Source organism: Colossoma macropomum, unplaced genomic scaffold (genome assembly GCF_904425465.1).
Source record: "Colossoma macropomum unplaced genomic scaffold, Colossoma_macropomum, whole genome shotgun sequence".
Taxonomy (NCBI): domain Eukaryota; kingdom Metazoa; phylum Chordata; class Actinopteri; order Characiformes; family Serrasalmidae; genus Colossoma; species Colossoma macropomum.
In genome coordinates this window covers 36,898,452-37,042,630 of record NW_023494800.1, presented here as the reverse complement: position 1 = coordinate 37,042,630, position 144,179 = coordinate 36,898,452, and the positions used below count along the sequence as shown (strand labels likewise).

The 144,179-nt window shown below is 41.1% G+C and overlaps 3 protein-coding genes across 4 annotated transcripts in view; all 3 read left to right on the top strand.

The window, feature by feature from the left end:
• LOC118819901 (inactive tyrosine-protein kinase PRAG1) overlaps nt 1-23,224 on the top strand; it is a 45,634-nt gene extending 22,410 nt beyond the window's left edge. For both annotated transcript variants that reach the window (XM_036587896.1, XM_036587895.1), the window contains exons 4-6: nt 10,252-10,394; nt 15,458-16,203; nt 19,256-23,224. In XM_036587896.1, the coding sequence (XP_036443789.1) occupies nt 10,252-10,394; nt 15,458-16,203; nt 19,256-20,350 (1,984 nt within the window). In that variant the 3' untranslated portion in view covers nt 20,351-23,224. The remainder of the gene's footprint in view (nt 1-10,251; nt 10,395-15,457; nt 16,204-19,255) is intronic.
• A 7,884-nt stretch (nt 23,225-31,108) lies between these two features.
• On the top strand, nt 31,109-41,334 carry oaz1b (ornithine decarboxylase antizyme 1b). The gene is given in 6 exon segments (XM_036587680.1): nt 31,109-31,316; nt 34,640-34,691; nt 34,693-34,779; nt 37,016-37,188; nt 38,096-38,181; nt 40,195-41,334. Coding segments are annotated over 6 exon segments (663 nt in total). The 5' UTR covers nt 31,109-31,185; the 3' UTR covers nt 40,329-41,334.
• A 5,155-nt stretch (nt 41,335-46,489) lies between these two features.
• LOC118819686 (E3 ubiquitin-protein ligase UHRF2-like) lies at nt 46,490-137,106 on the top strand. Its single transcript, XM_036587531.1, has 16 exons — nt 46,490-46,805; nt 86,599-86,910; nt 89,657-89,964; nt 108,680-108,898; nt 109,365-109,474; nt 110,578-110,764; nt 111,240-111,363; nt 116,583-116,690; nt 120,254-120,358; nt 123,275-123,381; nt 126,155-126,317; nt 131,390-131,527; nt 131,962-132,214; nt 132,798-132,946; nt 134,494-134,592; nt 135,908-137,106. Exons 1-16 carry the CDS (start codon nt 46,515-46,517, stop codon nt 136,052-136,054), a joined length of 2,820 nt encoding a protein of 939 aa, XP_036443424.1. The 5' UTR covers nt 46,490-46,514; the 3' UTR covers nt 136,055-137,106.
• The last annotated feature ends 7,073 nt before the right edge of the window (nt 137,107-144,179 follow it).

Here is a 144,179-nt window from a genome sequence, read left to right as displayed (position 1 = left end):
CAAAAGAAGTAACAACATCTTGAACTACAACTGACAAAACATGTTGAAGTGTTAGCTTAGCGCTGACATACTAGAAACCCTATAATGGGACAAATTAGTATTATAGTAGAGGTGGGTTTTTTTTCTCATTTTCTTGACTAAGTTTTGACATTTATGACCTGAAATGAAGGCCTAGCTCTAGTAGTCATGGTTCACCGCTGGTGATTGGAATTTTAAGTCTAGGTCTAGTTATAACTCAAGCATTAGCTTAGCACTAACATACTAGAAACCCCATACAGGCGCTAGCAGAAATTACCGTTATAGTGGAAGTGGGTTTTTTCAAATTTTTTGACATTCATTGCCCGAAATGAAGGCCTAGCTGTAATGGTCACGGTTCTGTACTGATTATAACAGTGAAATCAAAAGGAAAGGAGATGGAGAGAGAGCGATAGAGAGAGATCGAGACAGAGAGGGGCAGAGATAGAGTGATAAAGGTTGTAATAGTTGAGCTAACGGGTGATTAAAATGAAGCAGATGCTTTATTGCTTTGTGTGTGTGTGTGTTTGCGTTCACATGACCCTTTCACAGACAATGAGCTTCATTCTCCTCACAGATTAATAAGTGTCTGACTGTAACGACTCCAGGCCTATAAATCCCAACCACAAGTGTGTGACTGTATTCATACATTATCTGTCATGTACAGCTGATCTAGGATCAGGTTTCCCCTCCATTAAAGTCACTGTGTGCTAAAATCTAGCTGATCTGGAAGACTTTAGCCGATAGTGTTGTGAATCACCCGTGGATTGGCAGTCAAGTTAGCTGGTTTTAATGTCAGATGATGCAAACTTGTTTAGTTTTAATGTGTAGGCCATGTTTATATCAGTCTAAATACTTTGCTTTGAGCACTCCGTAGCAGTGCGAGGCAGACGTTATCGTGCTTGTTAAACCGATAAACCCGTGCTGCAGCCCTCAACGGTCAGAATGCCTTCCCTCCCAACCCTGAAATGATTTTGACGCCGTGCGTACGTCAAAGTTAATAAATACAAAAGCCTGTTACTGTGTGCTGGTGAAACATGACTATTTGTTCTTGCTAGTTCTGAAGGTAAAGCAACAGGATGCCAGTGCAAGTCTACACTGGATCTCCCTTTCTGTAAAATTGTATTTTTTATGTTGTATTGTATTGTATTGTATTGTGTATCAGATACTCTGCTTTGTTCATTAGACATTAAGAAATCCACCTGAGGTAGATAGAAGGTCTGAGATGGTTTCTGAATATACATAGACTGTGTGTGTGTGAGTCATGGGAAACCGTGTCTGCAGCTGCATATAAAGTGTGTCACTGTGGTTTTGGTTCATATTTACCCCGTTTTAGTGTCAGGTGGAACCAACCACACGGGATCTTTATTTAGAAAAGTGACCTTTAGTATTCCTGTCTGCTCACGCACACAGAAGTGTACAATGAATATTGACTGGCAGTATGTACTATACACTCACTGGCCACTTTATTAGAAACACCCACCTTGTGCTTCCAGTAAGTGGCCACTTTATTAGGAACACCTACCTTGTGCTTCCACTAACTGTGGATCTCCAAGCGAGGGGTTTCTGATAAAGTGTCCAGGCTGTAAATCTGAGCATTAAGGATCAAAGCTCAGACTGCTCTCAGATCTTATTCTGTACTGTGTTTATGCCGTTTTGAGAGTATATTGAGCTCTATTAATATAAAACAGGCCTGGCGTTCATTTCTGCTCAGAGTGCAGTAATAGAATGTTTATGCAGGAAAGTCAATAATGTCCGCTTGCAGAAGAGACGATGGAGACAGACAGACGCGCTGCAGAGAGCGAGAGTGAGGAGAAACGCACACTCGCCACTTCTGCAGCAGCTGCATTGATTGCCACAAGCTTACCAAGGTCAACTCAGACGCGCAGGGCGAGAGAGATGATGTGAGACTGGAAAGTGCTCTCTCTCTCTCTCTCTCTCTCTCTCTCTCTCTCTCTCTCTCACTAGCTCTCTCTTCTTTTTTTCTATTTCTCTGTCTCTCTCTTTCTCTCTCACTATCTCTCTCGTCTTTTTTCTATCTCTCTCTCTCTCTCTCTCACTAGCTCTTCTTTTTTCTATTTCTCTCTTTTTCTCTCTCTCTCTCTTACACACACTAGCTCTCTCCTTTTTTTCATTTCTCTCTCTCTCTCCTTTTTTCTATTTCTCTCTCTCTCTCTTTCTCACACGCACACTAGCTCTGTCTTCTTTTTTCCATTTCTCTTTTTATCTCCAGTCTCTCTGCAGTATTTCTCTCTTTCTTTTTCTCCATCTCTCTGTCCTTCTTCTGTCCCCTCTTTTCTTTCTCCCTTTCTTTTCTCTCTCACACTCTCTTGCTGGCTCTTTGACTCTCTCTTTCTCTCTCTTGCTATCTCTCTTTTCTTTTTTTCCGTTTCTGTCTCTCTCTCTTCTCTCTCTCTCTCTGCACTCTCTTTTCTTTCTCTCTATCTCTCTGCCTTTTTTCTATCCCCCCTCTTTTCTTTCTTTCTCCCTTTCTGTTCTCTCTCGCTAGCTCATCTTGCTCTTTTCTTTCTCTCCATCTCTCTCTCTCACACTTTTTCTCTTCTTTTCTTTCTTTTCTTTCCTTTCTCTCTTTGTTCTCTCTTCTTCTCTTTCTCTCTTCCTTTTCTTTTCTCTTTGGTTTCTCTTTCTTCCCCTCTTTTTCTGTCTCATTTTCTCTTTCTCTATATTTTCTTTCTGCCTTTTTCTCTTTCTCTCCCCTACCTTTCTTTTTACTCTCCCCTCTCTCTCCTCCCTCCTCTGTTGTTGTCTCTTTTAAACAGTCATTTTTATCAGTGTTTCCTGTCTTGATCTGATAAATCTTCATCATACTCTGTCTGTCATCTGTCTGCCACCTCTCTCCCTCTCTCTCTGTCTGTCTCTCTGCCTGTCTCTCTCTCTCTCTCTCTCTTTCTCTCTCTCTCTCTCTGTCTCTCTCTCTCTCTCTCTGTCTCTCTCTCTCTCTCTGTCTCTCTCTCTCTCTCTCTCTCTCTCTGTCTGTCTCTCTGTCTCTCTCTCTCTCTCACGCACTTGTAACCGCTCCCATTCTCTGTGAATGCTGTGCTCGTCTTTAAGTGCTCTTTGATTAGTGGATGCTCTGTATTGTGATGTCACTGAAACCCCCAGGCTGCCTGTTATTCAGTGAGTCGGTTCAGTGCAGCAGTGTATGCAACACTAAAAAAAACACTGTTCATACACTGTATGGCCAAAAGTATGAGGACACCCCTCCTAATTACTGAGTTCAGGTGTTTCAGCCACACCCATTGTTAACAGGTGTATAAAATAGTCTCCATAGACAAACACTGGCAGTAAAATGGGTTGCACTGAAGAGCTCAGTGACTTTAAACGCGTCACTGTCATAAGATGCCGCCTATGCCACAAGTCAGTTTGTGAAATCTCTGCCCCGCTAGATCTGCCCCAGACAACCGTAAGTGCTATTACTGTGAAATGAAACAGTCCAAGTGTGAAAACGCCCTCAGAAGCTGGTTGATGATTTTCTGAAGTAATCAAACACATTCAGTGGTGTTGAGGTCTGGACTCTGGGGTGGTCAGTCCATCGTTCAGCTTCTTTGTTTGATGTGTCCGTCTCCTTTTCTCAGTGAGGTTCTTCTTGATCAGCTACACATCCTTTCAGACCCACAGCGCTGAGTCGTCTTCTCACAGTGGAAGGATGGACAGAAACACCTGTGGATGTTTTCAGATCTGAAGCAGCTTGATTTTCTCCTCTCTCTCAAAGATCAAAGCTTTAAGTGCTGTTTATCTGATGGGGGCAGTTTTGGATTCTACCAGCTCTTCCAGGTGGTTGTTAGGAGACACATTTTGTCTGGAGCTGTTCAACTCCAGTTTTTGTTCTTGTTTTTCATTTATTGTCCTTTGACTTTCTCCTTCCTTATGCAAGTGGATTATCTCATATCTAATTTCCTCAGAAATATTTCCTGAAAAATGAATATATTCTACTTAATGGCTGTTTTGACTGGAAGTTAAATAAATGGATCTGCTTTTACATTTAAACTGAGCTGAACTGTGCAGTCAAACCTGATATACATTTAATACAGTCATCATCCTGCAAGTAGAACATACCTGTATGTGTGAACGTCTTTGTGTGGATTCCACACACACACACACACACACACACACACACACACACACACACACACACACACACACTGGTACCAGTAAACCCTGACTCGCTCCATTGGCTTGTCCAATCAGGGGAGATCTAGGGTTCCCATGGCAATAGAATGGACAAATGAAGATAAACGTGTCATCGCCCGGTGTCAGCCGAGTGACCTTGGAGAAGGAGACGCAGCGGCTGATTGGGTTATCAGAGAGTGATTTAATGAATGAATACACATCTTTTTTCTGAAGCAGAGAGAAATGTAACATTTAAATTAACAGTCCAGCAGAAAAATGTTTTTCTTGAGGCCAAATATAATCAACTAACCAGGACATGTTTCTGAATTTTGTCTGTGTTTTTGGGTCATTTTTACAAACACATCCAAAGGAAAAGTGGAGTAGCGGTGTGTGTGGATAGCAGGCTTGAGCGATTTAATTGCTAAGCGTTTCCACTGTCACAATTTGTTTATCAAGTTGGAGGATTTAAATGTCTGACAACACGCCATCCATGGCTTTAAGATGCACAAAAATAATTATATTTGTCTTGCGATCTGTTTTCTTTTAGTGACTTTGCTGTCAGTCCATGTCCTGAATCAGCGCTAATATGTTGTCTGGCTTTAGAATATTCTGTAGCAGTGTGAGGTTTTTTCCCCACCTGCTGTGCTTGTTAAACTGATAAAGCCGCGCTGCAGCCTTCCAAACACAGAACACCTTCCCTCAACGAAGCACAAACGATTTTTTTTTACATTGTGATACAATTATTAAAAACAAAAAGACGCTACTTCACACAGTTAGGCTTTAGCCGTTTTATTATTTTATTAAGAGCCAGTTTATAGAACATAAACACACAATTTGTTAAACAGCAGAAACTACCGAAACACACCAAAAGAACCAAACCATACCAAGAACTATGAAACCACACCAAACACAACCGAACCATACCAAGAACTATGGAACCACACCAAACACAACCGAACCATACCAAGAACTATGGAACCACACCAATAACAACCGAACCATACCAAGAACTATGGAACCACACCAATAACAACCAAACCATACCAAGAACTATGGAACCACACCAAACACAACCGAACCATACCAAGAACTATGGAACCACACCAATAACAACCAAACCATACCAAGAACTATGAAACCACACCAAACACAACCGAACCATACCAAGAACTATGGAACCACACCAATAACAACCAAACCATACCAAGAACTATGAAACCACACCAAACACAACCGAACCATACCAAGAACTATGGAACCACACCAATAACAACCAAACCATACCAAGAACTATGGAACCACACCAATAACAACCAAGCCATACCAAGAACTATGAAACCACACCAAAAACAACCAAGCCATGCCAAGAAGACCTTAGCCGAAAACCACCTAGACCTTAGCCAAAACACACCAAAAAAACAAAGCTTAACCTTACCAAGAACTGCCAAACCACACCAAGAACTACATAACCCTACCAAAAACAACCAAACCATATCAAGAACTGCCAAACCACACCAAGAACTACAAAACCCTACCAAAAACAACCAAACCATATCAAGAACTGCCAAACCACACCAAAAACTACCAAACCATATCAAGAACTGCCAAATCACACCAAGAACCACCAAACCATATGAAGAACTACCAAATCACACCAAGAACTACCAAACCATATCAAGAACTGCCAAACCACACCAAAAACTACCAAACCATATCAAGAACTGCCAAATCACACCAAGAACCACCAAACCATATGAAGAACTGCCAAATCACACCAAGAACTACCAAACCCTACCAAAAGAACCAAACCATACCAGGAACTACCAAATCACACCAAAAACAACAAAACCACACCACAAAAAGCCAAACCCTACCAAGAATTACTAAAGCACACCAAAAATTACCAAAAGAATCAAATCATACTAGAAAATACCAAACTACAACAAGAACTACCAAACAATATTTTGTTGGCCTCAGAGGTAGCAGACCTGTAACACATGGACGTCCTCCACCCTTCCTACTCCACAGAATCCAATAGTTTAGTCTTAGTGGGTGGGCTTTGGTTCCGGATCTAAATGAGGAATTTTACTGATTTCTCAAAATTTCAGAGTGGTTTGGTGTGAAACGCTCTGTTCTAGATAAACTTACAGAGTCAGAACTGTTCACAGTGGTGGTGATAGGAACCAGACGTCCACCTCTAAAAGCTCCCTCACAGAAAGTTCCTACATGAAATGGTTATGAATTCACTTCCTGATGACTGAGACACTGTTTTATGATAGTTTAGAGAACTTAAACTCCATTCATGGTGGAGGGATACATGCAGGGCGCTGTGAGGCAAAATAGTCCCCAAAGAAAACTTGCTATTTCAGATTTTCCACTATTTTCCATCATCAACATTCCATATAAACTCAGAAGACTCGTGTAGGTTCACTGGTGGTTCTGGATAGTAAATATCTATATCTGTGTTGTAGTCATGGCGACCCCTGGTTCCTATCACCACCACTGTAAAGACATTCTTCAGTTTTTTGTTGTTTTCTGCATTATGGGGTTAGATGTCACAGCGCTGAAGAGGAAACACTGTCACAGAGCAAGAAGATAAGAGTCTGACAGGCAGAGAGAGAGAGAGAGAGAGAGCTCTGAGACACTGACGGGACTTTGGAGGGGAGGAAAGAGAAGAAAGGACTGATGGTCATTTGAGTCATTAACTGCTGTAATGGGTGTCTGAATAGCCGTCACTCAACCTAATTGAGTTCAGTGATGAGACAGACGGAGAGAAAAGAGATCCATTCATTCCTACAGAGAGACACACGTTAATGAGCCAGGAGAGAAAGAGACCTTTAAAGCGATAGTTTTGGTCAGAAATACTCAAATATTACTTCATAAATGTTATTCAGTGCTTATGCATGTGTTATGTAGTACCTATGCAGTTAGCCTTTAAATAAAGCGCAAAAAACTAAAAATATCTTGAAGTATTGTGATATTATTTCACCATATCACCCACCTCTATTATCAAGTCGATTACTGACCAACAACACAGTTTAAGGCAAGTATGAGATGATTGAGGCTCACAGTTAGCACCATGCTAATTGGCTAATGCGCATAAGCTTTCACTACCTGTTAGCTTAGCCTCATAGCGCTAGTGCAAAACTAAAGGACCAAACTTTAGACACCAAACATGTCTTGGCTGATCAACTACATGCTTAAAGATGGTTCTTCAAGGGTTCTTTAGTAAAGGGAATGGTTCTATTTAGAGTTCTACATGGAGCCATTTGCATGCTTAAATGGTTTTCTGCATGGTGAAGGGGTTCTTCAGATTGATGGAGAATGTGTTGTGTATGGTTCTATATAGCACCAAAAAGTGTTCTTGTAACAATAGAAGAACGCTTTTTGGTGCTAAATAGAACCATTTTCAAAAAGATTCTGTATAGAACCGTACACAACACGTTCTCCATCAATCTGAAGAACGATTTCACCATGCGAAGAATGATTCAAGCATGCAAATGGTTCTTTGAGTGTTCATGGGTTCTATATAGAGGCATTCACTAAAGAACCCTCAAAGAACCATCTTTTGTAAGAGTGTACAGTCAGTGAGATGAGGAGAGGTTTGAGGTTTTAAGATTCAAAGGGGGCACGTCTGCATGCCCCCACATGAAACACACTTCACACCACTCTCTCTCTCTCTCTCTCTCTCTCTCTCTCTCTCTCTCTTTCTCTCTCTCTCTCTCTCTCTCTCTCTCTCTTTCTTTCTCTCTCTCTTTCTCTTTCTCTCTCTCTCTCTCTCTCTTTCTCTCTCTCTCTCTCTCTCTCTCTCTCTCTTTCTCTTTCTCTCTCTCTTTCTCTTTCTCTCTCTCTCTCTCTCTCTCTTTCTCTCTCTCTCTCTCTCTCTCTCTCTCTCTCTCTCTTTCTCTCTCTCTCTCTCTCTCTCTCTCTCTCTCTCTTTCTCTTTCTCTCTCTCTTTCTCTTTCTCTCTCTCTCTCTCTCTCTCTCTCTTTCTCTCTCTCTCTCTCTCTCTCTCTCTCTCTCTTTCTCTCTCTCTCTCTCTCTCTCTCTCTCTCTCTCTCTTTCTCTTTCTCTCTCTTTCTCTTTCTCTCGCTCTCTCTCTCTCTCTCTCTCTCTCTCTCTCTCTCTCTCTCTCTCTCTCTCTCTCTCTCTCTCTCTCTCTCTCTGTCTCTCTCTGTGTGTTTACAGTTAGCCCAGTGTAGCCCATATGCTCCCTTCCACACAAAGCCTCTCTGTTCCGAAGTTTTCCTTCCTTAATTTGGCTGTATTTCATTGTTCGAGGTGAATGAAGATAAACGAAGTGGGTAGTAGCACTTCCGCCCGAGTGTGTGAGATATGTTAAATCTGGTTCGTGTGGTGTGTGTGATGCAGGAGGAGGCCTGCGCCGCTCGTTTGTAGTTCAGACAGGTTAGCTCATGTTCACACACTCACACGGCCGGGTGTTTCGACAGAGAGATCAAGGCCTTTCCAAGACGTTCCGCAGCCGCTGTCCGAAAGCGCGCTCCAGACGTGCGGGGTGGGAGTGGGGAAGGAAGACGGCGCGTTAGGGAGCAAAGATTCGGTCCAAAGGAGCAGCATTCACAGATTTTCCGGCTGTTACGTCACACTGAGCTGCAACATCACTGCAATCCTTTCAAATGCAGAACAAACAAACAAACAACAAACAAACAACAAAACAAACATTGGTTCCCAACTGGAAAAAGACTCTGTAAAGCATTCGAGAGGGCCAGATTTGACGGTAAGCTGATGAGTCAACTTGTTTATCTACATTCTTAAAAAGATGGGTCTTCAAGGGTTCTTTAGTAAAGAAAATAGAACCATGAGCACTCAAAGAATCCTTTGCATGCATTAATGGTTCTTTGCATGGTGAAATGGTTCTTCAGATTGATGGAAAATGTGCTGTATATGGCTTTATGTAGAACCTTTTTGAAAAGGGTTCTATGTAGCACCAAAAAGAGTTCTTCTATTGTTACAGGCTTGACATCATTACAGCAGTACCCTTTTGGGTGCTATATAGAACCACTTTCTTTATTAAAGAACCCTGGAAGAACCAGTGTAGGTGTGGCTAACTGTGGACACTGCACGTTGAGTCTGTGTTCAGACTGCAGGCGAATCAGATTTTTCCTCAAATCAGATCTTTTGAGGCGACTGTCCGCTCTGTTATCTGCGAGTGATCAGATCGTATTTGTGTGTCCAGACATCACCAGTCTATCTGCATGGGTTGCCATGGTGTCAGTAACTGCGTAGCTACGCTGGTGACGCGGATTTCGAACGCGGCTGGAGGAGAGATGGAGGAGCATCATCTCGCCCTCTGAACTCTTCAGAACTCTCTTCATCATCATGAGTCTTTGGAGCTCTTCTTGAATTCCAGCACTTCATCACTCTGGATTTGACATTGTTGCTGTTTTGTGCGCTGCAAGTGACGCAAAAGTTTGAAATCCGATATGAGCGTCCAGAGCGCCCAGACTGAGACGCACCTGGAAAAATCAGACTGGAGTTGCATTTCAAACCACCTCCAAATGTGGTTTGGATCTGATTTAGTATGTGGTTTTTGCTGTACAATCAGTCGGGATATGACAAAAAATCTGATTTGGGCTGGCAGACAGACCGAGGCCTTAGAGCTCTCAGCCTTGGAGTACTTACAGCCAAAAACAAATAAAACATGATTCACGGTAAAGCTTGGACCGAGAGAGAGACTGAAGGTGTTTATTGACCTGTTGAGTTGGTGTGAGGGTGTGTTGGGGCGGGTCGGTCTAGAGAGAACGAGGGAGAGATAAGGGTGTGTAATCTGTTCCTGTGTTCTCTTTAGTGGAACAGTGTGTCTGTTTGTTTATTCTGTACGTTTTTACATTTTAGTGTTTGTTTGCTTTTGCTGAGTGTTCATATGTACCAACGTGTTGGTTAATTATGTGTTAATTATATGTTAATTACACTACAAGAAATAAAAAGTCAGCTTTAAATTATATAAAATTGATTACACAGGTTTTCGTGAGTTCTACATATTATAGAATCTTATATGCTCAATTTCCACTTTAGCTTGGATTCTCTCCATTAGTGCTGGGTGATGTATGTGTGTGTAATGCACTTGTGTCCTGTTTTTTGCAGGGTGTGTGGTAAGCTGAGTGCGAGCAGTATGGAGCTGGACCGTCTCAGCCAGCAGGGATCAGTAGAGTCTCTGCCTCACTCCCTACGAGGAATCCACAGCAGCACGGCCTCAACCGACAGCCTGCAGGCGCTGTCCGACTCTGGTGAGTGGATTACATCTCTCCAACAGTCCAATATCTATAACAGTCCACTGGACTACATCTCCCACAATCCACTGCACTGTGTCCCTAACAGTCCACTGGACTACATCTCCCACAATCCACTGAGCTACATCTCCCACAACCACTGGACCACATTTACCACAGTACACTGCATCACATCTCACCTCTCCCTCTACACTGCTGACTCTAATGCTGTTAGAGATGTGCTCTAGCTCCATCCTGCTTCTGCAGTTTAAACTGCAGCGACGCGGCGCAAGCGGCAAACCCGAACTACTCCCAGACACGGCTGTGGAGGAGAGGCAGAGAGCATTAATCAGTCCACATTTGTGTGTTTTCTCCCAGTGGATAACACATAAACAGCTTTATTTACCATCAGATCAGTATAAACACGCTTTGCCACTTTCAAACTCCCGATTAATATTTAATACGTTTACGGGACGTCGGGTCAGGCAGGATTTTGCGAGTTTTTTCGGTTGAATACCAGGATTTCTTGGCAAATGGAAAACCTGGATGTCATTAATATTTGGTAATATGACCAAACTTATTATGAGAGTCCCAGAAACCTTAGCAAGAGCTTAATGTCATGAATTAAAGGGGAATTCCACTGATTTTTCAAAATTGAGTGTGTGAGATGTAAACAGAGAGATTCAGAGTGGTTTGGTGTGAAATGGTTCAGATGTCTTTACAGTGGTGGTGATAGGAACCAGGGGTCGCCATGACTACAACACAAATACAGACATTTTATTTACTATCCAGAACCACCAGTGAACCTACGCGAGTCTTCTGAGTTTATATGGAATGTTGATGATGGAAAATAGTGGAAAATCTGAAATAATAAGTTTTCTTTGGGGACTATTTTGCCTCACAGCGCCCTGCATGTATCCCTCCACCATGAATGGAGTTTAAGTTCTCCAAACTATCATAAAACAGTGTCTCAGTCATCAGGCAGTGAATTCATAACCATTTCATGTAGGAACTTTCTGTGAGGGAGCTTTTAGAGGTGGACGTCTGGTTCCTATCACCACCACTGTGAACAGTTCTGACTCTAGAACGGAGCATTTCATACCAAACCACTCTAACCATTTAATTATGTGGAAATCTGTTCCCCTTTAAGATGGATTGGTGTAATGCCAGGGTCTCAAACTTGGGTCCTGGAGGGCACAGTTTGGTGAATTTCTTGCTTAAACACACCTGATACACCTTAATTGCTCAGTGTTACAGCAGTGAAATCATTCAGCTCTGCTGGTCGCCGCCCCCCCCAGCCCTGGAACTCAAGACCTTTGGGGTACCAGCCACGTTCTAACTCTCATTAAACAGTACATGAAGACGCGTTTCAGCTCACTTTTTATGAAAGACTTCATTTTAGCGGCTTTCCAGTCAGCATCAGCGTCAGCTCACGCCGGGTCGTACTTCAAGACTGCGGCTGGCGTCCCGTAACTGCGCATAAGCACGGTTTTCCAGGGAAAAAGGGAGGGATAATGATGGAGAGAGGGAGATAAAGAAAGGATAATGACGGAGAGAGAGAGAGGGAGATAAAGAAAGGATAATGAGAGGAAATAAGGGTGTTTTAGTCGTTTATCACAGGGAGTCGTTCCGATGTTCTTATTCCCCAAAGAAGCCACTAATCTGTGTCCCCACCTCTTAATTAAAGCTCTCTCTCTCTCTCTCCCTCTGTCTCTCTCTCTCTTTCTGCCTGAAGGATAGTGTAGTGAATGAAACCACACTCCATTCAGAACTGTTACGAATTTCCCAGCAGCCCCTGGGTTGTGACTGGAATAACGCACCGCTGTGATTTTAGACGTTTCCAGCAAAATGACACAGTAGCCTCACTGTGATTAGCATTAACTGTAGATTACTGATGAAACCGATGGTTGATATCAGATACAGTACAGTAGAACATGTGGAGTAACAGAAATGCAGTGGTGTTGGCATATATATCTTAATAGCTACCCTACTAACTCGCTAACCATACCTTAGCGAACATTTTCTACCATGTTATATTATTTGCAAAACTAGCAACCGACACATCAGCACATCTTTATAGTTTCCATTCTGGCGACGAGGTAGTAGTGTCTGTTTACGAAGGCGCTTCTGATGCCCAGTTTCAAAATCTTCAAGCAAGGGAAGCTTATATGAAAATTAATAGAAAGGCTAATAGGAAAGCTAATGGGGAAGCTAATAGGGAAGATAATAGGGAAGCTAATAGTTCATGGCTCTTTGTGGGCTTGACGGATGTAAAAACCAGGTATATACAGTTACTTTAACATACTTAGCAACATTTTCCAGCCTTTCAGCCTCGGCCCATTATATATTTTCTTTAATCTCCACATTTTTTAATTCGGCGTGTTGCTATAGTTGCTAGAAGCTAACAGGAAAGCTAATACGGAGGCTAATAAGAAAACTAATAGGGAGGCTAATAGGGAAGCTAATAGTTCAGGGCTCTTTCTGGGTTTGACGGCTGTAAAAACCAGGTATATACAGTTACTTTAACATACTTACCAACATTTTCCAGCCTTTCAGCCTCGGCCCATTATATATTTTCTTTTATCTCGACATTTTTTTAATTCAGGGTGTTGCTGTTGTTGCTAGAAGCTAATAGGAAAGCTAATAGGGAAGCTAATAATTCACAGCTCTTTGTGGGCTTGATGGCTGTAAAACAATTTATATATAGTTGCTCCTCTCGTTAAAGGAGCGACTGAACTACTGCAATCCCATTGACGCTTTTCTTTTTCTGATAAATGTGTCGCAGAGATTTCACCAGGTTTTTTAACATCATCAACTACAAAGTACACATAAAGACATGAGCATTCATTAGCGGAAGCTAATGGGGGAAGCTAACAGGGAAGCTAGTAGTTCATGGCTGTTTGTGGGCTTGACGGCTGTAAAAAAACAATTATATACTGTTACTGTAACATACTCACCAACATTTTCCAGCCTTTCAGCTTCGGCCCATTGTATATTTTCTTTAATCTCCACATTTCTTTGCTATATTGTTATATATGTATATATATATATTGTTGCTGTAGTCGGCATATAATCATTCACGCTCTGCTACAAGTGCTCCCGTCGCTGTTGTGCTGCCGTATTGATCTGCATTTGTGATAAAGTTAAAGTCATCTGTACAAGCTCTTATTCTTGGACTCAGCCATTGTTTTTATTCTTGTTATTTTAGCGAGAGCAACCCTGAAACGAGTACCTCCAGTGCAAAAGCCGCGGGACAGTAAAAAGGGCCTACATACGTGTTCGATTTCAAAACTCAACGTGCGTCTTTTTCTGTCCAGACTCTGATCTGTCATATTGTTTGGAATAGGCACCATGGAAACACGGTGTGTGACTGTTAGCGCTAATGCTAACTCCTCTCAACACACACCGTCTCTCTCTCTCTCTCTCTCTTTCTCTCTCTGTTAAACAGTAACTCGCCCACACCAGGAGGCAGGCAGTCTGTCTCTGCTCTGATCATCAGTCTGAACCTCTCTGGCCTCGTATCGCTGCCTTGTTATTGATAAAGTGACAATAATGAATGTACACGAGTGAGGAATTTGAGGCGTGTTGAGCTGTGGCAGCGATTAGCCATCATAACTCTGTTATCAGTCCATCTGTTTTTCCTGGAGACAGGTCTTTATTTTCCTCTCTGACATTCCAGAGAGTGGGAGAGGATAGAAGGCGCAACGTGAAAGATGAATGAAGCTGCTTTGTTTCCAGGAAAGAATGGATATTTTTTTTCATCTGTGATATCGATGCTCTGACGTTAGCGAATCTAATTTGCCGTTGACTGAACCGTATAGGAATGAATCGCGCTTGTGCTCACTTGTTCGCACGTTGAGTTTGGCACCTTTCCGATAATGTATCATCAAATAAAACTCTTCAACGTGCCCCCATTCCATCTCACTTTCTCTGACTCACCCACCCTCTCTCTCTCTGTTTCTCTCTCTGTGTATCTCTCTATCACTGTCTTTTTCTAATTCAATTCAATAAGCTGTACTGTCGTGACCGTAGTTACAGTTAGAGCTGGATGATATGGCGAAAATATCACGATACTTCAAAAAGTTTTCACCATACACAATTCAATACAATTTTTATTTTGTCTGGCATCTAATAAGTTGGAACAAAGTAGTGCTACATTTTAAAAACACTACCAAATACGCAATATGCAATTGTCTATATGCAATTATGCAATAATTACTATAATGCAGTTATTTTTATGCAACATTTCACTAAATCTGATTAAACAGTTTTAATTATGCTCTCTTAGTGACCAAACATGCAGCTGGGAGCTGTTTTTAAATACTGACCAGGTACTAAAGATTTAAGTTTTACAAGTGATGTTCTAATGGGTTGTATCCAGTAGTGGGCACTATACCAGTTGAAAATCTTCTTAAGGTATTAATAGTTCTATCATTATCGTTATACCAGTATATCACATAGAATAAACGTAGGTAACGCATGTTCCTTACCTTTCGTGTAGTGGCTGCAGTCTGAGGTCAGTTAGTCCAGTTTACTAAGAGCGACATCAGGCTGTAATGAGTAAAAGAGTTAACGGGGAAAAGAGAGTGGAAAAGCCAGTCTCTTGGGGTTAGTCATTAGCCATTAGCCTAGCATGGAGACTAGCCAGCTCTACGTGTGCTTTGCCTACGGCACTCCTCGCTCGGCCAGCTGCTTAAGGCAACGCCGCGGTCTCTGCCTACAAGCTGAGAGGCTCCGCAGCTTCTCAGCTAAAACTGATTTTTTCAAATTTATCAGTTTGCAGAAGCATAAGAGACACATGTATGAGACAAATGACTTTCGGACGTAAAACTACATTCAGCACCGGTTTTGCTGCTCAGAGAGGGTTGTAAGCAACATTTCTGTTTCTATATTGTTAATTTCTGTTTTACTGTTTTGCAAAGTAAAATATTTATTTTATTTTATTGATCCCAAAAGGAAATGAGAGATTTCTTAGAGATATTCGGAAAAAAATATATACATAAATGCACAAATACACCTGTAAAATCTACATTTTACATTATAATAAAATTCTTACTCTCTCTCTCTTTTTTTCCTTTCAGCTGGTCAGGACTCGACCCTCCGCTCTTGCCCATCTCCATTTCCCAGCAGTCCCTTGGCGTCCTCCCCCAGTTCCCCACGGGCTGACCCGTTTCCTAGCAACAGTCTGGGCCGGCAGCTTCATCCTCCACCACTGCCGGAAAAGAAGCTGGTCAACCGCACTGTGTCGGCTCCGGGGGACTCCGGGGTCAGGGCAGTGGCCCGCGCTCGCCCACGGCTGCCCTTCGGCGGCTCGGAGAGCAATGTGAGCGGTGGTGATGCCGCAGGACTTCAGCCGTCCAGTCCTGTGGAGCCACGGCCTGTGTCATCCTCCAGTGACTTGCTGGACGGCAGCCAGCGTCAGGCCAAGGGCCAGGGGCGTCTAGGGGGCCACAGCCGGGGAAGCGTGACTTCCTGCTCCTCTCCACAGCTAAGCTCCCTGGCGCAGTCCCATGGTGCGACCCATGGCACGTTGTCCAGCACGAACCCCATGGGTTCCACCCTGCATCTCCACACCCTGCTGAGCAACATGGACAGCCGTGAGTGCGTCTACTCCAAGCTGGGCGGCCTGTACGCGGAGTCGCTGCGGCGACTGGCGCTGAAGTGTGAAGAACATTTCACCCGGAGCCAGAAGGACCCGCTGCGCTTTGACGAGAGCAACTGGTCACTCTTCAAACTGACCTGCAACAAGGCCAGCTGCCTGGCGGGGGACGCAGTCTACTACTCGGCCTCCTGTGCCTCCGATGCCAGCAACATGTATGCTGTGAAGGTGAGGAGAGGACCATGTTTAGCCTGAGTGGCTGAAATTCAGAGGCATTAATACATTAATGGGGGCAAGAGATGACCATCGTTTTTGCTGGACGGCAGCCAGCGTCAGGCCAAGGGCCAGTTAAAGGGGAATAAGGTGTAAACAGAGTCATTCAGAGTGGTTTGGTGTGAAACGCTCTGTTCTAGATAAACTTACTGAGTCAGAACTGTTCACAGTGGTGGTGATAGGAACCAGACGTCCACCTCTAAAAGCTCCCTCACAGAAAGTTCCTACATGAAATGGTTATGAATTCACTGCCTGATGACTGAGACACTGTTTTATGATAGTTTAGAGAACTTAAACTCTATTCATGGTGGAGGGATACATGCAGGGTGCTGTGAGGCAAAATAGTCCCCAAAGAAAACTGAATATTTCAGATTTTCCACTATTTTCCATCATCAACATTCCATATGAACTCAGAAGACTCGTGTAGGTTCACTGGTGGTTCTGGATAGTAAATAAAATGTCTGTATTTGTGATTGTGAAGAAATCTGAGTCTCTACAATGAACCATTTCCCACAAAACCACTCTGAATGACTTTGTTTACATTCCGACAATTGAGTTATTGAGTGAGTTTGAAAAATCAGTGGAATTTAAGTAGTGAGTATCTTACAGAACTGCAGTGGAACTTTGCCAGTCCAGCATTAATCAGCATTAGTTCTCTGTTCGTTAGGGCTCTGTTCTTATCTTTTCGGATGTTAGAATGTTTAACAAACAAATGAAGACAATCTGATTCCATCTAACAGCCCTACTGTGGATGTTTGGGTGTGCACTGTCCTTGTGACAGTGTTATTTATAGCCCAGAGGGATGTTTTGGCTATGAATTGGCTGCAGTCGGGTTTATCCAGTGAAAGATGTGGGAGCTGCAGTAGGCTCAAACAGCCTGATTCAGAAATGTGCATACCTTCAGCAGTGGTGTATTAATAAGAAAAAAACATTCTTAAAAAGATGGGTTCTTTAATAAAGAAAATGGTTCTATATATAGCACCCAAAGGGGCTCTTCTATTGTTATGATGTCAAGTTTGTAACAAAAGAAGTGCTACATAGAACCATTTCCCAAAAGAATCTATATAGAACCATCCGCAGGACAATCTCATCAGACATCAGTCTGAAGAACTTTTCACTATGCAAAGAACCATTTAATCATGCAAAAGGTTCTTTCAGTGTGTGTGGTTCTATATAGAACCGTTTTCTTTACTAAAAGACTCTTGAAGAACCATCTTCTTTTTAGTGTGTATTGAGTCTTTTAATAATAATAATTGAGTGTTTGAGATAAACAGAGATAAACAGAGAGGTTCAGAGTGGTTTGGTGTGAAATGGTTCAGATGTCTTTACAGTGGTGGTGATAGGAACCAGGGGTCGCCATGACTACAACACAAATATAGACATTTTATTTACTATCCAGAACCACCAGTGAACCTACACGAGTCTTCTGAGTTTATATGGAATGTTGATGATGGAAAATAGTGGAAAATCTGAAATAATACGTTTTCTTCAGGGACTATTTTGCCTCATAACGCCCTGCATGTTATGTATCCCTCCACCATGAATTACAAAACTATCATAAAACAGTGTCTCAGTTTTTTCATAACCATTTCATGTAATAACTTGCTGTGAGGGAGCTTTTAGAGGTGGACGTCTGGTTCCTATCACCACCACTGTGAACAGTTCTGACTCAGTAAGTTTATCTAGAACAGAGCGTTTCACACCAAACCGCTCCTTGTTTACATCTTGACCATTTAATTATGGTTCAAACCCAGAATAAACGGTGCCTGTCTGCATGAATGTGTGTGTGTTAATCTGTTGGTCAGTCCTGTGTGTGGGGCAGTCCAGCAGGCAGGGCGTTTATGTATTCTGCAGCATCATCAGCATCATCAGCATGTGGAGAGATTGCGTGAGAGACGTGCAGGCAGACAGGATTTGGCCACTGGCTCTCTAATACTGATCTAACAGTAGTCACGCAAGCTGAAACTGCACTACAGTACAGTCATTTCTACAAGCTTGAAAAGTCACTACATCACATGCAAACGCGGCTCTGAAACACTGAATACTGATTAATCAGCTACCGAAGCCAAACCCTGCAGCTCTACTGTAGTTCCATAACACAAAATCCACTTTACTTTCCCAGTGCATGCTCTGCATTCACTGGGAGCAAGAAACACCCCACTGTTAGTGCACGGTTATTATGATCAATATTTGCAATTAACAGGTCCAAATATGATGAAGAAAGGCAATAGGAGTGTAAATGGGGGTGTAAATCTGTGGTTAGTTAATCACTGATAATTTTAGAATCGTTTAAAAAATATCCATAGTACTATTTCTATTTATTGTCTTTGTTTTGTTTTTGTTTTTTGGCATTGGGTGTTGTATATGTACACTTTCTGGATTTTCACTGGGTTTTGGGAGGGGGGGGGCTATACTGTTCCTTTGGTCTTATTCTACAAAAATCTAAATAAAATATTTTTAAAAATACCAAATACACAAATGTGACTGGAGAACTACTTACACAGTATGGACAACAAAAATGAAGTGTAGAAATAGCCTGAGAATTTTATTTTGGCCAAAAATTGAGCACCAGCCAGTTTCCCAAAAGGTTTTTTTGTTACGTTGTTAAATGTTAAATGGTAAAGCAGGTACCATGCTTAAATATGATATTTGTGCTTAGGTTCCTGCAGGAAACCCAGCCCACATCATTTATTAAATATTGCTATAATTGATATTTAAAAATTGATGTAGTTGAATTGCCTCCTAGAGAAGATTTGAGACGCATTGATGCATCTTTACAACTTTAGTACAACTATAGTAGCTCCTTTGCTGAGCTAGTAACCAGCATCGTTTGCTTATTGTTGTGTTTTGCATGATCATGTTGTTATATTTTACAATATGTCTATTCTGACACTCCAAAGACTAGGTTGGGAAACACCTCTAACATAGACGGTCATCCTGCCAGTCTAATAGGAAAACTAGCACTAATTGGTGATTCTCTTGCTCTATTCTCTCCCCCTCTTTGTAGATCTGTAAAGGCCAGACAGCTGATGCTAAGCAGGCTCATCTGTACGGACTGTCCGTCCAGCAAAACATCCCCCCGCACTTCAACCTGCAGCAGGACTGCGGTCACTTCATCGCCTGTGTTCCCCAGAGCATGCTGCCTGGTGAGGACCCCAAAGCCTCTGGCCCCCCTGAGCAGGAGCGGGTGGTGGTCATCACCCGAGAGGTGCCCCGGCAGAGTGCGGCGGACTTCGTCAAGGAATGGGCGTCGTTCCACCGGGCGCAGCCGGAGGTGTATGAACGGCGTGTGTGCTTCCTGCTCCTGCAGCTGTGTAACGGCCTGGAGCACCTAAAGACGCATGGCGTGATTCACCGCGACCTCTGCCTGGAGAACCTTCTGCTGGTGCCCCACCGGCGGCCACCGCAAGTCCCAGAATCTCCCTCCTCTGCTGACCCCCAGCAGCAACACCTGCCCCGCCTCCTCATCAGCAACTTCTCCAAAGCCAAGCAACGGGGCGGCACCGGTGTCGAAGACTCTGCCCCCCGGGACCACGCCCGCCTGGCGCCGGAGATCGTCTCAGCGGCACAGTACCGCAAATTTGACGAGTTCCAGACAGGCATCCTGATCTACGAGCTGCTCCACCAGCCCAATCCATTCGAGGTGACACCCGCTCTCCGTGAGCAGGAATACCGGGCCGAGGACCTGCCACCCATTCCTGCTGTCTCCATCTACTCAGCTGGGCTCCAGCGCCTCGCCAGACTGTTGCTCCAGCCTGACCCCATCAAGCGCATCCACATTCAGGAAGCCAAGCGAGGGTTGCAGAGCTTGCTGTGGGGCCCCAGAAAGGAGCTCATGGAGCAGCAGATGGGACGGCCTGGGATTGGAGGCATGTCTGGGATCGGAACTGGAAGCTTGGAACAGCCCAGGCACGATGGCCTCCTAAACTGGCTGGATGTGAAGAGAGCTCTGCTGATGATGAAGTTTGCAGAGCGCTCGCTGGAGCCCGAAAGGAACGCCGAGCTGGAGGACTGGCTGTGCTGCCAGTATTTCTCCACCGCACATCCCATGTCCCTGTGTCACACTGCTGAACTGCTGTATTCAATTAAGGCGTCACACTGAGGACTCTGTGTAGGATGTGCTTGCAAGTATTATATCTGTGGAAATGATGCATTAGTGGTCACTAAAACTCTTCCTGGAGATCTGCCTTTCTGTAGAGTCAGATGTGCAAGATCAGGGTTGAAGGTGGACTTTGTAGGAAGGTAGATCACCAAGAGGAAGACTGGGGACCACTGCTTTGTGCTGTGTATCGTATCATATAGACCAGAGGTTCTCAAACTTGTCCTCAAGGAATCCCCGATGGTCCATCTTTATGTGTTGGGGTTTGGAATCAAGCAAGAATGTGTACTGTCTAGGGATCCTGGAGGCCTGGTCTGAGAATCACTGGTATAGACATTCTAATACTTCCTGGAAACAAGAGAAAATGTAACACCAACTGCCAACAAATCTGTTAAAACTGCCACCCAACTTCCGTTTTTTCCTGTTGGAACAATTGCTGCTTCCAACAGTTGTCTGCTTCAGAAAATGACCCTCCTAAAATGGAGTGGAGCATCAAAACAAAGCACACCCTCGCTGAGGAACTGGGACTCAGAGACTCAAGGACTCACATCTGCATCTGCATCTGTATCTGTATCTTATTTATTCTTTATTTCAACAAAAGCAATGAACAAACTCAAAGCATCTGAAACTCTCTCACTCTACAGCTTCTTTTTCTTTCTGTTTATCCCAGCCAAGGGAAAAAAGGAAGTTTGTTACTAGCATAGAACTGCTGGGTTTTCATCACTGACCCTTTTGATTTCTGTATTCCACTTTTGTCTCTCCGTTAGACAATACAGGGATCTTCCAATGGGCTGCCCTTATTCAGCCCGTTTCCTCAGCAGTTCACATATTCTGCATGGAAGCTACACTTGCGGGATGTTGTGGGAACTATTTATTCTTTGCTCGGCTTGAGCCGTCAGCAAATTAGACTTCTAGCCAGCAAGGTGTTGCATGAATCAGTCCAAACCATTCGCCCCTCCTTTGAAGCTTCGGAAGGAAACTGTGAAACCGTCCAGTGTTTTGGACCAGGAATCCTGCTCCTGGTGGTCCAATCCGAACCTGATCTAGCACACCTGGTTCTGATGTTGCGTTCTTGAAGGCTGTAATTAATCACAGTGTGTTAGATTAGGGCTAGAACAAAGCTCGGCAGGGTAGTAGGTCGCTAGGACAGCCGTTTCAGAGTGACCCTCTGGTCCTGGTTTGAGAGCAGAGAGGGAAAGTGGACACTGGCGTGATCTGCCTTGAGGGACGGTTTCTACCCAGAGCATTTAACAGCGGACAGCCCCCACGGAGCCCCGGAGAAAACCATATGGGTCATCCAGTAAACATCCAGCCCACACGCTGACTCAGCAAAACACTGCCACAATGCAGAGAGAGAGAGAGAGAGAGAGAGGATATCTGAAAGGAGACCGTAAACACAGCCGGATACGTGGTTGCTTCTCCTCATAAAAACCAGCACAGTAAAAACCAGGAGGACATCTTGTCTGCCTTTTAAGTCAGAGGCACATATGGGCTTCATTAACCTCACTGGTTTTTAAGTTCGTTCGAAAATGACCTGCTATAAACCCCTTACAGGACTTTCAGCGAAAAGGCAAATGTACAGTTTCCACCCCCTTAACCCACACATAGTCAATCAGCCAAGTCATGTTTGCTGTCTGATGCTTGCTTGTCTAGTTTTAGCATGAGGCTAATAGATTACAGTGTCATACAGTGGCCAAAGATTTCTCCATTCCAATTGAATACATCCTGATTATAGATGAAGACTGAGGTGTTTAAGCTCACTCTACTCAACGATCTGACGAAAACCTCTGTTTACATGCACTTAAAACTTTCACTGTGACCCAAATGCACATGCACAGAACATACTTAAACTTTCCGATTGGGAATGTAATCAGATACAGGTGTTTAAACGGCTATTATTTTTCTATTTAATGGATTATTTACAGGATTATTTACCCACCTTGTTCAGTCAGATAGAAACTGTATTCCGAATGGCCTCAATCGGACTAGACTATTCTGATTGAAGTGTTTACATGGACATATTCTATTCCTATTAAGCTATTTATCGGATTATTAATGGACTATCAGGCTGCATGTAAACGTGGCTAGCGTTAGATCCACATTAGCAAATCTGTTTGAGATTGCTTAGCACCATGCTAATGGCTGGAGTATAATCCTCCAAAGAAGCAAACTTTAGACACCAAACATGTCTTGGCTGATCAGCTCCATTTATTGAAAGAGAGGAAACTGGTTACATTACATTTTTTAACCTAAACTATCGCAGTTTAACTAGCTTCTTCAAAAGTTTCGCCCTTATTTTGCAAACGTGTGATTACTGTTACTAAATATTAATTATTGATTGTTGATCTTTCTTCAGCCTTTTGTTCTCCGTGCGGGGACGAGTGAAGTAAGGGAGCAAGAACCCTGCTGTAAATGTACAGTATAAATCTCTGAGAAGAGATGGTGTGAAACTGGAATTTCACAGAAACATTTTTTTTGCTTTCTTGTTTTGAAGTGAAAACTTGTACATAAACCGTGTGATGAAATGGTGGGTCAAGCAGGTCTTAACGGCGATTGGTTTATGGTTTATCTGAGCTCATCTGCTCTGGTCACTGGAATGCCTTCGTTTGTTTGTTTATTTGTGTATTTGTTTTTTTGTTTTGGTCTCCTGTCTGGAGCGGCATTGCCTGTGCATGCTTAAGCACCGCAAAACTGTGAGGCTTCTCCACGACTGCAAGGAAAATAAAAGAACTGTTTGCTCATAGCTTGATGCCAAGATATAATGATGGTGTAACTTTACAGAAACGCTCCAAATCTTAACGTCCTGTATTAACCTGCCGTGTACTGTGTACTGACCACTCCGTCTTCATCTACCAATAAACTGTAAATATGTTTTCACTCATTCTGAAAGAGCTTTTTGTTTTCAGAACCGCCTTCTTTTCCAGGTTATCTGTCAAGATGGAGAAAATAACAAGTCCCTTCATGGGAAAAGCAAACAAAAAGGTTGTGTTTACTTATTCCTGGTTATCTTTCCATCTTCCTGCCATACATACACGAAAGTATTTGCAACAAAGCAAAAATCGCTTAATCAGCGTGTGAAATACCCTCTGCTATTTGGGGGTTCCCATGTTGGCCGGCTGCAATCTCACTCACTATAGCAGTGATGATGTTTTAAGGGCGACAAACTGTTTGTTTTATCAGTTCCTCTTCTGTAGAGTCTCTGTTCTAGTGCGGTTCTGCGCTCTTCCTCACAGTAACTGAGATCTTCCTCGTCTCCTCTTCTGTAGAGTCTCTGTTCTAGTGCGGTTCTGCGCTCTTCCTCACACTAACTGAGATCTTCCTCGTCTCCTCTTCTGTAGAGTCTCTGTTCTAGTGCGGTTCTGCGCTCTTCCTCACAGTAACTGAGATCTTCCTCGTCTCCTCTTCTGTCTTCAGTGTGTGAAATGAGGAACAGTCAGTCTTTAAACCAAATTCTTCGGAAACTGGGCGAGTTTTCAGAATTAATTGTAAGTTAATAAGTTTTTGAGAGGAATCCGGGCAGAGTTACAGTTTCTAGGTTATGAAGGACCGACTGGGTGAACCAGTCTGCTACAGCGCCACCCTGAGGCAGAGTGCTACGGCTCTAATTAGTTAAGAACACCAGAGACAGAAGCTGATTGTAGGTGAAACAGATCAACAATGAGCTTCATTGAATCTGGATTTTAGCATCTGTGTTTCCCTAAATGACAGCATAACGTGAAAAGTTTTTTTCAGGGACCCCTAGCATTTAGATTTTGAGACATTCAGGGCATCCAAGATGTTAATTATGGGGTTCTGGACCCCCCGGGACCCTTTGTATCTCACACCGTGTGTCTAGAGCTGCAATGAACAAAACAAAAATAATTTCAGTCTCATAGAACCGGTTCTAAACGTAGGTATTGTGATATGAACTGAGTCTGTTCTACAGTTTCTCATTAGGCTGAATGAATAACCGACTCTAAATGTAGGTATTGTGATATAAACTGAGTCTGTTCTACAGTTTCTCATTAGGCTGAATGAAAAACCGACTCTAAATGTAGGTATTGTGATATAAACTGAGTCTGTTCTACAGTTTCTCATTAGGCTGAATGAATAACTGACTCTAAATGTAGGTATTGTGATATAAACTGAGTCTGTTCTACAGTTTCTCATTAGGCTGAATGAATAACTGACTCTAAATGTAGGTATTGTGATATAAACTGAGTCTGTTCTACAGTTTCTCATTAGGCTGAATGAATAACTGACTCTAAATGTAGGTATTGTGATATAAACTGAGTCTGTTCTACAGTTTCTCATTAGGCTGAATGAAAAACCGACTCTAATGTAGGTATTGTGATATAAACTGAGTCTGTTCTACAGTTTCTCATTAGGCTGAATGAATAACTGACTCTAAATGTAGGTATTGTGATATAAACTGAGTCTGTTCTACAGTTTCTCATTAGGCTGAATGAATAACTGACTCTAAATGTAGGTATTGTGATATAAACTGAGTCTGTTCTACAGTTTCTCATTAGGCTGAATGAATAACCGACTCTAAATGTAGGTATTGTGATATAAACTGAGTCTGTTCTACAGTTTCTCATTAGGTTGAATGAAAAACTGGCTCTAAATGTAGATATTGTGACATTATACATTATACATTAGCTGAACGGTTTAAAAAGGTCCCCCTTAAATCAAGCCGTTTTCCAGAGTGGTAACGCAGTGCTGCGTTTCTGTTTGCTGATTCATTGCGAGTGTTGACGCTGAAGCACATCTTTCATCATTTATTTAAATGTGGGCCCTCTTGAGAAGAATCCGGAAGGCGGTAGTCTAGCTTGTTGCTTCTCCCGAAATCTGCCCGGTGATTTCGAATCCTCCACCCCTCCTTCCACCTCACCCCCCCTCGTCACGCCCTTGATCCTGCCGTTGCTTTCTGCTCTGCGTCCCTGTCTGAAAAGCTCATTCCAGCCTTTTTGTCATAGGTGGAATGTGTTGCTATGGAACGGCAGCCAACGGAATGCGGTTCCTGAGGAAGACCCCTCCGACCCCCCCCCTCCCCGGACAAAAAGCTCCGGCTTGGCTCTTTTGTTTCCCCCACTGACTGCCCAGCTTGTGTCTCGCTGGACTGAAACACATTACAAAGGGCTTTGTAAACAAGAGACAATGGAGGCCTTTAAAACCAACTAATTAACTGAAACCTGAGTAAAGTGTTAATATATCTGCAGTGTTAGATGATGAGGTGGGAAATGTGTCAGCAAAGTAAGCAGCTGGTGGATCGATGGCTTCGGTGAAAGCCTAAGTTGTCACTTACAGAACGCTTCAAAGTCTGGAATCACTGTTTTCAACAATAAGAAAGCAATTTTGGTCTACAAGCATGTATAACGTGGCTAATATGCAGGGGTCTTTCACAACTTCATAGGTCTCAAACAGTTAGTAGGAAAACAAAAAATTTAGGTTGCCGAATGATGAGCAAAGCTGCAGATGTAAAAGCAATATCCAGAAATAAATTGATATGCAGAATGATAAAATTAATATCCAGAATAAAGTTCTACAAAGTTAACGTACAGAATGAAGTTCTATAAAATTAACATCCTAAATGAAGTTCTATAAAATTAACGTCTAGAATGAAGTTCTATAAAATTAACGTCTAGAATGAAGTTCTATAAAATTAACATCCTGAATGAAGTTCTATAAAATTAATATCCAGAATACAGTTCTAACAAAATATTAGCAGTTAGTGTGTTGAGCTGTCAAATGTCATCGCGTTAGCTTCTACTGTAACAAGCTTGATATCGTAACAATAGTAGAACCCTTTTTGGTGCTATAACATTCCTTTTCAAAAAGGACTATCTACATTCTCCAGCAATCTGAAGAACTCTTTCATGATGCAAAGAACCCTTTAATCATTGGAAGTTCTTTGAATGTTCGTGGTTCTATAAGAAACCATTTTATTTACAGAAGAGCCCTTAAAGAACCATCATTTTAAAGTGTGTAGTTAAAAGCTGTAGCAGCCACCTTAAAACCTGAATTTGTTCCATACTTTTGTCCGTGTTTATATGTTTATATATAACAGCTTGTCATAGAGTTTGACTTTCTGTGTTATTAACCATGTAAATGTATCTGAATGGCTTCAAAAAGTGCACACTTTAGTGCTTTTCCTGCCACTTTAACCCCAGACTTTTTACATACTGAGGCTTATTATTCAGTAATTATGTGGACTACAATGCAAACTGGCTGAGCTATTCTTAGGTGCTCTGGCCATTTAAGGGGTTAACTCAGTAACAGGCTGTTAATGTACTGATTAGTTGGATCAGGTGTGTGTTTGAGGCAGGAAAACACTAAAAATTGCAGGACAGTGGGCCTTCAAGAACAGAGTTGAGAAACAATGTACTAGACCATCTTATTGTTCTAGTGAGGAACCTGTACTCTGATCAACAAGCCACAGTCAGGACAGAAAATGGACGGACTGGTTCCACATCGGCAAAAGAGTTCGACAAGGCTGCCCACCTTCACCATACCCGTTTGACCTGTATGCAGAACATATACAGAGACTAGAGGAACTAGATAAGATGATCTAGCATTTGGGACCAGTGGAACAAACATAAATAACCTTCTATTTGCAGATGATATGACAGACATAACGGAACATCTGGAAGACCTGAAGGCCCTTATAAGGAAGGCTGAAGAACAGAGTGAAAAGATGGGACTTCAGCTCAATATGAAGAAGACTGAGGTTATGATGACAGGAAAAACCCTAACTTTACCACTGATGGAGAGGTTTGGAGACGATGGACAGCTTTGGCTACTCAGATCAGTTATTAACAACAGAGGATCCACAAGAAATACGACCCAGATCAGCTCTCAGCAGAACAAGGATGAAGGAGCCTGAAAAGATCTTCAGATTCAGCGATTAGTCTCTACAAACACAGACCAGAACTGTCCAGGCTGTGGTCTTCACTGTCGTTCTTTATGGGTGTGAGAGCTGGACGGTAAACAAGTGGGACAGGAAAAATACTGACCCCTCTGAACTTTGGTGTTGGTGAAGACTTTTGAGAGAAACTTGGACGGCAACGAAAACATACGAACAGATCCCAAACCAAATCGAGCCTCACCTCTCGGTCAGAGCCCAGAGAACCGAACTGAAGTGGATGCATTCTGAAAAGAACCAGTTCATTAGTTACAACAGTCATGCTTGGAACAGTTGGTAAAAGACGACGACCAGTTACAAGATGAATGGAGACAACCAGAGGAGTCATGAAGCAGCCATTCAGAAGCCTGAAGACCCAAACAGAAGACGGAACATTCTGGAAGAACGCTGTCCAAACGGTCACCAGGAGTCAGAATTGATTTGATGGCACTCAATGATAATAAGAAGAATGGGCCTCATTCACCAACCACTCTTAAGAAGAAATTCCTTCTTAAAACCCACTTAAGCAATTTTGGCGAAGACTCTGTCATTCACCAGTGTTCTCTTATGTGGGGTTTGTTCTTAGGTAAGAACAGAATCTACACACTCAAGAGCACAAAGGAGAGAACAGTTCTGCACTTTAAGAACACGTCATGAATCTGACGGAGACTTTTTCTTAGGATCTTTCTCAAGAACACATTTAAGAACAGACTTAGGAAGATACTGGAGAATGAGGCTCAACGTCATACAGAGTCAGAACCCACATAATCAAGTCTATCGCCACGCGGCTTGAGGCAAGTATGTAATGATTAGGCATGTAGTTAGCACCATGATAACTGGCTAATGCAAATAAGCTTCCATTACTTGCTAACTACATTAGCCTCGTAGTTCCAGTGTTAAAGGAGCAAACTTCAGACAACAAACACATCTTGGCTAATCGACTACACTTGGGGGTAAGGCTAGAAAAACTAGTAAATTTGGCTTTTGGCCAAGTTTTCTCTTTAAGACTGTAATGTAAATGTGCTGCAGCAGAGGAAGTGGTTGAATTCGTCTTCCGTGTTTCACTTCTCCATTTTGCACAAAACTAAAATAATACATACACGCTGAAAATGAAAGTCAGCAGTTGAGTGATGTTGGTAGGCATACAGCTTCTGAGAATATGAGCTAAGTTTGTGCCATTAAATGGGAAGTAGCCGATCACAGAAGCTGGTTTTGGTGCTCAGAAAGTACCAAATATTTTCTACTACAGGTTCTCTGATAGGATCTGTTTGTTATACAGAGGCAGTTTTTCCTCCAATAAAAGTAGCTGCAGCAGCTTTTAATAAATTAATGACATGCTGTTGTCAGATAAATCAACTCCTGCAATGCTCTGCAAAAATAACACTAAGACACCAATGACCAAACAAATTTAGAGATGGCGCTTTGTATCTCTAGGCAATACTGCCATCTGGTGGTCGCTTTAAAATTGTAGGCAATTTGCAGCACAACCAGCAGGGGGAGACACAAGCTCACAAATACTAGCAGCTGCACTCACTGGACGCTTTATCAGAAACATCTAATCTGTACTTTAACTGTCTGGCCACTTTATTAGAAACACCCACCTTGTGCTTCCACTCACTGGCCACTTTATTAGAAACACCTACTTTGTGCTTCCACTCACTGGCCACTTTATTAGAAATACCTACCTTGTGCAAGATTACACACACACACTAGTGGGAACGCAGATTCACGACCAACGCGTTTACCCCAATGACGACAACAAAATTAAAATCAGAACAGCTGAAATGTACATAAAGACAGAAAAAAACTGACAAACATTAAAAAACAAACTGTGAAGTATCCCAGCCAAAAAAATGCTTCTGCGACAGGTATGGATAATATTTTGTTAATTTATGTATTTATTAATTACCTTCAGTGACAGTTTGCAGATCACTGCCATCAAGGATGAATCAACTTCTTTTTTTTCTTTAACCTGGGCTGCTTTATGTTTGGCTTTAGGGAATCTTCTACTCTGTGGACGTATCAGGTCTCACATTCACAGAACCCCCAGGATTTTTAAAATGGGGTAGACCAAAACACTGTATTTTCAAAAGTGGGGAAGGGGACAAAACTGTATTTTCAAAAGTGGGGAAGGGGACAAAAAACTGGATTTTCAAAAGTGGGGAAGGGGACAAAAACTGGATTTTCAAAAGTGGGGAAGGGGACAAAAAAATTGATTTTTAGAATATGGGGAGGGGACAAACACTGGATTTTGAAAAGTGGGGAAGGGGACGAAAACTGGATTTTCAAAAGTGGGGAAGGGGACAAAAAAAATGGATTTTCAGAATATGGGGAGGGGACAAACACTGGATTTTGAAAAGTTAGACAGGGGACTGAACAAAAACTGGAGTTTAAAAAGTGGGGAAGGGGACAAAAAACGGATTTTCAAAAGTGGGACAGGAGGGGCTGCATTTTGAGCATGATAAATCACTTGCTTTTTACCGTAGAAAACAATCACAGACCTTTTGTTTTAGGACTGGAGTTGAAAAATGCTGTTTGGACAAACAAACTAAGAAACAGTTGGACAATAGAGACCCAGTAGAGACAGTGTTTACCTCCCATCCACTCTGACACTCTGTCTGATATCTAATCTGCTGATCTGTTCGCCTCACACTGTGCGGTAAATGATTATCACAGATGAGGCCCATCAGACAGACGGCTTATGGTTAAGGGATATAATCAATGACAGACAGTGTAAAAACTCAGCTGGTCTTCAGACAGGCGAAGATGTCCAGTCACGTCGCTCACGCTGCTCATGTCAGTGTACTTTGACCTACGTTACATAAAGAAAAATGAAAAGAGAAGGACGTTTGGGTAACGGGGCACAAACCTCAGGAGAGCTGATGTATGTGTGCATCCTTGATTGAAACAATGTACTGGGCTAAATAAAACTGTATTTAGTCTAAGCTTAGGCTTAATCAGGGTCTGGGAACCCAGCCATCTTAAAAGACCTTCAACTAGTTCTGTAGTTCAGTATAAAGCTTATTCTGCAGTCTAATTCTGCATTCTGTTACCTGCGCCTCCTTGTACAGTCATTTTATTGCACTGCCTTTTTCATCTCAGGTTATAGATCTTATTCCAGATTTTTGTATATTTCTAGTTGTATCTATGCCTGTAGATGGGATTTTTTTTATATTTATTCTTTTATGTTGTTTCACCCTTATTATTATTACTGTCCTGTGTTGTGTGACTGATACTGGCTGCTAAATTTCCTTCGGGGTCAATAAAGTATCTATCTATCTATCTATCTATCTAGACGTACAATAGGGCAAGCGTTTCTGATCAGGTTCACACAATCAAGATATCTTAGTAAAGACACTATATATATATATATATATATATATATATATATATATATATATATATATATATATGTACACACACAATTGGCTGTTGTTGTTTTTGAGCAGCCGTTCAAAAATCTAAAAAAAACTCAACACTTTTGAAACGTGATCGTGTGAGACGGGGTTTGGTTCAAAATAAACACACAGCTTTCTCATTTCCTCCGTTGTTTTCTGCAGGGTTTCAGTAATTTTCCATTAGCTACAACGCCGCCCCCACGGATCCTTTTCACTTCTGCAGCTTGTTGTGTTTTCATTTTCTCTGTCTGCTGCGTAGCTTTAATTTTCTTTTCCACCTGTACCACGGCATGTCCCGCCCCTTCTTCTCTGCGATTGGCTAGTATCCGCTCGCCTCCCGTGCTACGATTGGCTAGCGTTTCGTACTGACAAGTAGTCCGCCCTATGGCCTGCCGTTTAGTCCCTCTGGCCAATCCCAGCACAGGATAGGCGGTCATATGGCTGAAAACGGGTGTAAACAAAGAGCCACATAACGCGATGCTACAGCGGCTTAGTTTTTCACTTCGTAGTCGAGACGAGAGCAGAGTGAGGCGGCCGTGAAACGTCCCCCGGGCCGGATGGTCAAATCTAACCTCCAGCGGATCCTGAACAGTCACTGCTTTGCTCGCGAAAAAGAAGGAAAAAGGCAAAACCAACCCGAGATGGACGCTTTAAGAAGTAGTAGTAATATCTGTGACATGATTGGCAAGTAAGTGGAAAAGATAAGCTGGTGGGGGGAAGGGTTAGCTTAGCTTAGCATAGTTTAGCTTAGCCTGGCCTATCATTGCTTAACTAATCACGAAGCTGAAGTCAGCTTCCTGGTCGAATTTCCCCGTTCCACCTTAAAAGGTGCAACAGTAACTGCGGCACTATTTAAGGTGGAACGGGAAAATTCGACCCGGAAGCCTCGTTAGCCTAGCTTAGCTTAGCTCACGCTCATCTGTATCTCGCTTTCTGTAACACTTGCCTGTATAATTGCTGTTTAAAACGCTTTAAATAAGCATTTAACATGTTAATATTCATGTTGGGTTGTTTTTTTATTTCATTTTACTGATCGAGTCAGCGCGGTTTCTGTTCCTTAGCAACATGCTAACGTTAGCTAACTAGCCAGCGAGCTAGTTGCTGTCAAAGATTACGGAAAACTACTAAAATAAACCAACATCAGAGGGGCTGTAGTGTAATTTACACCTGTGCAGGTGTACCGAACAGGTCACAGAGTCATGACATCGAGCGCTAACGGAGAGTCTTTCCTTCGGCAGTGAAACGGCGAAGCAGGCTAAGCGACGTCGGGCTCCCGTGAATTTAAAAGGCCTATTAGCTTAGCTTAGCTAAGCTAACTGTGGCGTCTGTTTAAAGACGGTTCAAGTGTCGATTTAATTTTATTTTCTTGTCAAATATTTAATGTGATGTGGATTCATTTCTGTATGCTGTGCTATCCCAGGTGGTTGCTAAGGTGGTGCTTTATTTACGTGTGAAGTTTTTATAACGTTAGCCTAAAACAGGCGTTTAATGGAAATGTTTCCGCGTCATCCGCTGTGACGCCGCCGTTGTTTTCAGTGATGCGTCACAATAGCCCCGAGTTACAGCGATGACGTCATGATCACGCAAGTGTGAATTAGACACATTTCAGTTAAATATGACCTCATCGGTATTAGTTTTTAACTGGAGTTCAGTTATTTCCATTCTGTGGTTGCACAGATTTAAACTTATTGTTGTTTACTAGTATTGTAATGTTTACTTATTACATTGTTTATTGCAGCTAAATAAAAATGAGTTTTTTTTGTTTCAAAAACCGTTTTTCTTTATTAAATAAGTGTTTTCGCTTTTCATAATACAGTTAAATGACACAGTTGTTCACTGTTGCATCATAGTATCTCAAGTAGGGCTGGACAGTATGATCTTTGACGTTACTGTGATCCTCAGTATGTCGCAGTATGCTTTTCTGAGCATATCATGGATATCGTCAGTATTTAAAACCACCTCCCAGCTACATGTTTGATTACAGAGAGCACAGTTAGACCTGTTTGATGAGATTTAGAGGAATGTTGATTGAGAATAATTGCTTTAAAGTAATAGTCAGTACATAGTTCGTTTTGAAACGTGGAGCTGTTTTGTTTGTTTCTACTTATTAGGCGTTATTGTAAAATATTGTATAATATCAGGTATAATAACTTTTTTGAAGTGTTGTGATGTTACGTTTTTGCCATAACACCCAGCTCAAGTTCCTCGCAGTGATGTCAGAGTTACCTACTTCAGAGTTTGTTAGCTGTTCATCACTGATGGCTGTTGTTTCAACTGGTATGATTTGGTTTAGTTTTTTGAATGTTGGCTTACAATTATAGATTTAAAGTATTTCCAGACTGTTAAACAACCGGTTCAGTTTTGTGTAGTCTAAACACGTGATTTGGCACATATTTTTCACCAGACGTTCTAACTCGTAGTTAGGGCTGGGCGATAAAACAATAACGATAATTATCACGATATAACTTTTCCTCGATAGAGTGATACGACATGTTCGATAAATGTTATAATATAATACACCGTTCTCACACTTCCACGTTCAGCGAAAGCCCTGGAGGCGTTTTCTACTGCAAGGAAAGCGACACTACTCTGCTGTCACCAGGAGAGGGCGCACTTCCGAGTTTTTCTACATGATTAGAGAGGGAGGGGGACACGAGTAAGATGAGTCTTTAGCAACGGCTGAAACGCGGAGTTATACAGTCCCTGTCTGAGTGGAGCGACCGGCGATCTGTTCTCCTGTGACCGAGTGTGAGTGACGAGGTCAGTGGTGTAACTGTACTGACCTACAGTGAACTCACCTCTTTCTGTACATCCTAACAGCTTTAGCAGCGTTAAATCACAATTCTCACAACTACAGCGCTGTTAAATTACAGCCCTGATTTAAATGACAGTAAACTGAGGAAGCTGTGAGGCAGTGGAGAGCGGGAGAGCGCTAGCTTTCCAGGCTAGCTGTTTTTATCAGCTGGCTAACTTGAAGCAGCTCACTGTCACTCACACAGCACGGCGAATTGATGATACTGTAGATCAAACAAGACACAAAAGCACCGCTTTCAGTTTAAACGTACCTAAAAGGAGGACTCTGTTTGTCTGGTGTTGATATTTTGCGGTTCACCCCTTAAACTACTGTGATAGTATAGAGAAACCCTGTCATCGCTAGCTGGTGTCTGAATACTGTGCTGTCGTGTAGCGGGGTAGCCGAGCGCTCGGCACCAGCTAAAAATAATCTGTTTTCTTTCTTAAATTATGACTATTACAAAATAGCCGTGCTTTTCCAGCTGGTAAAAACAGCTCAGCAGACACTTTCTCCCACTCTCCCATGACAGATCTGTGAATTGGTGAGTGTTTGTCGTGTTCAGACCATAAAGAATAGTTTAAAACAGCAATTAACCCCCCTGTAGCAAAAGTCAGCCTTCAAACTTGAAAGAAATAATGATTTGACATTTATCGCGATATGTATCGATATCGAACAATATAAATTTCGTTTATCGTGATAACATTTTTGGCCATATTGCCCAGCTCTTCTTGTAGTTAAAATGGGTGTAATTTGGTTCACATGTTCCCAGACTTGCATGCATGTCCAGGTTTATTGCGCAATAAATGGTTCGTTCAGTGCGTCACGTCCAGCTGCTTCATGATGGTGTGTGGTTTTATTGGGTTCAGGATCAGGCCTTGAGCTACATCACCTCACAGTCCAACACCTGAAGCAGTTAAATATGCCAAATGCAGTCATAGTTATGTACTGCAGCCTAGATAAGAATTTGTTTGACATTTTACAAGCCAGGCCAGATTATCTTAATCACAAATACCGTCTTGCCACCCGTCCCCTTTTCAGTGTTATGCGGCTGCCTCGAGACCGAGATGAGATGAGATGCCCAGATAATTACAGGACTTTCTGTACCGAGGCCTTTTTTAGCAGCCAGATTATATCAGTAGCATCGATGCAGCGAAGATGATGAATGTTTGTTGTGACAGATGTTTAATAACTCTTCTGTTTGTGTGTATGTGTTGCAGTCTGTCTCTACGCTGTAGTAGTACCCCTGGACCCGGGCCTCTGTGGTGCTCCTGATGCCCCTCTCCCACCCCTGAAGATCCCAGGTGGGCGAGGGAATGGCACACGGGATCACCCTCCCACAGCTCGGCCGCTGTACTCAGTGAGTTCACACGCGTTTGTCTTGCATTGCTAGTGAGGACTTAATTGATTTCTGCTGATTTTTGTATTACTGTAGCCAAATAACACACCTACACGTAAACCCAGCCCTAACCTTCACCTCAGTACCCAAAATTCTTTGTGTTTTTCCAAACAAATCCTTATTTTCTAACTACACTGTAAAAAATGGCTCATCAATTCATTTGGTAACAAGTAAAGAACTAGTTTTGTTTAATCTAAATGAGTGCTTTGATTGATTCTTTCAATCAGTGTCATTTTATGTGTTGAATAAAACTAATTCATTTGTTTGTTACCACATGAAGTCATTATTTTAGGTTGAATTGATGAGCCATTTTTACAGTCTACTTCAACACACTAAGTATTTTGAGAACATTGATTTTAGTTTGCTTTTACTGTATATTTGTAGCTATTTTGCTACTATTCAATGTGTTTAAAGGCAAAAACTCACTGACTGCTGAGATTATCAAAGTTTGTTTACATGCCTAATTTTGTTTGTGTATGTGTCTTTGGTCAAATTACATGTTTTAATGAAGTTACACTAAAATAAGATGAAATAACATGACACATCTTCCTCCAGCAAAACTGTGAATTTGGCATTTTTCTGCAAATTTTAGTGCAAAATTTCTATTTATTTGCTGCAATAAAATAAAACAGAAACTATAACGTGCCGTAATGTTTTGGCCACATTTATTTATCATTTTTTTCCCCCAAAATATGTTAAAATCCATGAAATAAACACTAATTGAGCATTAAAATATGCAAAAGTATCCCCTCTGCAGGGGAGACGTCAACATATTTTCACTTATTTGACCGAAAGAGTAACACAAATATGGCCTTCGCGTATTTGATTTAACTTGTATATGGGACATGAAGTAAAAGTGGGTGTGGTTCATACCAGAAGAGAGTGTGAAGTGCAGGAAGTGACTGTATTTACTAACCGCAGCAGCCTGCAGGGTAATTTAATTTACATAGAGCTGCCACCGCCATGTTGGCATGTATATTAGGCAGCCAATCAGCAGTCTAGATTTTGGAAGCTCACAGATGCTCATAAGACTGACTACTCAGGAATATAAAGCCGAACGACTAATTTTTCAGTAATCCAGTCTTCAGTTGGTACCATAAAAGTATAGAATTTCAGTTCACAGCCTCTTATATGTAGTTTGTCTTGTGAAAAAGTTTAAAGAAACGTTTTAATTGTTATTTAGTTATTTCTGACTGTCAGTCTGTGAACAAAGGTGGAAACTTCTTGTAGGTCAGTCTGCAGCTCACACACTGCAGGCTACATCCTATCACATGACCTTGTGGTATCAGAGCGCACAGGACGCCCACACACACACTCACTCACACACTCTGAGGCCTCAACAAGCTGTTCATTGTTTATATGCAGGCCTGTGTGCTCTTGTGCGCAGAGCCGAGAGCTTCTAGCAGGTTAAAGTGAAAGTAAACAGTAGTTTCAGGAAACGTGCTGCTGTAAGGAGAACTTTCTGGAACCGGAATTGGAAGCGGCTTCTGATTTTCTTCTAGAGCTGATTTTATAACATAGTTTGAAACTAGTAAAGCCATTCGAAACCCTGCACTTTGTGGGTAAACGTTTGTTTAATAGGCTACATTCTAGCTTGTCACTAGCAACGGGCAGTTACCGGATCGGCTGGACTTTGACGTTAAAAGATGAAATTTCTGCGTAATTCAGTTGTTGAGATGTGAAGTCATTCAGACCTGCAAAGATCATGCAAAGGGTTCTTTGAGTGTTCATGGTTCTATATAGAACCATTTTCTTCACTAAACAACCTTTTGAAAAAACATCTTTTTTTAAGAGTGTAATTGATTCTAGGTTTGCTGGTTTGACTGTCAGTTTACGGTCAAAAAATGTGCCAGGATTTGCTTCCCAAAGAATATTTGAATTATTAAAATAAAGTTTTAAAATTTAAAATTTTTACTAGTTGTAGCCGCAGAGTGGACTGGTTTAGATAAGTACAAGAAGCTCCTCATCCTTCACTCTTAAAGCTGGTTTCTTGAGGGTTCTTTAGTAAAGAAGGTGCTTCTATATCGACCCATGAACACTCAAAGAGCCCTTTGCAATCACTAACCCTAATTTATTAATATTACGCACTAATACACAAATTTTCTGTCTGTATTGTGTAGCCCTAATCTCTCTCTCTCTCTCTCTCTCTCTCTCTCTCTCTCTCTCTCTCTCTCTCTCTCTCTCTCTCTCTGAGTAGGACAGGAAGTTGACTGTGACGGAGCAGCCTGCTGGGGCTGGTCGCCCCGGGATATTGCACTTCCAGAGCCGGCCCACCGTCTCCCGGGTGATAAACTGGGAGGCGGTGCTTCGCGGAGACGGCCTGTACGTCGAAATCCCTAACGACCCGCTCCCGGAGGGCAGCAAGGAGAGGTGAGTGGTCAGTGGTCAGCTCCAGGGGTCAGAGGGGATGTCACATGATAACGTCACATGATGCCATTAGCTAAGACATGTTTTGGGAGTGAAGCTTGCTAATAAGTAGTTAGTAAATAATGGAAGTTTATACTAGGGGTGGGCAGTATGACCATATTTTATCGTTATTGTGATGCATGCTGTGACATCACTGTGACATTTCTAAGCATATCATGGATATAAGCCATTATAAAGTATGCATAATTAGTCTTGTTTAATTGGGTGGGTAGTGCAGGGTGTAAAACGTTGAATAGAGCCCACTGTATCATGTTCATAGTTTTTGACTGGGCTTTTTTTTTTTTATGCTAACTTACCAAAGTTATTTGTTTCGCTCATCCACAACCTGATATTGATATGTAACGTGTGTTATGAAAACATTCTCAAGTATCTTGATATTGTAATTTTGCCATATCGCACACCCCTAGTTTATACCCCACCGATTAGCGTGGTGCTAAAGTCGTCACACAGTTGTCTCAAACTGTGTCTCTAATGGTCTTTTGTGATTTTTGACATTGTACGACACACTTATCTGTGAACATGGACTGAAGTTCAAGCTGCTGAGATTTACAGCATATTTTTGTTCATTTTCTTAAATAACAGGTTTTTTTTTTTTTATTCAAAATCTTGCTGTTGTCGGAATAAAACCTCATATCTCCAGAATGATAAATTTACTTTTAATGTAAGTCAAAGGAACCAGACGTCTTTCCAGGTCATTTTTGGTTCAAATTGTCAAAAACTGGTACAAGGTTTTGTTCTGACAGCAAAAGTGGGACAGAATGAGAGTGAATTGTCAGGATGGTGTTGGTCAACATGACCACACATGTTTTTATGCATCATGTGCTTAACGCCTGTGTTTGTTTCCCACCAGCTTTGCTTCCCTGCTGGAATTTGCTGAAGAACATCTAAAAGTCGTCAGTGTGTATGTCTGCTTTTACAAGAACAGAGACGATCGTGGTATGTTTAAATATTATTACTACTACGTTTATGTATATTTCCCCCAGTGATTATTATATGAAGTATGTCTCAAATTACTCATTTTAATGAAATATTTTTAGTTTGCTGTTTATGTTTCAGCACTGGAGCTATGAGGCTAATGAAGCTAACAAGTAATACAAAACTATGTACACCAATTAGCGTGGCGCTAACTGCATACCTGTTGTTTTAAAGAGACTCTCTGCTCGTCTAGCTATCTGTCTTTTGTTTTATTATATTCAAAAAGCATACCTATCTGTTAAGATTACATTGTATTAAATTGAAAAGAATTAACATGTATATTAACCCTTCAAGTCCAGGTTTATTATTTAGTAGCTAAATGTTTTACAATTCAAGTAGATGTTCTAAGTTATAACTTTCTAAAATCTAAGTTGTCAAGTTTAGACCCCCTGGTGGTTTTTGGCCATTCAAGGGATTTAAACTACATCAGTCATCCAACATACTGAAAAAGGCTGTTCAAGGAAAAAAGGGAAAGGGTGAGCAGTGAGTGGAGCTAGATACGGAAATTAAGCAGGTATAAACTGCATCTCAGAGCTTTTAATCAGTGTTTGGTTTTTATCCAGTCTATTTGAATAAAACTTGAAAGCAAAAATATTAAAATAGGCCACGTTTGTTTGTGTTGGACATTGTGAAATTGTTGGACATTGTGAAATTGTTGGACACTGAAAAGGTGTTGAAGAGCTCATTTGATGAAAAGAAATGAAAAAAAAAGTTCTTTTTAAATTGAAGATTTGAAAACTAAGCTGCAAAAACAGCCCATTATGATTTCGTTGGTTTTGTGATATCCTCTGTCTTTGCATGTGCCCACCTACTCAGCCCATTACAGATTAGCTCCGCCCACTTACATTGAAGTTATAAGGAGTGTTTCGGTCTGGATTGGTCTTTGAATGAGGCAGCCAGTCATTTACATATCAGTCGTAAATGTACAGAAGTGAAAACATCCTTTTTAATTCTAAGGTACAAAAAGTTGGATGATGGTTATCAGCAGGTAATTATGACTTGTTGAATTAGATTTTTTAAATCGTGCAGCATCTCTGGGTCCTGATTTTAGCCCTGATTGTCAGTCTGGCCGAGTCGGTGCTGGTCAGCTCTAGTCTGCAGATTTTAGGTCAGTCAGAGTCGACAGCTGGGAGAGAGAATTGAGTAAAGTGAGCGGCGCAGACTCAGATTTCTTTTATTCCCGATCGTGTTTCCAAACCGACTGAGTGTAAAGGTGTAAACTGGTCAGCGACTTGATCTGAAGGGACTCGTCCAACAGCCGATGAAAACTGAGAGCACGAAAGAAGAAAACAGAGCAAGTAAACAAAGAAAAATGGCAGAACGTCTCTCACATGACGCAAAGCTTTTCAGTGAACTCTGAAACTCATCTTTACATCCTTTACACTCACTTAAACATGATTACCTGCTGCTTATTTACTGCGTCAGCGAAGGCAGCAGCAGCTCCACGTTCGTCTATGTGCGTCAGGAGAACGTGCAAGTTCGGTTCAGCAACAACTTAAAAGTTGAGTACAGTATGATTCCCAATATTAGTCACCCCCACAAATCCACCGAAAGCAGTCAGATAGTGTCAGATGGATGTCCAGTCTGGTTATAATCTACTAGGGCATGTCATGTACACGCTTGAAAAGATGGTTCTTTAATAATGAAAATTGTTCTATGTAGAACCTTGAACACTCAGAGAACCCCTTGCATGCTTAAATGGTTCTTTGTATGGTGAAATATTTTATGGAGAATGTGTTGTATATACATACAGCACATTCTCCATCAATCTGATGAGCCATTTCACCATGCAAAGGAACATTTTAAGCATGCAAGGGGTTTTTGAGTGTTCAAGGTTCTTTATAGAACCGTTTTCTTTAAAGAACCGTTCTTTTTGAAGAATGTAGTATATCTAAAGGCTGTAATATATTACACTGTACAGAATATGTAAGTCATAAAGGCTCTTAACCCCTTTTCTCTCGTTCCTCTCTGCAGCTAAGCTGGTGCGTACGTTCAGCTTTCTGGGCTTTGAGATTGTGAATCCGGGCCATTCCCCCGTCCCGTCTCGACCCGACGTTTTCTTCATGGCCTACAACTTCGACAGGGATTCTTCTTCCGATGAAGATTAGTTCCGGACCCGAGACCTGCGCCCCCTTCGTCACCCTCATCTCCTCCACCCTTTCGTCTTTCTCTCCTCACTTAACCCCCCCCAAACTCCATTTATTCTCTCTTCCTACAATTCCCTCTTTCCCTCTTTCCTCTACCTTTTGCCCTCCACGTGATACACCCCACCCCGTACCCCTCTTTTAAAGTGAGCGCTTCTCTCCTCATGCTTTTGTGTTGAAATACAGCTGGATTTTTCGGTATTTTTCGATGTTAGTGTGGCTCATCTTTTTATCCTTTACTCCTTCCTCTTCCTTTCCGTGTCATTCCTCTTTCGGTTGTGTCGACATTCTTGTTATGAGGGAATCATCCTGCAAGGGAATTACGAGCATATTGCAATTCTCACACATATAAAGTATCAATCAGTGTGTTCTTTTTTTATCGCTCAGTCTGTTTATGGAAAGTAGATGAAAAAAATGTTTTCTTTCTCTTGAATGTACAAAAGGTCATTCAGTTTACACTTTCAGGTACGTTAGCACTGCAATTCAATTGGCTCGTATGTTTAAAGTGAATTCGTCCTCCTTTAGTGTGTCTGAAGATGTTAAATTGGTAATAAACACGTTGTCACAGCCAGCGCTTTGCTGTTACCTCGGAACGGAGGCCTCGTGGTACTTTGCAGCTCAGTGGAAGCTCAGCGTGCCGGTCAACGGCACGTTTGACAGTTTTCAAATTGAGAGCAAGTTGCGAGAAAATCAGCCGAACTAATTGGTACAAAGCCAGAAGGTCAAGAGGAGGCGTAACATCCAAAGTGCTTTTACCTCTTTATTTTGCTTTTACCTCTTTATTTCTGTTTCGTGAGTCAAACTTTGAACCTCATTTTTGGAACCGTTTTGCTGTGCTCCTCTCATGAAGCTAGCATTCCTTCTCAGCTTTATTTTTTTTTTCCAACCTGGTGGTTTGAACATTTTGATGTACACTTGCATAGTGGTACCTGTTGTGCTTCTGTGATAATAAAAAGATTAAAAAAAGTTATGAGGCATCCGTCTTATCTGTCCTCGTGCAGGTTGTTGAGTTTATGATTTTACATTACATATTTTTATAGTAGTGTCATAAACCAAACTATGGAGGAATGAGCAGACAAGTTTGAGTGTTGATTAGGCAGTAAAATGTAGGAATTTTTCAGTATTTAGTCACCAAGTAGAGCTGGGTGATGTGGCAAAAATATATTGCTATGCTTCATGAAACTTTCCTGATGTCTCAGTGTTAATTTTTATAGATAGCTGATCAGTTAGAACAGAAAAATGCTATAAATATACGAATGCAACAATTTTTAGTCAATATTTTGCATACTGTTGTGCTAAATCCAGTTAAACGGGACCAATTTTGCTCTCTATAATGAAACATGCAGTCACAATAATGATATAGTCATATTGGCCAACCTATAATAAGATATTTCAATGAACAAGACCCATAGCCAGTGACGCAGTGAGGACATTTGTGGTGTATTAAGGAATAACAATTTAATTAAACATTTAGTACATAGTTTTTTTACACTTGATTATTTTTGCTACTAAAGTATTACTTTGGTAGATTATTACTTGAGTGTTGTTTAAATTAATACTCGTACTACTGAATAACATTTCCATGAGGGGAAAAAACATAATTTTTGCTCTTTATGTCTATATATACCTTCGAAGTACTCTTAAAGACCTGATTTTTTTTCTAATTTGACTTTGTTTATATTTAAACATCCAGCTAATATCAGTGTAAAATGAAGCTGCAACAGCTATGCTAATGTAGCTTTGTTTAAGGACCACTTTCGCTAAGTCACTTCACCTCACGCCACAAAAGAAAAGTTTATACGATTTATTTTTACATTATATATATATATATATACTTGAGTATGTTTAAATGTATACTTAGTGACTTTCACTCACTTTAGTTTGCTTCTTTATTGTTTTAGCAGAGGAGCTCCAAGACTAATGTAGCTAACGAGTAAAGAAAGTGTATTAGCTTTAAGTTAACTTGGTGCTAACTGCATAACTCTTCACACACTTACCTCAAACTATTAAGTTGTCTCTGTCTTATTTATGATGTTTCTGACACTTTGTGAATCCATAGAAATGGACAAATGTGTGTTAGCATAGCTAAAAACAGTAGCAGCTATTTTGAAACCTGCATTTTGTCAACATTGATCATTTTGTGAGGGAAACTTTACATGTTATTGAAAGCTGTGCTCAATCTTTACTGAGTTTTAGTGATCTGTGATTTGTAGGTCAGCAGAAAGCCCAGTTTTGGCATCGTCACATACAGAAATCTGATACATGGAAATACAGATTTCAAATATGATGTATATTAACACATATGGAGTTCCCTTGTATCCAACTTACGTTAATCACATATGAACATATATGTGACATACATGCCAACTTATTTGAAATTGGCCATTTTTGAATATGGCACATATATTTCAGCCATATATCAACATATACAAACATAAATGTGTGACATATTTAACACTATATGATAGACACAAATACTTCCTAATGAAATGAAAAGTATTGCACAATAAAACTCTAAAAACATGCAAAATTAAAACAGAAAATAATTTGGAATATTGTTCCCTGACATATTTAATGTGTAATATATGTTTGATATTCAAAAGCAAAAAGATAATAATAGTACCAATTATAACTATACTGGGATGGATTCAACCATGAATCAGACAAATATGTATGATCCATATATTATGCATAGAAGACTATTATATTTGATACTTACGTATGTCTACACAACATGTGATTTTAAATAGATGTCTGAGTCCATATATGGCCATCAGATGTCTGTATAGGACAGAACAATATGACATTTTAAAGACAGTAAATTAAACTGAAGTTTGAAAAATCACTAATAATGATTGTTTTCTGGTATTAGGAAGGTTTAATGTGACCCGTTGACCTTGGTTATGAAATCAGTTTTTTCCAAATTCAGCAGCCAACCACTAGGTGGCATTACACGCTTTAGTACTGGGCTGCATTCAGCATTCAGCATGAGTTTACACCAAATAGAAGCTGCGAGATGTGGACACCTGTAGTTAGACGCCAATCTGAAACATAGGACTTTTTCTAGAATAAATAAATACATTCAAATGCATTTTTGTCCACTTTATCAGCTCCACTGACCATATAGTTTCACTCTTTAGTTCTACAGTTACAGACTGTAGTCCATTTGTTTCTCTGCATACTCTGTTACCCTGTTCTTCAGTGGTCAGGACCCCCATGGACCCTCACAGAGCAGGTACTATTTGGGTGGTGGATCATTCTCAGCACTGCAGTAACACTGACGTGGTGGTGGTGTGTTAGTGTGTGTTGTGCTGGTCTGAGTGGATCAGACACAGCAGTGCTGCTGGAGTTTTTAAACACCTCAGTGTCACTGCTGGACTGAGAATAGTCCACCAACCAAAAATATCCAGCCAACAGCGTCCTGTGGGCAGCGTCCTGTGACCACTGATGAAGGACTAGAGGATGACCAACACAAACAGTGCAGCAGCAGATGAGCTATCGTCTCTGACGTTACATCTACAAGGTGGACTGACAAGGTAGGAGTGTCTAATAGAGTGGACAGTGAGTGGACACAGTGTTTAAAAACTCCAGCAGCACTGCTGTGTCTGATCCACTCACACCAGCACAACACACACTAACACACCACCACTACATCAGTGTTACTGCAGTGCACACAAAAACTGCTTGATTACTAATCGGTTATCAGTCAGTGTGTTTACATGCTCTTAATAATCTAATAAGTGCAGTAAATCAGATTTTGTCAGTAACTGGTTCAGTGTGTTTTCGTGCTCTTGAGTAATCAGTTAATGGGGAAACTCCTGGTCTACATGAGTCAGGCAGTAATCAGATCTCTGCTTTACAACCGGCCAATAAACTCACAGAAGAAGACGTGACATAAATGTAACTTGAGGCTCATCCTAAATACGAATAAACATCAACTAGAAGACTAATATTTAAACTCATGTCATCGAGCGTGTAGTCGGTTTCAGCGTCGCTCCTAAAGTGCTGTGCTCGTCTCGTGGGTGCCGTGTTAAACGCTGCTCGCTGTTTCCGGGACGACGCTCTGTTTTCACACATGCTCAAACTGAGAGAAACGAAAGAAATCAGAGTAAGAGTTCACACTGAAAAACCCCATTACTGAGCTCAGATCCAGCCTCTTTATCAGATTTCTAGACCTTAATCTGATCTAAGAAATCAGAGTTTGCTGTTTACACGATCACTTAATAATCAGATAACTGCAGAAAATCAGATTATGATCAGATTTTTAAGTGCCTGTAAACACACTCAGTGTTGCCAACTATGAAAGTAGCTAAAGCCGTGTTTGAAAAGCCACTAGATGACATCATGTGCTAATTAGCATATTTTTGACATCATTGCATCGTAATTGCCTTCCGCCTGGTGTCAGGTGGTGTCAGCCCTTTACGTCTGGCTGCTTCTCTCCTGTTCTCTGTGCTCACATACACCCTATTTTAATACAATTGAATTCCCATAAAGCTGCTATCATTATATAACACTAATGACTGGCAACATTGGCCCTCGTTCACCAACCGGTCTTAAGAAGAAATTTCTTCTTAAACCCACTTAAACCCACAGTTTTCACGAAGATTCTGACTCATCACTGTTTACTTATTTGGGATTTATTCTTAGGTAAGAACAGAATCTGCACACATTCAAGAGCACAAAGGTGAGAACAGTTCTGCACTTTAAGAACACGTCATGAATCTGACGGAGACTTTTTTAGAGCAAATTTAAGAAGGAACTTAGTAAGATATTGGTGCACATATGCAGCTCATTCACATATGTGCTTATTTGGAAAAGAAATCGATAAAAGAGGTCTGAAAAGTCGTTAAATCAAAGTGGCCAGCATCATTGTTATTAGTAGCTCCCCCTTGTGGTGAATCTTCAGACTGCTACACATGTAGGAGTGAATGAGTGAAGCCCTTAGAGCCCCAAGTCAGATCTATTTGATGACCCCTGCTCTAGCCCTTCAGCAGTGGTCAGGTTCTGCCTGTATGAGCACATACAATATGAATTAGAATTTAATCACAACTTTTTTATGTATTTGTAATTCACTTCAGATCTGATCAGCGATACATATTAAAACCAAATATGTCTGTGAAATCACTGTTATGACGTCGAGAGTTGGGTTTAATAGATGTGTAACTACAGTTATAAACCACACTCTTAAAAAAGATGGCTCTTCAAAGGTTCTTTATCAAAGGGAACGGTTCTGTTTAGAACCATTAGCTCTATACAGAACTATTTCATACTTAAATGGTTCTGTGCATGGTGAAATGGTTCTTCAGACTGAGAATGTGTTGTATAGGGTTCTTTATAGCACCTTCTTGAAAATGATTTTTTTTTTGTTGTGACATTGTAACAACAGAAGAACCCTTTTTGCTGCTGTATAGAACACATTTTCAGAAAGGTTCATTCTATATATATAAGCATCTGTTGCACGTTTCTCTATCGATCTGAAGAACCATTTCCCCATGCAAAGAACCATTCAATCCTGTGTTCATGGTTCTACATAGAACCATTTTCTTTACTAAAGAACCCTTGAAGAACCAGCTTTTTAAACATGTTCTCCATCAGTCTTTCACCATGCAAAGAACCGTTTAAGCACGTATGTAGTTCCACACAGAACTCATGGTTCTAAAAGAAAAAAAAGCAAACCAATCAGGTTTCACTCCTAACGGTTCTTATGGTCTGTTTTTTCAGCAGGGAGAGAACCCTTGAAGAACCATCTTTTTTTAGAAGTGTATATTATAAATGTCTAACTGTCGTTATTAATAATATCAACAAATCAATTTTTTGCTTCAACTTATTCGAAAATCGCAAAGCAAAAACAGCTGCCTGTGTCTTTAAATGCACATTTCAGCTTTAATTTCGCGAGATTTGAGTTGGGGCTGTTATTTCCCACCAGCTTTCCGCCAGGTCCCGCCACTTTCGGCGCTCTGATTGGCTGCTCCGGCGCAGCCAGCGGCGCTGTGATTGGCTGTGAGTTTTTTTACTCACTGCTAGCCAATCCCAGTGCACTTATATAACCAATCAGCGCGCAGGAAGAGGCGGGACCTGTCGGAAAACGGGTGTGATTAAAAAACAACGCCTCTTCTCGGCGAGAAAGTGAGTGTGTGTGTATATGCGTGTATGTATGTGTGTGTATGTGTGGACGCATGGCACCGTGAGCACTTTGAGACCGAGTTGCCCCTCTTTCCCCCCCCAAAACCCCCCGAAAGAAGAGCATTTTTGCGCAAAAAACAAAACAGAAAAACTGCACGCCCGGAGATGTGGATCCAGGTCCGGACCATAGACGGGAAGGAGACCCGGACTGTGGAGGATTTGTCCCGGCTGACCAAGATCGAGTCCCTGCGCCTGAAGATCCAGGACATTTTCCACGTTAGTCCGGAGCAGCAGCGCTTGTTTTACAGGGGCAAGCAGGTAAACAAGGACGAGGCTTCCTATTCGCCAGCTTCGTGTTCGAATTTTCCCGTTCCACCTTAAATGGTGCAGCAGCCAGAATGTAACTGCTGCACCTTTTAAGGTGGAACGGGAAAATTCGAACAAGTAACTGACTTCAGCTTCATTAAACAGGGTTTGTGTGCGCGCGCGGTCGCCTGTATGTACATATATATTCGTGTGCGTGTGTGTGTGCGTGCGTTCAATGTGTGTATCAGTGTGTGTGTGTGTTGGGATTAATCTAGCTTCCTGTTTGGATGGGAACTTGCGCAAGGACCCGAATTGCACCGAAAATATGCGCAGTGTTTCGAGGTTTTTGCGCCAATATTCGTTTTTTATTTTTGTGCAGTTGCGTTGCGTTGCCTTATGCTCGCGCTGGCTGGCCTTCACGTGCACGCGAGGACACAAACACGCAGCGCGAGAGCTTTTAGTTGGTGCATAAACACATGGGTTGGTTTTCTGCACCATGCTTGTGACAGCAGTGGGTCTTTTGGCTTCCCTACACACTGAAATTAGGAAGACACATAGAACCATGAACACTTAAAGAACGCTTTGCATGCTGAAAGGGTTCTCTGCATGGTGAAATTGTTCTTAATGTTGATGGAGAATGTGTTATGGTTTGATACACTCAAAAAAAGATGGTTCTTTAGTGAAGACAATAGTTCTGTGTTGAACCACAAACACTCAGAGAACCCTATGCGTGCTTAAGTGGTTCTCTGCGTGGTGAAATGGTTCTTTAGATTGATTGTGATACATATATGTGTAGATATAGAGATACATATCTATATAAACAACATATATGTTGTGTATGATTCTAGATAGCACCAAAGAGGGTTCTGTTATTGCTACAAGTCAAGCTTGTAGCAATAGAAGAACCCCTTTTGGTGCTACCTAGAACATTTCACCATGCAAAGAAGCATTTAAGCATGCAAAGGATTCTTTGAGCATTTATGGTTCTAAACAGAACCATTGCTTTTACTAAAGAACCATCTTCAAGAGTGAAACCATCAAGTGTGTCTGAGTGTCAAGCTTGTAGCGACAGAAGAACCCTTTTTGGTGCTATCTAGAACATTTCACCATACAAATAGGCATTTAAGCATGCCTTGAGTGTTCCTGGTTCTAAACAGAACCATTGCCTTTACTAAAGAACCAGTTTTCTGGGTTGTTGTTCCACTCCTAATCTAATGTTAACTAACCCTAACATCTGTGGTTCTACTCTTAATCCATCCTCGACCAAACGTTAATCCCTGACGTTAGTCGAACGTTTATCTGCTGCATTGATCGTTTATCCTCGTATCTAACGTATAATTCAGTGATCGATCATCTTTAATCTAGCATTTATCGCTAATCTGACGTTAATCCAATGATAATGTAACATTAGGATCGCCCATTATATCTGCATTAGTGAGCTAGAACAATAAGAGTAGCTTGTTTGTTTGTTTGTTTGTTTGTTGTTTTGGCCTTGCAGGATTGTCTTCCTGCTGCCTGTTTGTTTACGTCGCATGAGGACGCGCCAGAGCACGTGCTGCTCAGAGAAAGAGAGAGAGAGAGAGGGAGGGAGAGAGAGAGAGAGAGAGAGAGAGAGAGAGAGGGAGGGAGGGAGAGAGTGAGAGAGAGAGAGAGAGAGAGAGAGAGAGAGAGAGCTGGGTACTGCTTCAGAATAAGATTACCATTGTAAGGTTTATAAACAGTTTACAATGAGTTGATTAATGGTTATTAAGTAGGCATAAACATTATTAATAAGCAGTTAACACACAAATAAAAAAGGCAACAGGGACTTGTTTGCCTAATAGTGAACCCACATTCATCTACACTGTCAAACCTCCCATTCTAATGTTTACTGATCTCCATCAGTCACTGTTAAACCAGTCAGCTTCATCACATATTCATATTCATAGTCATCAGATGTAACAGCTTGGTTTACTTTTTCTGCTTCTTATTAATGTGTTATAACTGCTTATTAATCATTTTAAAGTGTTATACAACTATTAATTGTTGTATTCTCTCTCGATTTGTTCATCTCTTCTTAAACTCCCCTTTAAAGGCTCTTCATATAAACATGATCCTCATATGTTTCATATCTAAATACTCCGTTATCTTCATCACTACTTTCCAAAACCGCTGCAGCAGCTTCAGCAGCTGTAAACTCTCTGCACGCCGTTTCACACGAGTCTCCGATGTGGACTGAATGAAGAATGAAGGGTTTCCGGCGTGATGGTCAGTCCTTAGTGATTTCCTGAGTGTCCATTGGTCAGTTTCACACAGAATGTAGACGGACACACCAATCCACCAGTTCCACACGGTGAGAGGCAGATGACGTGTATCTCAGCCCCTCTTCATAGGCTCATAACTCCGGATGTGAGTCTCGTATGATCTCGTGATGAGATGGAATGGAAAGGGCGACTCTACAGATTCAGAAAACTGTATTATGATATTAATAATAGGTCAATAGACTGATTTTAAACAATTCATAAACTCTTCATAATTCATAGAGAGGCACCGATACCACTTTTTCCCTTCCAATACCGATACCTGATCCTTAAATATGTGCCAATACCGATACTAACTCTGGCCACCCTAACTGACCTATAAGTCTTGATGTTTATACAGTTGCATTTTAAAGTATTTTTGTTTTTTGGTAAAATCTGTTCTTTGTCACAAATAAAACACAGCTCGACTACTAGGTATTTACAAATTGGAGTACGTATGTATGTATGTATATATATATATATATATATATATATATATATATATATATATATATATATATACATACATCGCTGCTGTCTGAACAAAACCTTGTACCCTACAGGGTTTCGGAAATTTTACAGGACAAGGAAAACATTCTTAACTTTGAATGGAAGTGAATGAAATATTTTTTTCCAAGTAATTTTGGACCGTTTCTGTTGGTCCGTTCATCATAAAGGACAACTGCCTGTTTAAAATCAGGTCAGAAAATGGAAAAACAACAAAAAATGCACTACGTTTTGTTCCGACTACAATATATTAGATGCCTAAGAAAACCTGCTTTGTGTATTTACTGTATACATTCTACTATTCTATAATCAGTAATAAGAATCATGTTTAACAACATAAGTAAAAGCAAAATATCTTTATTGTATAAAACAGTTATAAACAGAGCTGAACAGTGTTCAGATAAACCTGTGGTGTTTACAGATCAGCACAGCAGCTTCTCTGTCTCAAAACCGGAGCTGAATGTTGTTTCACATCCAAATTTCTTGATTTGTTTGTCTCACACACGTCTCACTTACGCGCTTCTTTGTTTTGTAAATATCATCGTCGTTCATGCTGCCAGAAAACTTTGAGCGTTTTTTTCTGGCTTGGTTGAAGAGACGGGCCACAAGACCCCACTGCTGAGTGATGCAGCTGACTGATAGATTACTAGCCGGCTGCTGTGCTAAAGGCTAAATCAAGGCTAAAGGCACATTACGCTGAGAGCCTGGCGGTTCCTTTTGCTCCCTCAATAAGAACCTGGACTTACTTTAACTCCGACTGTGAGTGACCACACAGCAGCAGGTGAGTGACCAGTGCTAGATCTGAGGATGTAATGATGTCCCTTGTTTTCACTGCACTTCATCTCAGCACAGTTTTAATGTCTTTTAATCCCTCAATTTAGTTTATTTGCTATTTCATTACCTTTTAGTTCCTGAATTTAAATTTTTGGTTCATATGGTTCAGAGGTTGGTTTTACTTCCAAGTAAGATTTTGTTCAGTTATGGCTGCTTTTCAAAGGGTGGAAGTGGTAAATTTTGACGCTCTTCCTCCCTCGGGGTGACTTGAGTATAATTGCAATTGTGTTTCTTACTTCTTATGAGCTTCTTATGTGTTTATAACAATCCTGCGAAAGTCTTTCTGAGCTGCTGGTTCTCAGGAGCGATATTAGCTGTATTAATATGTAACACATTATTTTCTGTTTGTGTAAAGCTGTTTGAATTGCCGCTGTGTGTGAAAGCTGCTGTAAAACTTGCCTCGCCTTACTGTTTAGGAAAGCGGCTCCCGTTAGAGCAGCTCTTTTTCTGCTCTGTTGCGGCTCCAATTAGATTTGTATGTAAAAATAAAATAATCCTCCTTTACAGTAAAATAAAGCTCTGCTGATCGTTCAACACGGTTTAACAATAAATGGTCTTAAACTCTGGAGTTAATGTAGAACTGCTAATTCACCCTTTAACCCTGAAGATCAGCACAGACTGCTGGTCACCATAGCAACACAGACAACAGTCTCGCCTAGCTAGTAGCTAACGAGAAAGATTCAGGATGAACATTTAGAATTTTGAGACACATGGCCTCGTTTGCATGTAACCACTCCAGCTGGTTTCCTGATACGTTTAACCTGTCAAACACTAAAAAGTCGAACGTTGAGAGACATTTTACGAGAAACTGTTCTACTTCTGTGGAAAAGTTTCCTGCTGGAGATGCGAGAAAAGCGGCTATAGCTGAACTAAAGCTTAAAGCAGAGCAAAAAAAGTCTGAGTTTCGTTTATGTTATTTTTTTAAGGATATACTAGGACATTAACACACACTGAGACTGGGGCTGAAAGATGAATTGTTTTTATATCAATATTTGCGATTTTTAAATTGCAAGAGCTGCAGTTTTTTTTTAAATTACAGGCTGCATTATCAAAAACATTGTTTTAAGTTTTAAATGGGAAAATTGAAGCTAGTAACACAGAGTTTGTGAACTGCCTGTATATGAGTTACACCAGTCAGAGTCAACCAAACCAAAAATTTGTTACAATATTAGTGCAGTTAGATATTTTCCCCAAATCATTCTGCCCTACCTGGATCTTACAGCCAAGATATTAAAACATTACACCAATAATATAGATATAAAATGTTGTGGCTCCCAAAGTGGTTTGATTTTTGCTGTAATGGGACAAAATGGCTCTTCTTAGCATTTGGGTTGCCAAACACTGCATTAGCGTGTTTTTCCCACAAAATACTGACTTCACAGATGCTGCCATGAGCATTTTTACTGTTTCACAGTGCTTCCTCTAGGATTCTTTTCGGCAGCGTTGGCAGGCCACAACCCCCCATAAAACCAGGTCAAGGCCACCCCCCCACAACCTTCCCCCACTGTTAGCTTGATTTCTTTACTGTCCATCCACTGAAGATCAGGCTGAGGCCGTCAGTCTTACTGTTTCATTCAGTACATTTTCTCGCTGTAAAGTTGTAAACAAACAAGACGTCAAACAAGACGTTAGCCAGGCTTATGCAGAATAAAACAGCTCCTTTCGACCCACTTTGTTCATATTTCAGACCCACACTGTCCAAAAAGTTGACAAACTGTAAAACTGAACTTAATAACGTTGCAAAATATGGTCACTCCAACCTCCTCACAGTGCGCTGAGTTAGCCTGTACAGTTCACTCCACTGACCACCGGCTCAACTCATCTCTGACTGTTCATGCAACGTTCATCCACTTCCTGTGACCGTTGTTTCAAAGTAAAAGCCCTCTGCACTCTCAGAAATGAAGGTGTGAAACTGTCACTGGGGTGGTTCCCTCAAGGCTCCATCTCAGTACCTTTAGTCAGGGAACATAACTGAACCATAATCCACTGAAATGATATGTTCTAAGCTGTACTGACTCCACACACCCCGTCTCGTCTCCAGGCTTTTATTTTACTGTTCTGTTTAAAACATTCGGTTATGAAAAGGTACAAATACGAACTTTTCACCTGGAAAAACTTATTTAAGGTTCACAATCAGACCTTAGAAGCACTGTTGGAGCTTTGAGGGAACATTTACACTGTTTGTACTTTGATGGGCAAAAAATGTACCTGAACAGAACCTTTATTTCTCACAGTGTGCAGTTTCACTGCTTTATAAGGGTGGTCTTATTCTAAGGTGCTAACAAGAACAGATGGAGGAGGATGTGCACAGTGCTGTATGCCTTTGCTTCTTTTTAGTTGTGTAACAGCATGATTACTACACAGTGCTGCAGTTTTATTATTAATAGTAGTGCAATAATAACTACTAATATAATAACACTAATAATAGCCCAGACCTTCCAGGCTGTAATTATATCTCGCTGTTTGCACACTCTTTACCACTGGACTTCAATTACACACTAATTGAGGCACATAACAAAATTCCCGTTCCTTATTTAATTGGTTTGTATAATGTGTTGCTATGGAGATGCATAATACACATAGTTGCTCTGCGACTTATAGAAGCAGCTTTATTCACGAACACTGTCTAAGTCAGGCCCATACATGTTTCACTCGTTCCCCTGAAGCCCACTTTGTTACATTTGTATGGTTTTATGCACCAAAATCAGTCATATTTCATGTCTGAACAGCCCTTGGATTTAAAGAGACTGTGCCTTTAATACTGATGTATACAAATAAGCTCTGTTCTGATTGGCTGCCCTGTTTTGCACTTCATTCAGAAAGCAGTCCAGGCTGAAACACTCCTTATAACCTCAGGGAAGTGGGCGGGGCTAAACTACTGTACGCTGAACAGGGGGATGTATGTAAATGTGTTGGTTCTTGTGACATCACAAAAACTGTATTCAAAAAGCTTAATTATAAGTATGGACTGGAGTGTCAACAGTAACTTTTGGAATTTTAGCAGCATTTGCATAATACATTGAAATATTTTGACTGAAATGTAAAGTTAAAAGTTGTAATTTGACATCAAGGATTTTAAAACAATCCAAATAAATCACATTTTAATGAAAAAAACTTTGGTAAACAATCAGTTTAGGCTGTTTTCCCTCCTTACCCGAAATGTAGCCAATCAGCCGAGACGTGTTTGGTGTCTGAAATTTGCGTCTTTAGTTTTAGCGCCGGAGCTACGAGGCTAATGTGGCTAACGAGTAACGAAAGCTTGGTAATTGACCGTTCGCGAAATTATGATTGACAGGCCTCTCAGACAATCACAATCATCTCTAAACGTTCCTTCCTCAGTCAAGAATACCTCAAAACAAGCAGTGAGAACGGCAGTGGTACTAAATCAGACTGAATTATCAGGCTAAGAAATACTTTTCTGATCGTCTGGAGGGTGGCGCAATTATATTATTTCTTGGCCTCAAATGTTTTAAATGAAACTCATATAAAGCAGCATATATCAGTCCGCTGGCTTCATAAGGTCGGCACCCCACTGACTCTCTGTCGCTGCTGGTCCCCCCTCGGACCACCCAGATTACTGTCCTGCACACAAGCTCTAACTAGTTTTTAATCTACTCAAACAGATTTTAAATGCGCAGAGACTTTTATTTTAGAAAATAAACTAAGGCAAATATTACATACAACTGAGAAAACAAAAATCATGACTAGACCTCATATAAAATGATTTTATAGAAAATGTTGTTGACACTGTGCTGGATTAACATTATCTACTAAGCTAATTTACAAAGTGGAACTAAAGAGAGGAAGGAAGGAAAAATCAGCAAACTGGACTGTAAATGGAAAATGAGTGACAATGAGTGGAATTTTGTGTATTACTCTTCTTAAACACCGGTGGACCGCCTGGAAAACACTGAGCAATCGCCACTATCCACTTGCTATCAGGGTGGTTTAATGTATGTAAAGAGATCATTTCTTGTTCTCTTTAAATTTGCATAAAAATGTAAACATTCGTAGATCCACAATCATCTCGTTGTGCAACAAAGAAGTGGGAAGATTTCTCTAACGCACCTGTCAAGCAGCACGTCGAGTCGTGGCAACGGTTTAGTTATGCAGCTGACGGATTGTGGGTGAATTAATAGTTACAACAAAATAAACACGTTTTAATGAGGAAAAAACTGAAAATACAAAGCGGAAAAAATTAAAACGTCGAGATCGTGATGTAAACGGCAGCAGCTTTACTGGGAATTAGGAGCAGCGGTTTCGAGAAGCAGCCAGACGTAAAAGGCGGACACCGTCTGACACCAGACAGAATGTAAATACGACATGATGATGTCACAAATATGCTAATTAGCACATCGTCTAGGGGTTCCGTTGAAATTAGTTGTGCTTTTGTGCTGCTGAGTGTTTCAGTCTGTTAGTAGTACAGATGCTATCAGTTAGCCTGTACTGAAAGTTTGACGGACATTAGCAACGGTAACTAAGGGAGGCGGGACTTTCTCAGAATTGAATGGACACTTTATGAAGTAATGGTTTCTACAAAAAGGACAATGTTTAGAGATGCTACTGTTTTTAGTTATGCTAACATACTTTAGTCCTGAGTTTCTCAAACACATTGGGCTGTGGACCCCATGTGGGCCACAGAACACCCTTTGGTGGTCCTCGGGTCTATACTGAGGGGGAGCCAACAGTCTGTAGTGGGCCATCGATGTCGTAAAAATTTGTGACAAAAATGAAATAAGAATGAAATGCAAATTGTTTTTAAAAGGTAAACAATATTAATACGAGCTCTGCAACAACAGCACACAAAGCAGCTTTGTCTCCTTTTTTGCTCCCTAAATACAGTTTGTACAGCGTTTGAATTGTTCACTCGCGAGTGACTGAAAAAGAAAACGTGCTGCAGAAGCTCTCCTCTTACTTTGAAACCACTCCGCCAAACTCATGTTAATTATTGATGAACGTTGCGTATTGCGGAGCTGGACATCCAAACTTTGGTGTGTTTAGAAAAATCAGAAAAATGAAAATTTAAAAATGCTGTCTGGTGATAAATTGGTGGGCCTTGGGGAGGAAAAGGTTGAGAACCCCTGCTTTGCCCTAATATAACAGCAAGCAGCTCTATTTTAGATTGCTTAGCGACTCAACGTGGTATTGAGGTGAGTGTGTGATGGTTCAGGCCTGCAGCTAGCACCATGCTAATTAGCGGGACTTCAGCGTCCATTACCTATTCGCTGCATTAGCTTTGTAGCCACAGAGTTAAAACTATAGAAGATAAGCTTCAGACACGAGTCTTGGCTGACCAACCAAATCTGGAGTAACTGGGTACCTTTGGCTAACTTATCGTTTGAACTCTGAGGTCTTTCTTTGTTTAAGATGGATTCCAGTAGGAAGCTGTTTTCTCGTCTGAGGCCAGAGGAGCTGTTGCAGTCCCGGATTTGAGTTGAGTTCGAGTCGACTCGTAATTCGAGACGGGGGTAAAAACTGTCAGGGTATTTTCACGCTGTTCTCTGACTGCAACTCGCGAATGAGTGATAAGAGCTTTACATTCCCTCCCAACCCCCCTGAACATAGTCACAAACAAAAAGCACAGACAGAATCGAGCTGCTGTTACTGTGTTTAGCTGTGCTAACCTACTTCAGTCCACGCTTGTAGATAACAGTCTGTCATGAGGCGTCAGAAACCGCGTAAGCAGGTCTACTAGAGATTATTTCACTACTCGACACAGTCTGAGGTGAGTGTGATTTGACCCTCCTGTTATCCTCAAACTCACCAACATCACCAAAACCAGCTCTTATCTTTGTGGTCAGTTTGGCCCCAGAAATTTAAACCCCTGTGAATTATGCTTTCCCCTCCCCCCATGTGGTGTGAACTATCATATCAGTGGTTCTCAAACTACTACAGGTGTAGTTATGTTAGGTTGGGTGTGTTACAGGTGTGGTTATGTTAGGTGTGTTACAGGTGTGGTTATATTAGGGTAGGTGTGTTACAGGTGTGGTTATGTTAGGGTAGGTGTGTTACAGGTGTGGTTATGTTAGGTGTGATACAGGTGTGGTTATATTAGGGTAGGTGTGTTACAGGTGTGGTTATGTTAGGTTAGGTGTGTTACAGGTGTGGTTATGTTAGGTTAGGTATATTACATGTGTGGTTATGTTGGGTTAGGTGTGTTACAGGTGTGGTTATGTTAGGTGTGTTACAGGTGTGGTTATGTTAGGGTAGGTGTGTTACAGGTGTGGTAATATTAGGGTAGGTGTATTACAGGTGTGGTTATGTTAGTGTAGGTGTGTTACAGGTGTAGTTAGGTTAGGTGTGTTACAGGTGTGGTAATGTTAGAGTAGGTGTATTACAGGTGTGGTTATGTTAGGGTAGGTGTATTACAGGTGTGGTTATGTTAGGTTAGGTGTGTTACAGGTGTGGTAATGTTAGAGTAGGTGTATTACAGGTGTGGTTATGTTAGTGTAGGTGTGTTACAGGTGTGGTTATGTTAGGTTAGGTGTGTTACAGGTGTGGTAATGTTAGAGTAGGTGTATTACAGGTGTGGTTATGTTAGGGTAGGTGTGTTACAGGTGTGGTTATGTTAGGTTAGGTGTATTACAGGTGTGGTTATGTTAGGGTAGGTGTGTTACAGGTGTGGTTATGTTAGGGTAGGTGTGTTGCAGGTGTGGTTATGTTAGGGTAGGTGTGTTGCAGGTGTGGTTATGTTAGGGTAAGTGTGTTACAGGTGTGGTAATATTAGGGTAGGTGTGTTATAGGTGTGGTTAGGTTGGTTTAGGTGTGTTACAGGAGTAACACATCTGCAATTTTGAGGGTATTTTATGCTTGAAAACTTTCTTTGAATGTTTAAATTTTACTTTATTGTTGCACAAAAAAAAATCTGTAATTATAATTGTTGTTTGTTTTGCTGCTGCATTATCCAGAAGCATATTAAAAATGTTTTTTGTAGTACTTCATTCTTATTTCTTTCTTTCTTATTTCTCTTCTGCTCTAGCTACAGTCTCGCATTAGACACAGTGAGGTATACAGAATTGAAAACATTTTAAAAAAGCAGTGATATCGGATCGGTACTCTGTATCAGCCAATACCCAGAGTTCAGGTATTGGAAGAGAAAAACTGGGATCACCAGTTAATTTTATGCCCATTTGTCCCCATTAAATTAGGAAAAGTCATTAAATATGAAACAAAAATGATTTCAATAATTTATTCAGAGACGTTAAACGCTGAATGAGGTCATATTGACCCCCAAGATAATTCATAGCAGTTTGCGTCATGCTGATGGTTGATGTATCACCCTTTATTACTTCATTTCTTTTCAAATGTACACATTTAGGTTGGAGTGTCTGTAGATCTGCAGAGTAAATATAAAAGGGACTTTGTCCACCTGGCTGGCTAATATTGACCAGTAGAGTTTTGAATCATCCTTAATTCAGCTCAGCCTCGCTAGTGAATGGAAGAAAAAGACAAAGCACTTGGCGCTTTTCCACCACGCGGCCTGATTATCACAAAACTTAGTGTTTAGCGTTTAGAGCTTTAAAACGCCCAGAGGCCTGAACAGGGGGAGAGTCGACTTCTGGCGTCAAACCAAACGTACACAGTGTCTCCCCTGCAGTGTCTGAAGTTCTTCTTTAGTTTTAGTACTGGAGCTACGATGCTAATGTAGCTAATGGAAGCCTGTTAGCATGGTGCTAACTGTGTGCTTTGCCTCAAACTGTGTAGAGTGGTTTAGTTCTCTCTAGTAGACTTGCTGATGTGCTTTCTGACCCTGTGTGACACCCTGCTATCTATAAACATGGGCTAAAGAACATTAGCGCAGCTAAAAACAGTAGCAACAGCCATTCCGTAGCCTGAATTTGGGCCCGGCCTCTGCATGCCAATGTAAAATGTCAGCGTCTACATTTGTAGTCTTGCCGTGTTCGTGTGAGTGTGGTTGTGTGTGTGTGTGTGTGTGTGTGTGTGTGTGTGTGTGCGAGTGTGTGTGTGGTAGAGGAGCGCGGGAGCACAATGGCGGCGGATTGGGAAAGAGCACAAAGCCAGCATCGTATCTGCCGTTAACCTTAATGATCAGCTGTGCTGGACACGCCGCGGGCTGTCGGGAAGCGGCGGCGAGGCGGTTAATTGCTTTAGCTTCGTGGTTCACTGTAATGAAAAATAAGCTGATGGACACAAATGTCCTCTGAAAAAAAGTGGTTCGTACGTGGTTGGGTGTGCATTCGTCTTGGGAGAGTACGTTTACAAAGGAATTCATGATCCTTCAGAAAGCGTATTTCATTGAACTGTGTGCTGTTTGCTGCCTAGAGACGCACAATGATATCAGAGTCATATCGGTATCGCTTAAAAAAAATATATCTGCTTCAGACAGATTTGATGGATAATTCAAACTTAGGGCTGGGCGATATGGCAATGTACATCGTTATTGTGATCAATTATGTCACAATATAATACAGTATGCTCTTCTGAATGTGTCGTGTATATCGTCAGTGCTTGTAGACACCGACCAACTGCATGTTTCACCATGAAGAGAGCAAAATTAGCCCCGTTTAACTGGATTTAGTGCCAAATATTAATTGTATTTTTTTAAATTGTAATTTTTTTTAGGCACTACTGGTTGTTTGTTTTCTTTGTTATCTGGTCAGATGTGTTAAAAAATAAATATTGTGATGTATTGTTTATTGCGAAGATTTATCGAAGTATCATGATTTGATTTTATGTCGTATCGCCCACCTTGAAATTTGATGTCAATATATATTGTACTCGGGAAGAGCACAGTGTTTTGGGCTGGAGGTGGAGGTGGAGTGAACTTTGCTCATACGATAATACGATTAATCATCTTTATATGAAAATTGCAATATGAAATCGCAAGAGCTATAATTTTAATTACAGGCTATATTATGAACACTAATATCTTAAGCTTTAAAAACCTGGAGCTTGTGATCTGCCTGTAAATTAGTTAGGCAAAACAAAGGCATGTAGAGGAAAAAAAAAAAAATGACAATATTTTATTGTTACCATGAGCTATTTTATTAGCATCATAAACTGGCAGCTTGGTGTATTACGTTCTGTGTTCAGGCCTCAAGCCAGAAAAAACATGTACACATATATACATATATGCATGTAGATATGTTCTTTTCTTCTTGGCCAAAGTAACTTGTCCTTAATTTATAGAAAATTTAAAATGCAGTCACATTATCGCGTAGAAAAATCGCAATTCAATATTTTTCCCGAATCGTTCAGCTCTACATGAGCATATTTTTTCTTGAAACTACCAAGCAGTGACTGAGGAACAGTATAATAATTTAAGCTTTACCGCTCACCTTAAGATTAAGATGTTGTATAAATGTATCCTGAATGAATATATTTCTTTATTTATGTTTTTACACGTTTAGTGTTTTTGGTATTCAGCCGTCAGCATTGAGGTCAACGTGGCAGAATCACTCTTAGTGTAAATCTCTCATGACTGAATAAAAACTATGCTCAATATGGACACATTGCACATTATTTATGTATTAGAACGTCTCCTTTTTGTCTTGACCCCGTTATTCATCACTTTCCAGTCAGCGCTCTGTCGCTCCGTGCTAGCCGTTTATCTGTTAGCGCACTCGCTGAGGCAGCTTAGAGTGGAAAGCCCTCCTTGTTATGCAAGGAGACGGCAGCCATCTTGGATGGCTGTGCTGGCTTTGTCGACTGCAGGAACACACACACACACACAAACACACACACACACACACACACACACACACACACACACACACAGTAACCCGACCGCGAGTTGAATTATTTAGAGATTTTTTTTTCTTGTATTCTCTCATTGTTTACTGAACCCAGTGGTTTTATATTTTTCTTTAAACCAATAGGTAAAAAGAATTTCCACCCCAAATACAGTCGATCAGTCAGGACATATTTGGTGTCTGAGGTCTGTAATCCTATAATCCTAACCCTGTCCAGATCTTGTTCGCTGTCGAGAGAAGACTCCAGAGCTAATTTACTGGAGCTACGAGGCAAATGTGGCTAATAGGTAATCATGTTAGCTGTTAGCATGGTGCTAACTGCATTCCCAGATCATCACAGACTTCTAATCTCTCATCTCCAACAGCCTTCGTGATGTGGCTTCGGTATGAATGTATAAAAGTGGACACAAATACCAAACGTATAGTTTCTCCAGCCCATTAATCAAAGTGTAGTCAGTCAGCAATAAACATGGTTGGTGTCCAAAGTTTGCTCCTTCAGTTTTAGCTCTGGAGCTACAGGGCTAATGTAGCTAACCAGCAATGAAAGGTTATTAGCATTAGCCAGTTAGCATGGTGCTAACTACACGCCTACATCATCACACACTCGCCTCAAACTGTGTCGAGTTGTTTAGTAATATCAGAAGGACTTGCTAATGTAGCTTCTCCAACTGAATGAGTCAGGAAGTACCAAAAGTCGGCTTGACTGGGGAAAATTTTGACACAGTGCTCAAATTTTCACTTAAATTTCTTGTATTTTTACCTGAAAAATACACGCCCACATTAATCAGAACGTAGTTGATCCGAAGTTTGCTGCTTTAGTTTTAGCGCTGGAGCTACGAGGCTAATGTAGCTAACTAGGGAAGCTAACTAGCCCCGAGTTAGCATGGTGCTAACTGCGTGCCTAAATCATCACACACTCGCCTCAGTTGTCGAGTTGTTACGCTAATGTGGCTTCAGACCCTGTATGAATATGTAAAAATGGACAAAAGTACGTTAGCATGGCTAAAAGCAGAAGCAGCCATTTTGAAGCCTGTGTTTTTTCAGTGTCGCCCATTTTTTAAAGAACGTTTTATAAGTTATTGGATCTGTGGTGTTTAATCTGTACCGAGTTATAACTATTTGTATTTTGTATACACTAAAAAAAATGTACTTCAGAGGTTCTTTAGTAAAGGGAATTGTTCTATGTAGAACCGTGCGTTCCATGTAGAACCATATTATGTGTAAATACGTTTGCATGGTAAAATGTTTCTTCAGATTGAGGGAGAATGTGTTGTATATGGTTGTATATAGCACCAAAAAGGGTTGTTGTATTGTTAGGCTTGACATGGTAACAATAAAAGAACCCTTTCTGGTGCTAACTAGAACCATTTTCAAAAAAGGTTCTATTTAGAACCATATATAACACATTTTTTGTCGATCTGAAGAACGATTTCCCCATCTGAAAAACTCGTAAACGTGAAATGGTTCTATATAGAACTCATGGTTCTAAATATAGCTGTTCCCTGTACGAAAGAACCCTAGAAGAGTGTGTAGGACAGCAGAAAGTTTTCCGACGCTGGTTGACGTACTGTTATCTGTAAACATGGGCTAAAGTACGTTAGCATGGCTAAAAACAGGAGCAGCGTCTTGAAGGCTTTTCTCTCTCTCTCTCTCTCTCGCTCTCTCTCTCACTCTCTCTCTCTCTCTCTCGCTCTCTCTTTCCTTCCTTTCCCTACTCAGCTCCATGAATAAGTCGTCCAACACTCAATGTGTGTCCTGGCCTCGTAAACATACTTGCGTCACACACACACACACACACACTGCTTCCTCATAGCTCTCGATCGCCCTTTTAGCCTGATTCAGGACCAGTGGCCGTCCTACAGGAAGTAGTTTTGAATCCGCGTCTGTAACAGCTGACGGGGCTCAGTTTGTTTATTTATTCATTCACTGCATATTTGACATTATTCATTCTCTCTCTCTCTCTCTCTCTCTCTCTCTCTCTTTCTCTCTCTCTCTCTCTCTCTCTCTTTCTCTCTCTCTCTCTCTAAAGGGTTAACAGACCAGCAGCTCGCCCTAGCGACAGCTGCTCGCGCGACCTTTTCTCTCCTGCCTCCTCATTGGCTGCTCGCTCCTCTGCCCTCCAGCGATTGGCTGTTTTTAAAAATATGCGTGTTGGCTATTGGCTAGTTCAGGCTAACGTGTCGCTTGCTCAGAGGCCAGACGAGTTCCTGTGTACATTCAACATAAACTTATTTTTAATGTTAAATCTTAGTGACCCAACGACCGTACGTTGTCTCCAAAGCCCGAAGATTATAGAATAATTCCAGTTCGTTAAAATGTCTGCATTCAGTGTGTGCGGTGTAAACAGAGTGATTCAGAGTGGTTTGGTGTGAGATGGTTCAGGTGTCTTTACAGTGGTGGTGATAGGAACCAGGGGTCGCCATGACTACAACACAAATATAGACATTTTATTTACTATCCAGAACCACCAGTGAACCTACATGAGTCTTCTGAGTTTATATGGAATGTTGATGATGGAAAAATGATGGTAAGTACTGTAAATATCTCAGTCATCAGGCAGTGAATTCATAACCATTTCATGTAGGAACTTTCTGTGAGGGAGCTTTTGGAGGTGGTCGTCTGGTTCCTATCACCACCACTGTGAACAGTTCTGACTCTGTAATTTTCTCTACAACGGAGCATTTCACACCAACCATTCTGAACCACTCTGAACGGCTCTGTTTACGTTTTAAACATTTAATTATGCTGAAATTTTCGAAAAATCAGTTCACTTTTAAACTTAGCATAGCCAGAATTAGCTAATGGAATTTGGCTGAATTAGCAAAAATCTTTAGTAACAGAGACTTAATTAAGAGTGAAAACGTACTTCTTAGCTTTGCGATGCGAGTTTTGCCCAGCTTAATTCCCCAGTAGTCGTGTTAGTTGGACTGAGGGGCATGTAGCGCTAGCTAAAATGATGTGTGTGTGTGTGTGTGTGTGTGTGTGTCTGTCCTAGTGGTTTTGGCTTCTGCTGTGTATGCGCTGCAGACGTACACTCCGCCGTGCTGGCTGCATGCCTGTCTGGAATAGCTGGTCATGTTGGAAGGAACCAGAGGGAGAGTGAGAGAGAGAGAGAGAGAGAGAGAGAGAGAGGCCTAGCGTCGCTTATCAACCTCTCTGATCCTGGCACGGTGACCAGTGACCAGTGGCTCAAGCCGACAGCCTTTACAAGCACTTCGCTGACCTCAGCTGTTTGGGTGGCCTACTTGTAGGGGTCTGTTGTGAGACTTAAAGCTGCACTATGTAAGATTTTTGTTGCTAAAACTAGGGATGCATGGCACTGTTATCAGGTATCGGGTCAATACCGAGCTCATTTACTCAATCATAAAAATTCACCGATACCAACATTACGATATCAGCTGATACCGTGTGCTGTAAGCCAAGTGAAGCTGCAGCCCTAATGAATATAGTGAAGGAAGATCTGCTCAAACAGAGAACAGTTACTGACTCCGTCACAGTCGGACACAAAGCCGTCACTCACTTTAAATATTCCACCTTGGCAGATTCCCACCAGGAATATACTGTGTGATTTTAGCCCGTTCATAAATACTCAAACACAACTGCTTCCACAACACGGATGGAGACACGTAGGCTAACAAAACGGAGGAGAAAGAGTCGATGTGTGCTATCAAAGTCTGTATATGAGACTTTACTCTGTTTGACTGAATACATTTCCGAGATATACATGTTTATACAGTGATTCTTTTGTAAAATAGACTGTAGAGAGACCAAACTGTCCTACTGTGGACATCACTGCCTGCTTTTAGCTTCAGTGCTCAGTGTTAGCAGCGCTGCTCAGTTTCTCTAGAGAAAACTATAGAGAAGTCAGTTTTCACTTAAGGACGGCCGACAGTATTTTCCAGGATGGTTCTGGCTCTGAAGCCCTGCCACAACACATTAACAGTCATTCAGGTCAAATGGTGAACCTCCTTAAGGCTGCACTATGTAACATTTGGGGATTTGGAGACCTCTCTGGTAGAAATCTGTCACTGAACACAACGTGTGGAGGAACACTTTATCCCATCAGTTGTGCTTTGGTCCGCCTTCCCCAAGCGGATGAATCTGACGATTAAAAGAGAATTCAAAGAGTAAACTTGGTGAAGGAGCGTCTTCTGAGGATGTGAGTGAATTACCTACTATTATTATCACATCTTCATCAGTATGATGTTGATTCAGAGATCGTTTGAGGCCGAAACATTGAGCCGGACCTTCTTTTTGAGTCTGCATGTGACGTTAATACGTAAAGATGTACGACGTGGTGTGAAAACTGTTAAATGATTATTTCAGGCTTTACAGGGCGACTCGCAGCAGCACACACTCACCACACTCACATGTCCTGAAATTTTGGCATATGGTGGCATAAACGACTGTGATACTGTTTGATTCATTCTGACCAATCAGGCTTTTCTGAATTCTTTCCATTTCTGGCCTGCTTTTAATTGAAGTGAGTTTCACGGCGTGACATTTTAAGAGGAGCGAGAAGGTGCTGATTGTGACTTTAACGCAGGTTGTTGGAGGGTGTAATGAGCTGACGGGTCCGGGCTCCCTGCTCTAACTTCTTCTTCCTGTGGAGTTAGAGTTGAATACGTTCTTGTCTGTGAGAATGAGTCAACAGGCCGTCATTCCAAAGCAGCTGCTGGAGCCGTTAGGAGTCTGTTAAGCTGTCAGTAGAGTTTTAGTAGTGTTGTATATTCTTTAGTACATTAGATGCACCTGTAGCTCTTCGTCATATTGCTTCAGCACCTTCCTGATAGGCCTGCTGGGGTGAGTAGGCCTGGCAGCCTTTGTTTGAGCTGTTTATGACCCACAGTGATTAGATTTCACTGTTTACAGAATGTGGATGTGTGTTTTCTGTTTCATTGCTGCATAATTTTCGGTAAATTTAAAGGTACAGTTTGGCAAAAAATAGTCACTTTGTTAAAGGGCCAAATTAAAAAATGATCTACTGTATTATCTGCTGCATCTACTGTAAACATTGTTACCCACCTCCTACAGTGGTGCTGGTGGTCTAGAGTGAGATTTTCCACGTTAAAGGTGCCATATGCGTTTATTCAGTATTTTAAATTGTTCTCTGATGTCTACATAGAAGGCTTGTGACTTTGTTCGGGCTGGAGCGGTAAAATCTGAACAGGAAGGAGGCGAATAGGAAGCTGATTAAAAAAAACAAACTTTATTGAGCCTAAACATGGCTCAAATATCATGACTGTCATAGCCAAGCTAACGCTAACCATCTCCTCTCTGGCAGCACTGTTTAGCATTTATCAGCGGTTCCACAGCTGGTTTGACATTTATTGAATTATGGCTTGAAAATCGTGTGCTGTAAGATTTTGAAGTAACGCTAGAGGAGGTTTTGAACTAAGGCTAGACGAGGTTTTGAAATAACGCTAGACGAGATTTTGAAATAACGCTAGACGAGATTTTGAAATAACACTAGACGAGATTTTGAAATAACGCTAGACGAGGTTTTGAACGCTAGACGAGATTTTGAAATAACGCTAGACGAGATTTTGAAATAACACTAGACGAGATTTTGAAATAACGCTAGACGAGGTTTTGAACTAACGCTAGACGAGGTTTTGAACGCTACACAAGGTTTTGAACTAACGCTAGGCGAGATTTTGAAATAACACTAGAGGAGGTTTTGAACCAATGCTAGACGAGGTTTTGAAATAACGCTAGACGAGATTTTGAACTAACGCTAGACGAGGTTTTGAACTAACGCTAGACGAGGTTTTGAAATGACACAAGGTTTTGAAATAACACTAGACGAGGTTTTGAACTAACGCTAGGCGAGATTTTGAAATAACACTAGAGGAGGTTTTGAACCAATGCTAGACGAGGTTTTGAAATAACGCTAGACGAGATTTTGAACTAATGTTAGACGAGGTTTTCAACCAACGCTAGACGAGGTTTTGAACGCTACACAAGGTTTTGAACTAACGCTAGATGAGGTTTTGAACGCTACACGAGGTTTTGAACTAATGCTAGATGAGGTTTTGAACTAACGCTAGACGAGGTTTTGAACTAACGCTAGACGAGGTTTTGAAAAAACGTTAGACGAGATTTTGAAATAACGCTAGACGAGATTTTGGAATAACGCTAGACGAAGTTTTGAAATAATGCTACACGAGGTTTTGAAATAACGCTTGATGAGATTTTGATATAATGCTAGACGAGGTTTTGAAATAACACTAGACGAGGCTTTGAACTAACACGACGAGGTTTTGAAATAACACTAGACGAGATTTTGAAATACCGCTAGACGAGGTTTTGAACTAACGCTAGATGAGGTTTTGAACTAACGCTAGACAAGGTTTTGAACTAACGCTAGACGAGGTTTTGAAATGACACTACACGAGGTTTTGAAATAACGCTAGACGAGGTTTTGAACCAATGCTAGACGGGATTTGTAAATAACACTAGACGAAGTTTTGCAATAACGTTAGACGAGATTATGAAATAACACTAGACAAAGTTTTGCCATGACGTTAGACGGGATTATGAAATAACGCTAGAAGAGGTTTTGAAATAATGCTAGACGAGGTTTTTAAATAACGCTAGACAAAATTTTGAAATAACGCTAGATGAGGTTTTGAACGCTTGACGAGATTTTGAAATAACGTTAGACAAGGTTTTGAAATAACGCTGGACGAGATTTTGAACTAAAGCTAGACGAAGTTTTGAATTAACGCTAGTCGAGGTTTTGAAATAACGCTAGACGAGATTTTGAAATAACGCTAGACGAGGTTTTGAATTAACGTTAGACGAGATTTTGAAATAACATTAGACGAAATTTTGAAATGACACTAGACGAGGTTTTGAACTAACGCTAAACGAGATTTTGAAATGACACTAGATGAGATTTTGAAATAACGCTAAATGAGGTTTTGAACTAACGCTAGACGAGGTTTTAAAATAATGCTAGACAAGGTTTTGAAATAACACTAGATGAGATTTTAAAATGACACTAGATGAGATTTTGAAATGACACTAGACGAGGTTTTGAAATAACGCTACACAAAGTTTTGAAATAGCGCTAGACGAGGTTTTGAAATAACGCTAGACGAGATTTTTAAATAACGCTAGATGAAGTTTTGAAATAACGCTTGACGAGATTTTGATATAATGCTAGACTGGATTTTGAAATAACACGACGAAGTTTTGCGTTAACGTTAGACGAGATTATGAAATAACGTTAGACGAAATTTTGAAATAACGTTAGACGAGATTTTGAAATAACGCTAGACGAGGTTTTGAAATAACACTAGACGAGGTTTTGAACTAACACGACGAGGTTTTGAAATAACGCTAGACGAGATTTTGAACTAACGCTAGACGAGATTTTTAACTAACGCTAGATGAGGTTTTGAACTAACGCTAGACGAGGTTTTGAAATGACACTACACGAGGTTTTGAAATAACGCTAGACGAGGTTTTGAAATAATGCTAGACGGAATTTGTAAATAACACTAGACGAAGTTTTGCAATAACGTTAGACGAGATTATGAAATAACGCTAGACAAAGTTTTGCCATGACGTTAGACGAGATTATGAAATAACGCTAGAAGAGGTTTTGAAATAATGCTAGACGAGGTTTTTAAATAACGCTAGACAAAATTTTGAAATAACGCTAGATGAGGTTTTGAACGCTTGACGAGATTTTGAAATAACGTTAGACAAGGTTTTGAAATAACGCTGGACGAGATTTTGAACTAAAGCTAGACGAAGTTTTGAACTAACGCTAGTCGAGGTTTTGAAATAACGCTAGACGAGATTTTGAAATAGCGCTAGACGAGGTTTTGAATTAACGTTAGACGAGATTTTGAAATAACATTAGATGAGATTTTGAAATGACACTAGACGAGGTTTTGAACTAACGCTAAACGAGATTTTGAAATGACACTAGATGAGATTTTGAAATAACGCTAAATGAGGTTTTGAACTAACGCTAGACGAGGTTTTAAAATAATGCTAGACAAGGTTTTGAAATAACACTAGACGAGATTTTGAAATGACACTAGATGAGATTTTGAAATGACACTAGACGAGGTTTTGAAATAACGCTACACAAAGTTTTGAAATAGCGCTAGACGAGGTTTTGAAATAACGCTAGACGAGATTTTTAAATAACGCTAGATGAAGTTTTGCAATAACGTTAGATTAGATTTTGAACTAACGCTAGATGAGATTTTGAAATAACGCTAGACAAGGTTTTGAACTAACGCTAGACGAGGTTCTGAAATGACACTAGACGAGGTTTTGAAATAGTGCTACACGAGGTTTTGAACTAACGCTAGATGAGGTTTTGAAATAATGCTAGACAGGATTTTTAAATAACACTAGACGAAGTTTTGCAATAACGTTATACGAGATTATGAAATAACGCTAGACGAGATTTTGAAATAACGGTAGATGAGATTTTGAAATAACGCTAGACGAAATGTTGCAATAACGCTAGACGAGATTTTGAAATAACGCTAAACAAGGTTTTGAACTAACGCTAGACAAGATTTTGAAATAACGCTAAACGAGGTTTTGAAATAACACTAGATGGGATTCTGAAATAACGCTAGACGAGATTTTGAAATAACGCTAGTCAAGGTTTTGAAATAATGTTAGACGAGATTTTGAAATAACGCTAGACGAGGTTTTGAAATAACGCTAGACAAGGTTTTGAAATAACGTTAGACGAGATTTTGAAACAACACTAGACGAGGTTTTGAAATAACGCTAGATGAAGTTTTGCAATAACGTTAGATGAGATTTTGAAATAACGCTAGACGAGGTTTTTAACTAACACTAGACGAGGTTCTGAAATGACACTAGACGAGGTTTTGAAATAACGCTAGACGAGATTTTTAAATAACACTAGACGAAGTTTTGCAATAACGTTATACAAGATTAAGAAATAACGCTAGATGAGATTTTGAAATAACGTTAGACGAGATTATGAAATCACGCTAGATGAGATTTTGAAATAACGCTAGATGAGATTTTGAAATAACGCTAGACGAAGTTTTGCCATGACGTTAGACGAGATTATGAAATAACGCTAGATGAGATTTTGAAATAACGCTAAACGAGATTTTGAAATAACACTAGAAGAGGTTTTGAAATAACGCTAGACGAGATTTTGAAATAACGCTAGACCAGATTTTGAAGTGACGCTATACAAGGTTTTGCAATAACGTTAGACGAGATTTTGAAATAACGTTAAATGAGATTTTGAAATAACGCTAGACAAGGTTTTTAACTAACGCTAGACGAAATTTTGAAATAACGCTACACAAGGTTTTGAATTAACGCTAGACGGGATTTTTAAATAACGCTAGACGAAGTTTTGCAATAACATTAGACAAGATTTTGTAATAACGCAAAACGAGGTTTTGAACTAACGCTAGACAAGATTTGGAAATAACGCTAAATGAGGTTTTGAAATAACACTAGATGGGATTCTGAAATAAGGCTAGACGAGATTTTGAAATAACGCTAGACAAGGTTTTGAAATAACATTAGACGGGATTTTGAAACAACACTAGACAAGATTTTGAAATAACGCTAGATGAAGTTTTGCAATAACGTTAGATGAGATTTTGAAATAACGCTAGACAAGGTTTTTAAATAACGCTAGACAAGGTTTTGAACTAACGCTAGACGAGGTTTTGAAATGACACTAGACGAGGTTTTGAAATAGCGCTAGACAAAGTTTTGCCATGACGTTAGACGAGATTATGAAATAACGCTAGAAGAGGTTTTGAAATAACGCTAGACAAAATTTTGAAATAACGCTAGACGAGGTTTTGAACGCTACACGATATTTTGAAATAACGCCAGACAAGGTTTTGCAATAACGTTAGACGAGATTTTGAAACAACACTAGACGAGGTTTTGAAATAACGCTAGATGAAGTTTTGCAATAACGTTAGATGAGATTTTGAAATAACGCTAGACGAGGTTTTTAAATAACGCTAGACGAGATTTTGAACTAACGCTAGACGAGGTTTTGAAATGACACTAGACGAGGTTTTGAAATAGTGCTACACGAGGTTTTGAACTAACGCTAGACGAGGTTTTGAAATGATGTTAGACAGGATTTTGAAATAACACTAGATGAAGTTTTGCAATAACGTTATACGAGATTTTGAAATAACGCTAGACGAGATTTTGAAATAACGGTAGATGAGATTTTGAAATAACGCTAGACGAAATGTTGCAATAACGCTAGACGAGATTTTGAAATAATGCTAAACGAGGTTTTGAACTAACGCTAGACAAGATTTTGAAATAACGCTAAACGAGGTTTTGAAATAACACTAGATGAGATTCTGAAATAATGCTAGACGAGATTTTGAAATAACGCTAGACAAGGTTTTGAAATAACGTTAGACGAGATTTTGAAATAACGCTAGACGAGGTTTTGAAATAACGCTAGACGAGGTTTTGAAATAACATTAGACAGGATTTTGAAACAACACTAGACGAGGTTTTGAATTAACGCTAGATGAAGTTTTGCAGTAACGTTAGACGAGATTTTGAAATAACGTTAGACGAGATTTTGAAATAACGCTAGACGAAATGTTGCAATAACACGACGAGATTTTGAAATAACGCGTTATTTTGAAATAACGCTAGATTAAGTTTTGCAATAACGTTAGATGAGGTTTTGAATTAACGCTAGACGAGATTTTGAAATAACGCTAGATTAAGTTTTGCAATAACGTTAGATGAGATTTTTAAATAACGCTAGACGAGGTTTTGAACTAACGCTAGACGAGGTTTTGCACACTTGACGAGATTTTTAAATAACACTAGAAGAGGTTTTGAACTAACGCTAGACGAGATTTTGAACTAACACTTGGCAAGATTTTGAAATAACGTTAAACGAGGTTTTGAATGCTTGACGAGATTTTGAAATAACGCTAGATGAGGTTTTGAACTAATGCTAGACGAGGTTTTGGAATAACGCTAGACGAGGTTTTGAACTAACGCTAAGCAAGGTTTTGAACTAACGCTAGATGAGGTTTTGAAATAATGCTAGACAAGGTTTTGAAATAATGCTAGACAAGGTTTTGAAATAACACTAGATGGGATTTTTAAATAACGCTAGACGAATCTTTTAAATGACAATAGACGAGGTTTTGAAATAACACTAAACGAGGTTTTGAAATAACGCTGGACGAGGTTTTGAATTAACGCTAGATGGGATTTTTAAATAACGCTAGACAAAGTTTTGCAATAACATTAGACGAGACTTTGAAATAACGCTAGACGAGATTTTTAAATAACGTTAGACGAGGTTTTGAAAACAACACTAGACGAGGTTTTGAAATGACGCTAGACGAGATTTTGAATTAACGATAGATGAGATTTTGAAATAACGCTAAACGAGGTTTTGAAATAACACGATGAGATTTTGAAATAACGCTAGATGAAGTTTTGAAATAACGCTAGACAAGGTTTTGAAATAACGCTAGACGAGGTTTTGAAATAATGCTAGACAAGGTTTTGAAATAATGCTAGACGAGGTTTTGAAATAACGTCAGACGAGGTTTTGAAATAACGCTAGACGAGGTTTTGAAATAATGCTAGATGAGGTTTTGAACTAATTCTAGACGAGGTTTTGGAATAATGTTAGACAAGATTTTGAAATAACGCTAGACGAGATTTTGAAATAACGTTAGACAAGATTTTGAAATAACGCTAGACGAGGTTTTGAAATGACACTAGACGAATCCTTTAAATGACACTAGACGAGATTTTAAAATACCGCTAGACGAGGTTTTTAAATAACGCTAAAGGAGATTTTGAAATAACACTAGACGAAGTTTTGAAATAACGCTAAATGAGGTTTTGAAATAATGCTAGACGAGATTTTGAAATAACGCTAGACGAGATTTTGAAATAATGCTAGACCAGATTTTGAAATGACGCTATACAAGGTTTTGCAATAACGTTAGACGAGATTTTGAAATAACGTTAAATGAGATTTTGAAATAACGCTAGACAAGGTTTTTAACTAACGCTAGACGAAATTTTGAAATAACGCTACACAAGGTTTTGAATTAACGCTAGACGGGATTTTTAAATAACGCTAGACGAAGTTTTGCAGTAACATTAGACGAGATTTTGAAATAACGCTAAACGAGGTTTAAAAAAAAGCTGGACGAGATTTTGAAACAACGCTAGACGAGATTTTGAAACAACGCTAGACAAGATTTTGAAATAGCGCTAGACGAGATTTTGAAAACGCTGGACGAGATTTTTAAACAACGCTAGACGAAATTTTGAAACAACGTTAGAAGAGGTTTTGAAAACGCTGGACGAGATTTTGAAATGATGCTAGACGAGATTTTGAAACAACGCTAGATGAGATTTTGAAATAACGCTAGACGAGGTTTTGAAATAACGCTAGACGAGATTTTGAAATAACGTTAGACGAGGTTTTGAAATAACACTAGACGAGGTTTTGAAATAACGCTAGACGAGGTTTTGAAATAGCGCTACATGAGGTTTTGAAATAACGCTAGACGAGGTCTTGAAATAACTCAGTTTCTAAACAAACGTAACAAACACACTTCTTAAACCTAAAAGTCTTAAACTTACTGTCAAATAAAAAGTAATCTAAAGTAATAAGATAGTTACTTTAATGAAGTTATTCAAATATTTTCTTTATTTATGTTTTTAAAAGGGTAGCTAATAATTAGTAACCTGTTACATTTCAAAAGTAACCTTCCCAATATAAACAGTTATTTTATTGACGTTTGTTGAAGCAACATTATTATCCATTGATGCTAACTTTAATGTTATGTTAGCTGGACCGTTATTTCACAAAATAATAATAATATTGGGAGTAAAAATAGTAGAAATAATAATAGTAATAATAATTTGTGGCCATGAATATCAATAGAGAATATCATTATAACTTTACAAAAAAGGTTTTTATGTCATTTTGGACCGTTTCTGTTGGGCCATTCGCCATGAAATTTTGACACAGCATAAAGGGCAACTGCCTTTTCAAATTATGTCAAAAAATGAATAACGACAAAAATGGAGCTATGAGGTTTTATCCCGACAGCCAACGAGATACATAGTTATCGTAAGAAATATATATATATGTATATATATATATATATATATATATATATATATATATATATATATATATATATATATAATGTATAGTTGTCGTAAGAAAACCTGCTATCTCCTAAATGGTAACTTTACAGGAGAAGGAAAAAACATACTCTACTTTCAATGTAAGTCAATGGAACCAGACGTCTTTCCAAGTCATTTTGGGTTGTGAAATTTACACACAACGTAAAGAACAACAGGCACGTTCATGTTATGTCAAAAACTATTTATATATATATATATATATGTATATATTTATACACACACACACACACCCACACACGCATCCAAACAGCAGAAATGCTGAATGACGGTAACAGGCCGACCCCAAACCAAAAAAATTTCATGTGCTGGTATTGAGTCAGTCGGCCTGTAGAAACTCGCTCCTTGTGTTAATTTACTCCTTTATATCTGCACCACTCATTAGTTACTGCAGTGTGGCAACAACTGGACACGGACGGCCGCGAGCGCGATCGGCAGATTGTGTTTTGTGTATGTGTGCGGGTGTCTGCGTGCACCTGTCTGAGGCTGAAAGAGAGCGCCTCGCCTCGCGCTCTGTAAAATGGCGGCTCTCCTGACGAGGTTGTGAAAGAGAGCGTAGCGTGGAAATGAAATCCTCTCAGCAGAAGCGTTTGGCGCAGTAACGTATCCGGGGCGCTGACCGGACGGCCCCACACAGTCACACACACAGGGGTTTAATTGGAAAACCTGCAATTTATTACTGATTGAAAAGTGTTTTGGGGGGGGAGTGGAATTTGGTCCAGTTAATGGGGGGGTGCTGACCGGTCCTCTAAATATGAGGGCTCCTGGTTGTTTTTGGCAAATACTAGCCACCCAGCGACTGACATAACATTAGCGATGCTAGTTTTCCGAAAATGGTCGCTTTTCTATCGGTGCTGCCGTTTTTCGCTGTTGATTAGAATGTGACCTATTTCTTGCTCTCTCTCTCAGTCTCTCTCTCTCTCTCTTTCTCTCTCTCTCTCTCTCAGTCTTTCTCTCTCTTTGTCTTTCTTTCTCTCTCTTTCTCTCTATCTCTTTTATTTCTCTTTCTCTCCCTCTTACGCTCTCTTTCTCTGTTTTCTTTCTTTCATTTCTCTCTCTTCTCTTCGTTTCTCTCTCTCTCGCTCTCCCTTTCTTTCTTGCTCTCACTTTTCTCGCTCTGTCTTTTTCTGTTTCTCTCTCTCTCTCTTTCTCTCGTTGGTGGGGGAGGGGTGAGCTCTGTCTGCCGGAGCGGAGCGGGGCGTCTCCTCACATTTCCCAGAATTCCACGCTCTCTCTGCAGTGGCGGGCTGGTAGCTTTAGCTCTGTTCAAGTTCAGCGACGACTGTGACAACACACACTTTGGGTCGCTTTGGGAATTTTCACACACACACACACACACACACACACACACACACACATGCTCATACACACAGTTATAAAAGCATCGGTTCACACAAGCGACGGTCCCGATCCAGTTCTTTTTCCCGCCAATCCGTTCCAGATACTTTAACGTTGAGTATCAGCTGACAGCAGTCCGAGCCGATCCGACCCGACCCGATCAGATCTTTGTGGTTTTGGAAATAATCCAGCCACATAGTTTAGGCGAGATACCAAAACTTCCCTCAACTTTCAGTGTAAGGTAAGTCGTAAAGACACTTTATTACAGATACATTTGCACGATTTTTGTTGCTCAGTTCATCGTGAAATTATCAAATTATGTCAGAAAAAGAAAAACGACAACAAAGGAGGTTCCAGCAGTGACACTGTAAGACAACGACTCAGTGGTTTGGTCTAAAAAAGTGACCGGCTTGAGTTCATGGAACTAAACAGGATGTGAAAACACAAATGACTCTTATATGTTAATTAGCTCTGTTCTGATTGGCTGGCCTCATCCAAAAAGCACCCAGAGCTCAAACACTCCTTTTGAAATGGGCGGAGCTAAGCTTCTGAAGGCTGAATAGGTTGATATATGTAAATGACTTTGGCTCCTGTGACATCACAAAGCAATTAATTCAAATCGGGCCGTTGTGGTTAAACTGGGGGTTAAAACAACGTTTACGTTCTACATCGAGTTTTATTTCGAAAAAGTCGATTTCAGTGATATGAGCCCTTTAAATTGCTGCGACATCAATTAGCTTTTCAGCGCTGGGTCACACTGAGTGAAAAACACACAGCACATGCTAAATCACCACACACACATACACACACACACACACACACACGCTCTGGCTGATCCGGCAGCGTGAGCCAGCGAGCGTTTTTCTTCAGCGCTGTGTCTGACGGCTCGTCTCTCTTAAAGGAGCCGCTGCGTTTGCGCAAGCGACCTGCCATTTTAACGCTCTCTCAAAATGTCGGCTGGACCCACCAGTCGCGGGACGGCTGCCAGCACGTGGAGACGGAGGGGAGGACGTCTCAGCCTCAGCCTCTTAATTACACGCAGGAAAGCCGCCGCGTTCAGCTGCTGCGGCGCCCGCCGGAGTAATCCACCGCTGCTCCAGGGCTGCGCTTAGCAGATTAAAGTGATAGTTCAGCGTAAAATCTATTTCACACAGTTTTGCCCCCCACTACCTCACCCCGAATGCAGCCATGTCTGGTGTGTGAAGGTTGCTTCTTTAGTTTTATCACTGGAGCTACGAGGCTAATGTAGCTAACAAGCAATGAAGGCTAATGTACACCAGTTAGCATGGACTGAAACCCTGTACGACAGGCTGTCCATAAAAATGGACAAAAATTGAGGCTTTAGGTTGAGTGCTGATGCTGATTTTGGACATGTGCAGTGCTGTGGGGGGGCCCTATTTTGGAGACCCTCACCCACCCTAATAAAATACTATATGCAAATATAAAAAAGCAAAATTGTTAGTCATTATTTCCAGCAAAAAGTTCAAGTATGCACATTTTTAGTTCGTTTTAATTTAACTGCTCAGCGTAAAGCTGCACTATGTAAGACGAACAAACAGTCCGTGTCCATGTCGCCCTGCAAAGTCTGAAATAATCATTTGAAAGTCAGAGGTGTTGAGTTTTTTACTCCACGTCGTGCGTCTTTGCATATTAACGTCACACACAGACTCAAAAAGAAGGTCCGGCTTGACGTTTAGGCCTCAAATGATCTCAAAATCAACACTAAATTTAAGCGATTTGAGAATGGTTGCTAACGTGTTGCTAGGTGGTTGCTATAGTATTTTATATGGTTGCTAGGGTGTTGATAGGTAGTTGCTGTGGAATTCCAGGTGGTTGCTAAATTGTTAGTAGGCAGTTGTCATGGTGTACGTGGTGTCTATTTAGTTGTTCGTAGGGAGTTGCCAAGTCGTAGCTACGTGTTGTTGTAAATGGATGGTGGACTATGAGAGGAACGAGGGATGGAAAAAGGACATATAGAGGAGTGCAGGTCAGTGTGGCTGTGGATTAGAGCTTGAGGACCTGCCCTGAATGAGTACATGTAGTTTGGTGACTGTCATGCAAAGAAATAATAGGGCTGGGGTTTGGGAGAAAATAAATGGCAGTCTAAGGGAGAAGCTATGCTATTATATACTGAAGAAGATGTGGTGACAATAGTAGATAATTCCCTCAGATCTTCAGAAGACGCTCCTCCACCAAGTTTAGACTGAGTTCTCTTTGAATTCTCTTTCAATTGTCAGATTTATCCACTTGGGGAAGGCGGCGGAAGCACAACCCACACTACAGAATGTTCAACACACTGTATGCAATTACACATTTACACCAGAGAGGTCTCCAAATCCCAACTGATGTCCAGTTGGTCAGTCGGATTGAGTGTCTGATCCACTCGCACCAGCGCAACACACACTAACACACCACCACGTCAGTGTCACTGCAGTGCTGAGAATGACCCACCACCCAAATAATACCTGCTCTGTGAGGGTCCATGGGGGTCCTGACCACTGAAGAACACCCCTTGTTTTCGAGTGTTGCCCCTTGGAACTGAGTTACAGGGTAGTGGTTGAAATCTTCCCTCTGAAATGGGACCCTCAAATAAAAAGAGCATCACTTCATTAACAGCTACCAGCGCTGCTCTGTAGGCGACCCTGCCAGTCTGCAGTGACAGCAGAGGAGGGTAAAGTTCAGCTCCTCACTGCTGGGCTTTAGTTACATTGAGGGCATCATATGACTTCAAAGAGGGGGGCAATTATTTATTATCACCACCCCTAATTCTTCAGTGATATGAAGCTGAAGTCACATATTCACCAGATTCTTGTTCAAAATTTACAGTGGTGGCCATTTGAGGTGGAACCAGGACACCCTACCCCTAGACGTGAACACTCAGAACAGAGGGGTAGGGCTCAGTGGTAGGGGTGAGGGTGGAATGGCACTGGGCCATGGGGTAAGTGGGGAAAACTCACCCACATCACTATCTTTTCTGTCTTCTCAGAGGTTGTTACCGAAAACAGAACAGTGACAGTCAGACATCTCTAGTCGATAGCTGTGGAGTGAAGTGCTGAAATTGATAGACAATTCAAAAGTCTAATGAACAGAAGTGCTTGTGTGCTGCACTGGCCTCTACCAGGAGAACACCTTCCTGATCAGTGTGTGTGTGTTAAAGTGTGTGTCGCTGCGTTTGAGAGATAAAGCCGTTAGAGACGGACGGAGAGACTCTCACTGTCTCAAAAACAAACACAAACAGGAATAGGCTTTGTCTTTAGAGGTAATTATACCCCCTGAGCGGGCACACACACACACACACACACACACACACACACATATAAACACACACACACACACACACACACGCACATATACACGTGTTTGCTGTTCCACTTGTGGTTGCTTTTCACGGCGCTTTCCACATATTTTCCCACAGAGGCGTTCGGCTCTTCGGCTCTTGCTGAATTTTTAAAGCTGATCCTCTTCAGAAGAAGCTCCATCTCCAAAGCCGAACACGAACTCGTTTTCTGTTAGACGGTGTGTTTTGTGACTGAGTGACACCGCAGACCGTCTGTCTGGTCAGTTTGGCCGCCTGCATAAAACAACGTCTTCTAATGACGGAATAATCAGAGCAGATATGAAGCAGCTCTGTGTTAGAGTTATATTCGATTCCCATTACGTAATACGTAATACCAGTAAAACTAGGGCTGACAAACATTTAAAATAATCACTATTAATTAATCATGTGAGTTTGTGTAGTTACCTGTGATTAATCACAGATTATTATTTAAATGTCGTAACTAATGCTGTATTACAAGTAAAATAATACATCATGATTAATCACATTAGTCTATGTACTAATAAAGCAATAAGCCAAGAGAGGCCATGGGGTACTGTGATTTTATCACAGGGAAGGGTGTTCTTTGGCACAACGCGAAGCAGAGTAGAACTCCCTTCCCTGTGATAAAATCACAGTAACGCACACTGTTAGCTAGCTGACCAGCCTGGTTCTAGATAAGAACATAAGTTATCAGCCCTCAGTTTAAACAAAAACAGGTTCTTACTTCATCAGTACACTCGGTGCTTCGTGTGATCAGCATCAGAGTCAAAGATTATTCATTAACAGCTGAAGGGTTTTTCGTGCCGTGGCGCAGTGATACACAGTTCAGGTGTTGTGAGGCGGTCAGAGCCGTGGTATATCGTGGATTTTACAACAGCTTTGAACGCAGCTCAACCAATCAGATTTCAGGATCTGAACTATCCGTTTTATAATAATAATTAATCACTTTTACATAACTAATCAAATGAAATAATTGAGGCTGTCATATGATTAAAATAATCTCAATTAATCACATTAGTTCACGTACTAATCATGAATAATCACATTTACATAATTTAAATGTAATAACTAGTGCAGTCTCACGATTAAAATAATAAATCACGATTAATCACATTAATTTATGTACTAATCACAATTCAATTTACATAATTATTTTAATGTAATATCTATGGCTGACAAACAGTTGAAATAATTTCAATTAATCACATTAGTTTGTGTAGTTAAACATGATTAATCACATTTACTTAATTAGTTAAATGTAATAATTAGGGCTGTCACACAATTAAAATAAATGAATCACTAATTACATTCATTTATGTACTAATCACGGTTAATCACATTTACTTAATTATTAACATGTAATAACTATGGTTCTCCCGTGATAAAAGGAATTATGATTAATCACATTTTTTTAAACATAACTAGGGCTGACACAAAATAATCTCAATTAATTGCATCAGTTTATATGGTTAATCATATTTAATCATTTTTTTAATGTAGTCATCAGGGCTGTCAAACAGTAAAGATACCCACGATTAATCACATTAGTGTATTTGTGTAATTAAGCGTGATGTGTATTTACATAGTGATTTAAATGTTTATTTTGTAATTAATCCAGATAATTCATGTGATTGTTTTCCATTTAAAAGCAGTGATTTTATTATAGTTATATGAGGGGACAAAATCAGCTTCATCACAATGTGTTCATTACTTTCAGTAATTCAGTAACGTTGTTTTTATTGTGTGAATGCCGAACCTGAACGCAAAAACTTTAACCACCAATGTCCAGTGAGAGCAGCAGCATCTGCATAACGCTGTATATACATAAATATACTTGTACAGCCACTGGTTTCAGCCATCGTAGCCTCTCAGTCTTGTTCATACAGCGGAGTGGGAGGAGCTTCCCATGTGGTCTGCTGTTGCTGTTTTGTTTGTAAAAGAGATGCTGTGGATAAATTGCTTCATAATGTTTTACACATCTAAGAGCTTCGCTTAATATCCTCGTTAGCCCTGTTGGTAATCTTGTGAAGTCTCAATTGTCCGTTAATTGTCCAATTTTGATTTTTCACTGATCTGTCACTTTAATACCATCGGCTGCGTAGTAAAGACCCTCACCTTTCTGTGTGCACTGCGGACGAGTTTTCAAGGCCAGCGTGTAAAGCTTTTGGCCGAGGTAGTGAAGCCGCTGGTCACGTTTGGAGCCTTCAGAGTGGATTAATGAAGCCGCTGGTCACGTGGAAAGCCGGAGGAGGGAGTGTGACGGCTGATGCTTTAATTAAGCTGGTAGCGAATAAAGTTATGCTGGCAGTTCAACAAAGTTGTATACACAAGATGGCCACTTTATTAGAAACACCTACCTTGTACTTCCGCTAACTGGCCACTTTATTAGAAACACCTGCCTTGTGCTTCCGCTAACTGGCCACTTTATTGGAAACACCCGCCTTGTGCTTCCACTAACTGGCCACTTTGTTAGAAACACCCACCTTGCACTTCCACTGACATATAAACAGTGGTTTGCTAAAGGTGCAGCAAACTGATAGCAAGTGGAAATAAACTAAGCTCTCGTTAGCCAAAACGCTACAGTCCCAAACACCACAGAACCGGTTCTGTTCCAGCTTTTTTTCAGTCTGTCCGCTTTCATTCTCTCAGACTTTAGTGTTTGTCATCTACACTTGTTTCAGAGCAGCAGTCAGTCAGAATCAGACCAGCGCTGTGGTGTGCGGCTCCGTTTGGGTCTGTAGCTCCTCGCTAAGCTAACGTTAAGTTACAGATCCAAATACCACAGAACAGGTTTAACTTCTGTCCCTTCAGCTCAGTTACTCGAGTTCACTCCCTCAGATTTGAGTCATTTTCATCTAAACCTGTGTTAAACTTCAGGTCGTCAGAATAGAACATGTTCTTCAATGAGCAGAGCAGTTATCATGCTAGCTAAGCTAACGCTAACCAGCTACTCTCTCCTAGTTAGCAGCACTGTTTAACATTAGCGACTGTTGGATGGGCTGGTTTGACGTTTATTGAACGATGGATGAAAACCGTGCTCTTGGCTTTGTTCACTCAGCAGGTACAAGTGGGCAGTTAATGTGGTGCTGAAGTCCGATACGTATCCGATATGCAGGAGTGCGACTGAACAGCCAGATCGGAATTCAAGTGACTTTTACGTCAATCCAACTCGACATTCGTCAGGCTTTTGCGCTACTAAGACCTAATAAACATCTGGGCTGATGTTTCTGTACATTTTATAAGACACTTATCCAAAGAGCTCTCTCTCTCTCTTTCTGTCTCTCTCTCTCTCTCTCTCTCTCTCTCTCTCTCACACACTCTCTGTCTCTCTCACTCGCACTTTCTCTCACACTCTCTCTCTCTCACTCTCTCTTTCTCTATTTCTCTCTCCCTCTGTCCCCCTCTCTCTCTCTCTTCCTCTCTCTTTCTGCCCTCTCTCACTATCTCTCTCTGACCCTGTCTTCTGTCTTTCGCTTCTCTTTCACGCTTTCTCTCGCTCTTTCTCACCCTTTCTACCCTCTCTCTCTCTCTCTCTCTCTCTCAGTTTTCTGTTTGTCAAGGTTTCTTTCTTTTGTTTCAGCTCTTGTTTTTCACGTTCGTTCCATATTTCCTCTTGTCAGAAAGCGTATGGAGGTGTTTCTCTCGTAACACACACACACAGATGTGTGTTGGTGTGTGTTGGTGTTTTGGTGTTCAGAGGGAAAATGGCGGCTTCTTCTTCTTCTTCGCTCCGGCGCCGTCTGCAGTCAGTGCAGCCGCCATGTTCGCTATTTACCCTAACATAACACACCCGCGCACACACACACACACACACACACACAGACAGACACACACACACACACACACACACACACACACACACACACACACACACTCACACACACACACACTCACACACACACACACACACTCACTCAGACAGTGGAAAATGTGATGGTAGAGAATGATAATTGTGTTTGTGTGAGCAGGAAGCTCCAGTCGTGACTGCTGTAACACACACTAACACACCATAACACAATGTAACACACGCTAACACAATGAAACACACCCCAGACACTAACACACTGTAACACAAGATAACACAACATAAAACACTGTAACACACCGTAACACACACACCACATACTAACACATTGTAACACACACTAACACACTGTAACACACACTAACACATCGTAACACACACCACACCCTAAACCACTGTAACACACACCCTAACCCACTGTAACACACACCCTAACCCACTGTAACACACACCGTAACACACTGTAACACACATTAATACAACATAACACACACTAACACACTATAACCCAGTGTAATACACACAAACACATCGCACTGCTGTCAGAAATAAGTGTGAAAACAAACATGAACTGTGTGAGTGTGTGTGAGTGTGTGTGGGTGTGTGTGAGTGTGTGTGGGTGTGTGTGAGTGTGTGTGAGTGTGTGTGGGTGTGTGGGTGTGTGTGAGTGTGTGTGGGTGTGTGTGAGTGTGTGTGTGTGTGTGTGTGTGAGTGTGTGTGGGGTGTGTGTGGGTGTGTGTGAGTGTGTGTGGGTGTGTGGGGTGTGTGTGGGTGTGTGGGGTGTGTGTGTTTTTGTGTTTCTGCATTTGTGTGTATTAGGGGTGTGAGTCTTTGAGCTGATGGCAAATCAATTCGATTAACAATTTATTGGTTTTTAATTCAATTCATAAACTTTTTTATGAAATTGTCCAGTAATATTTTCAGAAAAATGCCGTATTTAAGTTCGTTCACTGCAGTAAACATTAGAGCTGGGCGATGTGACAAAATATCATATCATGATACTTCAGGAAAGTTTTTATGATGCTTGCTGTGTCATCATGCGTTTTTATTTTTTTCTGACTTAAGTTACAGCAGATAAACCACAAGTAGTAGAATAATTATTACATTAAACATGCTAATCATATTAATACAGTAAGTAGCGATTTTTGGTTCAGTGAAAATGAAGGTTTTCAAAATGACGATTTTTAAAAATCTCATTTAAAAGGCACATGATGTGCATTGTTATATTTGCATACATATATTATCATATATGCATTTATATCTGTGTGTATTTTCTATCTTAAACATAGTGAGTGTTATCAAACCTTTAAATTGCCTATTTCAGTTATTAAGCTGTGCTGGTCTGGTTGCTCCCTCTGACTGACTGGCTGCGCCGCCTGACTTTTCAGACTAATTTCAAATTAAACAGGCATCTACTTAGACACCTGTAGAAACCTTTGACCTTCAACTTCAGTTTATACTCACATTTTATTAAATAAATAAACATTATTATTCCACATGGTTCTCTTGAGGTCAGACCACCTGACATGGTAAACGGAACTGTTCTAACCACGACTCAAACATCACACTTTTACTAAATTTGACCTCAGCATTGCACCATTAGGGTCACTTAGGGTCTTCTTTATGATGTAGAACGCTGGCCCCTCTTTCATAAAAAGCATGTCAAAATAAAAGTCCCTTATTTTTGTTGCACCGCCTGACATCTGAGGAAGTAAGAACTTGCGGACGAAAGTTTTTCAGTGACTTGAGGACTTTTAAATTTGCCTTATTATTTAGAATTTTGTAACAAAGTTTCCTTTTTTTGATAGGTTACTTAATCAGCATATATGCTTGGACGGTTCCAGCACCTGATATTTTTAGACTTTTGGAGGCAAAAAAGAAACAAAAATAAATTTTATATGGATGTGCGGAAAATTGTTTTACATGAAATATGTATTGTTGAATAATGCGATATATTCTGTATTGGTATATCCCAGTTTTAGCTAAAATTTTAGAACTTCTAGTAAATAGTCAACTTAAATCATTTCTACATGAAAATTCTGTCCTGTTTAATTATCAGTCTGGCTTTAGAGAAAGACACAGCACCATCTCTGCTACTATACTGGTTTTAAATGATCTCTATATGGCTATAGACAGGAAGAAGCATTGTGCTGCCATTTTTATTGATTTATCAAAGGCTTTTGATACAATTGATCATCCTCTCCTTTTAAGGAACTTAAAGATCGGCTTTGATATAAATGCACTAAAATGGACCCAGAATTACCTTTCAGACAGACATCGTGTGGCGCTGAGTAATTACAAGTCAGATTTTTTTAAGTCAGTTTTTTAGCAGATTAAAAATAAAGCTGCATTATGGAGCGAAACCTTGAGTCATCTGAGTTTCTCCCGAGAACCCTGAACGGTCCAGTGTTCTGCAGTTCGTCTTTAACGTATGTCCAAATAATTGAATAATCGGGCCCAGCCCTATTAGCTAAATGGCTAACTGTGCTACCTTCTGTGTTTAAAAGTATTATGTAAAATGTGACTACACTATTATTCCCATGAACTTTGGAGAACTATAAACATAAATATAACTATAAATATTAAACAACTATATATAAAAATAGCTATAAAGCCAGCTATAAACTTACGCTAAAACCAAAACACAGAGCTCCTGTGTGGTTTATTTTGTGGTTTGTAAATCTCTCGGTGCTGCGTTTCCTCTCTGATTCATCACTGTGGTTAGCATGTGAACGCCGCTGAGAAGCTGAGGTCTGAGGTCTGAGGAGAATCTCACATGTATTTGTTTAAATATCACAGATATCCGATTAAACAAGTCTGTTTTATTAATAAATCATGATTTGTTTAATTCGCAGTTTACAAAAACGATTGTGTACTGTTATTTTTTGCGTGCAGCTGCGTCAGGAGAGAATATAAACGGCCGCTAGTGTCTATGTGTGTATGTGAGAGTCTTTTTTGGTTACCATAGCAACTTACCCCTTACCCCTCATGATGGTCACTCTTCTGTTATTCATTTATTTATTCATTTATTTATTTATTCATATGTCTGGAGTTCAGTCTAAGACACAGCAGACGAATTTCATGCTAAGCAAAAGTCGTTGTTCCTCACAACCAGGAGCCAGAAACACCATCAGCTTCTGTGCTTCATGTACTTATAATGCTTTATGAAGCAGTTATGCTGCTTCATGAACAGAGCTGGGTATCGAAGTTGTACACTTTTATTATATAGATCACTCCAGTATCACAGAGCATTGAAAAATTCTGTCATTCATTACCAAATTTCAGTACCCAAGTAGTCAATCTTGTCAGCGCCAGTGAGCCAATAAGCAAGCTTATTTTAAAATCTAGACAGCTGATTGGCTGTCTAAATTACATTTCATAGGCACATTATTAACATCAGTGGTTCTTGATTAGTCTGTCATCTGTTAGCAAATACAACCAGCACCTCACACAGTGGTTCAAGCCACACCTGCTTTTGATTATTTAATGTAGTTATGATGCATTATAAAGCATTATTAAGTTGGCTTGGCAGAGTTCTTTTGTTGTATTTTGTTATGTTTTCGTGGGTCACATTTTTCCAGAAAACTTCCGTTTTTGTACAGCGTTCATTCAAACTTCATTCAAAATTCTTGCACACTGCCCCTCATAAACACTACATACAGACTTACATACATACACTTATGAGCAACCACCTGAGATACCATAGCGACAACCTAGTAACACCTTAGCAACCACTCAGGGTTCCATAGCGACAACCTAGCAACACCTTAGCAACCACCTGGCATACCATAGCAACAACCTAGCGACACATTAGCAACCACCTGGAATTCCATAGCAACAACCTAGCAACACCTTAGCAATCACCTGGGATTCCATAGTAACAACTTAGCAACACCGTAGCAATCACCTAGGATTCCACAGCAACAACCTAGCAACATCTTAGCAACCACATAGGATTCCATAGTGACAACCTAGCAATACCTTAGCAACCACCTGGGATTCCACAGTGCCAACCTAGCAACACCTTAGCAACCACCTGGGATACCATAGCGACAACCTAGAACACCTTAGCAACCACCTGGGATTCCATAATGACAACCTAGCAACACCTTAGCAACCACCTGGGATACCGTAGCAATGGCCTAGTAACACCTTAGCAACCACCTGAGATTCCATAGCAACAAGCTAGTAACACTTTAGCAATCACTTGGGATTTCATAGCAATGGCCTAGTAACAACTTAGCAACCACCTGGAATTCCATAACAACTTTACTAACCACCTGGGATACCATAGCGACAACCTAGCAACATCTTAGCAATCACCTAGAATTCCATAGCGACAACCTTGCAACACCTTAGCAACCATCAGGGATTCCATAGCGACAACCTGGTAACACCTTAGTGAGGAGAAGTTATATGTGCAAAAGTGGTTACCTTGTTTAATGAGTTTTTTATTTATGAAAAATAATTCTTATATAAGTTATAATGCTTCATGAAGCAGTTATGCGTAGTGAAGTGGTTACAGTGGTTAATGAAGCAGGTATGAAACATTATGCTTCATTATGAAGGACTCAGTCTTCGTCATGAAGCAGTTATGGTGCTCATAATCATTTTCTTTTCCAAACTGTTGTTAAAAGCACGTACTGAAACCTTCTTGGCGTAAAGAGGTTTAAACATGTTTGAGGGCTGATCTGATATTGCGTGTGTGAACATGTTGATTCTTCATTTGTATCCAGGGTGGTTTGTCTCTGTATTTACGTGTTTTTTTTTTTGTTTATTTGTTTATTTTTATCCACAGATGGAAGATGGCCAGACGTTGTTTGATTACAACGTTGGCCTCAACGACATCATCCAGCTTCTCATTCGCTCTCAGGCCGACCCCCCGGACAGTCCCGTCACCAACAACTGTGAGGGAGTGGTCTGTAACACAGCCCCTCCCACCTCTGGCTTGGCTCCCAACTCCAGTACAGCAACGGCAGCCACGTCCTCCCCAGTGACGGTCACTAGTAACAATGGAAACGGCTCCAAGTCATGCAGTCCACCGTTGGATAGTCAGCCGTCCACATCGTCCCCGACGTCCCTCGTAAACCCTGGGATCGGCGTGTACAAGGTGAGAAACTGTTTAAAGCAAGGTGTGAGTCGGTGTTGAGTTTCAAGTCTCTGATATGAGTCTGAGTCTCGAATCTTAGTGAGACAAGTCCAAGTTGTGTCTCAAGTCTCTGAGGTGCGAGTTCGAGTCGAGTCTTGAGGCTCTGAGGTATGAGTCAGAGTCTTGAGTCTTAGTGGTGCAAGTCCAAATCGAGTCTCTAGCCGCTGAGGTGTGAGTCCAAGTTGAGTCTCGAGTCTCTAAGATGCAACTCTGTGTCGAGTCTCAAGTCTTAGTGGTGCAGGTCTGAGTCTCAATTCTATGTCCGAGTTGAGTTGTAAGCCTCTGACATAGGAGTCCAAATTGAGTCTCAGATTCTGTGAGGTGCAAGTCCAAGTCTCGAGTCTTAAATTGAGTCTTAAGTCTCTGAGGTACAAGTTTGAGTCAAGTCTCAAGTCTCCGAGGCGTGAAGCTGAGTCTCAGGTCTTAGTGGTGCAAGTCAAAGTCGAGTCCTGAGTCTCTGAGGTGTGATTCTCTGTCTCAAGTCTTAGTGAGAAAAGTCCAAGTCAGGATCTTGGGTCTTAGTGGTGCAAGTCCAAGTCAAGTCTCTAGTCGCTGAGGTATGATTCTGAGTCTTGGGTCTCAGTGGTGCAAGTCCAAGTTGGGTCTCGAGTCTCTGAGGTACGAGTCGAGTCTCAAGTCTCTGAGGTATGAGTCCAAGTCAAGTCTTGAGTCTCTGAGGAGCAAGTCTGAGTTGAGTTTTGAGTCTCTGAGGTGCGAGTCCTAGTCGAGTCTCAAGTCTCTGAGGTGCAGCTCTGTGTCGAGGCTTAGTGATGCAAGTCTGAGTCTCGATTTTCTGGAGTCTGAGTCAAGTCTTAAATCTCTGACATGAGTCCAAGTCTTGAGTCTCTGAGGAGCAAGTCTGAGCCGAGTCTTAAGTCTTAATGGTACCATTCTGAGTCTCGAACCTTGGAAGTGCGAGTGTGAGTCTCTGAGGTGCGAGTCTGAGTCTTGAGTTTCTTGGATATGAATCAGAGTCAAGACTCTGAGGAGCAAGTCTGAATTCAGTCTTAAGTCTTAGTGGTGTAAGTCTGAGTCTTGAGTGCGAGTTTGAGTTGAGTCTCAAGTCTCTGAGGAGCGAGTCAAGGCTTGAGTCGCTGAGGAGTGAGACGAGTCAGTATACTGATACATTTATTTTTGTATACATCCTGAAAAAACTGAAGAAAACTGAGGACATTTCTAAGTGTTTGCTAGTAAGAAGGATCAAAACCCTACTCAGCATTGTTTTGGTCAGCCGCAGGCTTCTTAGCTGCCCGAATGTGGCCGACATTGCTGGGCCAAAACATTTTAAGCATCCTGTCCAGGCTGTGGCTGTTTGGTTTGCTCATGAAGTCCGTGCGCTTGTAACATGAAGTCACGCTTCTGATACACAGCGGTGTACCCAGAATGATTTTGCCTTTTCTTCTCATTTCGTTCCTCTGGTTTGTAGAGTCGGTGCCTCGGTGCCTCTGCTCGCACAGCTCAGACCTGCAGACGCCGGCAGCTGCTGCAGCGCCGGTGATACGACTAACGTTTTCCAGCATGAGCCACTGTGTCGTGCATTACAGCCATACTGAGTGCTTTCAGAGTCGCCCCTCTTTTGCTGCAGTAAGAGCCTCTACTCTTCTGGGAAGGCTTTACACTAGATGTTGAACATTGCTGTGAGGATTTGATTGAGCATTAGTGAGGTCAGGTACTGATGTTGGATGGTCAGTTCTGGATCACTCCAACTCATCCCAAAGGTATTGGATGGAGCTCCATCACTCCAGAGAACACCGTTCCAATGCTGGGGGGCTTTATACCCCTCTAGGTAATGCTCAGCATTGGGCATGGAGACCTTAGGCTCATGTGCAGAGCGTCCCCTTCAATTGGCAGTGATGTTCTGTGTTGTGCATGGCTGTGATTGTGAAAGTACGACTCCCTCGTCACACGTTGGCTGGATGATCAGCAGGTGAATCATTAATTCAGATGTTGGAGTTCACACATTTTCAGCCCACTCCTGAGTCTCTCTCGCACTGACATTTTCACCATTCTGCAAAAAATCGGGTTCATTAAAGGCTTTTAAAAACACATTGGAGTGCTGAAAGTGCTACAAAACCATCTATCTATCTGTCTGTCTATCTAGCTGTCTGTCTGTCTCTCTACCTATCTATCTATCTATCTGTCTGTCTGTCTATCTATCTGTCTGTCTGTCTATCTATCTGTGTCTGTCTCTCTATCTGTCTCTCTGTCTATCTATCTATCCATCTATCTAACTATATGTCTGTTGGTCTGTCTGTCTGTCTATCTATCTGTCTGTCTGTCTATCTTTCTGTCTGTCTGTCTATCTGTCTGTCTGTGTGTCTGTCTATCTGTCTGTCTGTCTCTATCTATCTGTCTATCTGTCTGTCTGTATATCTATCTGTGTCTGTCTCTCTATCTGTCTCTCTGTCTATCTATCTATCTATCTATCTATCTATCTATCTGTCTGTCTGTCTGTCTGTCTATCTATCTGTCTGCCTACCTGTCTCTCTATCTGTCTCTCTGTCTGCCTGTCTGTCTATCTATCTGTCTGTCTGTCTGTCTGTCTATCTATCTATCTATCTATCTATCTATCTATCTATCTATCTGCCTGTCTGTCTGTCTGTCTGTCTGTCTAGCTGTCTATCTAGCTTTCTGTCTATCTATTTATCTACGACTGTTACGTGACTGTAATGTCCGGTTCACTGTTAATGCTCTCTTCCGTCCTCAGATCAACGAGCTGGTGGACTGCAGGGACGTCACCATTGGTGCCTGGTTTGAGGGCACCATCGAAAGGGTCACCCCGGCTACTAAAGGACACAACAGCAAGGCTGAAACGCCACCCACCACTGGAAGGGTGGGCAGACCTAGCAAACGGACTAATGGCAAGCTAGAGTCAGAGCCCTGCCCGCCGGCCTCGGACAGTAACGGCACGGCCGGCATGGGCTTGAACTCGGACAGTGAGGAACCATCGACGTCTCAGATGGATTCCACAACACACAATAAGGAGGACGTCACGTACCACATCAAATACGAAGAGTAAGTGCAGTTTGGAGTTCTAAGTGATGGAACGTAAGGGTCTCTGTGCCATAATAATGAAAAGTGCATTCTGGGATGCGTCAGGTAAGTCACTGTGTTTGAAATGGTCACCTAATCACTATTCTCTGCTTTGGATCGCTATATAGGGGACAGGAATGGTCCCCTAATCACTGTTCCCTACACTGGAGCACTATATAGTGAACAGAAATGGTCCCCTAATCACTATTCCCTATATTGGAGCCCTATATAGGTAACAGGCGAGGTCCTCTAATTACTGTTCCCTACTTTGGAGCACAATATAGGGACAGACATGGTCCCCTAATCACTGCTCGCTACTTTGGAGCACTATATTGAAGACTGTTACAGGGAACAGAAATGGTCTCTTAATCAGTGTTCCCTACATTGGAACGCTATATAAGGAACAGACATGGTCCTCTAATCATTATTTCCTATGTTGGAGCACTAAATAGTGAACAGACATGATGCCCTAATCACTGTTCCTTGCATTGGAGCACTATATAGGGAACAGAAATGGTCCCCTCATCACTATCCCCTATACTGGAGCACTATATTGAACACTATTGTGGTGATATATAGGGTACAGAAATGGTCCCTTAATCACTATTCCCTATGTTGGAGCACTACATAGTGGACAGGCATGGTCCATTAATCACTATTCCCTACATTGGAGCCCTATATAGGGAACAGACGAGGTCCACTAATCACTGTTCCCTACTTTGGAGAACCATATAGGAAACAGACATGGTCCCTAATCGCCATTCCCTACACTGGAGCACTATATAGGGAACAGAAATGGTCCCTTAATCACTAATCCCTACATTGGAGAACTATGTAGTGAACAGAAGTGGTCCTCTAATCCTCATTCCCTACATTGGAGCGCTATATAGGTATTTACTCTGACTGTAGCCTCATTCTTTCGTGTGCAGCTCAGTGCATTATGGGTTTTTTATGCTCACTAAAGTTCATCTTTAGTGCTGTAGTGCCCTGGACACATTTTAAATGGAAATGTGAAGCCCAAACAGCGCGCTGTGTAGTGAATAAGGCATAGTTTCGGATGTAGGCTGTGTCCAGTTGGCTGAGAGTCCAGACAGTGGTGAGAGGGTGGACTGAATCAGATGCTAATGTGTTTTTTCTGGAATCGGCAGAACAGACACGAGGTTAAAATGGGTTACTGAGGGAGATGACCTCAGCGCCTCGACTCTGGCTCTGTTTCAATACTTTTTAAGCACACCCTCGCACACTTTGACTCAGCACCCTCAGATGTGCGTCACAACAGAGTTACACAAGTGCAAAAAGGTTTTGGGCAGCAGGACACTAACATTACTTCTACTGAGTGCTGATTGGCTAACATTACTGCTACTGAGTGCTGATTGGTTAGCATTACTGCTACTGAGTGCTGATTGGCTAACATTACTGCTACTGAGTGCTGATTGGCTAACATTACTGCTACTGAGTGCTGATTATTTAGCATTACTGCTACTGAGAGATGATTAGTTAGCATTACTGCTACTGAGTGCTGATTGGTTAGCATTACTGCTACTGAGTGCTGATTGGTTAGCATTACTGCTACTGAGTGCTGATTGGCTAACATTACTGCTACTGAGTGCTGATTATTTAGCATTACTGCTACTGAGAGATGATTAGTTAGCATTACTGCTACTGAGTGCTGAGTGTTTAGCATTACTGCTACTTACTGCTACTGAGTGCTGAGTGGTTAGCATTACTACTACTGAGAGCTGATTGGTTAGCATTACTGCTACTGAGTGCTGAGTGTTTAGCATTACTGCTACTGAGTGCTGACTGGTTAGCATTACTGCTACTGAGTGCTGATTGCTTAGCATTACTGCTACTGAGTGCTGATTGTTTAGCATTACTGCTACTGAGTGCTGATTGGTTAGCATTACTGCTACTGAGTGCTGATTAGTTAGCGTTACTGCTACTGAGTGCTGATTAGTTAGCGTTACTGCTACTGAGTGCTGATTGGTTTAGCATTACTGCTACTGAGTGCTGATTGGCTAACGTTACTGCTACTGAGCGCTGATTGGCTAACATTACTGCTACTGAGTGCTGATTGGTTAGCATTACTGCTACTGAGTGCTGATTGGTTAGCATTACTGCTACTGAGTGCTGAGTGTTTAGCATTACTGCTACTGAGTGCTGACTGGTTAGCATTACTGCTACTGAGTACTGAGTGTTTAGCATTACTGCTACTGAGTGCTGATTGGTTAGCATTACTGCTACTGAGTGCTGAGTGGTTAGCATTACTGCTACTGAGTGCTGAGTGTTTAGCATTACTGCTACTGAGTGCTGATTGGTTAGCATTACTGCTACTGAGTGCTGATTGGTTAGCATTACTACTACTGAGAGCTGATTGGTTAGCATTACTGCTACTGAGAGATGATTAGTTAGCATTACTGCTACTGAGTGCTGATTAGTTAGCATTACTGCTACTGAGTGCTGAGTGTTTAGCATAACTGCTACTTACTGCTACTGAGCGCTGATTGGTTAGCTTTACTGCTACTGAGTGCTGATTGGTTAGCATTACTGCTACTGAGGGCTGATTGGTTAGCATTACTGCTACTGAGTGCTGACTGGTTAGCATTACTGCTACTGAGCACTGATTGGTTAGCATTACTGCTACTGAGTGCTGATTGGTTAGCATTACTGCTACTGAGTACTGAGTGTTTAGCATTACTGCTACTGAGTGCTGATTGGCTAACATTACTGCTACTGAGTGCTGATTATTTAGCATTACTGCTACTGAGAGATGATTAGTTAGCATTACTGCTACTTACTGCTACTGAGTGCTGACTGGTTAGCATTACTGCTACTGAGCACTGATTGGTTAGCATTACTGCTACTGAGTGCTGAGTGGTTAGCATTACTACTACTGAGTGCTGATTGGTTAGCATTACTGCGACTGAGTGCTGAGTGTTTAGCATTACTGCTACTGAGTGCTGATTGGCTAACATTACTGCTACTGAGTGCTGAGTGTTTAGCATTACTGCTACTGAGAGATGATTAGTTAGCATTACTGCTACTGAGTGCTGAGTGTTTAGCATTACTGCTACTTACTGCTACTGAGTGCTGACTGGTTAGCGTTACTGCTACTGAGCACTGATTGGTTAGCATTACTGCTACTGAGTGCTGAGTGGTTAGCATTACTACTACTGAGCGCTGATTGGTTAGCATTACTGCTACTGAGTTCTGAGTGTTTAGCATTACTGCTACTTACTGCTACTGAGTGCTGATTGGTTAGCATTACTGCTACTGAGTGCTGATTAGTTAGCGTTACTGCTACTGAGTGCTGATTGGTTTAGCATTACTGCTACTGAGGGCTGATTGGTTAGCGTTACTGCTACTGAGCGCTGATTGGTTAGCGTTACTGCTACTGAGTGCTGATTGGCTAACATTACTGCTACTGAGTGCTGATTGGTTAGCATTACTGCTACTGAGTGCTGAGTGTTTAGCATTACTGCTACTGAGTGCTGACTGGTTAGCATTACTGCTACTGAGTACTGAGTGTTTAGCATTACTGCTACTGAGTGCTGATTGGTTAGCATTACTGCTACTGAGTGCTGACTGGTTAGCATTACTGCTACTGAGTGCTGAGTGTTTAGCATTACTGCTACTGAGTGCTGATTGGTTAGCATTACTGCTACTGAGTGCTGATTGTTTAGCATTACTGCTACTTACTACTACTGAGTGCTGATTGGTTAGCATTACTGCTACTGAGTGCTGATTGGTTAGCATTACTACTACTGAGAGCTGATTGTTTAGCTTTACTGCTACTGAGTGCTGATTGGTTAGCATTACTGCTACTTAGTGCTGATTGGTTAGCATTACTGCTACTGGGAGCTGATTGGTTATCATTACTGCTACTGAGTGCTGATTGGTTAGCATTACTGCTACTGAGTGCTGATTAGTTAGCATTACTGCTACTGAGTGCTGATTGGTTAGCATTACTGCTACTGAGTGCTGATTAGTTAGCATTACTGCTACTGAGTGCTGATTAGTTAGCATTACTGCTACTGAGTGCTGATTGGTTAGCATTACTGCTACTGAGTGCTGATTAGTTAGCATTACTGCTACTGAGTGCTGACTGTTTAGCATTACTGCTACTGAGTGCTGATTGTTTAGCATTACTGCTACTGAGTGCTGAGTGGTTAGCATTACTACTACTGAGAGCTGATTGGTTAGCATTACTGCTACTGAGTGCTGAGTGTTTAGCATTACTGTTACTTCTACTGAGTGCTGAGTGGTTAGCATTACTGCTACTGAGTGCTGATTGGTTAGCATTACTGCTACTGAGTGCTGATTGGTTAGCATTACTGCTACTGAGTGCTGATTGTTTAGCATTACTGCTACTGAGTGCTGATTGTTTAGCATTACTGCTACTGAGTGCTACTGAGTGCTGATTGGTTAGCATTACTGCTACTGAGAGCTGATTGGTTAGCATTACTGCTACTGAGAGCTGATTGGTTAGCATTACTGCTACTGAGTCCTGATTGGTTAGCATTACTGCTACTGAGTGCTGATTGGCTAACATTACTGCTACTGAGTGCTGATTGGCTAACATTACTGCTACTGAGTGCCGATTGGTTAGCATTACTGCTACTGAGCGCTGATTGGTTAGCATTACTGCTACTGAGCGCTGAGTGTTTAGCATTACTGCTACTGAGTGCTGAGTATTTAGCATTACTGCTACTGAGTGCCGATTAGTTAGCATTACTGCTACTGAGTGCTGAGTGTTTAGCATTACTGCTACTGAGTGCTGATTGGTTAGCATTACTGCTACTGAGTGCTGAGTGTTTAGCATTACTACTACTGAGAGCTGATTGGTTAGCATTACTGCTACTGAGTGCTGAGTGTTTAGCATTACTGCTACTGAGTGCTGATTGGTTAGCATTACTGCTACTGAGTGCTGAGTATTTAGCATTACTGCTACTGAGTGCCGATTAGTTAGCATTACTGCTACTGAGTACTGAGTGTTTAGCATTACTACTACTGAGTACTGATTGGTTAGCATTACTGCTACTGTGTGCTGATTGGTTAGCATTACTACTACTGAGAGCTGATTGGTTAGCATTACTGCTACTGAGTGCTGAGTGTTTAGCATTACTGCTACTGAGTGCTGATTGGTTAGCATTACTGCTACTGAGCGCTGATTGTTTAGCATTACTGCTACTGAGTGCTGATTAGTTAGCATTACTGATACTGAGTGCTGATTGGTTAGCATTACTACTACTGAGAGCTGATTAGTTAGCATTACTGCTACTGAGTGCTGATTGTTTAGCATTACTGCTACTGAGAGCTGTTTGGTTAGCATTACTGCTACTGAGAGCTGATTGGTTAGCATTACTGCTACTGAGTGCTGATTAGTTAGCGTTACTGCTACTGAGTGCTGATTGGTTAGCATTACTACTACTGAGAGCTGATTAGTTAGCATTGCTGCTACTGAGTGCTGATTGTTTAGCATTACTGCTACTGAGTGCTGATTGGTTAGCATTACTGCTACTGAGAGCTGATTGGTTAGCATTACTACTACTGAGTACTGATTGTTTAGCATTACTGTTACTGCTACTGAGTGCTGATTGATTAGCATTACTGCTACTGAGTGCTGATTGGTTAGCATTACTGCTACTGAGTGCTGATTGGTTAGCATAACTGCTACTGAGAGCTGATTGTTTAGCATTACTACTACTGAGAGCTGATTGGTTAGCATTACTGCTACTGAGTGCTGATTAGTTAGCATTACTGCTACTGAGTGCTGATTGTTTAGCATTACTGCTACTGAGAGCTGTTTGGTTAGCATTACTGCTACTGAGAGCTGATTGGTTAGCATTACTGCTACTGAGTGCTGATTAGTTAGCGTTACTGCTACTGAGTGCTGATTGGTTAGCATTACTACTACTGAGAGCTGATTAGTTAGCATTGCTGCTACTGAGTGCTGATTGTTTAGCATTACTGCTACTGAGTGCTGATTGGTTAGCATTACTGCTACTGAGAGCTGATTGGTTAGCATTACTACTACTGAGTACTGATTGTTTAGCATTACTGTTACTGCTACTGAGTGCTGATTGATTAGCATTACTGCTACTGAGTGCTGATTGGTTAGCATTACTGCTACTGAGTGCTGATTGGTTAGCATAACTGCTACTGAGAGCTGATTGTTTAGCATTACTACTACTGAGAGCTGATTGGTTAGCATTACTGCTACTGAGTGCTGATTAGTTAGCATTACTGCTACTGAGTGCTGATTGGTTGGCGAGTGGAGCAGCTCATTGGCTGTTCACGCTCACTGACGTCATGAATGTACATGAGGCTCTGTTTTAAACTCCTATAACTCGAGTTTAAAAGCTCTTAAAAATATAACAGCAGTGTTAAGTGTTTTGTGCTGTTCTGTGTTCAGGAAATTAATTAATTCTTTTACATTAAAAATATTTAAGCATTAATAAACTTTGATTTTGCTCAAATGCTCCATATCAACTCATTCATTTTGGACTCGAGTACAGAGCGGGAATTCTCCTCTCTACAGAGTGGCATATGTGGCGAAAGCAAAAGTATTCAGAAATGGCCAAAACGGCCCCAGATTCACAAGAATACAACGGTTTTTTGGTATATAAACCTAGAGGTGGGCGATACAGCAAAAATATATCGTGATACTTTAGGAAATTTTCAGAATACACAATATGTCTCGATTTTTATTTTTTCAGACGTCTGATCAGAGAAAAAAGAACCTACATTTTAAAAAATACAACCAAACACTGTGAACACAATGATTTTTATTCAGTATTTGGTACTAATTTCAGTTAAACTGGACTAATTTTGCTCTCTTTATAATGAAACAGGCTGTTGGTCAGTGTCTACAAGTACTGACAGTATACACAATATGCTCAGAAAAGCGTATTGTACTGTATTGTGACATGATTTATCATGATAATAATGTATATTGTCATCGCCCAGCTGTATGTAAACCTACACAAATGTTATAATTGGACCTTAAAGGGGAAAAACAGCATACAAGAAATACGTAGAATATGGGCTCTTTAATTTGATCCTTCAGTCATTTCATGCTAGTTTTTTGTAGTTGAAACTGAGACGTCTCAAGTCTGTAAATGTTTGTTGTGTTGTTTCAGTGATGCTTTGGCAATTTGCCCACAAAGCTGACTGAATTGGATTGAAATTGGAGAGAGAGAGAGAGAGAGAGAGATAATGAATGTGGCTGGGGTCAGTCTGCAGCCGGCGTGAGAAACAAAGGAAAAGAGATGAAAGAACAAATGATGAATGCAAACATATACAGCGTCTCCATCAGCAGAGTTAATGTCCACTGTTAAATCACACACAGCCGCCCTTCATCCTGTTTGAGCTTCTAAACTCACAGCACACTGTAATATGTATGTATATATATGTATACATGTGTGTGTGTGTGTGTGTATATATATATATATATATATATATATATATATATATATACATACACACCGATCAGGCATAACATTATGACCAATGACAAGCTGTAGTCTCTCTGCACACTTTGTTAGCCCCCTTTTACCCTGTTCTTCAGTGGTCAGGACCCCCATGGACCCTCACAGAGCAGGTACTGTTTGGGTGGTGGATCATTCTCAGCACTGCAGCGACACTGACGTGGTGGTGGTGTGTGAGTGTGTGTTGTGCTTGTCTGAGTGGATCAGACACAGCAGTGCTGCTGGAGTTTTTAAACACCTCAGTGTCGCTGCCGGACTGAGAATAGTCCACCAACCAAAAATATCCAGCCAACAGTGTCCTGTGGGCAGCGTCCTGTGACCACTGATGAAGGACTAGAGGGTGACCAACACAAACTGTGCAGCAGCAGATGAGCTATCGTCTCTGACTTTACATCTACAAGGTGGACTGACAAGGTAGGAGTGTCTAACAGAGTGGACAGTGAGTGGACACAGTGTTTAAAAACTCCAGTAGCACTGCTGTGTCTGATCCACTCGCACCAGCACAACACACACTAACACACCACCACCACGTCAGTGTCACTGCAGTGCTGAGAATGATCCACCACCCAAATAGTACCTGCTCTGTGAGGGTCCAAGGGGGTCCTGACCACTGAAGAACAGGGTAAAAGGGGGCTAACAAAGTATCAGAGAAACAGATGGACTACAGTCTGTAACTGTAGAACTACAAAGTGACCCTATATAGTAAGTGGAGCTGATAAAATGGACACTGACTTTCGGACTTTGGGACACATTTACTTCAAAACAATGGGATCTACCTGCTCACCATGTGGCCTTGAGGGACAGGGATGCAGCCTCACTTCCTGCTCTGAAAGGCAGGGGCATGACTAAAATAAGGCCCCGCCTACAGAATGTGTTTTGGTAGTGACATTAAAACGTGGGACAGCATTTAAGTAAAGCTTTTTTTTTTTTACAATAGTTAAACTTCAATCTTAAACTTAAAATAAAATAAATCTAAATCCTTTAAACGAAGTAACAAAATATATATTATTTCCAATACTTATCGTTATAAATGTAAATTTAGGGGTTAAAAAATAGAAAGTAACCTATAAATGATGATTTTGTATATATTCAGCTTATTGCTATCTCTCGAATGCTTTCGGTGTAAATAGATCATAATCATGTAAATATCTAAAGTAGTTCTCCTGAGAAAGTTGAGTAGGGAACATTATTTACAGGTTATCCTCAGTTCTTTCTGTGTTGCGATAATGAGAATTCAGTCACTTAAATTGGAAAACATTACCAAAAATCTGTTTAAAATCAGTGAATTTCTTTATGTTTATGGCATTATTGTTTGCCTATCCGAAAAAAAAAAACTTTAAAGTAAACATTTGTCGTCATTTGTATTTTTTCCACTTCCTGTGTTTGTCGTGTTGGTGAGAATAAGCCGTAAATACACACAGTGTGTGTGGGAGTTCAGTGCTGGTGCACCTGAGGCCTTCGTTTCTGCTGATTTATTGGCGCTGTAAGTTGGCACAGGCGGTGTGTGTTTGCGGTGTGATGTTTGATTATCCGCAGTGTGTGCGACTGTGTGTGTTTGTTTAATGTTGTTCCTGCGAGACAGCTTGACGAATGGACCAATAGGAACGGCCCAAAATGACTTCTCATTACAGAAACATTCATAAAAAGAGGAGAACGCTTTTTTTCCTTCTCCTGCAAAGCTTTTTTGATGCAAAGACAGGGACAATATGTTTGCAAAACCTACTGATATATGTATGCAGTGCTGTGAACAAGTATTTACACCCTTCCCAGTCTCTTCTGTTTTTGCGTGTTTGTCACACATTAATGTTTCAGATCATCAAACTACTTTTAAAGAACTGCAGGCTTCCCTTGCCTCAGTTAAGGTTAATGTACACGATTCCACAATAAGAAAGACACTGGACAAAAATGGCAAGAAGTCTTGACCCCCAAGACTTTTGGGATAATATTCTGTGGACTGATGAGTCAAAGGTGGAACCTTTTGAAAGACATGGGTCCCATTACATCTGGCATAAAGCTAACAGCGCATTCCACCATAATAACATCATACCAACAGTGAAACATGGTGGTGGTAGTGTGATGGTATTCAGACACATCCACACTTGACACTTGATAGTGCACTGTTTGGCTGTAGAAGCTAGAATTTCTAAATCTTCCTTAGCGCACTATTTAGGGATTACGGAGCCGTTCGAGGGATTTTGAGGATAGATTTGATGCGACTTCTGACTGCAACAGAGACATTTCAAGCATGTAAGACATTCAAGTGACATTTTTAGACTTTTATACTGCCGTTTTACAGTTAATCACACTGTAAGTACTTTAATTCAAGCCTGTGATATTAGTGATGGAGTTGTTTAGCCTGTTTGCTCTCTTTTAGCCTGTTAGCTAGCTGACTAGCCTAAACAGAACCTGGTTCTTACTTCATCAGTTGGTGAACTCGGTGCTCCATGCGAGCAGCATTAGAGTCAGATGAAGATTATTCATTAACAGCACAAGGGTTTTTCGTGACTTGGCGCAGTGATACAGAGTTTAGTTGTTGTGAGACGGTCATCATGTATTTTACAACACTTTGAACCCAGCTCAGCCAATCAGATTTCAGGACCTGAGCTATTTGTTCTATAAGGTTCCATAGAACACCAAAAAGGGTTCTGCTGTTGTTCAAAACGTGTTTTACTGCCGTTGCTGGACCAGTTATGGATTTGTCTCAGTACAAACAGCCACAGCACTGCTGAGTGGACCTTGATGTTGCTACCAAAATGCTGGCAGTGTGATTGTGATGTCATCGGATTACGATCAATTAGGCTGAGTCTGCACTGAATTAACACTCGGTAGCTAGCATAGCATAAACCGCTAACTGCTAGGTAGCTTAAGTGTGAGCTTGGTGAATAAATAATTTTGTATCGATGTATATGGTTCTAGGTATTTTCAGCTGTAGGGAGATCAATAAGAGTATCAATAAATATCGATATTGATAAGCAGTATTGGTATTGATATCAGTATGGATAAATCCTAACGATACCCATCCCATATAACTTCAGCATGAATGGGCGGAGCTAAACTGCTGTAGCCTGAGTAGATGGATATGTAAATATGTTGGTATTTGTGACATCACAAAAACAGTAAATTCAAGAAGGGCTGTCTTTGCAGCTCAATGTCCATATATGGGACTGAACGGCTTGTTCTGAACCTTCAGCCTCGCCTACATCGGTCATTTTCCACCAGACGGGCCCTTTAGGGGCAGCGTGGCCGACGTCTGTTTGGCTGTAAGGGGTTAACGCAGTGAGAGGTGGTCTGTGATGAGTGACAGAGCTCACGCTCGCCTATTTACATGTCCAGAATGTTCGTAATCATCGCCACAGAGCTTCGTCTGACCGCAGGCCTCTGGACGCAGCGTCCAGTTACAGCTGATGAACCAACAGGGCTTGTTTTTCCAGAGCAGCTTCAGAAAGTTTTCCAAAATCCCGCAAACATCCACTGAAGAACATTTCACTCACACTCTCTCTCTCTCTCTCTCTCTCTCTCTCTCTCTCTCTCTCTCTCTCTCTCTGTCTCTTTCTCGCTCTCTCTTTCTCTCTCTTTTCTTTCTCTCTGTCACTTTCTCTTCTCTGTGTATTATTTTCTCTCTCCCTCTGTCTCTCTCTCTCTGTCTCTCTCTCTCTGTCTCTCTCACTCTCTCTCTCTCTCTCACTCTCTCTCTGTCTCTCTCTCTCTTTCTCTTTTTTTTCTCTCCGTCACTTTCTCTTCTCTGTGTATTATTCTTTCTCTTGTCTCTCTTTCCCCGTCTTCTTTTTCTCTTTGTCTTTTCTCTCTCTTTCTTCTCTCTTTCTCTCTCTCTTTCATCTCTTTTCTCTCTTTCTCCTCTTTCTTGTCTCTTTCTGTCACTTTCTCTCTCACGCTTTTTCTGTATCATTCTTTCTTTCTCCTGTCTCTATTTTTCTTTCTTTCTGCCACTCTCCCTCTCTCTTGTTTCTCTTTATATATCATTCTTTCTCCTCTCTCATATCTTTCTCTCTCTCTTTTTTCTCTCACTCTTTCATCTCTCTCCCCTACTTCTCTCTTTGTTTCTATCTCTGTCTTTCTCACCTCACTCTCTTCCTCTCTTTTTTACTCACTTTCTCTATCCTGCTCCCTCTTTCACTATCTCTCTCTCCCCTCTCTCTTTCGGTATCACTGCATCTCTCTTTCTTACTCTCTTTTCTCTCCTTTATTTCTTTCTCCTCTCTCTTTTCCCTCTTCTCTCTCTCTCTCAGTGTGTTTTATTGCTCGTACACCCAGTTCGCTGTAGCTTGACGGCTGTTTGTCGGCTGCGAGCGCTCGTTAAAAACCGCAGTCCGTCCTTCTCGGATTTCTGCCCTGAGCTAACAGAGAGGAAGAATTCAGACTCATCTTTTCTTTTTCTCTCTTTTCTTCTTATTTTTTTCCACTCCGCGGCAAATTCATTCAGAGTGAGCTGTTTCCATGGAGACGAGCGAGTTCTCGGGAGCGGCGAGCGCTTCTTTCTTTTTCACGCTGTAACGCGCGCATACAGAAAAATATTCACCAATCACACAAACTTTCATCGTTGAATCTGGGACGCGTTTACAGAAGCGAGACACAGTAATGAGAATATATCGATGTCTATAATCCATCAGTACTTATTAAAATACAATTATCATAGCTATTTTAGTTATTATATAAAATATATAATGTATTATTCAGTATAACAAATGTTAGTCGGTCTTTGGAGGGTTAAGTCGCCTTTTTTGTTGTCCTGCCGAGCGCTGAGTGTGTGGGAGAGCGAGTTTTTCCGCGCCTCGTGTATGTTGTGGTTGTGTGTGTGTGTGTGTGGTATAATTTGCGAGAGGAAAACAGCTCGTCAGAAATGCAAACCACCTGTTTGGGATGGAAATTGTGGACAGAGTTTCTAAGAAGACGTCGTAAAAACGTTCGTTTCTGATGTCGAAGAATCCGCCGCTGTTTTCTGCAGCAGGGTGCCTTTATCCTCCGGGAGCTGCACCTTCTGATCTACAAAACATCTCAAAACCCAACCAGGAGGCACTCAGAACATCTTTTAGAGTGAAATTACGCCCATCAGAGCTCTATCAGAACACACAAAGAGAAAGAGAGAGATGTTCTTCATTACTGACGGCTCAGATTGAAATAGAAGCCAACAGCTTTACTACAGCAAGCCAGGAAGTTTAGCCTGTGACAAGAATAGAATAGAATAGAGTACAGTTGAATACAATAGAAGAGAATAGTGTGGAGCATAGAATAGAGTACAGTATAGAACAGTAGAAGAGAGTTGAGTGGAATAGAATAGAATGGAATAGAAAAGAGTGGAGTGGAGAAAAATAGAATGGAGTGGAGAAGAATAGAAAAGAGTGGAATAGAATAGAAATAAATAGAATGGAGTGGAGAGGAATAGAATAGAAATAAATAGAATGGAGTGGAGAAGAATAGAGTAGAGAAGAGTGGAGTGGAGACAAATAGAATAGAAAAGAGTGAAGAATAGAATGGAGTGGAGAATATCAGAGTGGAGAAGAATAGAATAAATTGGAGAATAGAATAGAGTTGACAACAGTAGAATAGAGTGGAAAAGAATAGAGTGGACAAGAATAGAGTGGAGTGGAGAAGAATAGCATAGAAACAAATAGAGTAAAGTGGACAACAATAGAATATAGAGGGGAAGAGTAGAATTGAAACATAAAATGGAAAGGAGAAGAATAGAACAGAAAGAAATAGAACAGAGTGGACAACAACGGAATAGAGTGGACAACAATAGAAATATAGAGGGGAAGAATAGAATAGAAACAATGGAATGGAGAAGAATAGAACAGAAACATAGAATAGAGTGGAGTGGACAAGAATAGAATGGAGAAGAACAATAGAATAGAAACAAATAGAATGGATTGGAGAAAAATACAGTGGGGAAGAATGGAATAGAAAAGAATTGAATAGAGTGAAGATGAAAGAATAGAATTGAGTGGAAAAGAATAGGACTGAGTAGAGAAGAATAGAACAGAGTGGAGAGGAAAAGAATACAAAAGAATAGAACAGAGTGGAGAATTGAATAGAAGTGAAAAGAATAGAGTAGCAAATAATAGAACAGAGTGGAGAAGAATAGTATAGAAAACAATAGAATAGAGTGAATAAGAATGGGGTGAAGTGAAGAAGAATAGAATAGAGTGGAGAGTAAACAGAACAGGAAAGAGTAGAATAGAGTGAAGTAGAATAGAATAGAACAAAGTGGAGAAGAATATAGTGGAATGGCAATGAATAGATTATAATAGAACAGTACAGTTCAATAGAATAGAATTCAGTGTGGTTGAATAGAGTGAAGTAGAATAGAACAAAGTAGAGTAGAGCAGAGTCGATCTGACAGTAGAATACAGTAGAGCAGATCAGGATAAAGTGGTCTAGGAATGATTTACTCTACTGTTGGCTCTGCATTCCGGTAGGTAACGTTCTCCTGACATCCACCAAACCCAGACTCATCATCAGACTGACAGATAGAGAAGCTGATTCATCACTCCAGAGAACACGGTTCCACTGATCCAGAGTCCAGTGGAGGCGCTTTACACCCCTCCAGCCGACGCTTGGCATTGAGCAAAGTGATAATAGGCTTGTGTGCAGCTGCTCAGCCATGGAGACCCATTTCATGAAGCTCCGACGCACAATTCTTGTGCCGATGCTGCCTCCAGAGGCAGTTAGGAACTCTGTAGTGAGTGATTCAACAGAGGATTTTTAGGCACTACACACGTCAGCACTCGGCAGCCCCTCTTTAAGTTTGCGTGGTCTGCCGCGTCGTGGCTGAGCTGTTGTTGCTCCTAGATGCTTCTGTTTCACGATAATAGCACTTACAGTTGTCTAGGGCAGAAATGACAGCACCATGTTTAAAGTCATTGAGCTCTCCAGTACGACCCCCTACTGCCAGTGTGTGTCTATGGAGGCTGCAAGGCTATATGCTTGATTTTATACACCTGCTAGCAATGGGTGTGGCTCAAGTATAATTTGGGAGCTACCTTTTTTAAACTGCTGTACAGTTTAACAGGTGCAGTCCGTACGCCCCAAAACGACTGCTCTGCTGGCCTACCTGAAACCAAATCTGTGTTTCTATATCAGACCTGGATGATGTGTTAACAACATGAAAAAAGTTAGTGGCGTTACGTTTATTGCGTTAAAACATTATTAACGCTCCTTGATAGCACTAATATTTGCACAACAAGAGACACAACATCAGACACTGAATTACTGAGGATTATTATTACAGACTAACAAATTACAGCCTGTATCATCTCGAATGGGTTACTTTCGTTCTGCTGAAGAGTGCTAACTGATGGGTTAATGCAGCCCAGCAGTGTGAGTGTGTGTGTGGCGCTCGCTTAAACAACTGCTGTTCCACCCAGTCTGGGTCCCTGTAATCCTCTTAGCCCAAAAAAGAGAGAATCAGCCTCTCTCTCTTTCTCTCCCCACTCCATTCATCCTCAGAGTCCACTCTGGTGTTCAGCGGTATCTCCTTCCAACCCGTAAACGCTGTGTGCAGGCTAAGAATGCAAATTTTACCACACTCAAATAACCAATTATTAATTATCCGGCAGCTAATTGCTAACCAATTGTTTATGCACTGTGTGCTACTTGTTTGTATGTAGTCTACAGCTTTGTGGCTGAACTGCCAGCGTTTGTCTAGGGAGGCCGCAAGGCTATGTGCTTGATTATATACACCTGTTAGCAATTGGTGTATCTAAAACACCTGAACCGTATTATTAGGCCACAGAATTTTGGCCATACAGTGTTCAGCAGTATCTCTTTCCAACGCCTGAACACTGGCTGTAGACAAAGGTGCAAATTTGGTCAAATGATGTTAATATTTCAACACTACGCAGCTCCAGCCTTCACATTTAACAGATACTCAGCCAGAGTATATTTCAGTGCTGTCGATAGAAAACCTCGTATCTCCAAAATGGTAACTTTACGGGAGAAGGAAAAAACCTACTCTACTTTTAATGTAAGTCAATGGAACCAGACGTCTTTCCAAGTCATTTTGGGCCGTTTCTTTTGGTCCATTCATCATTAAATTTACACACAGTGTAAAGAACAATAGGTATTTTCAAATTATGTCAAAGACTGAAAACGACAAAAATGGAGATGGGAGGTTTTGTTCCAACAGCGGCGATTTATCACTTGGTACTTTATTTTGTTTTGCAGTTTTATGGTGAATCTTTCTGAAAACGTCTCATTATTTCAATGAAAACTCCTCCAAGCTGGGTGGAATGTCAGTTTTCACCTTTTTTTATTTTGATTTAATTCCACAATAACGTTACCATGCGTATTTAATATCCTGGTATACGGAATTACTGTATACTTTGATAGGAATTGATAGGAATTGCTTGTGGGTGCTATCAGTTAGTTTCACTGATGTAGCATTAATTGCTAAGGGAATTTTGCAAATGATCTGTTTATTTAAATTATTATTTAAAATGCTGTGCCATGTCACTAATAACTGATCAGTTTGATTTATCAGTGTACTCAGGCTTTAGCAGAGCTAAATATTATATTACATATACATTACATTTTCTTTTCAGTTCCTCAAAGAATCTGCAGACACACCTCCAAAGTTCAGTCTTAGAAGCTGGTTGATGATTTTCTGAAGTAATCAAACACATTCAGTGGTGTTGAGGTCTGGACTCTGGGGTGGTCAGTCCATCGTTCAGCTTGATTTTCTCCTCTCTCTCAAAGATGAAAGCTTTAAGTGCCATTTATCTGATGGGGGCAATTTTGGGGTCTACCAGGTCTTACAGGTGGTTGTTAGGAGGAACACTTTCTCTGGAACTTTTAATCAGTTTTTGTTATGTAAGTTATATACTATATAACTTAGATATATATATATGTATATAGACAGGAAGTGTACTCAATTTTGAGTGTGTGATGCAGAGCCAACATCTGCTTTAAAGACCACTACCATCCACTCACTCACTCACTCACACTCTCTCTCACTCACTCACTCACTCACTCACACTCTCTCTCACTCACTCACTCACTCACTTATTCATTCATTCACTCACACTCTCACTCACTCACTCACACTCTCTCTCACTCACTCACTCACTCACACTCTCTCTCACTCACTCACACTCTCTCTCACTCACTCACTCACACTCTCTCTCACTCACTCACTCACTCACACTCTCTCTCACTCACTCATACTCTCTCTCATTTACTCACTCACTCACTCACTTGTTCATTCATTCACTCTCACTCTCACTCACTCACACTCTCACTCACTCACTCACTCACTCACTTATTCATTCATTCACTCACGCTCTCTCTCACTCACTCACTCACTCACTTATTCATTCATTCACTCACACTCTCTCTCACTCACTCACTCACACTCTCTCTCACCCACTCACTCACTCACTCACACTCACTCACTCACTCTCTCACTCACACTCACTCACTCACTCACACTCTCTCTCACTCACACTCTCACTCACTCACTTATTCACTCACTCACACTCTCTCGCTCACTCACTCACTTACTCACACTCTGACTCACTCACTCACTCACTAACTCACACTCACTCACTCACTCACACTCACTCACTCACTCACTCACTCACACTCACTCACTCACTCACACTCACTCACTCACTCACACTCTCACACTCACTAACTCACACTCTCACTCACTCACTCACACTCTCTCTCACTCACTCACTCACTCACTAACTCACACTCTCACTCACTCACTCACACTCTCTCTCACTCACTCACTAACTCACACTCTCACTCACTCACTCACTCACACTCTCTCACACACTCTCACTTACTCAGTCTCACTCACTCACACTCACACTCTCTCACTCACTCACTTACTCACACTCTCACTCACTCACACACTCACTAACTCACTCTCACTCACTCACTCACTCACACTCTCACTCACTCACTCACTCACACTCTCTCACTCACTCACTAACTCACACTCTCTCTCACTCACTCACTCACTCACACTCTCACTCACACACTCTCACTTACTCAGTCTCTCTCACTCACACTCACTCACTCACTCACTTACTCTCACACTCTCGGACTCACTCACACACTCACTCACTAACTCTCACTCACACACTCACTAACTCACTCTCACTCACTCACTCACTCACTCACTCACACTCTCACTCACGCACACTCTCTCACATAGTCTCTCTCACTCACTCACTCACTCACTCACACACACACTCACTCACTCTCACTCACTCACACTCTCTCTCACTCAGTCTCACTCACTCACTCACACTCTCACTCACTCACTCACACTCTCTCACTTACTCACTCTCACTCACTCACTCACCTCAGTCTCTCTGTAAATGTCCCTTTTTCTCTCCCTTTCTGTATCTCTTCTCTCTTCGCTCACTCTGTTTTTCAGCTCTGTCTGTCTCTCTTTTGTCTTTCTCTCCACTCTTTCTCATTCTCTCTCACGCTGTCTGTCTCTCTCCTCTTTGTTCTCTCTCTCCACTCGCTTTCTCACTTTCTATGTGCCCCATCTCTCTCTCTCTCTCTCTCTCTCTCTCTCTCTCTCTCTCTCTCTTTCTGTATAATCATGTTCTGAATATCAATGTGATTCCACACACACTGGATTCTTTCCTAAGGCACAAAGCAGAACTGTGTGTGTGTGTGTGTGTGTGTGTGTGTGTGTGTGTGTGTGTGTGTGCAGATACTGTAAGCTTGTATGAGACTGTATTATATGAGCTGGGCTCATGCAGGCTTCTCATTCAGCTACAGTGCTGTGCTGAAGTCAGAGACGTCGCTTCCTTTAGTTCATTTCCAGCAAAGCAAAGTCAAAAGAGAATAAGTGAAAAACAGGAGTTTCCAAATCTGGAGTTGTGATTAAATTGAACTGGCTCTGCATCACACACTCAAAATTGAGTACACTTCCTGTCTATATATTACATAGTATATAACTTATATAACAAAAACTGATTAAAAGCTCCAGAGAAAATGTGCCTCATAACAACCACCTGGAAGACCTGGTCGACCCCAAAACTGCCCCCATCAGATAAACAGCACTTAAAGCTTTCATCTCTGAGAGAGAGGAGAAAATCAAGCTGATCAGATCTGAAAACATCAGTGACATTGCGCAATGTAAGTGAAATGTGGTTGTATGAAACGCCACCGTGTCAGTCACAGTTCGGAAGGCTGATGGTTTTCGCTCTGCTCTGTGTCTGCAGTTACCCGGAGAACGGGGTGGTGGAGATGAACGCGGAGGATGTGCGCCCACGGGCCCGGACGCTGCTGCGCTTCGAGCAGCTGGAAGTGGGCCAGGTGGTGATGGTCAACTACAACCTGGAGCTGCCCGAGGAGAGGGGCTTCTGGTACGACGCTGAAATCACAGCGCTCAACCACATCTCCAGGACCAAGAAGGAGGTCCGCGCCAAAATCGTACTTGGGTAAGATCGCAGGGGGCGTAGCTGCACCTCAGGCTTCGTTAATATGTGAGGGGAAATGACGGAGCTGGTAGTTGTTTGGTAGTTTGTACTAAACTGGCTGTCAGTTAAAGTAGCTATAAAGCTGGAATTCAGATAATAATAAATAATAAATTAATGTTATGTTTAAAAATTGTTAAATATTTTATTTACTTTTATGTATCAATATATATTACTGTGTATTAGTAGAAAATTAGTAGAAACTACAGCTAAAAATGGCATAGGAACATCTCGAAAGCTTTACGCTCATTAAGAATGCACATACTAATGAATATGCATACCATATCCAACCCCCACCACCACCTAAGCTAAGTTAGAGTGTTACTGACACCTCCACTGTCCAGTTTACACCCTGCACAGACTCTGAATGCTTCAATGTGTGTTGTATTATCACCCGACACTGTCCTTCCTCTGACTGGTTGCTTTGCAGCGGTCCAGGCAATGTGATTGGTGACTGTAAGCTGCAGTTTCTGGACGAGATCTACCGTATAGAAAAACCTGGAGCTCCTCCACTGTCTCTCACTGACGGCCAGTTCAAACGTACACACACACACACACACACACACACACACACACACAAATACAGTCACGTTAATACAGACTGATTTTTGTTGATTTTCTAAGTGTGAATAAGTTAACACGTCCTCTACAGAGAACACACTACTGCACACTTTAATACACAACTACTGTTTATTTGCTGAATTTACCATAATAGAAAAAACAAAAACATAAAATGTGGCCTGTGCAAAAGTCATGGCCCATTTTATACTGTATGTTTTGTTTCGCCAAATACCCTTAAACTCAACAAGTAAACAGAAATTGTGCACTAAAATTTGCAAAACAATGCCATATTTTTTGCTATATTTGATTTGATTTGTTAACTTATTTTATATATATGATATAAATATATATATATATATATATATATATATACATATGTATTAGTCAAAGCCGTTATTGTTCATGATCAAGGCATGGCAAGTTCACGCTTTACAGCAGAAACGGTCAAACTCCAGCGCTGTTCCCATAACTCTGCTCAGCCAATCAGCGTGCAGTATTCAGGTCAGGTGACTCAGCACTGCTACCAACTGTTTGAGGCAGAATCTCAAACGGCTCCGTCTCCAACAAAGAGCAGCACGCAGGTCTTAAACTAACGGCTACTGATCTAAACAGAGCTCAGAGTCTCACAGAGAACCACTCTGGATTCAGCCATGAGAGACGATTCATACTGGATAAAGACCAACATTTGGGTGGAAAAGACTAAACTTCATAACTCATAGTGACTCTATAGGGAGCAGTGAGGCGTCTGAGACTCAGCCTGAGGATTTTCAGAGCTCTGATCTTATAGGTGATTAATATTGATCATTACCAGCTGTTTGGGTTCAGTTTTCAGATCTTTACCTGCTTGTTTCATGGTAAAGGTGTTAAATGTTGACCTTAAAGAAACTTGTGTCCATTAAACGGCTTTAACTCTGAAACATGAAATGACCATTGGAGGTATCTGCTTCAGCCAAAAAGCAACATTTAAATAATAAAGAAATTGAAAAACTTCCCAATAAAGTTTCCTACGAAGTTGATATATGTCATGTATTAAATGTGTGTGTGTGTGTGTGTGTGTGTTTGTGTATGTGTGTGTTTATCAGGTAAGAGTGGTCCGGAGTGTAAGCACTGTAAGGCGGATCCGGATGCGGAGTGCCGTTTCTGTTCATGCTGTGTTTGTGGAGGGAAGCAGGACGCGCACATGCAGCTGCTGTGTGATGAGTGTAACATGGCCTTCCACCTGTACTGCCTCAACCCCCCACTGTCCACCGTCCCCGACGACGAGGACTGGTGTGTATTTGATGCTCAAAGTCATTTGGGACGTTAGACTAAAATCCTTTTACTTTGAGTGACCCTGTACCTTAATTGTGTTTATTTTATCAAAACGAATGAAATAAAATCAACATTTTTTTCATTCAAACACTAAAAAGTGCTGCACTGCAGAAAATATGACGATTATTAATGTTCCACACTTATTTTCAGACTTTGGGACCATAGTCCTTGTAAATATCTGTGGTCTGAATTCTTTGTATTGAATACTAAATATTATTTTTTTACTGTGGGAGCGCAGTTGGAGCCAATTCAGTAGAATGGTTCAAATATGTATATGTAACAAAATATGTCCCATGTTTATTAAGTACATATGCCCTATTGTATGGAAACACTCATAACAATATGCTAACTTAAATGGGAAAACATGCAGATACAAACCGATGTTCTGTTTATGTGTGTGTGTGTGTCTGTGTGTGTGTGTGTGTGTGTTCAGGTACTGCCCCACCTGTAAGAATGACACCAGTGAGGTGGTGAAGGCAGGTGAGAAGCTGAAGACCAGTAAGAAAAAGGCCAAGATGCCTTCAGCCACCAACGGGAGTCAAAGGGATTGGGGCAAGGTGAGCAGATTCACACCTGAGCGTCAGAATTATATTATTCTTACTCACATCTGTACAATATATACCACCTGGCCACTTTATCAGAAACCCCTCCTTTGTAGCTCCACCTTGCTGGTGTGCAGTCAGAGACTGCAGCTCATCTGTTGATGCTCAGTTTCATCTTCTAGTCCTTCATCAGTGGTCAGAGTATGGATATTTTTGGGTGGTGGTCCACTCTCAACATAGCAGTGTATAAAAACCACAGAAACACTGCTGGGCTGAAAATGATCCACCACCCAAATAACATCTGGACAACAGCAGCCCTGTGATCTGAAACTAACCGGTGATGAGTTGAGTAAAGGGGGTAGGTGTTTCTAATAAAGTGGCCAGTTAATGGAAGCGCAAGGTGGGTGTTTCTAATAAAGTGGCCAGTTAGTGGAATCACGAGGTGGGTGTTTCTAATAAACTGGCCAGTTAGTGGAAGCACAAGGTAGGCGTTTCTAATAAAGTGGCCAGTTAGTGGAAACACAAGGTGGATGTGTTTGACTTTTCAAGTGCTACTGTTTCTGCTAAATGACATGAGTTTTACATAAGGTTGTCAAGCTGCATGCAGATCCCTTGCTTGGAAACCTGCGGGCCTTGGCTTTGAATATCACACTTAAAGGAACAGTTTGATTAACAAATAAATCTACTTACCTCAAAAGAATGTTGCATAGGTTAAACACTAGCAGCCTTTGTGAAGCCTGAATTGTGTCTGTAATTTAGTCTGTGTTTATAGATGACAGTGTGTGACACCTTGGCGGGGTGAATAGGACAAGAGGAAGGCGGAGTGGAGATGCAGAGGTGGTACTTTATTATAACAAAAAATGGATATTTTGTTATATAAACCTCAAAACACAAAATAAAGACGTCAGCCATCTTGTCTTCTCCTCTGCGGCCTTGTGGTTCCTCTCTCTCTGGTCTCTCTATGCCTACTGAGGGAAAGAGAGGCATATTATGCCGGCCTTCCACCAAACGACGTTTCAAAGTGATTTACGGGTCGCAGACTGTAGCACGACCACAAAGACAGCTACGAGAGGCAAGAAGGCGGAACATGAGTCCTGAGCTCCGCCGCCCAGGTTCTGCTTCCTGTTCTGCATCGAGGCCGCTAGACAGCACCTTACGTTTGACCCAGGCGGCCGAGATGCGGAGCGGTTTTCGGGATTCGGGCCCCGCCTCCCCGCTAGCTCACGCAGCTGTTATCGGGGCCTGAGGGACGGGTGCATGGCACACAGACACATTTCCAATTTTGGAATAAAATCATGAGAGTTGTGTAGCACATACTCGCATGAACGCAATCATTTGGTGTATAGTGGTCTGGATAGCTATCACAGGTCAGTCAACCCTGACCTCTTAAATGGCCAGGGCCCACCGGCATGCCCAAAGTTTAATTACACACTTCTATAACCTAAGAATAGCTCAACCAGTTTGCACTGAGGTTTCTGAGTAATAAACCTAAGTGTGTAATAAGTCTGGGATTTTAAGGGGTTAATGATAATGCAATAGCAACTGTGGGCTTTAATAAACACCACTGGACTGGAATCACCTGCCTCGGTTTGATGAGGCAGGGTTGTGCTTCAAATACTATATATAGAAGAAAAAATTTCTTCTAGTGAGCTAACAAAGTGCGGACACGTGGCAAGATGGCCGTGAGTCAGAATTTTTCAGTTTTCTTCCATATTCCATCACAAATTGTACTCAACATGGTGGGGGTATTTTCCAGGCAGCAGGCTACAGAGGATATTGGCTGACTTGAATACTGCATGAAAAACAGACGTGAGGGGACAATTTGGTGACTCAACCAGCGATCACCATTAACTGTCATCAGAGCTGAGACTGGGGTCAGGCACATATGATTGGTTTCGGGGGATCCATCAGCACTAGAGGCACAAATTGATACCCTCTGGTCCTAAACCAGTGCTGTAGACTCATCTGTACTAGTGTATATCACAGAACTGTTCACTACTCACTTTGCGCAAGTTGGTGTTGAGTCTCAAGTCTCCAGAATGCAAGTCTGAGTCAAGTCGCATGTCTCTGGAGTGCAAGTCTGAGTAGTTTTTGAGTGAGATTCCGAGTCAAGTCTCAAATCACTAAGATGCAAGTCCGATTCGAGTCTCAAGTCCATGAGGTATGAGTCCAAGTAGAGTCCTGTGTTGTCTTTGAGGCGAAAGTCCAAGTCAAGTCTCGAGTTTCTGAGGTGAGAGTCCGAGTCGAGTCTCAAGTTTGAGGTGAGGGTCCAAGTTGAGTCTCAAGACTCTGAGGTGAGAGTCCAAGTTGAGTCTCAAGTTTGAGGTGATGGTCCAAGTCGAGTCTCAGGACTCTGAGGTGAGAGTCCAAGTTGAGTCTTGCATCTCTGAGCAGAGTTCAAGCCAGGTCTTGAGTCTCTGAGGAGCGAGTCTAAATCAAGCCTTGAGTCAAGTCGAGTTCCGAGTCTCTGAGATGCGGATCTGAGTCAGGTTTTAAGACTTTGAGGTCAAGTCCTTGAGGGGTGAGTCTGAATCACGTCTCAAGTCTCTCAGGAGCGACTCAGAGTCAGTTCTCAAGCGTATCTCCAGTAGGTTGCGCTCCCCTAATTGGTTGCAGTGCCTCAAATTTGTATTTAATTTTTTATCCATTATGACGGGAGCTTTGTTTGCTCTGATGTTCAAAGGTGGCTCTGGTGTTAATTCACTGCTTTTCTTTCTTGTGTTGACATTTCACACACAACAGTAGTCGCAAACAAATCCATGAATCTTTTATGTGTCGTTGTGATTTTTTTAAGTGAGAACACAATCACAGGCGCTGCAGTGGAGATGAGGGCGTCCCTCTTTTGTAATAATAGACGGTAGCGAAGACGGAAAGTCCCTAAGGACGAGGGACTTCCCCAATCCAGAGCGGGAGGGCAGAAGGTTGAAGTTAACGGAGATGTCTGAGATATTAGACGTCTCAAGTTTCTTCCAGCGTGGATCTGTCGCACATTACATCATCAGAGGACTGTGTTGTGCTCAGTCCTGCGCCGTGTTTTATGTTCCGTGAGTAAGACTCGAGTCGTGGCTTTGTTTTACAGTAGCAGACTGTATTTCAGCTACAGGGCACGTGCCAAAACTGAGTGTGTGCCTGTTGAGTCATAGCAAGGAGATACTTCCTGTGGTTACTGGTAGTACCAGTAGTGGTAGTAGTGGGGGTTTCGTGGGTGGCTTCCTATAAACAGCAGCATTAGCGTGTGTGTGTGTGTGTGTGTGTGTGTGTGTGTGTGTGTGTGTGTGTGTGTGTGTGTGTTATTATGTCAAGAATGGTAACTTCTCAAAAGAAGAAAAGACTTTTTCTTTTCGAGTAAGCATATATCTGTATCATTCATACTTACACTGTATGGCCAAAAGTATGTGGACATGCCTCCTAATTATTGAGTTCAGGTGTTTCAGCCTCACCCATTGCTAACAGGTGTATAAAATTAAGCAAGTAGCCTTGCAGTCTCGATACACAGACACTGGCAGTAGAATGGGTCATATTGAAGAGCACGGTGACTAAACGGCTGCATAGGATGCTGCCTCTGCCACAAGCCAGTTTGTGAAAGTTCTGCCCTGCTAGATCTGCCCCAGACAACTGTAACAGCTATTAATTTGAAATAGAAGTTTGGTGACCTGTACAGAGCCCTGGCCTCAACCCCACTGAGCACCTTTGGGACGAACTGGAACGTTGATTGCATCCAGACTCTTTGTATTTGTACAGTGCAAAAGCACATTGTTTTAAACCATAAGTGTGTTTCTCCAGTAAAACACTATGTAACATTAGAATGCAAAGAAATCTAAATATAGTAAAAAAAATTTGCGAGAATTTGCAGATTTCAAAAATGTTGTTGATATCTTGTGAGCTAGTTTGAATAACAAAGTTTGGTTCCAGATATCTCCTTGATGCCCAGTACAGAGATACTGACATGTCTTTTTAAATAATATTTACTGTAATTGGTTAATTTTTTGATAAATAAATGACTGAAGATGACCTCTATACGTATACATACATACACAGGATATATGAGGCAATTTGATGCATTACCAGTACAAATTTTATTATGACTTCATCCTGAATATTCATTTAATTAGAAGTTAATACTGGATGTTTATTTTATAGAACTTCATTCTGGATGTTTATTTTTATTAGGACTTCTTTCTAAAAATTAATTTTATTAGAACTTAATTTTAAATATTAATTTACTAGAACTTCATTCTAAATGTTCATTTTATTAGAACTTCATTTTAAATATTAATTTTATTAAAACTTCATTCTAAATATTAATTGTATTGAACTTCATTCTAAATATAAATTTTATTAGACCTTCATTCTGAATATTAATTTTATTAGAACTTTATTCTAAATGTTCATTTTATTAAACCTTCATTCTATATATTAATTTTATTAGAATTTCATTTGGTATTTTATTTTATTTGAACTTCATTCTAAATGTTCATTTTATTAGAACTTCATTTTAAATATTTTTATTAGAACTTCATTTTGAATATTAATTTTATTAGACCTTCATTTTAAATCTTAATTATATTATAACTTTATTCTAAGTATTAAATTTATTAGACCTTAATTCTGTATATTAATTTTATTAGACCTTCATTCTAAATATTAAGTTTATTAGAACTTACTGATTTTAGTAGAACTTTGTTCTGGATGTTGTTCCGCTTTCTTAGTCATTTTGGAAAACTTACATATGTGTGTCCGCCACCTCCCAGCTTTTTAAAATATAAATACATATATATGTGTGTGTGTGTGTGTGTGTGTGGGTAGGTGTGTGTGTGTGTGTGTGTGTGTGGGTAGGTGTGTGTGTAAGGGGGTCCTCTCATGAGTGTGTATAAGTGGTGATGTCTCATTGACTCATATCCTCTCCTGTTGAGCTGGCGGCTGCTGCTGCTGCTGGTGGAGATGAATCAGACTGTAGAGGGATTTTTACTGGAAACACTGGAGTGAAAACACTTACTCGCTCATTCCTGGAAAGAAACAACAATAATTAAAAACATCGCCTCAAAAAACCTGAAAAAGCAGTGAAGCTTCCGTATGCATAAGAGTGGAAGTACATAGTTTCATACCCATCAAAAGATTCGTTACGTGTCACATTTCTCACTTTCAGTATGACTGTAAAGATTTATACAGAATCCAACAGGAGCCTGACCAACTGTGTGTGTGTGTGTGTGCGTGTGTGTGTGTGTGTGTTGCAGGGAATGGCGTGTGTGGGTCGTACTAAAGAATGCACCATCGTTCCCTCTAATCACTATGGACCAGTTCCTGGCGTTCCTGTGGGAACCACCTGGAAGTTCCGCGTACAGGTAAGGAAACACTAATGCTGAAACCTGGAACCACTTACTGATTAATCATATATTAATGCATGTTGCAGCTCACAGAGCTGAAGTGATTAGCACAGTTACAGCTGCACTACCTCTGCCTTCTCAATCACATCCTTAACAACGCGTCCTTAACAGTGTTACCTTAACACATCCACAGTGCGTCCTTAACATGTCCTTAACAACACATCCTTAACAACGCATCCTTAACAACACGTCCTTAACAACGCATCCTTAACAACGCATCCTTAATAACACATCCTCAACAGTGCAGTCCTTAACAACACATCCTTAACAACACGTCCTTAACAACGCATCCTTAATAACACATCCTTAATAACACATCCTTAACAACACATCCTTAACAACACGTCCTTAACAACGCATCCTTAATAACACATCCTCAACAGTGCAGTCCTTAACAACACATCCTTAACAACACGTTCTTAACAACGCATCCTTAACAGCGTTACCTTAACACATCCACAGTGCTTCCTTAACAACGCATCCTTAATAACACATCCTCAACAGGGCAGTCCTTAACAACACATCCTTAACAACACGTTCTTAACAACGCATCCTTAACAGCGTTACCTTAACACATCCACAGTGCAGTCCTTAACAACACATCCTTAACAACACGTCCTTAACAACGCATCCTCAACAGTGCAGTCCTTAACAACACATCCTTAACAGTGCAGTCCTTAACAACACATCCTCAACAGTGCAGTCCTTAACAACACATCCTTAACAACACGTCCTTAACAACACATCCTCAACAGTGCAGTCCTTAACAACACATCCTTAACAACACGTCCTTAACAACGCATCCTTAACAGCGTTACCTTAACACATCCACAGTGCTTCCTTAACAACACATCCTTAACGACACATCCTCAACAGTGCAGTCCTTAACAACACATCCTTAACAACACGTTCTTAACAACGCATCCTTAACAACACATCCTCAACAATGCATCCTCAACAACGCATACTTAACAACGCAGTCATTAACAGCGTTACCTTAACACATCCACAATGCATCCTTAACAACGTCCTTAACAACACGTCCTTAACAACGCATCCTTAACAACGCAGTCATTAACAGCGTTACCTTAACACATCCACAATGCGTCCTTAACAACGTCCTTAACAACACATCCTTAACAGCGCGTCCTTAACAACGTATCCTTAACAACGCAGTCCTTAACAGCGTTACCTTAACACATCCACAATGCATCCTTAACAACGTCCTTAACAACACAACAGCGCGTCCTTAACAACGTATCCTTAACAACACGTCCTTAACAACGCATCCTTAATAACACATCCTCAACAGTGCAGTCCTTAACAACACATCCTTAACAACACGTCCTTAACAACGCATCCTTAACAACACATCCTTAACAACACGTCCTTAACAACGCCTCCTTAACAACGCATCCTTAACAACACGTCCTTAAAAACGCATCCTTAACAACGTATCCTTAACAACGCGTCCTTAACAACACGTCCTTAACAACGCATCCTTAATAACGCATCCTCAACAGTGCAGTCCTTAACAACACATCCTTAACAACACGTCCTTAACAACGCCTCCTTAACAACACGTCCTTAACAACGCATCCTTAACAACGCATCCTTAACAACGCATCCTTAACAACATGTCCTTAACAACGCATCCTTAACAACACGTCCTTAACAACGCGTCCTTAATAACGCATCCTTAACACGTCCTTAACAACGCATCCTTAACAACACGTCCTTAACAACGCATCCTTAACACGTCCTTAACAACGCATCCTTAACAACGCGTCCTTAACAACACATCCTTAACACGTCCTTAACAACGCATCCTTAACAACACGTCCTTAACAACGCATCCTTAACACGTCCTTAACAACGCATCCTTAACAACACGTCCTTAACAACACATCCTTAACACGTCCTTAACAACGCATCCTTAACAACACATCCTTAACAACACATCCTTAACACGTCCTTAACAACGCATCCTTAACAACGCATCCTTAACACGTCCTTAATAACGCATCCTTAATAACGCATCTTCAACAGTGCAGTCCTTAACAACGCATCCTTAACACGTCCTTAATAACGCATCCTTAATAACGCATCTTCAACAGTGCAGTCCTTAACAACACATCCTTAACACGTCCTTAACAACGCATCCTTAACAACGCATCCTTAACACGTCCTTAATAACGCATCCTTAATAACGCATCTTCAACAGTGCAGTCCTTAACAACGCATCCTTAACACGTCCTTAATAACGCATCCTTAACAACACATCCTTAACAACACATCCTTAAAAACGTGTCCTTAACAACGCATCCTCAACAGTGCAGTCCTTAACAACACGTCCTTAACAACACATCCTTAAAAACGTGTCCTTAACAACGCATCCTCAACAGTGCAGTCCTTAACAACACGTCCTTAACAACACATCCTTAAAAACGTGTCCTTAACAACGCATCCTCAACAGTGCAGTCCTTAACAACACGTCCTTAACAACACATCCTTAAAAACGTGTCCTTAACAACGCATCCTCAACAGTGCAGTCCTTAACAACACGTCCTTAACAACACATCCTTAACAACACATTCTTAACAATACATCCTTAACAACACATCCTTAACAACACATTCTTAACAACGCATCCTTAACAACACATCCTTAAAAACGTGTCCTTAACAACGCATCCTCAACAGTGCAGTCCTTAACAACACGTCCTTAACAACACATCCTTAACAATGTGTCCTTAGCAACGTGTCCTTAACAACACATCCTTAACAACACGTCCTTAACAACACATCCCTAACACGCCATTAATAACAGTGCAGTCCTCAACGTGTATAACAACAAGGCGTCCTTAACAACACGTCTTTAACTTGTCTTTAACACATTATAAATAACGCATCCTTAACAACACGTCCTTTACAGCACGTTTACCAATTTGTCCGTAACAACACAAGTTTTATAGGACAATATTATTTATGTAATAAAATAATTAAAAATAAAAATTAACAAAGAAATATTTTTAAAAAATAAATAGAAATATACAGTTGTAGTCACAAGTTTGAAGACCCTGGCCAAATTACATATTATGTTGATTTTCTAAGTGAAGAAAAGTCCACACACAGAGAACACACTTATATTTGACATTTTTCTTTGAATGTTAGTGATCAGTTTCTGTTTATGTGCTGAATTTATAGCCAAAATTGTAATGTTTTATCCTTTTCCTAGTGTGTTGAATTCAGCAAATAAACAGTAATTGTGCAATAAAATAGACGTGTGTTGACCAGGGGTGCGCAAACCTTTGCATATGAATGTAAATGTGTAAATAAAATGAATAAAATTAATGAAAATTAAAAAATGAGGTTATGAGGTTTGGATATAACAGTGAGGAGAAGGACGCGATGAGACAGCAGAGCTGTTCTGTAAGTCACTATGGGTGATGTACTAATGCCAAAAGCACTGTTGTAAAAGTGTGTGTTTGTGTGTTTGTTTGTTTGTTGCTGGTTCTGTAGGTGAGCGAAGCTGGTGTTCACCGGCCTCATGTGGGCGGAATCCACGGCCGCAGTAACGACGGCTCCTACTCGCTGGTGCTGGCCGGCGGCTTCGAGGACGAAGTGGTGGGTGTTAGCATTCAGCGTTCGGAGAGTATTTTACATCACACAACATTACCTCTTCACAGACCTCTCTCTCTCTCTCTCTCTCTCTCTCTCTCTCTCTTTCTCTCTCTCTCTTTCTCTCTCTCTCTCTCTCTCTCTCTCTCTCTCTCTTTCTCTCTCTCTCTCTCTCTGTCTCTCTCTCTTTCTCTCTCTCTCTCTCTCTCCCTCTCTCTGATTGGCCGGTTGCTATTGTAACAGTTCCAGTGTATAAATAAACTAGACAGTCTGCTCTTTTTTCCACCGAGTACTGCAGTCTTTTTTCTCTGTTTCTTTCTTTCTTTCTTTCTTCTTGTTTCTTTCTCTGTCTTTCACTTCTTATTTTCTGTTCCTCTCTCTCTTTTTTCTGTCTCCTCTCTCCTTTTCTGTCTCTCTTCTCTCTTTGTTTCTGTCTATCTTACCCCTCTCTCTCTGTCTCTGTCTCTCTCTATATACTCTGTCTCTTAATGCCGTTCTCTCTCCTCTGTATGATTTCTTTTCCCTCTCTCCTTCAAATTTTTTTCTATTGCTCTTCTATTTCTCTCACCTTTCTCTTTTTTAATTCCTTCTCTCTCTTTCTTTCTCTTTATTGTGTCCTCTCTCTCTCTCTCTCTCTCTCTCTCTCTCTGTATTAGTGTGAGTATGTGAAGTACAGTACTGCCAAAGCATTACAAAAGTAGCCCTAACACAACAAAGAAAATAACAAGGGTAGGGTCAGGCTCAGTCGGGTGGGCATCGGTTCGGGGTCAGGGTGGGCGTCAGTAAAGGTCGCGCTCAGTAGAGTGGGCATGAGTAGGGTCAGGGTCAGTAGGGAGGGCTTCAGTAAGGGTTAGGTTTAGTAAGGTGGGTGTCAGTAAGGGTGGGCATCAGTAAGGGGTGGGTACAGTAGGGTAGGAATCAGTAGGGTGGGCATCAGTAAGGAGCAGGTTCTGTAGGGTGGGCATCAGTAAGGGGCGGGTTCAGTAGGGTCGGAGGCAGTAGGGTGGGCATCAGTAAGGGGCAGGTTCAGTAGGGTCGGAGGCAGTAGGGTGGGCATCAGTAAGGGGCGGGTTCAGTAGGGTGGGCATCAGTAAAGGGCAGGTTCAGTAGGGTGGGCATCAGTAAAGGGCGGGTTCAGTAGGGTGGGCATCAGTAAGGAGCAGGTTCTGTAGGGTGGGCATCAGTAAGGGGCAGGTTCAGTAGGGTCAGGGGCTGTAGGGTGGGCATCAGTAAGGATCAGGGTCAGTAGGGGTCAGGTTCAGTAGGGTGGGGTGCAGTAGGATGGACATCAGTAGGGTCAGGGTCGGTAGGGTCAGGCTCAGTAAGGTGGGCATTAGTAGGGTGGGCATCAGTAAGGTGGCGGGTTCAGTAGGGTGGGCATCAGTAAGGATCAGGGTCAGTAAGGTGGGCATCAGTAAGGGTCGGGTTCAGTAGGGTGGGCATCAGTAAGGATCAGGGTCAGTAAGGTGGGCATCAGTAAGGGTCGGGTTCAGTAGGGTGGGCATCAGTAAGGATCAGGGTCAGTAGAGTGGGCATCAGTAAGGATCAGGGTCAGTAGGGTGGGCATCAGTAAAGGTCAGGGTCAGTAGGGTCGGGGTCAGTAGGGTCAGGCAAAGGTAGGTGGGCATCAGTATGGGTCGGGGTCAGGGTCGGAGTCAGTAGGGTCAGGGTCAGTAGGATGGGCGTTAGAAGCGTCGGGGGTACAGGTTGGGTACAGTAGAGGTGGAGTACGGGGGGTCGGGGTCAGTAGGGTCAGCGTCAGTAGGGTGGGGTATAGGTCGGGTTCAGTAGAGGTGGGGTACGGGGGATTGGGTCAGTAGGTTCAAGGTATGGGGTTGGGTCAGTAGGATTGGGATATGGGGTCGAGGTTAGTAGAGTTGGGGTATGTGGGTTCAGATTGGAAGGATGGGGATATGGGGGTCAAGGTCTGTAGGGTGGGGTTATGGATGGTCGGGGTCAGTAGAGTGGGGTTACAGGGTGGGGAAATGGGAGGTCAGTATGGGAGGTGGAGGTCAGTAGGGTACCAGGATGGGAGGTGGAGGTCAGTAGGGTTTTAATTTCTTTCTCCTTTCATTTTTCACGCTTTTTTTTCTTCTCACCTTTCTCGTTTTTGCCTCCTACTCTACCTCTTTTACTCTCCTCCTCTCTCTCTCTTTCTCTCTCAATCTTTTTCTCTCTCTTCTGTTTGTCATTTCTCACTCTCTTTTCTTTCCTTTCTCTTTCTTTCTCAATTTTCTCATTTTCACCCCTTCTCTATCTCGTTTTCTCTCCTCTTCTTTCTTTTAGTCACTCTATCTCTATCTTTTTCTCTCTCTCTCTCTTTCTCTCTCTCCACACTCTCTCTGCCTCTCCATCTCTCTTTCCACACTTTCTTTCTCCCTCTCTTTCTTGATTTTTCTCTCTATCTCCTCTTTCTGTTGCTCATTTCTTTTTCTTTCTTTCTTTTTCTTTTTTTTGCCTTTTTTGTTTTTGCTCCCTTCTCTCTCATTTTCTCTGTTTTTTTTTCTCTCTCCTCCCCTTCCTTTTTTCTCTGTCTGTCCGTGTCTAAAATTCTTCTCCTGGTTTGGAGGGAGCAGACGAGGAGTTTTTGAGGTTAGATTAAATTTTGATTGCTCGTTTTGAGAGACACAAGCGTGAATTTTGTAATTTTTTGTAAAAGGTTTCAGGACCCTTTCCTGACCGCTTATCCAGGACCAGCTCTGCTAACTAACATGTAATCACTGTCAGATCACTGTGAAATTATTTTATCATGGTGAAAACATTTCACGATGAACGCTGCGATAGATTACTCGTAATAAATTCTCATTATTGCGTTTTAAGATGAAGAATGTTTTTTTCCCTCTCTAATAACATTACCCTTTTTTTAGAGCCAATGACCACATGCTGACCTGAACCTAATGCTGTGATCTTTGACCTTTTCAGGACAGGGGAGATGAGTTCACATACACGGGCAGCGGAGGTCGCGACCTCTCGGGAAACAAACGGATCGGAGAGCACTCGTTCGACCAGACGCTCACACACATGAACAGGTGCTGTACTTACCCCAAATATTGTTGATTAGCCAGCCGGGTTTAGTGCCTGATGTTAGTTTAGCACAGAAGCTACAAAGCTAATGCGGGTACAGGTAATGGGTGCGTGTGCCCCATGGTGCTAACTGCATTCATAAATCATAGAGGAGAGTAATATGATGATACTGATCGTTACAGTGATATATTATCACTGTAACGATCAGTATCATCATATTACTCTCCTCTACTCGCTTAGGTGGTTTCTGAAACTGTGTGACATAGAGATGCATCATTACCGATACTGGGATCACGTTGTGCACAATACTGTGCACATTTACTTGTACACCCTTAAAAAAGACGGCTCTTCAAAGGTTCTTTAGTGAAGAAAATGGTTTTATGTAGAACCATGAACACTCAAACACTTTGCATGTTTAAAAGCTTCTTTGCATGGTGAAATGGTTCTTCAGATTGATAGATAGTGTGTTGTAGATGGTTCTATATAGAACCTTTTTGAAAAGGGTTCTATATAGCAACAAAAAGGCTTCCTTCATTATAACAAGCTTAATATTGTAACATAGCAGGACCCTTTTAGGTGCTATGTAGAACCATATACAGCACATTCTCCGTCAGTCTGAAGAACCATTTTATGAAACATTTCTTCAAACAGGCAAAGGGTTCACTGAGTGTATAGCATTCTATATAGAACCATTTTCTTTACTAAAGAACCCTTGAAGAACCATCTTTTTAAAGAGTGTACTCATAAAAATGCACTGGTCCTAGCTGATACCGTGTAGTTGCTGCACTAATGAGCAAACGACCCAAGCTGACAGTGAAAGAGGCTCTGCTCTCATAGTGAAGTGCTGCTGTGACAGTCGGACACAAAGCCACCGGTCACTTCAAACACTCGGCCTTGGCAGATTCCCACCAGGAATACACTTTGTGATTAAACACACAAACACAACAGCTTCACCAACATGAGTGGAGACATGTAGGCCAACAAAACGGAGGCAAAAAAGTCGGGATTTGCTTCGTATATGCAACTTCACTCTGTTTGACTGAATAAGATAGTGAGGTATAAACGTTGTTATGGTGATTGTATTTGTAAAATAGGCTGTAAAAAGACTGATTTTATATTTCAGTTCAGTGTATTTAGCTGCATGTTATTCTGAGTGAATCAGCTTTATTGATAACGGTCTGTAGACAGAGCGTCTGTAGAGGCTGCGTTTCCCGTAGCAGGTCAGTCAGACGGAGCGTTTCGTACAGTGTGAGTTTATAAATCGTAGCTTTGTCTGAACACGATGGTCTATTAAACGGACAGTGAGAGTCACCAAAGAACAAGATCTCTAACATCACACAGTGTCTGTCTGGCTTTAGAGGACATTCAGCTACAGCTCAACCAGCCAATCAAACGACTCCAACAAGACAGAAAACTGGAAGCGTGAGCTCCTTGGATGTGTTAGCCTCAGATGTGATTCCTGCTGTCGCTGTGCTGCTGCTGAAAGAGATAAGGAACAAAACTATGAAACCTACTTTACTTACAGCTGTGCAGAAGAGCTTTTCTGACAGGGAACTAAACCTCCACTGCAGCGCTGCTCAGTCAGAGATCACTGATGTAGCAGAGCTAGATAACGACCTTCATTAACATCAGATAGATTTAATGATTTAACTGTTGAGGTACATTGCACTCAAGTAGGTTACTCAGTGTGGTATTGGACTCGGTATCGTGTACTAAAAAATATGTACTTGTACTCTAAAAAAAAAAAAAGGTATCAGTGCATCACTAGTGTGACATACTGTTGTCTATAAACCTCAATTCCAAAAAAGTTGGTGCCGTGTCTGAAATGCTGATAAAAACAGAAAGTAGTGATTAGTAGATTCTGTTTGACCGGTATTAAATTCAATGTAAACATGATATTTAATGTACTTTATACACTACTTGTTTTGTAAATATACGCTGGGATTGAAGGTCACAGTTTTCGGCCTTTTCCTTTACGCACAGAGAGTTCTCCGGGTTCCCTGAATGTTTTGATGATGATATGTAGTATAAAGGGTGAACGCTCTTAAACTGTTGTTTTTTTTAATGGCACTCATAAAAGACTCAGCCTTTCCTGGATGCTCCTTTTGCATCATTTGTATAAGACGTATTTTGAACTTTTCACAATGTTTCTAGTCTTAAATTGTTCCTGTCTTGACTTTTTTGACACATTGTAAAGGCGACAATTTCAAAATGAGTGTTCATTTACAAAAAACGTAGCAACTCAACACGGTTCAAGGCTAGTGATGAAGTAGGCATGTACACAAACTGTCCCTTTAAAATTAGACCCTCCTTACAGAGTTAAGAATAGTCAGTGTCATCTAGAATTGGTGTATTTATGATACTATAATGGAGTTAATTATATATATATATGTATGTATGTATATATATATATATATATATATATGTAATGTTTATATATGTATATGTATAATGTGTGTGTGTGTGTGTGTGTATATATATATATGTATATATATACACACACATATAAAAACGTGTATATATATCTGTGTATGTATAACCATATGGGTATGTGTATGTGCATATATATATATATATATATATATATATATATATATATATATATATATATATATATATTATTATTTATTTATTTATTTATTTAAGTTAGGTATTCTATCAGTCCCTATTTGTATTTGTACATATGTTCATTATAAGGGTGTAGGAAACCAAAACAAAAAACAAGCAGCTGTCTTTTTTTAGTTTATACTATACTGTCTTGTCATTGTTTGACCTCAGGGCTCTGGCGCTGAACTGTGACGCCCCTCTGAATGATAAGGACGGGGCGGAGTCTCGGAATTGGCGGGCGGGAAAACCAGTGAGAGTGATCCGGAGCTCGAAGGGCCGGCGAATCAGCAAGTACGCTCCGGAGGAGGGCAACCGCTACGACGGGATTTATAAGGTAACAGAACACACACGAGGGACGTCCCGATCAGGGGTGTCTTTCCCAAAAGCATTGTTGATCAGCTAACCTACTTAAATGATAGAGAGACTATCATTTTGAGCACTGTGTCTCCATGGTTACCACGGTGGTTGCTCAACGATACTTTAGGGAAAGTCCTGATGTAAAAGGTTGGGATCAGAGCTGAGGAATAATTTCATGGATTGAAGTCGGCTGTATTAAGTCCTTTCTAGTACCGATCCTTTTTACTTCAGTTTTTTATTTATGCCGCTGTCATAGAGGTGACATAAACAGACATTATCCACAGCCTGCAGCAGGAAGGTGTGTTTACAGAACATCTAAATGTCTGCAGTGTGGACCTGTTTTAATGTAGAAAGTAAAAAAAACTTCCTGGTATTATATTGGTTAAAGCCAATATAATAAAATTCCACAGATTTTTCAAATGTTGCACATAACTCAGTGTGTGAGATATAAACAAACAGAGAGATTCAGAGCGGTTTGGTGTGAAATGGTTCAGATGTCTTTACAGTGGTGGTGATAGGAACCAGGGGTCACCATGACTACAACACAAATATAGACATTTTATTTACTATCCAGAACCACCAGTGAACCTACAAGAGTCTTCTGAGTTTATATGGAATGTTGATGATGGAAAATAGTGGAAAATCTGGAATAATAAGTTTTCTTTGGGGACTATTTTGCCTCACAGCGCCCTGCATGTATCCCTCCACCATGAATGGAGTTTAAGTTCTCTAAACCATCATAAAACAGTGTCTCAGTCATCAGGCAGTGAATTCATAACCATTTCATGTAGGAACTTTCTGTGAGGGAGCTTTTAGAGGTGGACGTCTGGTTCCTATCACCACCACTGTGAACAGTTCTGACTCGGTAAGTTTATCTAGAACAGAGCGTTTCACACCAAACCACTCTGAACCGCTCTGATTACATCTTAACCACTTAATTATGTAGAATTTTTGAAAAATCAGTGAAGTTCTCCTTTAAGATCAGCAGTAGGTAACATGGAAACCTGCACTTACAGCCAACAGTAGTGTAGGCAAGGCAGTTAAATGTGGAGAATAAGAAAGATGCACACACAGTGGAAGCTAAGGCTGGGGGAAAGACACAAAGAGGGAGAGTAAAACATGCAAAACTATATGCAAATACTGGATCCCACAAGCCAGTGGGAAAAATGGTGAGTTATACTCAGCAAGATTACACTGAGCAAACAAACTCTTGAAGTAAATCTGACAGCTCACTCAGTTCCACTGACTTGTATGCTTTTGTTTAGTAACATACGAAGCAAATCTGATCTTAATTTAGCTGTCATGTCTGTTACCTAGCAACCGATCATAAACACACAGCTGAAACGTAAATGAGTCATCAAAATGTTAAAATGTGAGTCTCAGCTGCTGTTACTAATGTAAAGAAGGTCAAAACTAAAGAGTTAAGTAGTGAATACTGTGAGAGCGCCCCCTGCTGTTTATCAGAGCGTCGCTCCCCAGTTTCAGTCTCCATTTCCCAAACGCTTCAGCCGAGCGCGCTAACGTTACTCCTCCTAATAAACAGACACACGTTCAGCTCCGTCTCCTCATTATTCACCACCATCACTGTAATATTTCATCATCAACATTAACACACGAAGGTGATCAGAGGGGCGGTGGAGATCGAGTCTGCAGCGTCTGAGATCTTTAAAACGCAGAGTTAGAAAAGAAAATCATCTCACAGTGAAAGCAGCGTTTTACAGTAGAGATAAATGGAGCTCATTATGCTGGTAGTGAACTATGCTGCTGACTCAGCTGCCTAAAAACCATAGAAACAGACCTTAAACAGAAGTGAGGACCCTGTTGGGGTTCATCCTAAAGTTAGGACAGGATTTAGGAGGTTTAGTCTAGTTAGGATGTTTGTGTGATGCTGTTTTCTTATCTGGAGTTCATGATGAGATTATGAAGGTAGGAACTGTTATTCTGTAATAGATACTGTCCGAAATTCAGTCCAGACTGAAGTCGTCATGGAGACTAAACAGCTCCTGTACCGCAAACTGCAGTTATTGTTGGTTGGGGTTTTGGAGGCAGCCTAAGCCTCACAGACTCGTTGTGTTAAAAAATACTAGAAGATTTGTATTTTTATCTTATGACTGACCGAAACACCCTGAACCATTTTTTATACTGATAAGTGCACTAATTTTGAGTACCTGCTGATACCAAGTCTAATATTTATATTTATACACACACAGCGCAGTTTTTTCAGACTGTGTTTTTAAAAACAATCATTTGATGGTGTCTTGAATGTCCTAGTTTCAAATTTCAGCTGCTCTCTCATGCACAAAGAGCTGTGCTCATTCTCTTGGCTTTGAATAGTGGCTGTGCACTCACATTTACTGTACAACTAGTTTAAACGGGAACTCTGAGTGGCCTGATGTGACTTACCGAGTCAGAACTGTTCACAGTGGTGGTGATAGGAACCAGACGTCCCCCTCTAAAAGCTCCCTCACAGAAAGTTCCTACATGAAATGGTTATGAATTCACTGCCTGATGACTGAGACACTGTTTTATGATAGTTTAGAGAACTTAAACTCCATTCATGGTGGAGGGATACATGCAGGGCGCTGTGAGGCAAAATAGTCCCCAAAGAAAACTTATTATTTCAGATTTTCCACTATTTTCCATCATCAACATTCCATATGAACTCAGAAGACTCGTGTAGGTTCACTGGTGGTTCTGGATGGTAAATAAAATGTCTATATCTGTGTTGTAGTCATGGCGACCCCTGGTTCCTATCACCACCACTGTAAAGACATCTGAACCATTTCACACCAAACCATCTCTTCAAACTGATGGAGAACATGCTGTAGATGGTTCTGTATTGAATCCTTTTGAAACGGGTTCTGTATAGCACCACAAAGCGCTCTTCAGTTTTTATGATGTGAAGCTTATAACAAGGTCCTGTATAGAACCATCTACTGCACATTCTCCATCAATCTGAAGGACCCTTTCATAATGCAGTGAACCCTTCAATCATGCAAAGGGTTCTTTGAGTGGTCATGGTTCTATACAGACCCATTGACCTTACTAAAGAACCCTTGAAGAACCATCTTTTTTTAAGAGTGTATTTTAATGAATATGTTGTGTTTTCACACCCCGTTTCAGACGTTTATGCTTGGACACATTTTGGGTCGATTTCAGCCGCAGCTCAGACACGCTGGTCATTCACACACACAGTGTTTGTGCTGCTGAGCTGAGCAGCAAGTTCTACAAACACATGTTTACCAAATGAATAAACAGTCAAATCTGTCGCTTTGTTCAATAAAAATATAATTCAGAAAATTAGACGTACATTTCTTTGCCCTGGACATCATGTTGGCCTGTGATTGGGAGATTGTTTGAAGCCTGGTTGAGGAGGAAACTGTTCAGCACGCTGAAGAAGAATACTTAATGTGATAAACTGGAATAGTGAGCTGTCTTTGTTAAATATCACACACATTATATAAGCCGATTATCCTCCTGGGTCGCGGGGAGTGGCGGAGTCTATCCCAGCACTCATTAGGTGGAAGGCAGGAAACACCCTGGACAGGTCGCCAGTCCATCACAGGGCAGACAGACAGACACATACATTCACACACTCACCCAGGGGCAATTTAGCATCTCCAATCAGCCTGATTGCATGTCTTTGGACTGTGGGAGGAAACCTGACCCAGAAAAGGACGCTGGTTACCCGGCCAGGGAATCAAACCCAGACCCTTCTTGCTGTGAGGCAACAGCACTACCCACTGCACCTCCATGCTCCTGCAGTGAAGCTACTAGAGTGTTTGGCAGTGTTTACACAATGACAAATACATTTTAGTTGCTGCTATTACTGCAATAATAATAATAACAGTAATAATAATAATAATGATGGCAACAGTAGCAAGAATAATAGTACTACTAATAAAAAAAATAATTATCTTGCAATGTTTTTATTGTTATTATTACTATTATCTTTTTTTTTCCCTTTTTTTATATCGTGATATCTTTATCATCTGAATTGTAGAATTTTTTTTTTCAGTTTTGTTTATTTCTTAGACATTATAAAGAAGGAGAAAGTCACTCCACATGGCGTCTGTTTACGGGGAAAGTCCCATCCTTCGTGCAGTAGCCAGAACAAGCTGAAAAAGGAAGTTTTTGTGCGTTATTTGAGCCGAACGCTGCAAACAAATCGTGCTGTTTCTGTGTGGTTTTAACCAATGATTTCTCATGTGTTTTGGAAACATTAATGTGGCTTTGTGTTTGGGGTTTGTTGGCCTCTCCCCGTTCAAAGAGAGAGGCGTGTGGTCACCGTGATGGCCTTCAAAGCAAACTTTGGTGCAATGACTTGTGAACATCTCTGCTAAAGACTTGAAACCCTGCTTTAAACATCGTACAGCATATCTGTGATCTAAGGAGTGATTTTGTGATGTATCTGAGTGGTAATCAGATACTGCCATGCCGTTGGTGGAGCAGGCGAGGTCAGTGGGTTCAGGTGTGACGTGAGGTCGTTTTACGCTGTTGTGTTCATTGCCTCTTCCTCTCTGGCTTTGCGGTGACTCAAAGCGAAAAGCAGCTGAGGAACAAAACCATTCATGCTGTTTTCTCCGTCTCTGAGTCTCAACACACCTGCACACAACTGTCTGAGGAAATCGATCTCTCTGCTTTGAATAACTAAGTTGTTTTGGTATCCGGTGATGCCCAGAGGAGGATGTGCTGCCTTCTGAGTCTCGGTTTAGAAATACTTCTCGGTGTTAAAAAAAAATGAAGCTATTCAAAAGGGCCGACGCTGCAGCGATATGAGCCGAGCAGAACTCTCAGATCATTAGGAACTGGTCAGTTAGTCCTGCTGAAGGTGAAGACAGCAAAACACATACACTCCTCCCTTCAGTGCTCCTTCTTGCTCGAATTTTCCCGTTCCACCTTAAAAGGTGCGGCAGTTAAGACTACATTCGGCGCCTCAGTTTCTTGCTCGAATTTTCCTGTTCCACCTTAAAAGGTGCAGCAGTTAAGGGGCGCTGAGGGAAGAGGCTACCTAAAGAGTAAAGATTCTGACGTTTCTCCATCCTGCAGGTGGTGAAGTACTGGCCTGAGATCGGTAAGTGTGGTTTCCTGGTGTGGCGTTACCTGCTGAGGCGTGATGACGTGGAGCCAGCGCCGTGGACGCCTGAAGGAATTGAGCGCAGCAAGAAACTCGGCCTGAAGGTGCAGGTGAGGACACACACACACACACACACACACAGACACAGGCACACACACCCACACACATATAGACATATAAATACACACACACACACACATCTATACACAGAGTACAGAGTTGGCATTTCTAATAAAGTGGCCAGTCAACTGAAGCACAAGGTAGGTGTTTCTAATAAAGTGGCCAGTTAATGGAAGCACAAGGTGGGTGTTTCTAATAAAGTGGCCAGCGAGTAAAAGCACAAGGTGGATGTTTCTAATAAAGTGGCCACTCAATTGAAGCACAAGGTAGGTGTTTCTAATAAAGTGGCCAGTTATTGGAAGCACAAGGTGGGTGTTTCTAATAAAGTGGCCAGTTAGAGTTAGTTGAGCATTAACACCTGTAAGTCTGTTGTCTCTCTCTCTCTCTCTCTCTCTCTCTCTCTCTCTCTCTCTCTCTCTCTCAGTACCCTCCTGGCTATCTGGAAGCCATGGCGAATAAGAGTAAGAAGGAGGCGAGTGTGAGGGGGACACGAGGTGGGCCGTCGCGGGGTAAGAGACACGGAGGCCGGGGGCGACCGAAAACTGGCCGGCCAGCAAAAAGAGTGAAGGAAGAGGAGGAGGAGGAGGAGGAGGAGGAGGAGCAAGAAGAGAAGGACGCAGTGAACAAGGACGAGGAGGTGCACAGTAATGGCGACCAAGAAACGCCAAAAGACAAAGGTGTTTACATAATACACACAGGACACATTATTAATTATTACTGTTCTTCATAATCTTCATATTATTATTCTACGCTCAAAATATAAAATGTTTTTCGTCCCACAGTTTTCGAGCTAGAACCTTAAAACTTTGCAGGATCGTAGGTCCTATACCAGATTAGGTTGCTTGTGCTTCTAAGCGATCCGATATACGGTTTTCGTAAAATTAGCGTTCAAAGACGATATTTTTTTCCCTTAGGAAATGAATGGGCAGAATGTTTGGGACTTTCAAACTAGCTGTCACACTTGATGTCACAATGGACATCTCTCACACACACACTCACACACAGTACAGAATTTAAGGTGGAACTTCATTTACGGTAGCACCTAGCAATGCATTTCCATCCACCTTGGATACTGCAGCATCCACTTAGCAACATTTTAGCTGCATTTTAGCAAACATGAACAGTTATGTTTGTGTACTCAGTGTATTCTGAGATTTAATGATGCACTGAACCAGAGTGGTCAAATCTAAACATTATTAATAAATCGTGTGTGTGTGTGTGTGTGTGTGTGTGTGTGTGTGTGTGTGTGTGTGTGTTCAGAGTGTGATGAGCAGGATGAGCCCAAATCGAAGCGGCTGAAGGAGGTGGAGGCGTTCGTGTTGTCTGAGCAGCAGCGCTCCCTCATACAGCAGGACCAAGCCAACAAGAAACTCTGGGACGAGGCTCTGGGCTTCCTCATTGAGGGACCGGTACTAACACACACACTCACACTCACACACACACTCACACACACACACACACACACACACACACACACACACACACACACACACACTCACTCCAAATGTAGTCATTCAGCCAAGATGTTTATTGTTTCAAGTTTGCTTCTTTAATTTTACACTGGATGCTAATGAAGCTGGCAAATAATAGCAGCATATACCCCACCAGTTAGCATGGTGCTAACTGCATGCCTAAATCATCTCACACTCACCTCAGACCATGTTGGTTGGTCATCTCTAATAGACTTACGGCTTCTGACACTGTATCAGTATCTGTATCAGTCGTTCCCTGAAGGCGAAGTTTCCTATTCGCCAGGTTCTTATTAAATTTTGCTGCTCCACCTTAAATGGTGCAGCAGTTACAGTAACTACGGTACTGCTTAACCCTCTACCGCACGCATTATGAGAGCAATTAAAAAAAAAAATGTTGAATTCACTTTTCTTGCATAAAATTGTCTTTGATTGGCCCGATTATTAAATTAAAAATCATAAAGTAATAATAATAATGTGTGCATGGGTCCTTTTGGAGTATGTTGCTTGAGGTAACATTGTGCGATAATGGGAAGAAATCATATAGAGCCGTGTTCCCCAAAGTGATGAGACCTGGCTTGTGAGTGGCTAAATCCATTTCCCTGTCACACACGTTGGTTCTAGGCAACAAACATGTCTGCAAATTCTCATAACAAAGAAAATCAATACTGAACGTTAAAGATGAGGTTTAAATGCGCCCACTAAGAGAGAGTTTGACCAAGTACCTGCTGTTTATTGACAAACTCTTCCCTTTATTGTTAACCCTGTTGTTGTCTTTAAATATGTATAACGTTATTGCAAAGTGTGGAAAATGAGTTTGTTGCCCTCAGGCAACATCATGCAATAGAGGGTTAAGGTGGAACTGCAAATTCAAATAAGAAGCCAACTTCATAGAAAGTGCAGTTATCTCATTTTCTTGTTCACCCTGCATTCACATCATGAAAAAAATATATTATTGAATTATTGACAGTAATAAAAACATTCAGATGAAGCTTATTTTGCAGATATATTGCTGTGATGAAATGCGCTGCTTTTAAAATGGAACAAATCTTAGGTCCAATTTAACCAAATAAACCAAACTGTAGATGCTCAAACTAATGCTATAAATCAGGATTCAAGTGATTCAAGGGTAAATTAGGTAAATTAGGGTAAATTAGATTTTCCCCTTCAAACTTTGATCCAAACTGTAAACATTCACACACTCAAACACACGAATAAACACACACTGTCCTTAAAAGTGATACAGCTGTGACTGAAGTCTCAGCTGTTTTAATGAAGGTGGTCTCTGTGAGTCTGTGTGTCTGAGTCAGTCCGCTGGCCGCTGTTCCTGATTCAGAGTCGTTGCTGTGATCTCAGCACCACTGTTAGTTTATAATGCTCTGTAATTTCCACGCTGCGAGCCGAGCGCCTCTACAGACCGACTCGTGCTGTGCCTATCTTACTGTTTCCTTGGTGACAGTCACGCATCACTTCCTGTTGTCCTGCAGAACTTCTTGCGTAAAGTGGAGCAGATCTTCATGTGTGTGTGCTGCCAGGAGCTCGCCTTCCAGCCCATCACCACCGCCTGCCAGCACAACGTCTGCAAGGTGTGTGTGTGTGTGTGTGTGAGTGTGTGTGTGTATGTGTGTGTGTGTGTGCGTGTGTGTGCGTGTGTGTGTGTGTGTGTGTGTATGTGTGTGAGTGTGTGTGTGTGTGTGTGTGTGTGTGTGTATGTGTGTGTGTGTGTGCGTGTGTGTGTGCGTGTGTGTGTATGTGTGTGTGTGTGCATGTGTGTGTGTGTGTGTGTGTGTATGTGTGTGTGTGTGTGCGTGTGTGTGTGCATGTGTGTGTGTGTGTGTGTGTGTGTATGTGTGTGTGTGTGTGCGTGTTTGAATATGAAGCTTTCATCTTACCGTTCAGCCGTACAACACACTGCAGAATATCTACTATGAATTATAAAATATCTACTATGAATTATTCAGTATCTACTATGAATTATTCAGTATCTACTTTGAATTATTCAGTATCTACTATGAATTATTCAGTAATTACTAGGAAATATTTGGTATCTACTATAAATTATTCAGTATGTACTATGAAATATTCAGTAACTACTATGAATAATTTGGTATCTAACACAAATTATTAAGCATCTGCTATGAATTGTTCCATATCTAACATGTATTATTCATTGTCTACTATTAATTATTTAGTAACTATGAATTACTATGAATACTATGAATTATATAATATCTACTACAAATTATTCAGTATTTACTATGAAATATTTAGTAACTACTATGAATTATTCAGTAACTACAATGAATTATTCAGTAACTACAATGAAATATTAAGTAACACTTAATTATTCAGTAACTACTATGAAATATTCTGTATCTACTATTAATTATTTAGTTAATACTTAGTAACTAAGTATTTCTTTGTGTGCTGTAATTTAGCCACTATAAATTATTCAGTAAGTGATGTGAATTATTCAATGTATGCTATAAATTATTCAGCAATTATTGTACATTCAGTATATAATATAAATGATTAAGTATTTACTATGACATATTCAGCAAGTATTGTGACATTCGATATATATATATATAATGAATTATTCAGTAACTACTATGAATTATGTAGTAACTACCATAAATTTTTCAGTAATTACTGTAAATTCAGTATCTGATATGAATGATTCAGTATGTATTGTGAATTATTCAGCATCTACTATAAATGATTCAGTAACTACTATAAACTTATTGAATTGGGCCAAAAGAATCAAATTGAATCACAGTGAAATGTGAGATTTCATGATGTATTGATTCATTTCCTAAACAGTCGTTGTGAGATTGAAGATACACAGTCCAGTTGAATAACCTCTCAATGTTGTCCACGCTGTTTCTCTCCTGACCCCAGACCTGTCTGCAGAGGTCGTTCCGAGCGGAGGTGTACACGTGCCCGGCCTGTCGCCACGATCTGGGCAAAGACTATGTCATGACCCTCAACAAGAACCTCCAGCAGCTCCTGGATCAGTTCTTTCCAGGCTACAGCAAGGGCCGATGAGGCAGCGGAGCAGATAACGGACAGAAATCTCCATCCAGCGCAGTTCAGTGGCACTTACGGTCAACAGGCATTCTTACGCACACGCGCACACACCGCACACACAATGCACTAACCCAAACACTCAACACAGAAACCACTGACACACACTCACACAAAGCACACACCCTCCATCTAGACGGACCCCCACATCAACACCAGCCTGACACTTGTATCCCAGGACAATGACAGTGACCCCATGGATAGTGGACGTCTGCTGGCTGTGTGTGTATGTGTGTGTCCCCGCCCTCGCGTCATCAGGAGAACCCCACACACTGTTCACAGGAGCTGGGAACGCCTCCAGCCCTTTTAAAGCAATGGATCTGGAAAGGATGGACCTGATGCTAATGCTAATGCTAATGATATGCTAACAGTTGCTAACCCTGGTGAGAATACCCAAAGTCGAATATGGAAGTCTGCCATACCGCCAGGTGCTGAAGCTACATTAAAGAGCCTCGGATAACCAAACTCGGCTGAGCTAACAGCAAGGAATGAGCACCAGTGTTAGCATTTAGCATGCTAATCACTGACAGTGTTAGCTTGCGGACGTTGTTGCTTGGTTAGTAGGGTTTGGATAAGTTGTCCCTTTAAAGGCCAAGACCTGGCTTTACTGACCAATACCACCAAAACCGTGGTGAAAGGTCTTTTTGCTACACTTATGTGGCATGCTAATTTTATGAAACCCATTCCCTCCAGGTAGAGGAAGAAATCTGCCTCGTTTGTGGCAGCAGTGTGTCAAAAAATGACAAAATATTGTAAAATACAATACAACAATAAAATATAGACTTATAATCCTAAAATGATTAGTTATTTTCTCAAAATATTGACTCAGTATCTGAAAATAATGACATTTTCCACATATTTTTCAAAACTGCATAATTCACTGTTTGAGATCATTCAGAGAGGTTTGGTGTGAAATGGTTCAGGTGTCTTTACAGTGGTGGTGATAGGAACCAGGGGTCGCCATGACTACAACACAAATATAGACATTTTATTTACTATCCAGAACCACCAGTGAACCTACATGAGTCTTCTGAGTTTATATGGAATGTTGATGATGGAAAATAGTGGAAAATCTGAAATAATAAGTTTTCTTTGGGGACTATTTTACTGTGGTACGTCTTGCATGTATCCCTCCACCATGAATGGATTTTTTAAAAATGCCAAAATTGTATCTCGGACTTTAATAAAACAGTATCTCAGGCATCAGGTAACATATTCATAACCATTTTGTCTAATCTAATAATATTCTGTGAGGGAGATTTTTAAAGGATTAAACTTTTAGGACGTTTGGTTCCTATACAGACACAGTATTAACTCTGGAAGGACTGATGATTTCACAGCAAACCACTCTGAACAACTTTGTTTACATTTCAACCATTTAATTTTGCAGAAGTTTTGGAAAATCTATAGAGTTTCTCTTCCATAAAATAACAACTTATTTTCACTCGGTTCTGACGTATTTTCTGGAGTCTGATTTATTAAGTAAAAATAATTTTTCCTCAAATCTTTTATTTATTTTCTTGAAACTGAGCTATTATGTCAAATTAATGACTTAATTTTCTCAAAGTTTTGACTTATTTTCTCAAGACTGACTTGTTAAGTAAAAATAACGACTTATTTTCTCCATTGTTTTAGTTAATTTCTCGAAACTGAGTTATGTCAACATAACTTGTTTTCTCAAATTTTTGACATTTTCTCAAGGCTGACTCAAGTTAAAATAACTTACTTCTACCAAATTTTTTACTTATTTTCTCGAAACTGAGTTATTATGTCAAAATAATGACTTATTTTCTTAAATATTTGACTTCTTTTCTCAAGACTGACTTAAGTCAAAATAACTTATTTCCCCCAAAGTTTTAACAAATTTTCTCAAGACTGACTTATTAAGGAAAAATAACAACTTATTATCTCCAATTTTTGACTTATTTTCTCGAAACTGAGTTATGTCAAAATAACGACTTACTTTCTAAAATTTTTTGACTTATTTTCCCAAGACTGACTTAAGTCTAAATATCGACTTCTTTTTCTGAGTTTTGACTTTTTTTCTAGACTTGACTTGTTAAGTCAAAATTATGCCATGGAAGTTTTGACTTCTTGAGATTTTGAGGTATTAAGACAAAATTCCAACATGAAGGAAAAAAAAACGAGTTTTTACTGTTTAACAAAGTAAATATTTCAGAATAATGTCATTAATTTGAGATAGTATTTTTTTTTGCAAGAAATAAGCCGTTATATTAGCAAAAGAAAATTCTATTCAAGAGTCCAAAAGTTTGACATACTGCTGCCAGAAATGGAGAAGGAGAAAAAAACATGAGTGATTTTGTTCTTCTCTCCCTGGTGGGAAAGGGCTTCAGTGGAAGCCCCCTGTTTCGGTACAGAAGTTGCTGCTGATTGCAGCCTTTTCTCGATTGGCACTTAAAAAAGAACACTACACAAATTGTCTCCGAGGGTGCCCTCATTTGTTCAGGCGAAGATATCAGAATGTAATGATTGGATGATTGAAATTTCCCAATTCTGCACAGTGACTTCAGAAGAGAGCTGAACGTGATTCGGCTGTTAAACCTGCTCATTGAAATTCAGTCTGAAACCAGTCGGACAGGTTTAAGCGTTGTTGTAGGAGCTCCTCAGCCAGCTCGCCTTCACACGTGTTCGGTCAAGATCCAGCAGTGGGCCGTTCGGGCGGATCGCGGTACACTTTAGGGCACTTTTATTGACGTCTGTAATCTGGCCCAGCAATAATAACACCCGGCTGATGCTCTTTCTGTCGCTTTCTTACCAAAGGGTTGAGAAGTGTTGAGTTACAGAAGATTGTATTTCCTCCTGGCTCTTCTAGGGTGCTGTGGCGTATGAGCAGAGAGTGAGTGGTGTTTTAGGGTACGAGGCGCGGCCTGTATTCAAAAAAGGTGCTCAGATGGAGAGTGTTGATCTAGGTTTCGAATTACTGACTTGTTTGACGTGACGGCACACCTTTGTGACCATATCACGTGGACGAGCAGCGCAGCTGCCATGGTTTAATTTGCTGGTAGTCTTTTTCGTCTAGCAAATCGAAGAACCGGGAAGGTTCTTTCTTTTTACTCTGATTTATATCTTGCCACATCTGCAGCATATCACTGCTGTCAGAACAAAACCTCGTATCTCCAGAGTGGTAACTTTTTAGGCGGAGAGAAAACGTACCTTACTTTTAATGTAAGTCAGTGGAACCAGACTTTTTTTCAAAGTGAGTCTGGGGGACTTATGTTGCTCCATTCATCATAAAATTTACACACAGTGAAAAGACCAACAGGCATTTTCAAATTATGTCAAAAACTGAAAAACGACAAAAATGAAGATATGATGCAGTGATATGGTTGATTACCATAAACAATATTTTCAGCACGCTTCCCTGTACTTACAGACGATTTTTCAAAATTTTAACATAATTTCTGCGTTCTTTTGCGAAGTTCAGGGAAATGTGTTGAAGTTGAAAAATTCCTGTAATGGGGCCCTGCTAGGACCATGATGTCATCGTCGCGGTGCTGTTGAGGCTACGAAACTGATCCTAGATCAGCATTCCTGCTCTGAGAACCTTCTTGAATAGCTGCCTTGGTCACAGTGTCCAGTGTGGGGTCAGAAAGGGCAAACTCTCTTATTCTGCTTCACCTGTTTGCTTATGTGTCATCTGCCCAGTCAAACTCAGTCCAGTTAATTGAGGGAGAGAGCATGTGGATTACTGCCTGTTTGTGCCCCTCGTTAGTTCGTTCGTTTTTGTTTTTGTTTTTTTTGTGGTGATGTTCCATCTTTTTAAGATTCAATATTCTTTTTTTTTTTGATGCAAAATGTTTAAAAATGGTTATATCCTCTCTACAGCAGGGGTTTTTTTATTTCCATGCCAGCAGGCAATTCTAGTAGATTCCTCTTTTTCTGTAAGCTTGGCTTCATTCCTCTCTCTGTGTGTCTCTCCCTCTCTCTCCCTCTCTCTCATTCGTTCGCTCCGGTTCTGCAGTCACGTGAACGCTTCGCTTTTCGCCTCCTACCTGTTGTTCTCTGTTTTATTGCACTTACCGACAAAATTATAAAAAAACAACAAAAACAATTTTGAAATGAGAAGAAAAAAATAATGTCTGATTTCCGACGATGCTGAGTATGCCATTTTTCTATCCTTTAGTTACTACTCTATTTTAATCATTAGCTCTTTTGATGTGGCGAACATTACCTGCTGCACAGCCCGTCTCAGCAGTAACATGGCTTCATATTGTGATCTGAAATTTTATACATGGTATTATACTTGATATGTACCTATTAAATATTTTGATTCCAGAAAAACTTCGTGTTTTTTTCTGTTTTGATCAAGGATTACTGGAGTTCAGTTCCAGTTCATCCCAAAGCTGTTCAGTGGTGTTGAGATCAGGGCTCTGTGAGGGCCACTGGAGTTCCTCCACACCAAACTGGTCACTCCATGTCTTTATGGAGCTGCTTTGTGCTCAGGGGCTCAGTCATGCTGGAACAGGAAAGGCTCTTCCCCAAACTGCTGACACAAAGCTGGAAGCAGATAACTGTGTAAAATGTCTTTGTGCTGCAGCATCAACATCACCCTTCACTGGAACTGAGAGCCCAAACCCTGAAAAACAGCCCAGCCCATCATCCCTCCTCCACCAAACTCTACTGTTGGCTCTGCATTCCGGTAGGTAACGTTCTCCTGACATCCACCAAACCCAGATCCGTCATCAGACTGACAGATAGTGAAGCTGATTCATCACTCCAGAGAACACGGTTCCACTGCTCCAGAGTCCAGTGGCGGCGCTTTACACCCCTCCAGCCGACACTTGGCATTGAGCATAGTGATCTTAGGCTTGTGTGCAGCTGCTCAGCCATGGAGGCCCATTTCATGAAGCTCCTGATGCTCAGTTCTTGTGTTGATGTTGCTTCCAGAGACAGTTTGGAACCTTAGTGAGTGATTTTTACGTGCTTCAGCACTCGGCAGCCCCACTCTGTGAGTTTATGTATGGCTGAGCTGTTGTTTTACAATTTCACAATTATAGCACTTAGAGTTGTCTAGGGCAGATCTAGCAGGCCACGTTTAAAGTCACTGAGCTCCGCAGTACGACCCATTCTACTGCCAGTATGTCTATGTCTGTGCTTAATTTTATATACCTGTTTGCAATGGGTGTGGCTAAAACACCTGAACTCAATAATTAGGAAGGGTTTCCACATACGTTTGGCCTATTTGAAGGTCAGAAGAACTTTGGAAAAATGTTTTACTACTAGCTATGCAAAACAACACTGCCAGGAGGCCAAAGGTCACATTTGTTAGTCTCTACATCACGGACGAAAGCACAAAAAGGATACAAAATCATGAATTTCATCAAACCTGAGGCTGAGAGATGCTCCAGAATACCGCATGACGTCTCAAATAACATATTATATGCTAGTTTGCAGCCAGAATACCCTTTAACAGTCTGGAATTGTCCCCATTCATGTTATCACAGCATAACAGTTGGAAACCTCTTGGGACCAGATTACGGTGTACGATGTTCTACCACATCTGTGACTTTGCTGTCAAAAGTAGGCTGACTACATGACTGGACACATGACTGGCCTCTGTGGTCCTGGATTGACCTTCTCAGACTGGCTTGTAATGCCGTGCAGCCGTAGCAGTGAAGCCATAACTGGTCCTAGATCAGAGGCCTAGTAAGACTGAGGGAATTAATGGTACACACACATCAGAGCAAACGCCGGCACCGTGCCATGGCTTGGTTACCATGGAAACAGTGGCTGCTGCGGAAAGGGGGAGGGAGTACGTTGTTGGGAACATGGCAGCTATGAGCTGGGGGGGGGGTTGACGAGCAGTTTGTGCCAATATAAATACGAACGAGGAAGTCACTGCCGGTGCTGCTGTAATGCTGCTGTTTAGACTCATTACCGAATTGTACCACAGTCGGTGGGCCGCAGGGCTCCGGGCGCCGTTGGGGACGTACTGTACGGAACCCTTATTTTTGTCTAATTGTTTCAAAATGTTTTTTAGTGTAGTGTAGGCTCAGGAGCCCCCTGGTGGTGGCAGCTAGAACTTCAGTGCTTTCTGCCCTCTTTCATAACTGGCCTACAAAAGGGACACCGAGGTGTTTATACGTGTTGACCTTCTCAGAGCAAGAGCAGGACCAGTTTTCCTCATAAAGGCAGCACTTAAGATCAGCCCTTCTGTGTTGAAGTGAGGAAGCAAGGTCGTAGGGAGTGATTCTGGAGAGCTTTTCTGTTTGCAACCATGTTCCTTCAGGATTTTTTCATAGAGGCAGACTTTACCTAGATATCTTAGAGACATCTAGGGCCTCATTCTCCAATATCTTCCTAAGTTTGTCCTTAAGTATGTTTTTGGTAAAAGTCCTAAGAAAAAGTCTTCTTAAAGCACAGAACTGTTCTCATGAGCTCTTGAGTGCGTGTAGATTCTGTTCTTCCCTAAGAACAAACCCCAGATAAGAGAACATTGGTGAGTCAGAATCTTCGTCAAAACTGCGTAACTGGGTGTAAGAAGGAATTTCTTCTTAAGAACGTTTGGAGAACGAGGACCAAAGATATTAGATATTATAGCATCGGCAGAGTATAGTAGAGTTCTGCCAGGGCTTGTTTATTAATACCCGGAAGGGTCCGGTTATACGTCGTTCTTGCCTGCACACGCCCACTTTAACCATCTCATGCCCTCACCTGCCCTATGGTCCTTGTCTGCACTCGCCCACGTTTAGCCTTTCGTTGCTGTCCAAAGAAAAACGGGCATCTCCAAAAAGGAGATACCTTTACAGGAACGGGCAGAAACGTTCTTCACTTTCGACGTAAGTAAATGCAGAGAGGTTTTATTCCAAGCAGTTTTGGAGCATTTCTATTGGTCCATTCATTATGACATTTTCATGCACTGTTAAGGGCAGCTTCCATATGTAAATGATGTAGAACAGTAAAAATAGAAAAAAAGGATATTCATGTTTTTCTTTGGGCAGTGAGTGCGTTTACGTGCACTCAATAATCCGATCATAATCAGATTTCTGCAGTTATCCGATTATTCAAATGGTCACGTAAACACCATACTCCGATCTAGAAATCCACTTAAGAAATCGGATAAAGAGGCTGGATTTTAGCTCAGTAATCAGATTTCTCAGTGCATGTAAACTCTTACTCTGATTTCTTTCAGATATCTCAGTCTGCACGTGTGAAAACAGACGGCGGTATGAAATGAAGGATTTAAATAATTTTCATCTTCTTCTGTAAGTCTACTGGCCAATTGTAAAGCAGAAATCCAATTACTGTCTGATTCATGTAGACCCGAAGTTTCCCATTATCTGATTACTCAAGTGCATGTAAATGCGTTGAACATGTTACTGACAAAATCTTATTTTCTGCAGTTATCAGATTATTAAGTGTAAACACACTTTGTTTACGTGCCAGTGGTGTGAATTACAAAGTGTCATTAAGTGCATATAAATGTGATAACTACAGAAAATCAGATTGTGCCAGTGACTGGTTCAGTGTTTTCATGCTCTTAAGTAATCAGATAATGGTTAAACTCCAGGTCTGCATGAGTCAGGCAGATATCGGACAACCAGCCAATAAACTCACAGACTAAGATGTGATGTAATTGTAACGTAAAACTCAAACCTCATGAGTGGCTTTTTTAAAACATGGCGCCACTTTACCTGGAAATATGAACATACATCATCTAGAAGATGAAGAATATTCAAATCCTTCATTTCATCGAGAAGGTATTTGGTCTCGCACCGACGCTGCTCTCTTATTTCTGGTACAGCAGTCTGTTTTCACACATGCTCAGACTGAAAGAAATCAGAGTAAGAGTTTACAGCACTGAGAAATCTGACTACTGAGCTAAAATCCAGCCTCTTTATCAGATTTCTTAATCAGATCTGTAGACCTTACTACAATCTAAGAAATCATAGTGTGCTGTTTACATGACCATTTGAATAATCAGATAACAGCAGAAATCTGATTATGATCGGATTATTGAGTATGTGTAAACACACTCAGTGTGTAAAAGATGCATGAGGCTTCTGTTATTGTTGGATTGCTCGGAGCAGTTCGGACCCTTAAGCCAAATAACAAATTATTAAAC

What these genes read in the sequence shown, in the direction of transcription:
- LOC118819686 (XM_036587531.1), top strand. Translation starts at nt 46,515, where the DNA reads ATGTATGTGTGTGTATGTGTGGACGCATGGCACCGTGAGCACTTTGAG. An exon ending in CTGGGATCGGCGTGTACAAG is followed by an intron (nt 86,911 to 89,656) that starts GTGAGAAACTGT and finishes TTCCGTCCTCAG; the next exon opens with ATCAACGAGCTGGTGGACTG. An exon ending in GCTACGACGGGATTTATAAG is followed by an intron (nt 126,318 to 131,389) that starts GTAACAGAACAC and finishes TCCATCCTGCAG; the next exon opens with GTGGTGAAGTACTGGCCTGA.